This window comes from Sabethes cyaneus, chromosome 1 (assembly GCF_943734655.1).
Source record: "Sabethes cyaneus chromosome 1, idSabCyanKW18_F2, whole genome shotgun sequence".
In the NCBI taxonomy this organism is placed as follows: Eukaryota; Metazoa; Arthropoda; class Insecta; order Diptera; family Culicidae; genus Sabethes; species Sabethes cyaneus.
In genome coordinates this window covers 67,461,912-67,581,645 of record NC_071353.1, presented here as the reverse complement: position 1 = coordinate 67,581,645, position 119,734 = coordinate 67,461,912, and the positions used below count along the sequence as shown (strand labels likewise).

The 119,734-nt window shown below is 39.8% G+C and overlaps 1 protein-coding gene and 1 pseudogene across 1 annotated transcript; both read left to right on the top strand.

Annotated features, from left to right (window-relative positions):
• Positions 1 to 12,861: 12,861 nt before the first annotated feature.
• LOC128745780 (ATP-dependent zinc metalloprotease YME1L-like) lies at positions 12,862 to 19,503 on the top strand (annotated as a pseudogene).
• A 3,575-nt stretch (positions 19,504 to 23,078) lies between these two features.
• LOC128733072 (adenylosuccinate synthetase) lies at positions 23,079 to 91,206 on the top strand. Its single transcript, XM_053826668.1, has 8 exons — positions 23,079 to 23,543; positions 42,623 to 42,725; positions 55,850 to 56,129; positions 56,188 to 56,262; positions 56,324 to 56,454; positions 56,514 to 56,668; positions 56,725 to 56,909; positions 90,168 to 91,206. The coding sequence occupies exons 1-8, from the start codon at positions 23,355 to 23,357 to the stop codon at positions 90,409 to 90,411; spliced, it is 1,362 nt and encodes a 453-aa protein (XP_053682643.1). The 5' UTR covers positions 23,079 to 23,354; the 3' UTR covers positions 90,412 to 91,206.
• Positions 91,207 to 119,734: the final 28,528 nt, after the last annotated feature.

The following is a 119,734-nucleotide window of genomic DNA, read 5'->3' as shown; positions in this document are numbered from 1 at the left end:
AAAACAAAAAAGATTTTTTTTAAAATGCTCGGACATGATTGTTCAATAAGCAGCATGAGCAACATTGTTATCCGCCCGCGATATTTTTCGTCTGATTTCTGGTAAGCTTTTAAAGTGTTAATTATCTTCTTAGACCGTTTTGTAGCAATCTAAGATTACTTTTTATGGTTTTCTACGTAGTGTTGAGACGGGTAAATTTATGATAAAAAGGTATCATCTTGGAACAGTGACTTCAACTTAAGGATTTTCAAGCAGTAGCACAAGCATCTATTCGAATAAAACTATTTTTTAAAAGAAGACATCAAAGGCATATTCAAGAGCATCATCCAAGCAAAATGTTGGATGGAACGTGTTTTAATTTAAGCAACCGTATACCGTATTGATCGTGAAGTATTAGAAACATTAATTCATTTTTCAATTGCACATCGAAATAGTTAGTCACCCATGTTCTCAAATTTTTTACGCATAATAAAGAAGGCTACAAGTGCAAATGACTTTAAAATATATTCCTTACATTTCATTGTAAATGTTCAAATATTTCTCTGGAATAATATAGCTGCATTCATTAATTACAATTAATTTAGTTTTAATTTTCATGCAAGTTCCACCATATTTCACACTCTTAAATGATTCTACCTGTAAATAGGTCGGATTTAGTTAAAGCTAGGTTGAAACTACTCAAAATGCCCTTAAAGTGTACAAACTCAAACTTTGGGTAAAAATTTCAACCAATTTTGGCTACTTGCTACCGGTAATTGAATTATTCTCTATGACAAATAACGCAATTTTAAGTTCCTACTACCAATTTTTTGGTTGAAAAACTACTCAAAATCTGAGTTTGCACACTTTAAGGGCATTTTGAGTAGTTTCAACCTAACTTTAACTAAATCCGACCAATTTACAGGTAGAATCATTTAAGAGTGCAGAACTATTTCTTCTTCTTTCTACACACACTAATGCAACCCTCGATGGTCACATACCTGGTATATATCAATTTACTTTGAGCAAAGAACACCATTTTCCTGTACACGCTCGTTTATTTTTACTCTGAATTCGCTATGTGCGCGAAACGGTGCTGACACCTTCCCAAGTTTGTTCTATTTGTGAAGTCTGTGCACAGGTTTGTTAAAGAGTGAAAAGGATAGATAAAACTTTGCACCAAATCTTCACAAACTTTCCATATGGCAGTTCCATGAGAGTACAAGAGATCGATTTGTGCTTACATAGCGAATAGAGTATTGTACCCAAGGGGTTTCCAGTCAGGCGTATAACACAGAGAACATTTCTTTGTGCTGGAGTTACATAGCAGCGATGGCAGCGACATCAAGATTTAGTTTGCCACTTACTGCTCGAGGGGTGCTCTATTGAAGGATTACTCGTAGATTACATAAAAACCTTTTACACACTTTTTGTCAATTACCTGCTAGTCTGTTCCCTGTGTATCAATTGAAGATAGAATTAACAAAAGGGCGGATGTCGCAAGCGTAAACAAACCGAGTGAGGGTTGATTTTCCTATGCTGGTCCAGCAAAAAATAACTCTCACTCGTTTTGTTTACATTTGCGACATTCGCCTTTTTGTTAATTCTATCTAGAATTATACGTGGAACTAAATGCTTTAAGAAGTGCTGTAAGTACTTCACAGATACTTCAAAGCTATTAGGATGCTACATGAAGTTCTGAAGTAACTTTAGTTGCTAACAAGTTCTGCGTGCTGCTTTTTACCTTTGTCATACAATATAACAAAGGTTTAGGAATTGGTCGAAAAACACGAAGTTGATCCGAGGCCCGGAGGGCCATGTCACATATACCAATCGATCAGGTTCGACGAATGAGCAATGTCTGTGTGTGTGTGTGTGTGTGTGTGTGTGTGTGTGTGTGTGTGTGTGTGTGTGTGTGTGTGTGTGTGTGTGTGTGTGTGTGTGTGTGTGTGTGTGTGTGTGTGTGTGTGTGTGTGTGTGTGTGTGTGTGTGTGTGTGTGTGTGTGTGTGTGTGTGTGTGTGTGTGTGTGTGTGTGTGTGTGTGTGTGTGTGTGTGTGTGTGTGTGTGTGTGTGTGTCTGTGTGTGTCTGTGTGTGTCTGTGTGTGTGTGTGTGTATGTGTGTATGTATGTGCGCTTCAATTTTCAATCGCCTATTTCTCGGAGATGGCTGAACCGATTCGTGTGCTATAACTTTTATTTGAAAGGTATTATTACCTAGTATATCACTATTAAATGGTTTCGTGGTCTGACTTTTAGTTTAAAAGTTATAAGCAAAAATGTGAAAATTGCGTGACACGATTTTCTCCGGAACCACACAACCGATTTCATCGATCTTAGTACCAAATAAAAGCTCTTACTATTGCTAAACTTCACGCCAGTTTTTATTGAAAACAAACGAGTGGTTTAAAAGTTATGCTTAAAAAACCAGTTCTGACAAGGTTCAAATGATCGCCTATTTCTCAGAGATGGCCAAACCGATTTACGTGCTAATAGTTTCATTTGGCAGGTAATATAGCCGGATAGATCACTATTGAATGTTTTTTGATTGCATATTTAATTTGAAAGTTATGAGTAATTGAATACACCACACCAAAATTAACAATAATTTATAATGATTTTAACCAAGAAAAATAACCTAATTTCAATTATTTTAATATCAAACGAGAGGTTTTCACATTACGAATATATATGCAAAATTTCATAAGAATTGGTTTTACCGGTCAAAAGATATTAACTCTCGAACACTCGCGCCAACTTTTATAACACAGTTACTCGCGCGCACAATAGCCCAAAACCAAAGAAAACGTGCGCACCAGAGTTTTGACTAGGAAAACTTGGTTTTAAGTTTATCAAATCTTTGGAAGAGTTTCTTAAAATTGAAAGCTCTATCGTCTGGTAGAATTCGAATTTTGATTAATCCCCCTAAAAGTGAAATAAAAAAATTATTTTCCTTCCGTTTCAATATAACACATTGATGTGTTCTGCAAAGTTTTAGAGCATGTTATCACAAGAAATTTTGCTGAAGACAGACCCCTTCTATCTCTTCAACGAAGAGATCTTATTTATTGTATGTGAATTTGTAAAATCAGTTTTTCTATTTTAGCTCTTTTTGTAATTGTTGTATGACTTTTTCATGTATTACAAAGTTTTATAAATAATAAAAATACACAACTTTGCTGAACATAGTATACCTCTATGTTTGCTTGTTTACGAACTGTAGAACTTTGATTATAAAAAATACCATGATTTTAACCCCGAATTACTCGACTACCAACAGACGAATACATTTTAAACATTTTACATTTGTTGGTAGTTTTGCTGCACACAGACACCATTTTTCCATATGAAGAAACGAAAGAAAATTCCAGTTGGGGCCAATTGCGGGACACCTCACATGCTACCCAGGTAACCAATAAGCATTAAAATAAGCAGTAAATTAGCCATTTATTAGCATCCCTGGCGTTTTATACTGCAGGTTGTTGTTTATCAGCTTTTTGACTGCATAACTGTTGTAAATTGGCATCCACAATTCTATTTAAATTCTTCTTGTTGGTAACTAGCTAGAAATAAGCATTGTCAGCACTATTAGAGGGCTAGCAGTAAAGTAGCCGCATATTTTGCCAAAATAGCATTTAAGTAGCATTTAAGGCAACTTAAATGCTTATTGGCTTGCTTTTAAATTGCATTGGAAATGCTTATTGGTTACCTGGGTATTTGCTTCGTTTCTGTGATGTCGGTTTATGCTAATCTATTTTCCTAACAATTTAAAGTATTAATGCATTGAATAATTCTGACATTTTGACATTCAAAAACCTACATATGGTGTACAAAATACAACAACGTGAGTAACCGAAGGTTCAAAATTGATGAAATTATTCAAGAAAACTTTATTATTGTGAATCAAATAGAATGGCATTACAGGAAATTATGCATAGTTTAAAAACCTATTAACTAGACCTTTACTACGCAATGTATATGTTAAAGAATAATATTTAATCTTACAACTTACTTTTACTTGCACTTACCCTCATTAATAACAACTTACTCAGCAATTTCATGAGTAAAGAAACTATCAAAATTTATAAGTGCTTCTATTTGGTTCAAATTTTGTAAACTTATTCAATTTCCAAAAATTTCATGTAAACCAAACGTGTCGATTTCTATCTCAAATTGCAAGTAAGACCGTATAACAAAGGTTCCTTTCACTACTAGGTGGATTAAATCAGGTTTTTGTTTATATTTTTGGTGATCAAACCAGCAGAACCTAAAACCACAGACAAACAGACATAACTCTTGGAAGAAAAAACAACAAAAATTATCGTACCTCACATTTAGCCTGAACACTAGCACCATCTATGATCGACATTCCCAAATATCAAATAGCAACATGGGTATCCCTCGAAGTAGTAAGAATTTTTTTATGGGGAATTCCCCTTCTTTCGTCAAAAAGCGCCACTTTGACCAAACCGGAGACATTCCCAACTAAGCCCAAATTTGAAATGACGGTTTAATCGGTACGATGAATGGAAAACGAGTGTTATGTCTGTTTGTCTGTGCTAAAACTATTTGAGATTAATTATTTTTATTTCACTTGAATAAATTTAATGCTCGCACATTTCTAATTACAAATATAAATTAGAATGCAATGCTCTTCATTATTGTGTTGTGTTGTGTAGCATATGTTGTCGGTATCTCACTACTATAGTTGATTGCCTGGTTCCAAACTTTATGTTCTATAATTAACTCGCGTTGCATAAAGCTACTGCAAGGTCTAAAACGAACTTTTACTTAAGAACAACTCATTGGCAAAATTCACATCGCTTGTATACGACAAAGGTGACGCAGTGGATCGGGATAGGTTTACAACGCGGAACACCCGGGTTCAAACCCAACAGCAGGCAAATGCAACGAATATAGAAATTAGGTAGAAGTATAAAAATAGAACATATAGAAGTGCGGCCCCAAGTAACCAAAAGTTCCGATAAAAGGGGATTTTTGGCTTAATCAGCCAACGAAATGATCATGAATAGAACTCTATTCGACTTCATTTTTAAGTAATTAACCGTACTTTCAAGTTTGTATTTGATGATTAAACTTCGAAGGGAATACAAAGTAACTTCTAACAGAACTAGAAAGTTCGCAAAAAGTTTACTTAAGTCGCTATATAGAACACTGTTCAGCCCAAAAAGAAACTCCAATAATTTTAAAAATAAAAAAGATTGGGGAAATATTTTCCCACTTGTGCCTGTTTTGCAGATTCATGACATTTCTCATTAACTAAATCCCTAAATTTCGGTTAATAATCGACTGTTTTTTTTTATAAATATTAATTTATTGTAACTTACCACGCACTACCAACCAAAACCTCGGGGATTTGAACTCGAGTAGTTCTTTTCGGTGACTTAGACGCATACCACTGCTCCGTTGTTGGAGTATGCGATTTGCATCGTTTTTATTCGATGTGCTAATTTCTCATTTATCACAGCCCCGAAACGAACTTACACTTAAGAACAAATCATCGGCAAAATTCATGTCACTAGCGGCGTCAGAGATGGCGCAATGCATCAGGATAGGCTTGCAACGAGGAACGCTCGGGTTCAAATCCAGAAGCGGTCGGTGCTAGGTTTTTTTTATATGGTCTACCCAAGCAACCAAAAGTTCGAATTTCACGCAAGGAACAAACTTGAAAGTTCATATTTGGTTCGAATTTAGTTCCGCAGAACTTTCTTGCTGAACAACCAGACACTACATTTTTAAACCGAACTTCATTCTCATTAAAGTGCCGTTAATATCTAAAGCAACTTGAAAGTCCAACATGCAGCTTAAAAGTTCAACATACAACTTGAACGTAACTTAGAGTTCGGATAATGGTGTCTAAGGAAGGTTAACAAGCTTTATGTCTATGGATCTATAGCTTGCTAAGCAGCTTTACTGGTAATTAACCGAATTTCAAAGTTGCCTTGAGTTCGCTGCAAAGAGCGCTAAGCAGTTTCTAAAGAAACTTCGGCAAAAGTTTATAAAACAGAACTTTTAGTTCTATTTTTATACTTTTCTATTTTCTACCTCCGCCTTCTCCTAACTTTTGTAAAGTCGGTTCATGCGATTAAGATAGACCATATAAAAAAAGCCTAACACCGACCGCTTCTGGATTTGAACCCGAGCGTTCCTCGTTGCAAGCCTATCCTGATGCATTGCGCCATCTCTGACGCCGCTAGTGACATGAATTTTGCCGATGAGTTGTTCTTAAGTGTAAGTTCGTTTCGGGGCTGTGATAAATGAGAAATTAGCACATCGAATAAAAACGATGCAAATCGCATACTCCAACAACGGAGCAGTGGTATGCGTCTAAGTCACCGAAAAGAACTACTCGAGTTCAAATCCCCGAGGTTTTGGTTGGTGGTGCGTGGTAAGTTACAATAAATTAATATTTATAAAAAAACAGTCGATTATTAACCGAAATTAAATGCCTTAGTTAATGAGAAATGTCATGAATCTGCAAAACAGGAAGAAGTGGGAAAATATTTCCCCAATCTTTTTTGTTTTTAAAATTATTGGAGTTTCTTTTTGGGCTGAACAGTGTTCTATATAGCGACTTAAGTAAACTTTTTGCGAACTTTCTAGTTCTGTTGGAAGTTACTTTGTATTCCCTTCGAAGTTTAATCATCAAATACGAACTTGAAAGTACGGTTAATTACTTAAAAATGAAGTCGAATAGAGTTCTATTCAATATCGTTTCGTTGGCTGATTAAGCCAAAAATCCCCTTTTATCGGAACTTTTGGTTACTTGGGTATCTTAATCGCATGAACCGACTTTACAAAAGTTAGGAGAAGGCGGAGGTAGAAAATAGAAAAGTATAAAAATAGAACTAAAAGTGCTGTTTTATAAACTTTTGCCGAAGTTTCTTTAGAAGCTGCTTAGCGCTCTATGCAGCGAACTCAAGGCCGCTCTGAAGTTCGGTTAATTGCAGGTAAAGCTGCTTAGCAAGCTATAGATCCATAGTCATAAAGCTTGTTAACCTTCCTTAGACACCATTATCCGAACTCTAAGTTACGTTCAAGTTGTATGTTGAACTTTCAAGCTGCATGTTGGACTTTCAAGTTACTGTAGATATTAACGGTACTTTAATGAGAATGAAGTTCGGTTTAAAAATGTAGTGTCTGGTTGTTCAGCAAGAAAGTTCTGCGGAACTAAATTTGAACCAAATATGAACTTTCAAGTTTGTTCCTTACGAGAAATTCGAACTTTTGGTTGCTTGGGGCTAAATTTGTTTTTTCTTAGTTTTTGGCAGTTTATTTCGAAGTTGCTTAGCGTTCTGTGCAGCGAACCCAAGACAGCTTGAAAGTTCGGTTAATTACCTAAAAGTGACGCTGCTTAGCAAGTTATAGATTAATACACATAAAGCTGTATAACTCTTGTTAGACACTATTATTCGAACTCCTGGTTACTTGGGTAATGCTCCCGGTAACCCTTTTCGGATATGAATCATGGACGCTGAAGAAACATAAGCAAAGGTTGCTTGAGGCTTCTGAGCGTAAAATTTTGCAATTAATGCTTGGTGTGTGAAAACGCTGCAGATCGCATGTAAATAACAGTCTGTATCCCACTTTGTGCTCTTGATGTCGGTAGCGTGAAGCGCGCGAGGCCTGTCTTTGCCGATTTCGAGCACTACAGCGAGTGAAGTCTGACAATTGTACGGCGCAAAACAAATAAAAATTCTATAAGACAAACTGAGAGATAATCAAATCGCCACCACACATGTGACCAGTTTTAATTCAATCGATTAATCTGCGTACATTTCACACGAAAATTAGTTCGATTCCGAAGTTGATCAACAATATTGCAGAGTGAATAATGCTGCTGCCCAAGAACCAAGAGTTCGAATAATAGTGTCTAACAAGAGTTAAACAGCTTTATGTATATTAATCTATAACTTGCTAAGCAGCGTCACTTTTAAGTAATTAACCGAACCTTCAAGCTGTCCCCAGATAACACAAAATCGTAATAGAAAGTTCACATTAAATCGTTTTCATGTCAATTTCACATTGGAATTGTATAATGATTAGAGTATGTCAAATCGAAGTGAACAATAAGTTGTTTTGCAGTCGTGCATGTCTTTATATACAATTCATAATTGTGAATTATAAAGCAGGATAGACAATTGCAATATTTGATTATATCTTAATCATATACTCAGAAGTATTTAGTTGCGTGTTATAAAAACTGCGCAAAATAGAATTACAAATAGTTGTCAAAATTTTCGCACGTATATCGCCTCCACTTTGGTACATATATGTTCTTATATGGCGTGAAATATAACTTTTTCGTTCAGATATGATTTCGTATACCTTAGTTGCAATCGAGATATACAAACCAAATGGTTTACTGGGTCTTGGGTTCGCTGCACAGAACGCTAAGCAGCTTCGAAATAAACTGTCAAAAACTAAGAAAAAACAAATTTAGCCGCACTTCTATATGTTCTATTTTTATACTTTTATTTATACCTAATTTCTATATTCGTTGCATTTGCCTGCTGTTGGGTTTGAACCCGGGTGTTCCGCGTTGTAAACCTATCCCGATCCACTGCGTCACCTTTGTCGTATACAAGCGATGGGTATTTTGCCAATGAGTTGTTCTTAAGTAAAAGTTCGTTTTAGAACATGCAGCAGCTTTATGCAGCGCGAGTTAATTATAGAACATAAAGTTTGGAACCAGGCAATCAACTATAGTAGTGAGATACCGACAACATATGCTACACAACACAACACAATAATGAAGAGCATTGCATTCTAATTTATATTTGTAATTAGAAATGTGCGAGCATTAAATTTATTCAAGTGAAATAAAACTAATTAATCTCAAATAGTTTTAGCACAGAGAACAGATTAACAGGCTCAAAGGAAGTAATCGATTTTTTGTGTGTAAAATCTGTCGGTGGCGCCCTCCAGAAATAGTTTGCCAAACGCATCAAAAAATATCTATGTACCTTTATCACTATCACCACAGAGAACAGACTACCAGGTAATCGAGAAAAAGTGTGTAAAAGGTTTTTATGTAATCTACGAATAATCCTTCAAAAGAGCACCCCTCGAGCAGTAAGTGGCAAACTAAATCTTGATGTCGCTGCCATCGCTGCTATGTAACTCCAGCACAAAGAAATTTTGATAAAGGTACGTGGATATTTTTTTATGCGTTTGGCAAACTATTTCTGGAGGGCGCCACCAACAGATTTTACACACAAAAAATCGATTACTTCCTTCGAGTCTGTTAATCTGTTCTCTGTGCTATCCAGCTTTCCACAAGCGATAATGTCGGATATTGAGCACAAGTGGGCACAATCTTTTGACATTCATTGGAGGAGCGTCGAGTTCGCCCTGACGGAGTTACTATGGATACATTCATGATTGTTTGTTGTTCGAATGTAAAAAGGTAAACATTGTTCAATTTTGTAGATCAGCTCAAGAGGAACATAATTGAACGGACAACGTGTTTTATGGATTATGGCTTTGCATTTTTCGCAAATTTCAGGGAGAATGTCCAAATACGCAACGGAAAGTTTCTTATCAAGTCGAGACGCTGTTAGAGAGCAAACTTGACAACGGCTCGACCAACATAAAGTTAATGTTTGCGTTAATGTGTAATGTTTCGAATGTTTAATTCGCACGATTGTGAAAAAGTATTCTGAGCCAGTGCCTTCAGCAAATTATGGCCGCAAACCACTATAAAAGTTTGAATCCATTTAGTTATGCTCCACTTCAGCTGATCTGCAAAATTGAACAATGTTTACATTTTTACACTCGAACAATAAACAATCATGAATGTATCCATAGTAACTCCGTCAGGGCGAACTCGACGCTCCTCCAATGAATGTCAAAAGATTGTGCCCACTTGTGCTTAATATCCGCCATTATCGCTCATGGAAAGCTGGATTACTTTGTGCTGGAGTTACATAGCAGTTAGCATAGTTTGCCACTTACTGCTCGAGGTGTGCTCTATTGAAGGATTACTCGTAGATTACATAAAAACCTTGTACACACATTTTGTCGATTACCTGGTAGTCTGTTCTCTGTGGTTTTAGGTTCTGCTGGTTTGATCACCAAAAATATAAACAAAAAAGCAGCACGCAGAACTTGTTAGCAGCTAAAGTTACTTCAGAACTTCATGTAGCATCCTAATAGCTTTGAAGTATCTATGAAGTACTTACAGCACTTCTTAAAGCATTTAGTTCCACGTATACTTGATATACACTACTAATCAGCAAGAAAGTTCCAGGGAACTTAATCTGAACTAATTATGAACTTTCGAGTTCGCGTGTCAAGTAATATTCGAACTTTTGGTTGCTTGGGTGTTTAACTCCTGTTAGACAGTATAATCAATATATATAGAATGCCAGTGTCGCTGGTGTTTCATGGATATTTTGGTGGCAAACATGTTGCTGGTTCGTGTCTTGGATACGGGAACTACATTGTCAAATTGCCCAATAGAAAATTTTCCTGCCGACGAAATACCCCAAAACGACCAAATAGGGTGATTTACCCTACGTGATTTACGGAAAAGTAGAAGGATTTTTTATTGGGTTGCCTTTTTAGTTTGACAATCAGATTCCCGTTTCGAATCGCTCACTCATACATATGCGCATACAGTGTAAATACGTAATTTTCAAATGTGTGATGTTTACCACGAGCACCGCAGCGACACTGGCATTCTATATATATTGATTCAACTTGTTAGACACTATTATTCGAACTCTTGGTTACTAGAGCTTTCCAGTTATGTGTGTATTGGTGCTTGAAAATGAGGCAAACAACAACAGTAAACAAAGAAGATGCATTCCTTTGTCACCAATGTACAGAATGAATTTCGTGCTCCGCTGGCTTAAATACCAGCAAATAGGGTTGCCAAGTGGCCGGTTTTTGGCCGGCCCGACCGGTTTTTCACCTGCAAAGCCGGTGGCCGGTCAATCCTGCAAAAAGGCCGGATTTCTGACATATGAAGCCTGATTGGTACTTTTTGCCGGATTTGTTAAATTTTCTGATAAATTTATTAGCAATTCTGAGTAGTGGATCATTGAAGATAGCCAGTTTTGCAGTGACAATACTTTGCTTTTGACGGTAATTAACCAGAAGCAACTAGTTGTCACTCTGAAACTATAGCTATGCTATCTTCTATAATCCATTTAATGTTCGTTGTGGTTTCGATTCCGGCGACTACCCAAATAATATGTCAATAACGCACATTACATATTCCAGGCAAATCCTCTAACAATATGCTGCAACACCCCCCCCCCCCGCATTTTTTGAAGGCAGGACCGAGCGGCCGGTTTTTATAATTTTGAGACTTGGCAACCCTACCAGCAAATTTTCAAAATATGTGCTTGAATTTGGAACAGGATGGAAAATTTGACCAAAATCTGTGCTCTGCAGTGTGCCAAACGGAGAAACACAACTAGTAATCGCTATTTTTCGGTTTGTTCCTCCAGCATCAGCTGTTCCCCAAAATGAGGTAAACATCATGTATATACAAGGGGTTTCCAGTAAGGCGTATAAGTGCGTAGTAATCAGAGATTACTTTTGTAATCATTTTCGAATTAATTAGGTAATCAATGGTAATCAGTAGAATAATCAATGATAATCTTAAGTAATCATTGGTAATCATGATTAATTTATAGTAATCACAAGAGTTTGATTACTTGTTCACAGTAAAATCGGAACTGGGACCACTGTAAAGGCTTGACGTGAGTGTGCGTTCCGAGCTCTAGGCCAGACGACGGTTGACGGTTTGACAGCTGAGTATTTTGATATAACTAAAGCTAAAACGTGGAATTGTGCTGGCGAAAGTTGTAAGTGGGCTTAAAATATTAACTATAATATGTAATTTAACTAGTTTAAATTTCTTGAGATATCGATAAAGGAAGGAAGAAGTTGGAAATTTATAGTTTGAAAGTATAGACGAGAAAGAGTTACAGTAAAGTAGATTTGAGCGAAAGAGGAAGAAAAGTTTACTGAAACACTGAATGTAAGTTGAATAGAAAATTTATATAAATTGTTAAAGAGTTAATTAAAATTAAAATTACAGTTTGAAGCTGCATAATACTTGCTGCTAACGAAACCGTGTTTGCTCTGATCCGAACATTACTGGTAATCAGAGGCAATCAGTAAAGTAATCAAAAGTAACTTTTTTCAAATGTGCGTAGTAATCATTGCTGTTGGAAACCCCTTGTGTATATACACGCGTATATCGTGCACAGAGAACAGATTAACAGGCTCGAAGGAAATAATCGATTTTTTGTGTGTAAAATCTGTCGGTAGCGCCCTCCAGAAATAGTTTGCCAAACGCATCAAAAAATATCCATGTACCTTTATCAATATTTCTTTGTGCTGAAGTTAGATAGCAGCGATGGCAGCGACATCAAGATATAGTTTGCCACTTACTGCTCGAGGGGTCCTCTATTGAAGGATTACACGCAGATTACATAAAAACCTTTTACACACTTTTTGGCGATTACCTGGTAGTCTGTTCTCTGTGTATCGTGTTCGCTAGTGTGGGTGCTTAAGCTGTCAGAAAACTCTCTTCACTGAAACTAAAATGCACGTTCTATTAAAGTGTTTCGGCATATGGATTTTGAAATAGCACTGCACCATGATGCCAAGAACGTTTCTCATCAGATTCTGAAATAATTCACTTTCACTTCAAGTGATCCTGCACATAATTCACAAATCAACGAGAAGCATTTTCGTTACATATTTTTTTAACATCACTTTGAAGTGAAATTCATTTGAATTCACCCCACTGGTTTTGTACAGTGATTTACAAGTGTGAAACACTTTCGATCCATTTGTTTTGTTTTTTAATGTCAAGTGACGTTTATATTGACGATAGTGAAATGGCGTTGGCGACAGCGAACAATCGTTTCAGTTCCCGGTTCACGCCAATCCTCCGGGACAACGCGAATTTTGCTGAATTGACCGAATTGACCCGTCGGTTGTTAGAAAAACAGTATAGTGTACCGTGCAGTGCAGAAGCAGTTAAAATCTATTGATTCGTATTAAGATAATTCGTTCGAGAATATGAGCAGTCTTTGCGGAAACCGCGTGATATTTCGCTGACCATGCTCGGTCGAGTTAAATTTTGCTGTTTGAATAGGTTTGAATGTGAAGCACCGGCTTGTTTAGGAATGTAAAACTAAAACAGACACTTCTAATCGCGCTATTTTAATTTAAATACTTATTAAATAATATTACTTCGGTCGCTAACATTATCTGGTTTATAACGTAAGTTGTAGAAACCGAGTGTAACATGTTAACAGTAATTACACATCACCAAATATCGCTTTCAGAAAGCAGCATAAAAATCATCCGTCTACCAAGCATGGAAAGCATACTGCCTTCCTGGCGCAGTAACATTTCGTACCTCGAGTATCACTTTTTCAGTTCTACGTCGATAGCTTTCGATAGTCAGTGGACCAGCCATTAACTGCGTCAAACAATACGAAACCAGACGCCGCCAGTCTGTTCAAATTGAAATTGCCTCGTTGGATTGAGCGTAGACCCCACAGTGGTTCATAGCCTCTTACCTAGCAACTCCTACCCCAACCTCCTCGTGGTACCAGCCGGGATACGAGCAACCTCGGGTGGAGATCGGGTAACCAACCCCGGTGGAAACCAAGGTCGTATGCTGACAGGGGGGGAGGGCTCCTTCGAGCTACGTTGGCCCTCCGGCGATACTGTGGGGTTGGTTGCGGGCTTTGCAAGCCTGAACCACTAAAAAAAACCAAAGCAATGGACTCCGTAAGTAATAATAATAACTCTAATCGGAACAATCGGCAAAGACCCAGGCGACGAAAACGGACTAACGATTGGAAATTAGGAACATGGAACTGTCGGTCTCTAAATTTCCTCGGAAGTACCCACGTGCTTTCTAAAGAAGTGAAGAGCCGCAAGTTCGACATCGTAGCGCTGCAGGAGGTATGCTGGAAAGGAACGATGGTACGTACGTATAGAGATGGTCATACCATCTACCAGAGCTGCGGCAATACACACGAGCTGGGCACAGCTTTTATAGTGATGGGCGAGATGCAGAAGCGAGTGATCGGGTGGTGGCCGATCAACCCCCGAATGTGCAGATTAAGAATCAAGGGCCGATTCTTCAATATAAGCATAATTAACGTGCACAGCCCTCACCTCGGAAGTACCGATGATGACAAAGACGAATTCTACGCGCAGTTGGAGCGTGAATACGACCGCTGCCCAAGACATGATGTCAAAATTATCATCGGGGACTGTAATGCTCAGGTTGGTCAGGAGGAGGAATTCAAACCGGTGATTGGACGGTTCAGCGCTCACCCGCAAACGAACGAAAACGGCCTAAGACTTGTCGACTTCGCCGCCTCCAAGAACATGGCCATACGTAGTACCTTCTTCCAGCATAACCTCTACCATCGGTACACCTGGAGATCACCCAACCAAACAGAATCACAAATCGACCACGTTCTGATAGATGGTCGGCACTTTTCAGACATTATCGACGTCAGAACCTATCCGGGCGCTAACATTGATTCGGACCACTACCTAGTGATGGTAAGGATACGTCAAAAACTATCGGTTGTGAACAACATACGATACCGCCGCCCGCCACGGTATAATCTAGCGCGACTGAAGCAACCAGAGGTCGCCGAAAACTACGCGTTATCTCTCGAAACCACGCTGCCGGAAGAGGGAGAGCTGGATGAAGCCCCTCTTGAAGACTGTTGGAATGCCGTGAAAACAGCCATTAACAGCGTAGCGGAGAACGTCCTAGGCAGTGTGGCACCGAATCGACGTAACGAATGGTTTGACGAGGAATGCCAGCAGATATTGGATGAGAAGAACGCAGCGCGGGTACAAATGTTGCGTAGAGCCACCCGTCAGAATGTGGAGCGATACAAACAGAAGCGGAGGCAGCAAACCCGACTCTTCAAGGAAAAGAAGCGCCACCAAGAGGAGAAGGAGTGCGAAGAACTCGAACAGCTGTACCGCTTTCAAGACACACGGAAGTTCTATCAGAAACTCAACGGATCTCGCAAAGGCTTCGTGCCGCGGGCCGAAATGTGCAGAGATAAAGATGGAGGTATCTTGACTGATGACCGTGCGGTGATCGAAAGGTGGAAGCAGCACTACGATGAACACCTGAATGGCGTGCAGGCGGAAGACCATGATAGCGGAGGAAGTGACCACATTGGTGCAGCAAGCGACGAAGATGTGCCACCCCCATCGATAAGGGAAGTTAAAGAAGCCATCCAGCGGCTGAAGAACAACAAAGCAGCGGGAAAGGATGGCATTGGAGCGGAACTTATTAAAATGGGCCCGGACAAGTTGGCCGGCTGTCTGCATCAATTAATTGTCAAGATTTGGGATACGAACGACTACCGGAGGAGTGGAAAGACGGGGTTATCTGCCCTATCTACAAGAAAGGTGATAAGCTGGATTGTGAGAACTACCGAGCCATCACTATCCTGAATGCCGCCTACAAAGTGCTGTCCCAAGTCCTCTTTCATCGACTATCGCCAATAGCCAATAGATTTGTGGGAAGTTACCAGGCCGGCTTCATGGAGGGTCGGTCTACAACAGACCAAATCTTCACCCTGCGGCAGATCCTCCAGAAGTGCCGCGAATTCCGAGTCCCCACGCACCACCTGTTCATCGATTTCAAAGCCGCATATGATAGCGTAAACCGACAAGAGCTATGGAAAATTTTGGACGAAAACGGCTTTCCGGGTAAGCTTACTAGACTTATCATGGCTACGATGGATGGGATCCAGTGCTGTGTGAGAATCTCGGGTGGATTGTCGGACCCATTCGAATCTCGCAGGGGACTTCGACAAGGAGATGGTCTTTCCTGCCTGCTATTCAACATTGCGCTTGAAGGTGTTATAAGGCGAGCGGCGATTGAAATGCGGGGCACGATTTTCAACAAATCCAGTCAATTTATCTGCTTTGCTGACGACGTGGATGCTGTCGGCAGAACATTTGAGGCGGTGGAAGATCAGTACACCAGACTGAAACGCGAAGCAGAGAAGATTGGATTGCAGATAAATACGTCTAAAACGAAGTATATGCTGGCGGGCGGGACCGAGCGCGACAGGGCTCGCTTGGACAGCACCGTGGTAATCGACGGGGATGAGTTCGAGGTAGTCGACGAGTTCGTATACCTTGGCTCGCTGGCAACAGAGGACAGCAATACCAGCCGTGAGATTAAAAGACGTATTATCAGCGGAAGTCGGGCCTACTACGGACTCCACAAACACTTGCGGTCGAACAATCTGAGCCCCCGTACAAAGTGCACACTGTACAAAACGCTAATTAGACCGGTTGTCCTCTACGGGCACGAAACGTGGACATTGCTAGAAGAGGACCTACGAGCACTCGGAGTTTTCGAACGGCGGGTGCTAAGAACCATCTTTGGCGGAGTGCAAGAGAACGGTGTATGGAGGCGAAGAATGAACCACGAGCTCGCGCGTCTCTACGGCGAACCAAGTATTCAGAAAGTGGTTAAAGCTGGACGGATACGTTGGGCAGGACATGTTGCTAGAATGCCGGACAACTATCCTGCAAAAATGGTTTTCGCATCAAATCCGGTAGGAACAAGACGAAGAGGGGCACAGCGAGCGAGGTGGCAAGACCAGGTGGAGCGAGATCTGGCGAGCACTGGGTGCCCGCGGAACTGGAGATCAGTTGCCATGGACCGAAACAGATGGAGAAATTATACTGCGCAGGCCTTGTCATAAGACGTTAGGCCAATTAAGTAAGTAAGTGGATTGAGCGTAGTTTGCTCAAGCACTTCAGCAGCGTTTAAATTGTGGTAAGCCTCCGCGATGACATGTCATGGAGTTTTCAGCTCTCACCTAAGGCTCGTCGTGGCAGGGAGCCGGCCAGCAAACGGAAACCGTTTTCTTCAATGGACAGATGGTTCAAAAATTAATCCGTGGTTTGCTGGCTCAGCACGTGTCGTGTCAACGAGGAGACTGATCAGTGCAGTGCCGAGCAGAAAAGGAATCCTGGCTTGTTCACATGTGAAGGATACAATAGGTGAAAGCATGTGGTATAATATCCATAATGAAAGAAACTCAATTTATGTTCTTTTTTTAGCTACTCCGGTTGCACCGCAAATCTCCCGTAAATATCAGCCCGTTTAGTTTAATACTCAAGCCATCAGCCCTCAGCAGTATACGGAACCATTCAATAAGCTTTCAAGTGAGGTTAACAATCCGTCAATAGCGGAGGATCAACGCTTGAATGTTGCTTTCGCTGAGGATTATCTAACTGCCACACACCCGAATCACGTCAATCGGTCGGGAAAAGCAATGCGATATCAAAGTTCTCCAGCAGCTGCTTATCATCGTCGTGTTCATCGGAACTTTAAGCAACTTGTTTGTCTCGACCAACGAGTCTGTCTTCAGGTCTGCTATCTGCGACGCTTCGCTAAGCAGGTTCAAATTATTTTGATACTTTTTTTGTTCGTTCAATGCTGAACCGGTGATGTCAATTTTTGGCAAACGCTTTTACCCTTTTTAGTAGAATACAATTCGGTAACCAGGTCGAGGTGGATCCCGAATATATCTCGGTTACCTTCGAGGATGTCAAGGGTTGCGACGAAGCAAAACAGGAGCTGAAGGAGGTAATTGAGTTTCTTAAGAATCCCGATAAATTCAGCAACTTTGGCGGAAAGCTACCGAAGGCCGTACTGCTGGTGAGACCACCCGGTACCGGCAAAACACTGCTAGCTAGGGCAGCGGCCGGTGAAGCGGGCGTTACATTTTTCCACGCTGCTGGGCCCGAATTCGATGAGGTACTGGTCGGTCAGGGGGCCACACGAGTGCGAGATTCATTCAGTAAGTCTTTTGTTGCATGTGAATGATTCGGAAATATTAGCACAGAGAACAGACTACCAGGTAATTGACAAAAAGTGTGTAAAAGGTTTTTATGTAATCTACGAGTAATCCTTCAATAGAGCACCCCTCGAGCAGTAAGTGGCAAACTAAATCTTGATGTCGCTGCCATCGCTGCTATGTAACTCCAGCACAAAGAAATGTTGATAAAGGTACATGGATATTTTTTGATGCGTTTGGCAAACTATTTCTGGAGGGCGCTACCGACAGATTTTACACACAAAAAATCGATTACTTCCTTCGAGCCTGTTAATCTGTTTTCTGTGATATTAGTTCTTTCGTTTAATTTAAAATACAGAAGCAGCGAAGGAACGCGCACTTTGCGTTATTTTCATTGATGAAATCGATTCTGTCGGCGAACTAACTCGGTGTTGCATCCGTACGCAAACCAGACCGTCAATCAATTGCTATCCGAAATCGGAATCGGAGGGAGTTTTTGTGCTGGGTGCAACCAGTCGGCGGGATGATCTGGATTAGGATTTGCTAAGACCGGGTCGGTTTGATGTTGAAGTGGTTGTGCCTACCCCGGACTATATTGGTCGAAAGGAAATTCTCACCTACTATCTGAGTAAAATTTTGAGCAAGGAAATTAACATAGTCCAACTGGCGAGAGGAACGACGGGCCGGGGCCGATATTGAAAATATGGTTGATCAAGTTGCACTACGGTAAGTACTAGCTTGTATTTATTAATTTTTTGACGAGTGGTTAATTTTTCAGAGCTGCCATCGATGGTTGTTTTTATGAAGCATTTGTAGAATGCAAGAGATAAGGTACTTATGGATCCGGAACGTAAATCTCGTTTACCAGACGAAAAAGCTTCACGGCATATCGTGAAGGCGGACATGTTATAGTGGCCTGTAGTAGAAGGTATCAATCATCTAATGAACACGCGTTTACAAGAGGTAGAACCTTTTCGAAAAATTTAATTTCAGGAATCACATCCTCTTCACGCCACGCGCCAGGGCATACTGTGTACATCCCGGAAAAAGAACGTTATCATGTCACCCAACCACAACTACTGGCTATGAGACAACCATGATGGGTGACAGAGCAACAGAGGAATTGATTTTCGGAGCAGACAAAATTACTTCAGGTACGTATTTTTGCATTATCACTACAATACCACATTCCTAATCATTTATTCTGATTTATGACATTACTAACAGGAGCAAGCAGTGATATGAAACAGGCGACATCCATTGCATCGCACATGGTACGTGAATGTGACATGTCCGATAAGGTAGGTTTGCGTACGATCGAATCGTCGAAGGGATTCGGTGCACCATCGGATATGCTCTCGCCATCGACGATAGAAAGCGTGGATGTTGAGATAGAGAAAATTCTTAACGATAGCTATGAACGGGTAAATCTGCTTAAGTACGAAACACTCGACGTCGAGGACATCAAGGCAATTCTCCGGTTTGAAAGAGCCGGTTGAACAAAAATAAAATGTGAAAATAAGGGTTAAATCTTATTGTGATTGTGTATAAACTAACATTCTGGCATACTTAGCGTACTAATGGCTGATAAATCAGCTAAAATTGTAGAGTTAGTGCATAATTTAATCCACGCTTCCTGCTTCCGATAAGCAGCAAAGCAAACAATCTATTAAAGGATTATAACGAAATCGTTTATAAATTGTTGAGTAAAATCATATACACTAATTTGCCGACTAGGCTGAAAACAAACTTGCAACGTTGTAAAAATTGTACTTTTAGCACAGAGAACCGATTAACAGGCTCGAAGGAAGTAATTGATTTTTTGTGTGTAAAATCTGTCGGTGGCGCCCTCCAGAAATAGTTTGCCAAACGCATCCCATCGACATCTCTATATCGAGCTGCAGTAAACGTCAGCGACAACATGTCTCAAAATTTGACAGGGCTCAAAATTTGACAGCGGGCCCAAATCAGACTGCTGGCAGTTGAGTGAAACGCAGTGCTGAATTGCTATCTCATTTTTGCACACACGAGATGTTGGCGGCGAGAACATGGTTGTCTGCCAGGGGCTTGGCCAAACGCATAAAAAATATCCATGTACCTTTATCAATATTTCTTTGTGCTAGAGTTACATAGCAGCGATGGCAGCGACATCAAGATTTAGTTTGCCACTTAGTGCTCGAGGGGTGCTCTATTGAGGGTTACTGGTAGATTACATAAAAACCTTTTACACACTTTTTGTCGATTACCTGGTAATCTGTTCTATGTGCTTTTAGCCTTTAGGTAATGAAGTCTATGTAATGAGTACGAGTAAGTAATGAACATTGAAGTTTGTATCTGTAGGTGGCTTCCACGACAAAATGTTTAGTTATAAGTAGCATACTTGCTAATTCAGACCAGTAAACATCTATAATTATTTATAAAACCAAATCTGTCGCTGCAGCAGCACTGTTATAGATTTATTTCTTCTTTCGATAATAAAGCAACCATTGCGTATATAACTTTTCAAAACCATGGCACCAACTTTTCAAAAGGGCCAATCTGTAAAACGTAAACAAACTGAGTGATGGTTATTTTCTGCTGGACTAGCATAGGAAAAGAAAACCCTTACTTGGTTTGTTTACATTTTGCAGATTGGCCTTTTTGAAAAGTTGCTGTCGAATTTTTAATGTGGACTAATTACATCATATGAATCCGATTAAATATCGTATGATTCTTATTTCAAACTCAAATGCAAAACATTCAACATCTAACAAAAATTCATTCAAGATTCATGATGTCAACACTTCATTTCTATGTGAAAGCACGTAAGAACATCGTATGATTCTTATTTAAACTCAAATGCAAAACATCTAACTTTCAACAAAAGTCATTCAAGATTGATGATGTCCAACACTTCATGTCTATGCGATGAGTACGTTGATCGAAAGTGTTTTGCTATTGAAAATGAAGTAGAGCACGATGAACAAAAACGAAGTGTTTTACACATAAATTCCATGTGGTTCGGCTAGTAGGGCGGATTCATGTGCAAAACACTTTATAGCAACGTGCGTTTTGGTTTCAGTGTTGGGATCACTGCTACACTGAAAAATAAAACAAACCAAATTTGAGTTCCTTTTACTCAATTCGGACTAACACTGAAACATGTCAAAATTAGGTAAAGTGCATTGTACCCAATAATAGGTAATCGAACCTGAACAATAAATTGCGCGTAAAAAGCAACCAAAAGTAAGTTATCGAACCTGAACCATAAATTGCGTAAAAAGCACCCAAAAGTAAGTAATCGTACCCGAACAATAAATTGCGTAAAAAGGACCCAAAAATAAGTAATAGCACCTGAACAATAAATTGCGTCAAAAGTACCCAAAACTAGGAAACCGCGCCTCAGCAATAAAGTACATCAAAAGTATACCCAAAGGTAAGTTTCCGGTTTGTAGTAAAATATATCCAAAAACTCAATTCAGAATACCCAAAATAAAGTACACCTTACCCAAACCAAATTTTGATTATTTTTACAAAAAGAAGACAAAAATACGGGATTTATCTGAAAACGAATTTGTTTATTTAAATTGCGATTTATTAGGGACAGACTGTCCGGTGGATAATACACGATCTAAGTGTCATTTCCCGTAATGTCCTCCTGATTGGTACGCGCTAAGTAACCATACACGTTTGTGTACAGTTCGTTTGCCAATCCATTCCAGCTGTGCCTTGGGAGATGCCGAACACGCGATACCTTGAGTGACTTTATACTGATCGATGCTAAATTCCTTTTAAAGTGTCTCAGTAATTTACAACCTATGTTCAGGTGAAATTCCTTGTAAACGTACTCCAGCGAGTTGGTAGTGTTCAACCTGTTACACCTGGTAAACAGAAAAAATTAGATTATATATCGATTAGATTATATATATGGCATATTTCATGATTTTTAACAATGGGGTAATTTGCCAATTGTTGTCCACCGTTAATTGTTCACCTCGGTTTTTCAATATTTGAAAATATCACTGTTTTATTTTGATTGAAGCAGAGGAGCGTTTGGTGCGAAAAATGTTAGACTGAATACTGGGAAAATTGAGATCTAAAAATATTGGGCTAAAAATATTGGATAGTTTGTGGTAGTGGGACTCCAACCCACAATTTCTCGGTTGGTCCCGAGTGCTTCACGCATTTAAACTATACCACACTCATATATGACATGGGTGTGGTATAGTTTAAATGCGTAAATTACTCGGGTACCAACCGAGAAATTGTTGGTTTGAGTCGCACTACCACAAACTACCCAATATTTTTAGCCGCAGTTCGAAATTTTCCCAGTGTTCAGTCTAACGTTTTTTGCGCCAAACGCGAAAAAATAACCATAACACGAAGATAAAAATTATTGTAACAGAGGCTACAAAATACAGTAGAAACAATAAAATTCATTGTCAGAAAAGATAACCAAACCACTAAAAGCACAATAGAGCTTGCTAATCTGCAGTTGTGTTGGTGGTTTGTTTTCCCCCAGTTTGAAAAACGTCATGGAAAAACCAACAGCAGCAGCAACAAATCGCGTGTACGTATACGCGGGATAGTGTGCGTACGGTAGCTGTCAGCAATCTCAATATTACGTCCTACCTTATTACCATTGATTACCAAATCAATTCGTAAATGATTACAAAAGTAATCTCTGATTACTACGCACTTATACGCCTTACTGGAAATCCCTTGCTACCAGGGGGCTGATATGACGTCACATTTTCATTGCTCACATGAAAAAGGCGGCAAACGCAAAGCGATTTCACGAAACGAATTTAACTAACCATTTTCACAGTTTCATGTATTTCGCATTAATTGCCTGCCTGGCATTGGCTATGTGATGCTAAAACCTTGGCTAAAATCAAACTAAAACTAACAAAATTTAACAATTTACACATCCGACTCGGTTGTCAGCTTGAGCCCATGTATGAAGCTGTCAGCTTGGGCCCGCTCTATGTTGGCTACGTTTTTTTTTGCACAGGCTGGTATTGGAAGTGTCATTCCCGTGCTTGCTACAAGTTCCCAAATTTATGCATGCACAAATATCTGTATTTATGGCAGCTCTGTTCGCGACTACGAAAGTAAAAGAGATTTTTGGGTCTGTTCGCACTTACACAAAAACCCATGCCGAAGAAGGTGTGTTTGCTTTTGTTCTCACGCAAGTTTTGACAAATCGGCATAGAATTTCATGTAAGTGCAAACAGGCTCAAAAATCTCTTTTAGTTTCGTAGTCGCGAATTTGGCGCTGAGTCTGAAACTCGGAAACTCGTGATCAAATTCAATGGAAAAACAGCTGGTTTATCTTGTCAGAGAATTAGTTGATTTTTCCTTGTGTGCTGGAAGTTTGATAATAGTATAAACCGGGATTCTAAATGTGAACCAAACTTTTCCTTTAAATTTTAGAACCACAAGTTAATTCTAGAAGTGGCGTTTGTGTAAATTATTACCATATTCGGTTTTATTACGTTTGCTTGTGTAGTGCTATACTAAAAAGTATCAAAATGGCTCAAACAGCAATTAATGGCGAAAACCACCCTTATGCAAGTAATCATGAACAGATGCACCAGCGTTGTTTGAATCCGTACCGCTCAAAGGTAACAGTAGTCCTCGGAGCACAATGGGGTGATGAAGGTAAAGGCAAAGTGGTTGATATGCTTGCTACTGCGGCGGATATCGTTTGCCGGTGTCAGGTGAGATAAGCAAAATGAAAATGGTATAGCTATACCTATACGTTAAATTGTATGACGTTCCGTGGTTATGCGTGCGTGCTCGAGAACATGTGTGTATTTTTACATGGTTAATGCAATTATTATCTTGAATTCATGCTAACTCTACCCAAGATTAAGAGTTTCAACCTAATAACGTAATCTAAACATAAATCTGAGATGATCGTGGCGACGGTGTTGCTGATGCCTAAACGGGAAACAAATATTTTTCGTTTTGCCATAACGCGTACATCGACAGATCGAAACGAGATTTCCTAAAGCCTACATTACATAAAACGTCGATGATACTATTCGCTATGACGGCGCCGCAGTGGAGACACCTACATTAGTTTCGAGTATGCGTGAAGCGGAATAGCGATTTGTTAAAGAGTGCAAAAGACAGAAATATGTCGGAAATAATTTTCACGCATTCAGCTGCGGGTAGTTCTGTAAGTGGAAATGAGGTCGTGCGATGCCGTCATTGCGAATTCGCTATGTAAGCACAAATCGATCTCTTGTACTCTCATGGAACTGCCATATGGAAAATTTGTGAAGATTTGGTGTAAAGTTTTGTCTATCCTTTTCACTCTTTAACCAACCTGTGCACAGACTTCACAAATAGAACAAACTTGGGAAGGTGGCAGCACCGTTTCGCGCACATAGCGAATAGGAGTATAGATCATTTTGCGATGACGTTATTGCGACATTTGCCCCTATTTAGACTACCCCGATTTACACGATTATCACAGTCGAATCTCGCACACGATTTCGCTCAAAGAATATGAAGTGAAAAAGAAGGGGAAGAAAGAAAAAGAAGTCAAACTCATTAGAAGATCAAACTAAAAGCCACTTTAGTGTCAGATTACCACTGCAAAATGCGGTACGTTGCATTAAATGATTATCACAGTAGTCTAAATAGTCATAAAAGGGGCAATATTTTGCCTTCAAATGACATTACTTGGTGGTTTGTTTACATGTTTTTTGTCACATCCAACAGTTTCGATTTAAAATTTCGTGAAGGATTACTGCATCAGTTGCTTTAAAATGCATGTAAGGTGCTTTCTCTTAATTAAAAACTATAATTTTTTATCATTATCTGCCGGACAAAGATAGAAAACTCAATTCAAACTTTAACACCACCATGTAAACAAACCACCAAGTGCTGTCAAAAAAGTGTGGTTAGGAGCTCCCGTGTAATGATCTATAGGTTGCTAGCTAGCTATTAGCAAATATACTATATTAACCACGGTCCTGTTAGGCAGCCATGTTTTTGGAGTCAACATCTAACCATTTGCGTAAATGAAACAACATGACACTGCTATACGTTCTGTTCGTTTCACTCTGCAAAGCCGGTATGCTGGCAGACGGGTAGTATTTTCCTGAGAGAGATTCGCGAAGAGGAAAAATTCTAACGTCAAATGCAGCCAGTACGATCTGTCAAATGCAGCCAGTCGTTATCGTTGGCCCAAAATGGAAAAGTATTGATAGTTCTCATAAGTTTTCTGCCGGTGTTTTTGTGAAAAACACATTCGGAATTGAATTAGTCTTGTTTGTCTCAATTGTAAACTAACATTTTTGCAAAAACTGAAATACCCGTGTGCCAATTAACACCAAAATATGTTATTATAAAACGCACACTTCACACGTCCGATAAGATGTTCACGCACAAGTTTGATTTATTGGCCCGAAATTGAAAGCAAACGTAATAGGAAGAAGAAGAAGAGCCAAAGCATAAGAAAAAGAAGACCGTCTTCGCGACTCTCTCTCAGGTATTTTCAAATCTTAGCCAGATTTTTGCAAATAATACCGGCAGTAGATGTTGGCTACTGTCAAACACATTGAGCTGGGATAGGGTTGCCAGTCCCTTGATATTAACAATATAGTTCACTTCGCAAAATCCAACCCATCGACATCTCTATAACGAGCTGCAGTGAACGTCAGCGACATGTCCTGGGCTCAAAATTTGACAGCGGGCCCAAATCAGACTGCTGGCAGTTGAGTGAAACGTCGTGCTGACATGCTATCTCATTTTCGCACGCACGATATGTAGGCAGCGAAAACATGGTTGCCTGCCGATGGGGTGGCAAAATCTCATATATTACCGAAAAGACGCAAAAGTAACACCCTCTAGCGGATAAAAAGGTGACTAAAAGCTTTTTGTAACAAACATTTTTAAGCGTGCAACCAATGCATAGGTAAAAGGTGCGGTAGATTGAATATGCTATCTCTAACCCTATGACGTCATTCTTATAAATTGTAACATTAGATATAAAAATTAATTGTGAATACTAGAAACTATCCAGCTTTCACGAACCATAATATCGGACGTGTACGTAATAGTTGAACAACATTTTTGACATTTCAGTAGCGTGCAGGAATAAACTAAAAACAATTAATTTATTATTGTCATAATTTTTCATTCATGCTCTGTTGTATTAACCCTTGACGTTTGTTATCAGGATTGAAAAAATCGGATTCATGAAAATGTAGGGAACAAATCAGACTACTTTTGCTGATTGAAGGTTTGCGACAAAACTTTGCCCACGTATCCATTTGCCTAAAGATATAATAAAATAGGAACATAACTGGAAATCGAACATTGGAGGGAGTTTCTTTTAAACTGGAACAACCAGAAACTGCACAGTATATGCGACCCATTTCACAAATTTAGCACTTGAACAATAATAAAACTAACCGGCTACGAAAATAAGGTGCTGCCACCAGTAAAAGTTTAGTCTTCAAAACAAGCAAGGCCAGGAAATCATTAAAGAGTGTGAGGAACAGAAAGATTTTTGACAATAATTCTTCATTTACACTCATATCTCAATAGAGTTAAAAAAACGGCGAATGCCGCAGGTAAACAAAACGTGTGAGTTATTATTTGCTTTACGAGCCTACTGTGTTACCTGACTCACCGCGAATATGCGTTGTGTTCGTGGGATCGTGTTGGTTCGAAAGGTTTCGAAAAATATCGCCCTTGTATCGTAAATATCGTTAATTTTGATCACTTAAGATAACGTACTTAAACGTTATATTTCAAGTGCCAGTAGTACGCAATAATTGTATTGTAAAACTGAATTGTTATTTATGCAACTTTTTACAAATTAAATGCAATAACAAAAGCACAACTTATAAAAAATCGTTTGTTATCGATATTAACTGCATATGCGTTATAATCGAATAAAACGTATGGTTACGTTTTATTTCAATGATACGCATATTCGCATTGAGTCAGGTAAAACAGTAGCAAAATCGAGGGATCGGACACTCAGCACATAGTGCCGCGGCACTGCAGAGATATCAAGCGGCACACCTCTAAAGTCTTATAAAAATAACATTTATAGGGCTTTACACACCTCCGGTTCAATTTTACATATGAAATGGGAGCACTACCAGTTGTCAAAATCATCTCGCACGGTTGCCAGATCTGTCAGATTATAACGAATTTATCAAATCTTGCAGTTCGGCACTTTCGGTACAGCATCGGCACAGTTCGGCTCGTTTCAAGTCGCCTAACATAAAAACGGCTGTGCCGAGTGACGACGCCTTAAGCAAAATCAACTCTCAAATGGTTTTTTACGCTTGCGGCATTCGCCCTTTTGTTGATTCTATCTTCATATGCGCAATTCCATGAGTGTAAAAGGGATGATGGAGAATTGAATTGAATTGAATTGAAGATAGAACCAGCAAACCAGAGAATGTGGCAAACGTGAACAAACCGAGCGAGAAAAATGTCTTCATTTGTCTTCTTCCGGCTTTTCAGATTTGTTTACCCATTTGAATTGCATGGTGAAGACATGTCTTCAAGTGAAGACATTTCAAAATAAAAGTCTTCTTTGTAACAAAAATGTATTCAAAATGAAGACATGTCTTCACTTCTGGCATTTCTGCTGGCAGCGAAAAACTTTTTCTGCCAGATTATCTGCAGTATTTCTGGCCGCCGTCACCACCAGAGATGCCATATTTTCTAAAAAAATGTCTGCAACTGCTCGAAAACCGGAAAAATCGAGCAGTTTTCCGGCTACTCGAATTTTCTGGTTTGAAAATAATCTGCGAAAATCTGCACACTTTTTTAGGAAGTCTGTGAAAGTTTAAAGAGCTTCGAACAAAAATCTGCAACAAAACAATAAAAGTCATAAAAACTGCAAATATCTGCAAATTTATAATGATCTGCAAGACCGTTCCAAAAATCTGCAATTTGCAGACAAATCTGCAAATCTGGTATCCCTGGTCACCACGGGAATGATGCTTTCAGTACCAACCTGTACAAAAAAAACGTAGCCAACATAGAGCGGGCCCAAGCTGACAGCTCCAAAGATGGGCTCAAGCTGACAGCCGAGTCGGATGTGTAAATTGTTAAATTTTGTTAGTTTTAGTTTGATTTTAGCCAAGGTTTTAGCGTCGCATAGCCAAAACCAGGCAGGTAGGGTAACCAACCTATTTTGGACCCCATCAGCAGCTGTACATAATTTGGACACTTGCATTTGATTTTGCTGTAAGTGTCCAAATTATGTACAGCTGCTGAGGGGGTCCAAAATACGTTGGTTACCCTAATTGATGCGAAATACATGAAACTGTGAAAATGATTAGTTAAATTCGTTTTGCGAAATCGCTTTGCGTTTGCCGCCTTTTTCATGTGAGATGTGAGCAACGAAAATGTGACGTCATATCAGCCCCCTGGCCGTCACTCGTGAAAACTAGAAATACGAGAAATACTCGCAGTAAGAGATACGCGGAAACTAAAGTCAACGATTTGGCGTCAGTGTACAAAAACCTGCCAGCACTTGCTGCGGAGCAAAATGCTGTAGCAGTGTGACTTGATTGTTTTCAACATGATCCGCTTCTGTTTTGTTTACATCAATTTTGCACAATAGAGCGATATATCCACCCCTCTGGCAGACAACGATGTTTTCGCCGCCAACATCTCGTGTGTGTGAAAATGAGATAGCATGTCAGCACTGCGTTTCACTCAGCTGCCAGCAGTCTGATTTGGGCCCGCTGTCAAATTTTGAGCCCCGGACATGCTGTCGCTGACGTTTACTGCAGTTCGATATAGAGATGTCGATGGGGTGGATATATCTTTCAACTTAATCAGTGTAAAATGCATTGCAAAGCTTTATACACTCTGTGTCTGAGTTTAATATTCAAGGTGCGTGACAATAGCTTAAGTAGATTTCATAACTATTTCAATCGTTTCGGTTTCTTCGGCGCACTTATTGCTTGGAATATAACGATTTAATGTAAAATAGCACTTTTATGAGCGATATCGCACTTTGGATGGTACAATTTACCTTGCAATCAGCAATAGTATCCGGCGCAATTTTTACCACAAGAAAAAATGACAGGTGGTTGCTTGCGTTGGAGCTGTCAAAATTTCTTAAATAAATAGCAAATAGCAATAGGTAAACAGCAGGATTTTTTCTTGAGCTGTTTTCTTTTTAGCAGCGTACCCCGCTTAACAATTGAATTATACCTGCTTTATCATGTTCCATATTATTCTCTTACCTTTTGCCCGAAGCCGAAACTGCAAAACTGAGGAACCACTTTCCTCCTACCTCAAAGTGTCACATTTGACATAAAGAGAATAGAGCGAGAAATGAAACTGGTTCTGTTCGATTTCTGCCAGGCATCCGACTTTTTCGTCAGAGACTATAGCTTACAGAGGTGACAAGGCACTCAAAATCCGCAAAATTTTGAATCAAAACGGATAGTACCATCACAGACAAACAGATATAACTCTTGGAAGAAAAATCAACAAAAATTATCGTATTTTACATTTTGCTTGAACAGTAGCACCATCTATGATCGACATTCCCAAATATCAAATAGCAACAGGAGTATCCCTTAAATTAGCAAGTATTTTTATGGAGTATTCCCCTTCTTTCGTTAAAAAGTCCCAATTTTGCCAAAACGGAGACATTACCAACTAAGCCGGAATTTGAAATGACGGTTTTATTGGTACGAAGAATGGAAAACTAGAGTTATGTCTGTTTGTGGTACCATCATAAATAAAGGATGCAATGCAATGCAATCTCGGTTAATTCATGAACTCTTTGACAGCACCTCGATTAAAATTGAGTGCTAATCGACCTGAGCCAGCAGCCAGGTTATTTTATGAATTCGCTAATAGCGTAGGGGTAGGGTTGCCATTCCCTTGGCTATTCGGGATGATGGCATGGAAAAAGATTTTGTAGGCTGCTCGCACTTACAGAAAATCTCATGCCCAACTGTCAACGTGTGTCTGATGACAAAAGAAAAAAATACTTCCTTTTTTTCTCACGCAAAACCCTGAACAATATCAGGAACGCCGTCATAGCGAACAGAGCTGCCACAAATACAGATATTTGTGCATCCATAAATTTGGGACCCATCAATTATTTCAGTTGCTGTGATTTCTGGCTCTACTAATGCTCCTGAATTTTAAAGTACTCCATAAACTTTTTATGCTGTTTAAAAGATTAGAACGAGAAAATTAAATACTCCGGAGAAAACGCTAGGGTTCCAAATTTATGCATGCACACATATCTGTATTTAGAGGGCGCTATCCACAATCGGCGCTATCACCCTATTGACATCTATATATCGAGCTGCAGTAAGTGACAGCGACTGAATGTCCTTGGCTCAAAATTTGGCAGCGGGCCCAAAACACTGTCGAGGCAGTTGAGTGAAACGTAGCGACAAAGTGCTATCTCATTTCTGCTCAAGCTATCATGTTGGCACCCATAACATGGTTTCTGATTGGCTGATTTCATGCGTGCAACTGTAGAAACCATCCCATCGGCAGGCAACCATGTTTTCGCTGCCAACATCTCGTGTGTGCGAAAATGATATAGCATGTCAGCACTGCGTTTCACTCAACTGCCAGCAGTCTGATTTGAGCCCGCTGTCAAATTTTGAGCCCACGACATGTTGTCGCTGACGTTTACTGCAGCTCGTTATAGAGATGTCGATGGGGTGGTAGAAACAAAAAATTCACAAGGGAAGCGCAAAAGTGTTGCTGCTTGCTGGAAACTAAAGTAAATTCACAGAACAGCAGTGGAAGTAGAAATCCAAAGACGTACATGCTACTTTCTACAGATACTAGCGAACCTGACGGTAGCGAGTCACTTTTTTCCACGAAGACACGAACGCATACGAATGTACATGATAGCATGTGAAAGCAGCTTCTCGCTTCTATGCGAAAACCGTCCCAAAGAAAAATAAAAACAAAAAAGACACTGTTACCAGTTTTGATCGCCGAATCGTTCGGACTTCCACTTCTATTCTGTGGTAAATTGCTATATACCAGGTATGTAACCATCGAGGGTTGCATTAGTGTGTGTGTTCTACTGTTCGAGGGTTGCATTAGTATGTATTTCTAGAAGAAGAAATAGTTCTGAAATATGGTGAAACTTGTATGAAAATTAAAACTAAATTGATTGTAATTAATGAATGCAGATATATTATTCCAGAGAAATATTTGAACATTTACAATGAAATGTAAGGAATATATTTTAACGTCATTTCCAATTAAACCCTTCTTTAATTTTGCGTAAAAAGTATGAGAACATGGGTGAAAATTTTCACTTTGGAAAATAACGAACTAACTATTCATATTTTGCGCTATTTCGATATGCAATTGAAAAATGAATTAATGTTTCTAATACTTGACGATCAATACGCTTCTAAGCCTGGTATATTGCTAGGACAATCTAATGTGGTTCTTTTAAGACTAGTTGCATAAAAATCGATTGAAAATCAGATGAGATAGAGCCAAAAGTGAAAGTACCTTCATTTTTGATGTCGGGGACGAAAAGGTAAAGTTAAAACACGTTCCATCCAACATTTTGCTTGCATGATGCTCTTGAATATCTGCTTGTTGGAGACGACTCTATTCTGTCGGAGTGCCCCCACCTGTATGTGCGCTCCGTACGACGCTGGGCTCTCCAGTGACAGTTCCCTGTCACTATTATAGGATGATGCTGGTAGGCGCTTATATGTGTGTGTGTGATAATAGTTCATAGTAAAATGACTTCCGTTTTTAACCAGTAGAGCGTTACACGCGACATGTTTTAGCGAGTAAGATATTGCCCCTTTTATGACTATTTAGACTACTGTGATAATCATTTAATGCAACGTACCGCATTTTGCACTGTTAATCCACAGAGAACAGACATCCAAGCGAAAGGTCCCCTCTTGGATAAAACGTATGTCAAATTAGTTGGGAAACTATAGTGATGGTGTCGCTAAAGGCGCATAAAATTCTACACTAAACTCACAATAGCTAGCCTCTGGCGCTAGCATAACGCATATAGTCCATATATACTAGCGCCAGAAGAGCCAAAGATTGTCAGTGTGAAAATCAAAAGAATCAGTTAGTTGGGAAACTATAGTGGTGGTGTCGCTAGCATATTAGGTGATTTTAATTTGAAATTTTATCCAAGAATTCGCGAAACTTTTGTTCCTGAATGGATGTCTGTTCCCTGTGGTTAATCTGACACTAGAGTGGCTTTTAGATTGATCTATTAATGAGTTTGACTTTTTTTTCCTTCTTCCCCTTTTTTTCACTTCATTTTCTTTGAGCGAAATCGTGTGCGAGATTCGACTGTGATAATCGTGCAAATCGGGGTAGTCTAAATAGGGGCAAATGTCGCAATAATACACGTTTTATATGTTAAATACCGTGTCTTTCGCTCCTTTTGAGGGATAGTTTATTTCTATACCCGAAAACCTCGTCAAACACAAAACTGCTTTTGATGTCTTCTTTTAGAAAATAGTTTTATTCGAATAGATGCTTGTGCTACTGCTTGCAAATCTTTAAATTGAAGTCATTTTTAGAAATTACTTTTTTGATATTGATGAGAAAATTCTAGCTTGAAATGACTTCAGTCCGATTAGTCAAATCGATCATATCCGAGACGTGTTTCATATACTGTGCCAAGATGGTACCTTTTTATCATAAATTTAAAAGTCTACCAGAAATCAGACGAAAAATATCGCGGGCGGATAAAAATGTTGCTCATGTTGCTTGTTGAACAATCATGTTCGAGCATTTTAAAGAATTTCTTTTTTGTTTTACTACTCGTAGGAAAGTGATATAAGGACATTTCTCTGAAACATCTTGATACCGTTTGGACGAAAAATTTTCCACTTGCAATTTGGAATGATGCACTTCGATATATCCGTGAAAATACATATTAGAAATAATCTTCTAAGCATAAATATAAACATAAAAGCTGTGAGAGAAAAACTGGCAAATCTTGTGTATCCAACGATTTTTTTTTAATTTAACTAATTTTCCATACAAAATGCTCGAAATCTCAGAACTAGTGTAGATCTGTAGATGTGTTAATGCAAAGTGTATGTGACAGCTCGCATTGTCACACACCTATTCAATTTACTTTGGCTGGAAACCACAGCAAACACTGAAACCACAGAGAACAGACTACCAGGTAATTGACAAAAAATGTGTAAAAGGTCTTTATGCAATCTACGAGTAATCCTTCAATAGAGCACCCCTCGAGCAGTAAGTGGCAAACTAAATCTTGATGTCGCTCCCATCGCTGCTATGTAACTCCAGCACAAAGAAATATTGACAAATTTATATTATTTTTTTTTTGATGCGTTTGGCAAACTATTTCTGGAGGGCGCCACCGACAGATTTTACACACAAAAAATCGATTACTTCCTTCGAGCCTGTTAATCTGTTCTCTGTGCTGAAACCATCAAATTTTTCACGTTACTAGGTTTTTAAGCAAGGGACTGGCAACCCTATCCCTACTGTATCGCTAGCTAGGACAGGACATGACATGTGACTTCTTGTTCTTCTTCATTATTTTTTTGGCGATTCCCTTTCAAAATTTACTACGGCAACGAAAAGTGTTTCCAAGAATGCAGCTGCAGTTTATGATAGAAGCCACTTGTCCTAGTTGATCACTAATTACACAAAAACAGATTCAATTTGGCCGAATTACACTTCCACTTGAGTTTAGTTTGTTTTATGCTAATACGCCACGATAAAAAAATCTGTTAAATTCCTAGTACCGCCATCCGGGGTGAGATTGTGCCACGGGGGTGAGATTGTGCCAAAAACCAAAAATGTTTATCTGTGAAAATTTATTATATCTATAGAAACTTGTGACCCAAATTCAAAATGATGATGAACATAACATATTTATTCATAACTTAGAATGGAACACAGATAATATTAGCAAACTATTTAGCCTAAACAGGGTTTCAAAGTTCGCGATCAAAAATACTCGGAAATAACGCTTGTAAAAAATGTCCCGCATAAACCAACCCAAACAAGAAATCGCATCAACTTGCTATTTTGAAGGCATGTGAACTAATCATTTACAATGTATTGAAAGGTTATTATGTGTTGGATAAGTTTTGATTACGAAAATAATATTTTTCGAAACTTTGTACTTTTCGAGCTTCACGGGGGTGAGATTGTGCCAAACCATAATGATCGATCCAATTTGTGGATTTCACATACACAACACAAATACGTCAGTATACACCAGTACACTCACATTCTTTACTATTGAGCACAATATTTTGACTGATTAGATTGCATCATCCATTTTGGAGTAAACAGCATCATAGGTCTGCTAAATAATATAAATTAATTTTTACTTTTTCTCTAGAAATTTCAGATACTTTGAATAAACACTCTAAAATAAGACGAATATATTATACCGTGTATAAACTGCCAGTTTTAAGGAGGGGGAGGCGGGTGGGATAGGCCACATGTTCTGCGGCCGCGGGTTTTCGAACGAAGTAATGGTTACTTTTGTCAAATGATGAAATAGGTATGCCCCCTTAGGATACACCCCTTCATATATCTCGTCCTAGTTAACTCTAGAATCGCTACTGGCTATATAAAGGCTGTTCATTGACTACGAACTCATTTTTAGTTATTTCAGACCTCCCCGGGTTATTTTCGTTCATACTTTTTGCATGATGCGTTGTTTTTGGCCGACCCCTGTCCCCAATAGTCCACTTAGATCATGGACGGCCCCATATGCACTACTTTACACTGATATTTATGTGTATTGTTTATAAACATGCTAATGTTCACTGTTTAGGTTTTTTGCCTAACTTTATGTTTTTGGCACAATGTCACCCCCTAGAAGAAGTGAGATTTTGCCAAAGTTCATACACTTCTAGTAAAACTAGGTTTCATTGTAACTAAACCATCTCTACGGTAGTTGTTAATTGAACAATTTAGTATATATTGACAGGTTTAAAATCAACTTAGTTCCTAAATTGTGTGTATACTGAGCTAAAGAACAAAAACATATGCTTTTTTGGCACAATCTCGCCCCGGATGACATTACGTTAAAAATTTGATGGTTTCAGTGTCTGCTGTGGTTTCCAGCAACGCTTTTGCGCTTCCCTTGTGAATTTTTGTTTCCACAGTTGCACGCATGAAATCAGCCAATCAGGAAGCAGGCTCTTTTTTGGCAACAAATTGGCTCTTGCGATACAACATGTCACGTCTCACGTCATGTCCTAGTTAGCGACCCTTAGAGAGTCGCCATCTGAAACAAATAATCTAGCAACAATGCAGCTGCGTCTGCGACTTTTATAAAATCTGGATATGTAATTCCTTTTCATGATAATTTTACCACAGTTAATGGTCGTACCGTAAATAGTTATGCAGCTGTTGTCTGTTATTGCTAATTCTTTTGAGAACGAGCGATTTAAATTAAAGATTTCGAGTTTCACGATGCTTTATATAATAACAACATACTTGAGGAACCTTTCTCTGAAGCTTTTATTTTGAATAATACATAAAAAGCTGCAAAAAAATTCAGAAAAATCTGCTCAAAAAATGTTCTTGATTTGAGATGGCGTCTCTCTATCTTTAACAGGCTCTCAAGTCGTTACACTTTTTAAGGCTCTCTAATCGGCGTTTTGACAAGTCTCCTGTTCGATTGGACTTACTTTTGACAACATATTCTGTTTGATTAGAATTTTCGGTTTAAGATGGCGAGTGTCTAATAGCGAATTCATAAATTAACCTGGGTTCGTGCCAGAGATGCCAGAAGTGAAGACATGTCTTCATTTTGAAGACATTTTTATTACAAAAAAGTGAAATGTCTTCACTTGAAGACATGTCTTCACCATGCAGTTTAAATGGGCCATGCAGTTTAAAGCCGAAGGAATACACATGAAGACATTTTTCCTTGATTCGTGAAGACTTTTCAATCAAAAAAAAAAATTCAAAAAAAAAATCACCTGGCATTTCTGGTTCGTGCTAACTCGAACCCGAAATTTATGAACGATACGGGCAGTTTGACAGATCGACCCGTAAACCGTAATGCTAGACAGTTTTAACTACAGACGGTAGATAATCTACAGACGCGCAAAGAGAAAAATTACCAATTCGGCAACACTTTTTTTTGTTTATATTATTTAAACAGTTTTGGCAATTGACCAAACTCGTGACTTTAGTCATGACCTTGAAATGCGGTCAGGCATATATTAATATTTATTTTGAAACGATGATTCTACAATTGATGAAGGGACGGTAAGGGAAAGTAATGAAGGATTTTTTTTTTTTTTTTTTTTCGGTAATGAAGGGGAAGGGTGGAAAGGAAGGGGGGGGGGGTAATAGGTAGCTATGGTTAACAAGTTGTCGTTGTGACTCCTATCTTTTGTCCAATGCTGGAAGGTGCATGAGTCGAACCAAGCTGTAATCAGAGATTATAACCGGATTTGAACCCACAACACCTGCCAGGGCGTGTCGCTCACTGGTACCCGTGTACCTTTGAACCACAGAGGCGCTGGACAAAAGAAGTCTGCACAACCCCCCTTATTAACCATAGCGCGACATGGGTTGTTCTATTTTTAGACACACAATGTGCCTCTTCCTACACCTACTGTAGAAACCACCGACCGAGAAGTTTTAGTCTAACATCTTTTTACTTTCAGGACGACGACACTATGCAGGCCCTTACGACTTGCAAGGTACTGCGTGTGATGCTGTTCGTCCGAAAGCGTGTTAGTCCGCGTTTCTCAGCGCGGTTCTTCGGAGAAAGGCTCCGTTCCTATGAAAATTGACCAAACTCGTGACTTTAGTCATGACCTTGAAATGCGGTCAGGCATATATTAATATTTATTTTGAAACGATGATTCTACAATTGATGAAGGGACGGTAAGGGAAAGTAATGAAGAAGGATTTTTTTTTTTTTTTTGGCAACCAGTCAGAATTGGATCAATCTTCCTATAATCAGCAGTAAGTTGCGTGAATCACCTGGTATGTTCCATGGAACTTCGCGAATTACGACGTAAATTTTGCAAATTGAATATATCGATGTTAACTAATCCATATATTGTTAGTAAATCAATAGTTTAAGTTTTAACATTTCAGGTAGATAACAAAACTAAGTCTTCCCTGCCTATACGAAACACAAGTTTGTTTACTTTGCTCATTTGGTGTCTCGATTTGACGGTTCGATTGGTGTTTTATGCCACGCTCTTTGCGCGTCTGTAGATTATCTACCGTCTGTAGTTTTAACCTGCGCTTCAAACTGAATGCTGTCAGTTTAACCGAGGTGCAATTTTGGTTAATTTATGAACGCTTTGACAGCACTTCGATTAAAACTGAGTGCTAATCGACCTGAGCCATGTTAATTTATGAATTCGCTATAGACCAAATCAAGGTGACGTCATCTGGCAGATACTGTCGCCTTTGTTTACAAACAGACCGCATCGTCCAACAAAGTTTCAGCTGTTTAAATGGCAAGTTTATTGCTAAACAGCAATATAACTAAATTAGAAAAGCCATTATGCCTGTAAAATGTTAAATACACACGCTACATACGATATAAACGAAAAGGAAAATTTTCCAAAATGTAAACAAGGGCGCCAGTATTTGTCAATTGACAGTATGATGATTTGGTCTATTCTAATAGTGTTGAAAAGTCACCACTTGTGATTGAACACACAATATGATATAGGATAGTTACACTTAAGTATTTTATGTAATCGAATATTTGCCCCAATAAAAAAAAGTACTAAAGGGGTTGACAAAATGGGGAGTTCATAACAGGGGGGAAGCACTAACTCGCAAAAGGGGGGAGGTCCTAACTCCGAAACGCTTGGACGCTTTTTCATCAAACTTGGCATACAAGCGAATCAGCGCTGGGAGGTTGCCAAAAGGGGGGCCTAACAAGGGGCTAGGTAAAAGGGGATGCGTTTCTCTTGCATTTAAACCGATTGCAGTTGTGCAACTTTGAGAAAAGAGAGGGTTCCACCCAAGAGGAATATATGGTAAAAACAGGGTGTCGATTACCTGGAAAATCAGGGAAAACCTGGAAATGTCAGGGAAATTCGTTTCAACCTGGAAAAGTCAGGGAATGTCAGGGAATTTCATTTGAAGTCAGGGATTTTTGGCATGGGAAGAAAATATACCGGAAAAGTTATGGCATCGCCTTCAAGTATCCGGCACCTTTTTATTTAAGGTCATTGCGTGTGCCCAAATCAAATAGAATATGACATGTTATTTTTACTTGCATTCTGCTATTCTGCTGTGTACAAATCAACGGTTGGATCGATTTGATCGGTTTTGGGTTTAAAGCGAAGGGCTAACAATCTAATTGATTATTATTAATATTTTTATTATTAATATATTTAATATCCTCGATATTAATGGAATATTTAGATCAAAAGTTGTGTATAGAAATTTGCTTCTTTTGTACAGATGTACATAAAAAGTTCATACCAGATTGGTGGATGTTGACATGCAAACCGCATACTTTGATGGAAGAATCCTTCTTCTGTTTTCACTGCGGCCAATTCAGCAAGATTGTTAAAACACTCTTCGATGCTTGGAGAACAAATATTCATTTATATTTAGAAAAAAACAGCATTTAAAACAAGCAAATTTTGCCTCTAGATAATTCCAAACTTCCGGACCGAGATCGGACAGTAATTGGAACGAGGACTAATCAAACTGTACCAAGATCAGTCTGTAAAAATTAGCTACGATATTCAACCTGAACGAGTCAGAACCCGGAATTTAATTTTTATTCTCATGTCGAACACTAGTGAAAACCCACGCTTTAAGCATATTCGAATGAAAGACCATCTCAGCCTCAACATTCTGACAACAAATCAGTCATATCTTTGAAACTAGACTGCGAGCAGAGAGTCGATAGAGTCGCAAACCCGAAATTTTCCTGAATATCAAAAGTTGGCTGCAAGTACCTAGGTCGAATAAAAGCAAATAATGCAACGATGCTGCGTTGCTCGATTCATCGTTATGTCATTTGTCATCAAAAGTTTTTAAATTCCTGACGAACAATTATTTCCGTAAATTTTCCCAACAAATCGAAATAGCTGCTCAGACAAATCGGGCTTGGGGTCAGAAAGTTTCTTCTAATCAACTTCTTCAACAACAACTTCTATATTTATTGTTTTGCATAGTTAAATGTTTGAAACGGATTTACCTATTCATTACATGTGATCAAATACACAAAACGGCTTATCCCACCACCTTTTGGCAATTGGATAAACCAGCAGACTACTTTCATTTTTCCGAAAAGACATCTTGCAATTTTTATTTAGCTCAATTCTTTAATTTCGATGTGCGTTAATTAAGTTCGAATTAGTTTTAATTTTGCACATAGAAATTTCGCATTAAAAGATGAAAAGGAAAAACGAACTTATTAGAAAATAATAATTTAAGAGTAAACAACCAATTAAGCCAAATGAACACTTTAAAAAGGGAAATTAACGAGATATTTTGCGTCTGAATTTTTTTGAAATATAGCTGGAAAAACCTGGAAAAGTCAGGGAATTTTATTTTCACTGAATAATCGACACCCTGAAAAAAGACCTTTGTTTAATTTCCATTATAGTGATTTTCATAGAGCAAACCAATGCATAATTAGTTACGTGACAGAAGACAGAGCTGATTGGGAAAGAATCGACAAGTAGGGGGACGAAGAACGGGAGCATAAAGGTTTGTTTCGCCATAGCTCCGGGACATCTGGACTGTTCTTCAAGGTTCAAAGGTTCAAATGGGTAAAGGGGTGCGTTTCTCTTGCAATTGGAACGATAGCAGTTGTACAAGTTGCTGGCTTTCTGAAACGGGGGATAGGGTGGCCATGAAGGCTGTGAACCATTTCGTGAAATTTTTAACTTTTTGGTTAAAATTTGACAGTACGATGGTTTTTTGAAAATAACCCTGTTCGGGAGCATGGTTAGTTTTAACCAAGTTCTGAGAGCCAATGAGATATGCTACAGGTGAGGAAAGAGCTTCGATGTGTTTCACTGATTTTTCCTTGAATTTTTTTCACCAATGTATGGATGTTTAACTTATAACAAATTTATTTATTCAACCCGAAATTAAATGAGATAAATTTTATCTATGAAATAGGAGCAAATAAACACCAAAAATTCATCCAATTCCAACCTGGACTGAATAAATAAATTCGCTGTTATAAAAACATATCTTCATCCTCACCTTATATATGCTCTCATTGAGTAAAACAACTATCAATCTGTCAAATATGAAATGGTTCGCATTCTGAACGGATTTTAACCAGTCGAGGAGAAATAGCCATCGAACTGTCAAATTTTAACTAAAAAGTTAAAAATTTCGCGAAATGGTTCACAGCCTAACGAAGAGAAGGTTCAAAAACGGTTTTTTGTCGAATTATAGGGATTACCGGGAAGAAGTCAGATTTACAAGTGGCTGGGGGACAACATGAGGGAAACTGACAAAGAGAGTAGACATTAAAATGAAAAAAGGTTTTTGTTTTTTGCACTATGAGAATTTTCGTTGCAATAACAGATGTACAAGTGACTGAGAGGAAAAGGGACCCCGAGTAAGATCGGCTAATCAGCTAGTACATCGATAAAATCGGTGTAATATGCCATTTTATTTACCGACAATATCAAGAAACAACTAGGATACGAACGGGCATTTTTAGGTCACTTCTAAATTCAGGCTACATTCCTTTTCTATCACTACGCTTCCCTAAATAAAGATTTTGCCGCTATATATAATGGACATTAAAATTACTGGTTTTCCACTACCACTTAATAAGGTCGAAGAAATAGAAGCAACATATTCGTGTTACTGCTCTCGATGATGGTTTGAAAAACACACACTTTTGTTTACGTTTACTTATTCTGGAAATTAAACAACTATTAATATAGTATCACAAGAATAATTCTATTTCTTTTCATCAAGCAGGAACACAAAAATCCCATACTGACATGAAAAAATAAATCAATTTTCATTCATTAGCTGAAAATTTATCTCGATTTTGATTCTAGCCTAAAGTAAGGCCATCACAAATATTTTAGAAAGTTTTTGACTCCCGTTGTTGGGCCACTGAAGGGGGGGGGGGGAGTATTTTTTAATCGAGCAAAAAAATATGCGTTTTAGGCATTTTTACTTAAACTTTAAACGTGAAAACCAAATTTTTTTCAAGCAAAATCCTACAAAAAGGAAAACAAAAATTCTGCCGTTTCCGGAAATTCCATTGTTCGAATTTCCATTTCTGTTGCGTGTTAGAAGCATTAACTCCACTCGTGCACTCATTTTTCGAGTTTTTTAAGCTGCACAGCCTATCGGCAATTGGTTTTATAAAATTATTTTGACGTATATCGTATGTGTTTTAGCCACCCAATTTTTCAAGCCAATTTCCCAGGGGGGGACAACATTTTTAAAAATTATTTACCTTGGCCTAACTGAGGTCCATCATTTATACTACGACAAATGCATTAGGCAGAGGTGTCAAGAACGCTTCTAGCATATTGAGTAAAAATTCATACTAATTAATTATATTGCCGGTATGGTAACCAACCTATTTTGGACCCCATCAGCAGGTGTACATAATTTGGACACATACAGCAAAATCAAATGGAAGTGTCCAAATTATGTGCAGCTGCTGATGTGTTGCAAAATTGGTTGGTTACTCTATTAGTGCTACTTATATGTAAAAATTTTATTAACCATTAACCAGCAAATAAAGCTAGAATGACCCATAATTGTGTGTGACCCATGATTGCGAACTGACTGATAGCTGATTTTTGGTAGCCTAATAGATATTAAAATTTGAAACTTTCATATACATAAAATGTGTATATATTAAAATCTATTTTTCTATAGCGTTCTAACATATGACCAGGTTGGCCATGCTCTTTTCGCTTCGATTTTACTCTTTTGATTACTACACATCAGCCAAGCAGAATTTGTAAAAGTGGTGTGTGAGATATTTGTAGAGCTAGTAATTATTTACAATATTGCTGAAAAGTAAAGTTTTATTTTCAGTATTTACGCGGCTGTAGGGCTGCAATCCCGTTGGTAGCAAAAAACGCATTTTTTGCTACCAATGAGGCATATAGCGCCATAAATACAAAAAACATACACTCAAAATAATCTGCACATAACTAATAGTAAATTTCCATATGAAATTCCATATGATTATCATGTGCCGCATATAAACAAAATCCTCCCAGAAACACACATAAAAATTATACGCATATGAATAATATGTGCAATTATACACATAAAAATTATAGGCATATTAATAATATGTGCAAATTTTACGCGTGCACATAAATGATAACTGTTTGGCACACAAAGATCATTTACTGGGCACATTGCAAAAATCTATATGTGGGACTCATAGAAGCTATACGAAAAGTTTTTTCAGTGTTGCAATGCTTACTTCAGTACACTCAAGTCTCTTTTTACACGATTTATTTTTACGATTTTTGAATTAACGCGATTTTTATGACGATTTTTGTATTAACACCGTTTTTTATGACGATTTTTGAATTATCGTGGTTTTTTTACATCATTTTTCGAATCAACGCGTTTTTTCGGCGATTTTTTAATTCGAGCGGTTATTTCGATAGCTTTGAATTAACGAGGTTTTTTACGTCGATTTTTAAATTAGCACGGTTTATTTTATGACGATTTTTGAATTACGCGTTTTTTAAACGGTTTTATTTAAGGCTGCATGTAACAATTCATTACTTTTCAGATCATTTCAGAATTGAAAATACGTGTTTGGTCTCAAATTTTCACTTGTTTCATTCTCCGTTTATTGTAGGGTGGCAACAATGCAGGGCACACCGTGGTGGTTAATGGAAAGGATTTTGACTTTCACTTGCTTCCAAGCGGTATCATCAACGAGTCATGCAAATCCGTCATAGGTTTGTTAAATCTATTTTGGTACTCCTGCTACATAGGTTATTATTAATGAATAATTTAAGTTGATGTTTAGTACCGTGAGATGCCCTAATTCTACGCGGCTATTTTGGGCGCGCACTTGGCAGCAATCTATCAACACAACATGCACCTCTCCGTCAATAATGTTTAAAGCTTGAAAAAGTATACTTTCACATTTTTTTTTTGAAAACATGGTTCATGTCCCATTAGGAAACCGCCGGTTTTAGACCAAGTCCGCGGAATTAGTGCACCTCACGGTAATCCAATTATATACATTTCCGCACCCACTTTTAAAAAGGGCCAATCTGCAAAATGTAAACAAACCGAGTGATGATTATTTTCTTCTGGACTAGCGTAGGGAAAGAATTCCTCGCTCGGTTTGTTGACATTCTGCAGATTGACGCTTTTGAAAAGTTTGAAAATGTTACTATTGGTAGTTTTTGGTGGTCTTGTTATTGGTTAATGTTTTATGAAAGAGTCTAAAATTTCTCGAGCTCAATTAGTTTTTGAGTTACGCAAAAATTTCTGCTTTATTGGCTAGTGATGTCCGTTAATCGTTCGATTAATTCAACTAATCGACTAACACATGGAATATTCGAATAATTTTTAATCGAATACTTCCAGCACGAGTAGTTGAATTAATCGAATAGTACGAATCGAATGAGTACGAATAATGCCCGAATAATGCTCGTTAATAGTTCATAATCGTTCGATTAATCGAATTAATCAAAGAAATATTCGAATATTTTTAATCGAACGCCACTGACACGAATAGTTGAATTAATCGATTAGTGCAGACAACGCTCACCGATTAATCGGCAATCGAATAATTGAAAATTTCGGACATCACTATGTATGAGAGTCCTTATCCCCCTACCACAGGGGTGAGGGGTCTCAAACCATCATTAAAAAAATTCCTGCCTCCAAAACCCCTCACATGCCAAATTTGGTTCCATTTGCTGGATTACTTCTCGAGTTATGACGAAATTTGTATTTCATTTGTATGGGAGCCCCCCCCCTCCTAAAAATCAGAGGGGTTGTGTACAAGACACGACCGTATATACAGGTGACGCAGGACTACGTAAGTCTCTTTGTAGTGATAGTGGCATTCATGCTTGTAATCATTCGATTCTTCATGTATACATGCTATATGCAACATATATGCTACATGCGTTGTATGTAACATTTATCAAAGTAGTAACATTGCATACGTTCAATTCTCAAAAGATTGTGCACTTGAAAACAATTTAACAAAATCAAGAACATAAACTATTGCTTTCCTGCTACCTTACTGAAATTAAAGATTGTTTTTATTATCCATGGTTTCCCACGGTGAAGGGATTTTACCAATTCAATCCTATTTTATCAACAGCACATCTTTTCACTACACTTCACTTCATTACGTTTCACTAATGAAACGGCAAGCATGCGTATTCATACAGAGTCGTATTATAACCGAACACTACAGCTGTAGCACATTTTCCCAACACAGATATCAAGTTCGCCTAGGTTTAATCGTCTCGCAGTAAAGAATTTGCGATCTGTTGGGACATCGAACTTGTGTCATTTTTTCTGGCACACTTTCCTAACACAGACATCGAATTGGACTAGGTTTAATCGCGTTCGTAAGAAATCTGTTGGCACGAGGGGGCTTTGTTACTCTCTCTGGCGTACTTCCCAAACAAGGACATCAAAATGGTCTAGGTTGAACCGCGGTGTTAAGAAATCTTGTTGAAATGAGGAAGCTTGGTCACTTGTTTTGGCTTACTTCCCAAGCACAGATATCAAATTGGTATAGGTTTAGATCATCGTAAAGAATCTTCCAACCAATCACAAAGCGAGAATTCTGGTAAAACATAGGTTCATTATTTTCAATAGTTCAACATAAAGAATCCATTCTTTTCTTCATTTGGGTCAATTCTTAGAAGATTTTCCGATCGATTGGTGTAAGAATATTGAAAATCGATCGGAAAACTGCTGAGCTATTAGCGCTCAAAACCTTTCATTTTTCGTGACGCTCGCATTTTTCGATTTTTTGGAATGACCCTATCTCAAAACTTCCCGTAAGACGTAGTCCTACGTCAAAAGGGAGAGGGGTCCTAATTCATCATAGAAAAAAATCATGCTTCCAAAAACACCCACATGCCAAATATGGTTCCATTTGATTAATTAGTTCTCGAGTTATGAGGAAATTTGTATTTCATTTGAATAGGAGCCCCCCTCCCTCCTGAAGCGGGGAGAGGTTTCAATTCACCATAGAAAACATCGTTGTCTCCAAAAACACCCACATGTCGTATTTTGTTCCATTTACTTGATTAGTTCTAGAGTTATGAGGAAATTTATATTTCATTTGTATGGGAGCCCCCCTCCTAAAAATGTAAGGGGTCCTAATTCATCATAGAAAAAATTCATGCCTCCAAAAACACCCACATGCCAAATATGGTTCCATTTGATTAATTAATTTTCGAGTTATGAGAATATTTGTATTTCATTTGTATAGGAGCCCCCCCTCCTAAAGTGGGGAGGGGTCTCAATTCACTATAGGACCGAAAAAGCACATTTTGGAGATTTGGACATTTTGGCTTTTACGTCAACTATGAATCTATGGGCAGTACAGCTGGTTGTGAAATCTGTCATATAAAAACAGAAGATCAAGTTTCCAAATTGATTACTTGGGATTTGCTTTGCTTACGATCGAAAATGAAGCTTGTACAATAAATCTGCAAACGACGATACCTAAATCGGATTAACACTGGTGGGGTCCAAGTTTATCTCAAAGTAGCAAGTAGCAGTGATCAGCTCGCAAGTCTTTTTATGTCATTTCATTAAATCTTTACATGTCATCAGGGCCCGGCATCGTCGAAACAAATAAATGCAACTGCCTTCCTCTTACCTTCGCTTCATATATGAAGTGACTTGCTTCATTTGTTGAACAGAACGTTTCAAGCAAGCTTCAGTTAAGGTTGCTGGCTGTTTCAATTGACGACGGCAGAAAGTCAGGCACGATTTGTCGTCATTGACTAGGCTAACTATAATATGCGTTGCATTGCAGGAAATATTACTCAAATTCGCCTTCTCTTGAATATTTGATAGAAAAGTGCAAATGAAAAGTTAAAACCGATAGTCATGATGAAGTAAAACCCATTTCACTGACGCTGACTTAAGTCAGTTGGAAACCGAAGCGGTGCTGCTTCTGGTGAAACCGAAGCTTCACTGCTTCATTGTTAAGTGACGCTATGCAATTGAAGGTGACGTTGTCGGGCCCTGCATGTCATACTGCAGGACTATGCAACCGCCACTAGTTTAATCTGCTTCTGTGTTCTGTCTTGAAGCAGCAGCAGTAGCTGCTAGCTGCAACCACATCAAGCTTGGTGAATGTCGTCGTCCGTGCCCGAAAAGCAAGGCTATCACACGGAAAATGAATGGAAAAATTTTAACTTGAAAGTTTCCGTTGATTTTCACAATCTAGCGATTAGAAAACAATCTTTTAACGAAAACCATATAATTGCTGCATTTTTTAAGAATCGAATTATATGCGAATCTTTAAAATCCGTTCTAAATTGGAAGAGCTATTAGCTTTCAAAATCTTTCATTCTTTCGTGACGCTGCACATAAGAAGGGCTCCATATAAAGTAGCGGCCAAAATTGCCGAATGTAAAATTTCACATTTTAGCAAATGCTTAAACGCGGTTTTGTAGTAAATTGTCTATATTTTTATGATTCGCGAATAAAATTTTGATAGAAAAAAAAAATATGTAGAAATAATTGACGGCTTATTTCTACATGATATTTTTTTTCTGCCCATTTTAAAAGTTTGAAAAATAAGTCATTTTAAAAAAGTCGCCGCAGTTTCTTACAGTACGTCTGATAACTCGAAGTATGTTGTATCAAAACATGAATTTGAAGTTGCATATAAAGTTTGCTATAATTTGACGTTTTCCGAAAAAAAAAATTTTAAAATTGTCATATTTTTAGCAAGTCTTTCAAATTTTAAGTACTTTTTTAATAAATTTGATTATCTTTGTCACTAAATTTATTTAGTACCTGAAGAGAGTTTCCATGAGAAAATGGGAGAATTCCCTGCGAGGAGGAAAATTTTTTTTTTGGCAAACAAATATTTATATCGGAAACATTTGATCATTTTTCCCCAAATCACCCTAAATATGAGTTTTTTGTATAGATTATAGACACATACCAGCGTTACGAGACACCATGAGCAACCGTTTTTTCGAAGAAAATTTGTTCATATTTTACCAACAGTCTGACGAATAATTCAAAATAGGTGTTTTGAGCTGCTATTTAGTAGTACTTTCTCAATACGAGGGCGAAATATTTATTATAATAAGCATCATTGAATAGCGGCGGAATACTTTTCGTTACGGGACACCATCGCAGAAAATGCGTATTCTGAACATGATTCAAACATTTGCAAAACTCTGCTCTGTTTCAAGTTTTTCAAAGGCGACATGTTCCGAAAATTTTTAGTTGAAGGCAGCCTGAAACTTAAAATGTAAAGGTAGGTCAGGTTTTGTGTTTAGTTTTTAAGATATAATAAAAATCATTTCGTTACGGGACACCATGCGCTGTTCGGCAAATGGTATTCTGCAAATGGTGTCCCGTAACGAAAGAAGTAAACTGCATTATATGGTTTATTTTCTCTAGATTTCTGTTCAGGCCGTCATATTTTCTATATCTGGTCTATATTCACTATGTTTTGTAACAATAGTGTACTGATTGGGTGTGTTATAGTCGAGTAATAAGACATACGTAACGAAGTATATGTAAGGTAAAGTTTACTTCCAGGTAAAGAGAAATACCCATGTGAGAACTATACTGAAATATTATAATGAAATGCTTGCCTAATCTTAGGGTTTGGACAGATTAGTAATTAAAATGTAGGGGCTGTGCATTAATTATGTAACGAGTTTTCCCCAGTTAGTCAACAATGACTAATCGCCCCCTCCCCCTATGTAAGATTTGCATGATTTTAGCCAAAATAACGAAATTCAAAAATTTTATTTAAAAAAAATTTAAAACGGTAAAATAGGTTCTTGATGGAAAGGTATGCTCTATTTGCGCTGCACGCCAAAATGATATTAAATAGCAATTATTCGAAAATTAGGTTTTTTTTTTGTTTTACTTCAGACCTATCAGTTAACCCTTTATAAGGCCGTGGCAATTATATTGCCACTAACGCAAAATAGTTGTTTTGCGTCTATAATGACATCAATATAATTATAGAAGCAAAATAAAAAATTTTTGTTGGTGGCAATATAGTTGCCACTGCCTTATAAAGGGTTAACGTATCATAACTCATAAATTTAAAAGTTTTTATACAACATTAGCAACTCATGTTGCGAACTATAACTATAACATAAGTTGCTACAAAAGACGAACACATAAATTTGAAACTAATTTTTCCTATTCATTAAAATAACTTTGTTGATAACTTATTCTACAGTTATAAAACAGTTATATAAAATTTAAAAAAATAAAACAGTTGAAAAAGTTAATGAAAACTTTCAAAAAAAGAAACGCTAGAAAAAGTAGCTGAAAATGATACCGTTCGAAGTACGACACTTACTATGCATCTTGCAAGCTAAAAAATGTTTTTTGGGCTAGGCTTTCTTGCTAGTGTGCTCAGCGAAGCCACTGTGATTCCTAAAAAAACTGACTAAACAACTTTCAGAAACGAAATTCCAAATTTTTAGACTATTCAAGTATTTTAATGATAAAGTTTTGAAGTAAGTCGAAATCGGCGTTAGGTATAGTCTTTAAGACTTAATCCTTCTTCTTTATCGAGAGACTTTCTTTCTTTTTCATTAACTTTTTTTTGTTTTCGGGTACAGTGGGTTGTTAGCGTCAGGTCCCTATCTCACTGACGTGGCTGCCATTTTAAGGTGGGCGGAAGCCACTGTCCTTTTCACTGTTAGCCTACAGCAACCGAGATTGCGTACCCCAGCCGGCAACACGTGGACGTAGGGATAGAAGTTAGTAAACATTGGTTATGGAATGCACATGTTCACCCTTTGCCTGAAGCCACCCTTTGTCGAGAGACTCTGCAGCTAGTTATTAGATTAGAAAACAATTAGGTTAATTTGTCTATTTTGGATAGACTTTACGCGTACTTTATTTTGGTCACTTCTATTTCATTTTGCCGTAAATGTCCAAAATAACGTACGCGCAACGTCTGTCCAAAATAGATAAATCACTCTACGGGGCTTGTATAACGATCCTACTGACTTTGGCAGCACCATCCAGTCGAGCTTCGAACATACGACGACTGGTATTGTTGCTGCTGGGCACACTGCCTCAGATTGTTGATGCGCAGGGGTGGTTTAGAAGAACGCTTTTTTCGCAGCGGGCCCGTCAAATGTGACAATTGACAGCCGTCAGTAAACGGAAGTGAAAGGGGAACGAGAACTTGGCACAGTCGAAGAAACTACTCGTGGTGATCACACTTAAAACTATAATATGTTAAAACCTAAAGCTATATACAATTAGAATTATAAACGCTACATTGTTAAAATAGGCTAATTGGTTATTCTAACATAAAACATAACAGTGAGTAACACAAAGTTCTAATAGATAAAATTAATTAAAATTAGTACGGGTTGCAGGTTATTTCTAAAATTACAAATTTGTCTAAAGTGGTTAGTTGGATTAAGTCCGGTAAAGATACCGAAAGTGTAAGTTAACACGATTTGTTCTGTAATCTCTCTAATAAAAATATTCTTGCAGTTTAAAGCTGCATTACACCGTATATTGGTTTGTGCTGCTGAGAACCCGGTGTCCGGATTGACAAGTCTCTTTACTCCCCGCGCCAACATAACCTTTAAAACTTTCGTGGTACAGTAAACGCCGGAACGGCAATACGGTTGTCATGAGCGAAGTTGCGCATAACGAATTAGCGCAAACGCCGGAGGTACGAAGAGAGGGATGCTGCGTTAGTTGTACGCGCCCCGATTCATATGACAATCTTGTTCAGTGCGACCAGTGCGACAACTGGTGGCACATGCGATGCGCGGGAGTAACCGAATCAATTTCCGAGCGGTCATGGGTGTGCCGTGATTACGTACCACAAAGTAAAGCTTCGACATCCAGTAACAAATCCGCGCGCATAGCTTTACGCATGCAGCTGCTAGAGGAAGAACACGCACTTCAACGGCGTGAGTTAGAAACCGAAAGGAAGGCCCTAGAGCAGGAGAGGAAAACGTTTCAGGAGAAATATAAGTTGCTAGAGGAGCAGCTAGCTGGCATGAGAGATGCTGTGAGCAGGAGTGCCCGAGTGAGTCGGGGATCAAGTATCGGGCGCGTCCAACTTTGGATTGATGAACAAGCAGCGGCGGGAGGCGCAGCTGAAGTGGTTTCAACAATGGAAAAGGGCGATTCATGTGGTCAAACCGATGTCATACAGTCGGCAACGCTCGGCCCTGCAGTTGTCAACGTACAGGAGGCACAGCAAGGCGTGGAGCGATCAACGATGGGACAAAATTACCCTATGCAGAAGGTGCGACACGATCCTGCAAACATCAGCACGCAAGTTAATGGGATTCAGCAGCGGTACACCGGCGCGATTCCCAAAGCGGTTCGAACTATTCCAACAAAGGTCTTGGATAATCGTAAGTCGCGAACTGAAGGTAACCCTCCTCCCCATGAACATCCTACACTGCCACCAGGTAAGCCACCCACTGGTTCTAAAATAAATAATAAACGCTTCGCTCAAACGAGCGGCCATCCTTATACTGACATGCTTGCACAATTCGGCTCGATCAGTCTGACTCCAAATCCTGAGAGCCCTGCAGAAAATTTTGGAACTAAAACACGAGGCTATGCCTCAGCTTCTGTTCCCTTTGTAAATACGATATACCAGCATGCTCGCGGAGCTGGTACACATCCAAACATTGATTGTACTCAGTCAAACGCGTTTCAGACTTCCGCGGCACCCGGTGTGCCTGAAAGTGCCCCTACCCCCTCGCAGTTAGCCGCGCGACAAATAATGCCCCGCGATTTACCCCCCTTCGCCGGTGACCCCACCGATTGGCCTATGTTTATCAGTGCATTTGTTAATTCTAGTGCCGCGTGTGGATACTCTAATGTGGAAAACCTTGCGAGATTACAACGGTGTTTAAAAGGTGTAGCATATGAAGCTGTTCGGAGTCGACTTTTCCTACCAGAATCAGTGCCACAGGTGATTAACACGTTGCAGCTTCTTTACGGGCGACCGGAGCTTCTAATTAATGTGCTTTTGGACAAGGTGCGATCAACGTCAGCACCCAAGTCGGAAAAGCTCGAGACTCTCATCGAGTTTGGGATGGCCGTGCAAAGCTTGTGTGATCACTTGCAGGCCGCAGATCAGCATGCTCATCTTACGAACCCGTACCTGCTGATGGAGTTAGTGGACAAGCTACCGGCCCATGTGAAGCTGAGCTGGGCAGATTATATGCAGCAGTATTCGGTGGTGAATCTGAAGACATTTGGCGATTTTATGAATGGGATTGTCATTTCAGCCAGTAAGGTGACACTGCATACAGACGGACACGGCAAAGGAGGAAACGTGGATAGAGTTAAAGTGAAATGTAGAGGATCTACCAATGCGCACTTGAACCAACCGGAGTTCCCTAAAGACGACAAAAAATGCTTTATTTGTAAAACCCGCGGGCATCGAGTGCACGATAATGAGCTGTGCCGCAACTGTTTGAGCGCGCACGGTCGGAGGAGTTGTCGTCGATCGAATAGATGTGGAATCAATGGATGCACTTTTCGGCATCACCCGCTGCTGCATTCCAAATATATCGACCGAACGTTGAACGCAACTGTGTCGCAAAGCGTCGATTCAGTCGGAACGCACACGCACCGATTAGCGGATCAATCGTTGCTGCTTCGTATTCTGCCTGTAACGATTCGTGGTCCTCTGAAAACCGTGAATACATACGCCTTTCTCGACGACGGATCGCATCTTACGCTTGTTGAAGATCAACTCACCAAAGAACTGGGAGTGGAGGGTAGAGCGGCTCCTCTCTGCCTGACATGGACAGGTAATGTCTCTAGACTGGAAGCGGATTCAAAACAACTAAAGCTGTCTGTTACGAAGGCTGGTGGTAGAGAGCGGCTGAAACTAAATGACGTTCGCACAGTAAAAAAACTAGCTCTGCCGAGTCAGACTTTACCTATCCACGAGCTTGTACGTCGTTTTCAACATCTTAGAGGTCTGCCAATTGCTGGATACGAAGAAGCAGTTCCTCGCTTACTTATTGGGGTGAATAACCTCAATTTAACCGTTCCTCTCATAACGAAGGAGGGTCAAGCTAACGAGCCGATTGCGGTCAAAACTCGCTTGGGATGGTGCGTGTATGGTGGGAGCAGCAGTGCATCGGCGGGATCGCTTAACGTTCATGCTTGTGGGCGCAAAGGTGACTGCGATTCATACGATATGGTGGAAAACTATTTTGCACTGAAACAAGTGTTCGTCGACCCGAGTGAAGTTGCGTATGCAGCCGATGCATATTTTCGCATAGTCGGCGGAGATGGAACCCCCAGTTGTGCTTTGGTGACAGCGAAGACTAAAGTCGCGTGCATTAAATTGCTATTGATACCGCGACCGGAACTGCAGGCAGCTACCCGCAGAGTGCGCCTGATGCGCTATGTTCAGGGGTCCCATTCTGTGAAGGTAGCGCAGTGGAATCTAGGGTTGGATTCATCTACAATTCTAGCTTGGCTGAGAGCGGATCCTAGGAAATACAAACAGTTCACGATTCATGGCGGGACAGTCAAAGAGTCAACAGTGGTCGACTGCGAGCGATTCTCGAAACGGGAGCGGATGCCGAGGGCTACGGCCTACGCTCAAAGCTTTGTGAATAACGTTAAGTGGGAGCCTCACGGTGAAGCGAGAAGTTTTGGATACCTCACACAAGAAGAACTTCGGAAGGCGGAATCGATCCTAGTTGGAATGGCGCAACGACAGACTTATCGAGAGGAAATAGAAGTCTTCCTACATAACCGAGACCGGCCAATTGCAGAGCAGCAATCCATAGTTACATGTAGCGTGTTGTATGGCTTAACATCATTGGTTGATGAAGCAGGCGTTGTTCGAATTGACGGATGGATTGGTGCAGCGAAGTATGCTGGAGCTGTTCGACCCAAAAATCACCGATTGACGATTCTTCTCCTTGATACTTCTCATCGAAAATCTCAACATGCAAATACGGAGACTGTAGTGACTGAGATACGGCAAGCATATCTTATTCCTGGACTTAGGGCCATTGTGCGGAAGATCATGAATGGACGCATAGTCTGTAAACTGCGAAAAGCAGTTCCCTTTGTTCCTCGCATGCCGTCATTTCCTCCCACGCGCCTGGCTGCATTAGTAAAAATAGGACGCAGCAGTGCCAAGCAGTGGATCACCCTCTTCGCCTGCCTTACCGTTCGTGCGGTGAGCCGCTTCCGCCTTGGGAGTTCGAATATTGATCGACAAGCTGCCGTGGAGCCAACCGTTAATTGCAACGCTGTGAAGAAGTCTTTTGACATGATCAAACAGGAACTGGACTATTTCTGGAAGAGGTCTGGTGAAGTAAAGATGTTTGTAGTTGGCGATGTAGTGCCAATCGTGGACGATGGAAAGAAAAATAGTTGGGTCAGGGGGCGAGTAATCGAGGTCTTGCCTGGTGGCGATGGTGAGGTTCGCCAAGCTGTTGTGAAAACTGCGAGGGGCCTTTTGCGGAGGTCTGCTGCTAAGCTAGCTGTCTTGGATATTATGGGTGATGGTAAAACTGGGACCGGTGGCCAGTGTTACGGGGGGGAGGATGTTGCTGCTGGGCACACTGCCTCAGATTGTTGATGCGCAGGGTTGGTTTAGAAGAACGCTTTTTTCGCAGCGGGCCCGTCAAATGTGACAATTGACAGCCGTCAGTAAACGGAAGTGAAAGGGGAACGAGAACTTGGCACAGTCGAAGAAACTACTCGTGGTGATCACACTTAAAACTATAATATGTTAAAACCTAAAGCTATATACAATTAGAATTATAAACGCTACATTGTTAAAATAGGCTAATTGGTTATTCTAACATAAAACATAACAGTGAGTAACACAAAGTTCTAATAGATAAAATTAATTAAAATTAGTACGGGTTGCAGGTTATTTCTAAAATTACAAATTTGATAAAGTGGTTAGTTGGATTAAGTCCGGTAAAGATACCGAAAGTGTAAGTTAACACGATTTGTTTTGTAATCTCTCTAATAAAAATATTCTTGCAGTTTAAAGCTGCATTACACCGTATATTGGTTTGTGCTGCTGAGAACCCGGTGTCCGGATTGACAAGTCTCTTTACTCCCCGCGCCAACAGGTATAATACCTCGAAGCTAACTGAATGGTTAGGTATTACTCATCAGGCATCACACCTTTTTTGCGGTGTCCACCTTTCATATAATGTGTCCGTTTTTCTGTACAATGTCTAGAAAATATGATTACTAGGTAATGTTTTTGATGATTTGATGATATTTTGTTTACGATGCATTTTAATCTCTAGTATACCTAGTTAAGGTCAAATTTCAGATTTTTCTCTGGTTAAATGCAGGCGTTGTTTCTCTAAATATAAGGTAAGACGGGGCAAAAAGTGTCACCTAAGCTCAAACTGTGCTCGATTAAAAAATATCAGTATTTCTACCGCAATGCGCTATGTATCTAACATTTTAGGATATTTTCTAAACAATCCTGGAAATATTGAGCATTAGAAAATGTCTTCTATTTTTCCAAGAGCTTTGAAAAAGACCCTTTTTTCTAGTAGTGGAAAAACACCGGGGCAAGTGTGTCAATCAATAGGGCAAAGAGTGTCACGTTCTTAAATAAGATGGTTTAAATTTGTAGGACCCGACCCAGTAAAGTTGAAAATAGTGAAAAACAGTTGTAGCTGCATGTTCAAGTCAATCAATAACAAGTTTTGCAGATTCTCGCAACGTGTATTCAATATTTTCGACACGTTGTTTTAAGCATTTTATCGCTTGGTCTATTTAGCAGCTCATATGTTCTTTTTCCAATCGTTGTTATTTTATGCACACTTGTACCATATAGGTAATCTAGATTAAACAGTAGATGTTTAAAACGTTTTCAAAGCAATATTTTTCTAACTTTACATTTACACCCCTCGCCCTAGACTACTGTGACACGCTTTGCCCCGAAGCATGTTATTTGAACAAACATGGAAATTGACGCTTGCTTGCAAATAAATATCCTGTAGATCACTTTTCTATGCAGTCGTTAAACCTAAATAAATAACTTATATATAATATGGGGTAAATACATTGAATTTTTAAATGATAACTAGTCTTCCATTTTGAAGTATCGCGTAAGCGACGGTGCCAAAAATTTCAATGATTTTTAAATAGAAACTCAAAACTTGCTGGTTATTATTTATCCCTGGTAGAAAAAGGTACAGTCAAATTTTGTTAATTGCACTAAGCTTATCGTCGATTTTGAGAAAAACTTTTGTTAGTCGGGCTGATCTGATTAGGCCAAAAGATGACATGAACAACACTTGAACCACAGAGAACAGACATCCATTCAGGAACAAATGTTTCGCGAATTCTCTGATAAAATTTCAAATTAAAATCACCTAATATGCTAGCGACACCACCACTATAGTTTCCAAACTAAATGATTCTTTTGATTTGCACACTGACAACCTTTGGCTCTTCTGGCGCTAGTATATATGGACTATATGCGTTATGCTAGCGCCAGAGGCTAGCTGTTGTGAGTTTAGTGTAGAATTTTATGCGCCTTTAGCGACACCATCACTATAGTTTCCCAACTAATTTGACATACGTTTTATCCAAGAGGGGACCTTTCGCTTGGATGTCTGTTCTCTGTGCTTGAACTGCTAGTGATAACAACTCAGCTTAATTAATTAAGGTTTTGGTCAAAATCGGCGATAAGCTTAGTGCAATTAACGAAATTTGACTGTACTGCTAAGATGTTTGAAAGAAAAATATTTCAAACTTGGAATAATGTCATAGGACTTAGAAAGCTTCATTGACACACTTTGCCCCGTCCTACCCTACTCATACATCTTTGTGAATGACATCGAACAATCTGTTTTGCTGGTTTTATTTTTAGGAAACGGTGTTGTTATTCATCTACCTGGTCTATTTGATGAATTAGCAAAAAATGAAGCAAAAGGCTTGACGAATTGGCAAGAACGTCTCGTCATATCCAATCGGGCTCATTTGGTATTCGATTTACACCAGCAGGTCGATGGGCTGCAGGAAGCCGAGAAAGGAGGTAAATCACTTGGAACTACAAAAAAAGGTATTGGTCCATGCTATTCTAGCAAGGCAACACGGAATGGTATTCGTGTTTCTGATTTGTTGGGCGACTTCAAGGTTTTTAGCGAAAAGTAAGGATAACATTTATATAAATAATAACGTAGTGATCGATTTCGGATTTTGTTTTAGGTTTGAAGCTCTGGCTAACATGTACAAGAGACTATTTCCAAATTTCGAAGTTGATGTTACTGCTGAACTCACGAGGTGAATGTATTGTGACATTAGGTTTTGAATTTTACTAATGTTTGTGTTTTCTCTTCTACAGATATCGTGATTATGCAGAACGGCTTCGTCCCTTGGTTCAGGACACCGTTTCATTTCTTCACTCGTCGTTGAAGGAAGGAAAAAGCGTTTTGGTTGAGGGTGCTAATGCTGCAATGCTAGATATTGATTTTGGTATGTATACGCCTTCACTACTAAATTAATATTTTAACTATATATAAATCGTCTTCAAGGTACCTACCCTTACGTTACTAGTAGCAACTGTAGTATAGGTGGAGTTATTACCGGTTTAGGTTTACCACCACAAACCATCGGAGAAGTTATTGGGGTAGTTAAAGCCTACACAACTCGTGTTGGAGATGGACCTTTTCCTACCGAACTACATGATGTACGAATTATTTTTATTTTTTACAAATGTCAGATAATTGTTGACTACTTTTTCAGGAAATTGGTGCCCTACTGCAGAAACGTGGTTCGGAGATTGGTGTAACCACCCAACGTGTACGCAGATGTGGTTGGCTAGACCTTGCATTGCTTCGATATACAGCTATGGTAAATGGTTATACATCCTTATGTGTAACGAAACTGGACATTTTGGATACATTAGAGGAGATAAAAGTTGCTATAAGGTAATTGATTTAATTGAGTTATGAAGAGTCGATTGTGATTTTTCCAGGAAAGATTATCTCCTGATAAGGGCGTAGAAATCGAATTCTTTTAATAGTTATTATTTTATTTTTTTGAAGTAAGACTACGTCTTATGACAAGGTTTGAGATAGGGTGTCATTCCAAAAAATTAAGAAATGCGAGCGTCAAAAAATTTTAAAGATTTTGAACGCTAGTAGCTCTGCCAATTATGACTGGATTTCTATGGTTTAGATACCGTTCGACTCATAATAGATGTAGAAGGAAGTCCTCTATGCGCGGACACTTTAGGTTTTTAAGAAAACACTCAAAAACTACCGGGTTTATTACATCTATTTTCACTTTAATGTAAAATAAAACAATATTTTAAACAAAAATATACAAAGTAACAAAATTTGCACTGCAATGGTAATTTTGAAAGTAGATAGTATTTTGTGTACAAATTAGCTCAAATAGAAAGCTGTCCTCTATGCTCGGACATGACTGATCTATTATAACCTGCATCAATAGAAGCAAACGATCCTAGAACAATTTAAAACTCCAGCACAAATCTTGTGTAGCAGATATAGCAGGCATAGCTTAGAGTAAAAGTTTATAAAAGGATGACAATATTGTAAAATAGATTAGCATTCGAACAGTTCATGAGTAAACGTTGTTTTAATTAATTAGCTACAATTATCAGAAGTGGGATTATTTTCCGTGAGTGCTGTCAATCAACGATGCAGAAATTTTTTTGAGAATCGAAAACTTATCGGCAAATGGAAATTCCTGAAACCAATCGAAGGGGGATGTGCGTTTGGAGCAAAATTACCAGTACAAGCAGTAGTTTTTATGAAAAAATCAGAGCCGTTGGTGCGCCTCTTGGAGCTATCAAAAGCGGGACTAGCGCTGTTGGAGCAGCAACTGATAAAATTGCCGCAACTGTTGAATCCGTCGTCTAAGTAGGTAATTGAAACAATAGAGACTATTTTTTGTGATGAAACCAGAGCCGTTGGTGCGACTGCTGGTATGACTGTTGGAGCAGTCAGAAGCGCTGTTGGAGCAGCGTTTAGTGGAATCAACATAACTGTTGGAGCAGTTGGATATGGTTTCACAAATAGGATTGTGGAGCTTTTAGTATATACCAGGATGAGTCAACTTCCGAAGAAAAATTGATGGAGCTACACGAAGATTTTCACTTATATTTCTACATCCCGATGCCCGAAGACCATTCTGCGAATATTAAATTATGAAAACACAGGAACGATGTACATCGAGGACGATGTAATTTGTCAGGATGGCCGAAATGTAGGAGATATAGCAGGCATAGCTTAGAGTAAAAGTTTATAAAAGGATGACAATATTGTAAAATAGATTAGCATTCGAACAGTTCATGAGTAAACGTTGTTTTAATTAATTAGCTACACTTGTGAGTCCAGTCCTTGCAGGTTTGCTGTATAAAAGTTGAATAAAGTTCTATTCACATAAATTTTATTGAGTGTGCTGGTAATGCGGAATGCACGTGAAAATGTACGCGGCAACTCCATTTACAAGGCTTGATAGGTTGACATCAAACTGATATTTTGCTGCAATTTTTTTCTAATATTTTCTACCTTTTGCATTGCTTAACTAATTTTATTTCACATAGGAATCAAAGATACAGCAATTCTACATGAAGTCAGCAAATTTCGTTGATTACTTTTTTGTATGTCAGAAGGGCACTGGGTTCAAAGATGCCACTGCGACAATGACGATTGTCTTTTGTAGCTGGCCCCGATTGCTGTACACAGTTTACGGATTGCTCATACCCATTGATGGAGTTGAGCTGGGTTGTAAGACTGTGCCCCAATTAGGTATTATTAGGGGATTATGTATTCTTGATGTATGTATCACACGGGGCATAAGTGCCACTCTTCGGGTTTCCATGAAAACGACGAAGAATTTCAATACGGTTATTTTTTATGGTTTCTAAGGTGTCTTACAATATACCATAAGAAAATTCATCGATAAAAAATATAAACTCAGACATTAAACTGATTTTGAAATTTTACTTTTTGAAAATTGCACAAAATGATAATGATTATATTTTTTTGAAACGATGATTCTACAATTGATGAAGGGACGGTAAGGGAATGGTTAATAAGGGGGGTTGTGCAGACTTCTTTTGTCCAGCGCCTCTGTGGTTCAAAGGTACACGGGTACCAGTGAGCGACACGCCCTGGCAGGTGTTGTGGGTTCAAATGCGGTTATAATCTCTGATTACAGCTTGGTTCGACCCATGCACCTTCCAGCATTGGACAAAAGATAGGAGTCACAACGACAACTTGTTAAGCATAGCTACCTATTACCCCCCCCCCCCTTCCTTTCCACCCTTCCCCTTCATTCCCGAAAAAATCCTTCTTCATTACTTTCCCTTACCGTCCCTTCATCAATTGTAGAATCATCGTTTCAAAAAAATATTAATATATGCCTGACCGCATTTCAAGGTCATGACTAAAGTCACGAGTTTGGTCGATAATGATTATGCCGAAAACAAGCATTCTGAAATCTTATTTATCTTTATGTGTATTATTTTTGGTCCAACACATTAACTACACCTAATGCCTATAGATAGAAGTTAAAATTCAACATTTCTTTACTTGTGGTCATTTTCCCCACCATAGTGGCACTTTTGCCCCGTACCTATTAATATCGAGCGAAAAAACATCTGAAACGAAAACGTTATTTTTTCTATATTTACCCATATTATTTTGATATTGAACTCACTGAAACTGTTTAGATTATACCCTCATCTGAGTTTTAGGCCTTTTCAGGTTGAATTAAAGTGATATTTAGCTTTAGAAGGAGTTTACCTCCCACTTGGTGCTGCACTATCAAGCAACACGACTCCCGTCAAGGTTCTTTTTGCCCATAATTAATTGAAAACAGTTAAGGTGTCCTTTATACCCCGGGTCCCCATACATGGTTAATAAAACCAACTACCTTCTTGGGATAAAGTTTCCATACTGAGTATGGGGTTAATAGGTAGCTTCCGAAGAAGCTGAACCTGGAAGACGCAAGAGCTCCACAGGAGCAGAGCAAATGCGCTGAACTTTCTAGTTCTAAATTGCAAAAGTGGCAAATGTCGGTTAAGACCTTTTGGTATCACGACTGTTTTGGAGTGGTTTATATTAAGCCCATCTCGTATGCACCATGAAATAGTAGAGACTAGACTGGGATTTCCCTGCTTGAATCCAGCTCATTGTCGGCTGATCAGTTCCTTTCTTAAGGAGAGCCGTGTTAATTGAGGCGAATGACGCGTTATCGAAAGCACCTTCAATCTCAAGAAAAGCACAAAGTGCCGTCTCTTGGTATTGAAGCGACTTCTCAATCAGCGTCATTAGGCAGTGAAGTGCGGTTTCCGTAGATTTACTGCATTGGTAAGCATGTTGATTGCCTTGTAAGGGAGAATTCTTTACTTTAGAAACTCGTTACGCATGTGATTATCCGTGATTTTTTCCATCAACTTGTAAAGCGTTGATGTCAGACTAATCGGTCTGAAAGCTTTTGGCATAGTTTACCTCTTCTGCCTGCCTTAGGTATGAACACCACCCTAACCTTCCGCCAGCTTGCCGGGACATGTCCCAACGTAAAGCTGGCACGAAACAGGTTGATGAGCTCGGACATTATAATCTCGTCCGCTTTTTGTAAGAAGATGGGAAGTATACCATCCGGACACGGAGACTTCATTGGTTCAAAGAAGCTGAGTACCCAATTGATTGAAGCCTCCGTAAACAGTCAGCGCGCGAGTAGAACCGAGTCGCTTGACACATTGCGCGACGACTCGACTTGCTGTTGCGCGCCGATGTCGCTTCCAGTGGACACTGTCGAACCAAGGAAATGCGTGTTCATAAGAATCTCCAACGTTTCCCTAGTAGTAACAGTGAGACTGCCATCTTCTTTTTTCAATTGTCCTAGGCCATTGTTATGGTTCTTGGCTAACGCTTTTTGGAGTCGCGCCGCCACATTCAGAGTCTGGATGCTTTCGCAAAACTTGACTCTGGATTTTCTATGGGCTTTGCGAAGCTCTGCGTTTTATTTAGTGAGAGATGCCCTGTAGGCCTCCCAATTAGACGTGATCTCAGCCCTGTTGAATAAACGCCTAGCCTCCCGACGAAGGTTGCTGAGCGATTCATTCCACCAGAGCACGTCACGGCAGACTGTCCGCGTGATTAACGGACAGTTTGAAGTATAAGCATCAATAATCCTACTCTTCTCCTACTGTGTAAGCCTCCCAGTTGGCTCCGAGGTATGACGCTGGCCTAATAAGCCAGTCGTATGTTCGAATCTCGACTGGCAGAGGCTGTTAGAGTCAATAGAATCGTAGCAACTGGGTCTGCAATTGTCCTGCACTCTAACAGCTGGCTGCGAAGTCTGTCGTATAAAAAAACAGAAGGTCAAATTTCGATAACGGAATATAGCACCTACGCTTTGCTTTTAATCCTACTCTGTAGGTCATTGGCTGCAGCGTTCAGATCAGCTGGTGTGCGTATATTAATGTGACAGGAATTCCGAGAGTTTCCCAGATGTTCTCTGAATGAACTCCAGTTGGTTTTCTTCGGATTTCTGTATTGTTCTCTCCTGAGAGAGTTTGACTCAATACCAAAAACGATATGCATGTGGTCTGATAAACTTGGTTCGTCAGAGACATGCCAGTTTTTGACCTTCTCAGCTACGCTGCACAGCTAAGTGCTGCACAGAGTGAGGTCTAGGACCTCATTTCTAATAGCATTAACGAAAGTGGGGACATTCCCTACATTACATACATTGACATTGTTAGCATTAGCAGTTAAGTATTCAAGTATGTACTCACCACAGTTATTCACATCCGTGCTGCCCCAAATCGTGTGGTGGGCGTTGGCATCGCAGCCGATCAGGAACGGCACTTTGACGGGCCTGCAGTACCGCACGAGAGCGGCAACCTCGGATGGCGGTATGCCGTCCTTGTCGCCCGGGAAATATGCGGACGCCACGACCAGGGCCTGATTCCCCGTCGTTGTTGGCACTTCCAGTTTAACAGCGACGACATCGCGTTGAATGAATTTTGCAATGGGAGAAAATTGTATTTCCTTCTTTAGCAGAATTGCAGACCTAGGTTTGGTTTGCGTGTTACAGTAGATTAACTTACCGTACTTTCCTAGGCCGAGAATTCTCGTGCCGTGAGCCCAAGGTTCTTGGATGAAGGCAGCTGTTAGCTGCTGGTTTACGAACCTTCGACCAAGAACACTAGAAGCGCCCGTGGCATGATGGCGAAGGCTGCCCGCTATGTTACTGGTCTGCCGTCCTTGGCAGAGTCGTTAGACTCAGAACCTGACGGACGGCTGCCAGTGGCGTGAACGCCTTACTGATTTGCCTGCTTCCCTACTTTGATGGTTGCAGTAGACTAAAGACCGAATTACGGCCGGCGCTTTTCGGTCGATTTTGATTTTTGCGAGTGGTTGGTGGATGATGCAGAGCTCCTTTTCGGGAAACCTTGCGAACCTTCGCAACCGTCGCGGACGTGCGGTCGTTGGTTGGTGGTTGATGCAGATTCCCCTTACGGGGAACCGTGCGAACCTGCGCTACCGTTGCCGACGTGCCTGGAGCAGGTGGTTGCGAAACTTCTTCGGGAGGTCGTCCCGCACGAACCTTCGCTGCTCCAGAATCCCCTAATCGACAGTTGGTTGCTCCTCGGCCAACCTGTCGCATGCGAGCCTTGCCAAACATAAAATGTTGCATGAAGCCCTGCCTGACAATCAGGTTAGCAGACAGAGGGTCTATCTCCAACGCCAGTTCGACGGTATTCCCTGTCACGCTGCGACGAAGTAATGGGTGGCCACTAAAATTTTGGAATTTTTTTCTCAAGCTGCCAAAAAAGACAAAGATACATGAAAATCTAATTTACCGAAATTAAAGATACATAATCCATTGTTGAAAAAAAATTAGTGTACATTTGAAAATAATCCGTAAACGGCTGTTCGGCTTTCGTTTGATGTCGAAACAGGAGCGTTGTACGGCCTTCATGTCAACTTTACGAATGCATCTCTTGATTCTACCAATGAACTGTTGGCAATTCGTGGCTCTCCAGTTATTTTTGTACACCAAGGAACTCAAAATCCCGAAGAAATCTTCGATTGGGCGCACTGAGAAAGATTTCTCGGGTCGTGGTTCTTGGGTAAAAATGGGATCGAATGGGTATTCATGAACGATTATGTTTTTTGGCGTAATGCGATGATGCTCTATCCGGCCAAAACACGTATTGTCTATCTGCATGATGTTTTTGTAGAAACGGGATCAAAATTTTCTCTAAATATTTGTCTGGTGCATCTTAATTGATAGCCAAACCAGAGGGCTTGATGTTGAAGAAACGAGAAAGAGAACGATGTCCTTCTGCGTCCATAATTTTGGCTGGTCTTCCACTACCTTGCTTGCGAATAGTTGTTGGGCATCTTAGGCTATGGTAAACAGTCGAAGCCGCAACATACAGGGATACCTCGATATAAGACAGCCTCCCCAAGTAACCACAAGCATTAACGCATAACCCCATACTGGCTGTAGCTCGGCATCGCTAATACCAGACAGCGGTATATCAGCAATTCGCATGGTTAAAACTTTTGTATAAACATTGCTAATGCGTTTAAGCATTATCGTAAATTAGCATTATTAAAAACACTATTTGCGTATATAATGTTACAATATGTTGCTTACAAGCTTTAGGACAAATCTTTAAAACGTACCGTAAATGTTAATAAAATGCTTATACCTGACTTCGTTCTTGCTTATTTACGGCCACTACTCATGCTCTGTTTCACCTAACTGCTGCTGTCTTTTTTCTAAAATGAACTACGAACGACGATTTAAGTACGACTAATTACAACCCACTCGTCTATAACAGCTGTGCTTAAGACATCAAAGGCGCCAGCAAATGAACCATGCAGGGATACACGCACCCAGGTTCAAGTCTCATTAAAGGTAACATTTGAAATGCAAAAAAAAATCCATTCGTCGTAAATAATGGAGTAACGCATAGCTTGAGAAGCTACTAGAATCAGCGGACTTAAAAAATAAATATGAGAAATATATATTTATTTTTGTCTTTTGACACGCTGGCCGAATTGATGTTTTTATAGTTTTTTCGCAAACAAGCTAAAAATAACGATATGTCGATAATGCAGGCGAAGCGATGTTTAATTCAAGCCGTAATGGTGCTTTAGCAATTGCTATTGTAATGCAGCTTTAATTTGACAATAGTGGGGCCCTTTTCCACTTTATTACTGCATTTATTGTACATGTAAGAAAATAATACATTATATGATATACTTTGTAGTGCACTATAAAGCATTACAATTGAATTGATATAAAGCTTCGTGGTTACTTGGGTCGTTATAAAACAACCTCGATATAAGACAATTTTGTCTTATATCGAAACAAATCCCTTTGACATAGCTGGTAACGATACCAGAGCTGATTTTCCATTCTGAAATCGGTGCCATGAAGTTGTTCATTATTTCAAAATAACCCCAAAAATAGTAAAAAACTAATAGTTCAAACAATAATAAATAGTTCAAAAACCGTAAACACATAACACAGAGTAAAACTGGCGACCGCTAATGCAAATTTTGTTTGAAAAAATCATGTTTCGATATAAGACAATTTCGATATAAGACAACTTTTTGAAATTATAAATTGTCTTATATCGAGGTATCCCTGTAAGGGTAAGTGGGGCAAGACCGCCCACTTAAGCAAAACCACTTGCGTAAAAAAAGTTGTGGCTCAATTTCTAATTTATCTGCTTTAAATGAACAATTGATCAATTACCTACATGTAAAAAATAAAAACAGAAATATCTATTTTTTATTACGATTTGGAAACACGTCCAAAAAATAGAGTATTTTTTCCATGAGGGGTGAAACACGCCCACTAACGGGGTACAACCGCCATAGCGTATAACTTTAACAATATTCAACCGATTTGAACGAAACTGGTGGCATTGGAATCGTGAATTTATCTAATTTAAACACATTGAATCCGTTTGCCATCAAACAATACATGGATCCCCGAGATCCGCAATTTCGAAAGAGTGTCCGGCAACCACTCGTGTTAGAAGAACATCAGTAATATAGGTACCAACAGTCTTGAAATTGATACCGTGTAGTTTCCTTAAACAACAAGGTGGATCAGGTTAAGCATCCTGGAGCCAATCTTTAAGGACTAGAGAGGATCTAAGATAAAATATAACAATATGGGTATTAAAGTTCCTGCAATTGATCCGGTGGGTAATTTTTTGACATTTAAAATTGTCCTGATTGATAAACCAGATACATATTATTTTTGCATTGCTAAGAAAATTTGCTATATATTCATAAAAAAAATGTTTATTCCATGATATTTGTTCCAAGAGGGAGGAATTATTGAAAAAAGCTATATCCGAGAAAACAAGAAAATGTCCATAGCGCCCGCAGAGAAAATTGGCAATTTAATTTTTTTCAAACAGTCTACCAGCTACAAGCTAAGCACATTTACATTGTTTTATGTAAATCTGAGATTCTTTGATCCAAACAATGCAATTATTTTAAAAATCCCCTTATCGCACTTGCATTTTGCACGACGATCTTGCGCCGTTCGCTGTGGGCGGTTTTACCCCCAAATGACCGATTTACACATTTCACTATTTATTTCAACAAAACTGCATGAACAGTTACCTAATTTAGGTACTGTCGGATGAAGACAAGATCAGAGATGCGATATGGGCTGGATTTACTAAAAGTTTCAACGTTTTGAATAAAATGAACCCTAAGTTCTGCGGGAACAAAGTTATAAAAAACGAAACGATTATAACGAAAAATCTGTTTTTATTTATTTCTCCGATAGTTTATACGATATTGCTGTGAAAGGTGTTGTAAAATATTGCGTACGCATTCAGTAATATGACTGTCATCAACATTTATCACCAATTTGAGCAAGGCCCTGTAAAACCATGGTGGGCGGTTTTACCCCGGCGGGCGTTGTTACCCCGTTTACCCTTACTTGCTTTTTAAATGTTGTACCGTATACTTTTTGCCGAAATTTCTGTTGCAGTTCGATGAAATATACAACGCGCTCCCGGAATGCTTCTTGTTTCGACGCCATTTTTAGCAAAACTGGGCAAGCATAAACGAAACAAAAAATATTAACAAAAAGAGGAGAGAGAGAGAGCTAACACATACATACTCTCATTTCTCTCTGAGCTCATTTGTTGTTGAGCATAATAGCCGCGAAAAAATTCCAAAATTTTAGTTGCCACCCGTTACTCGCCACGTTTGTGTAGAGAAGCCGTCGTTCTGATTTTGTAGCAGACGGAGGATCCTCTCATTCAAAGTATCCACACTGCTTGAGAAATACCCGATGAACATAAGGGGCCCCGGAGGCATAACATAAGGGGCAACTTGGAGGCTTAATTCTTTATAGAACTGCAAATTATTAGAAACTGATACACAAGATACAGGCATTTGGAAAGTATAATATCGACCTCATCTAACAAAGCTATAAATTTGCGTAACAAACTGTGGAACATTTGAAAAATGTCCAGCGTTATCGAATTACATCTACATTCATAGTTCTACGTTAGCGCAGCGTGCGTGCCCTTAGGCACAGACCTTCATGCTCAAAATGGTTTCGCGAGCGACTTACATAATACTAAAAGTGGACTAGTCGAGTAAAATGACACTCGATGTGAATAACAGAATAGGACCCCATATTTACTAATTTGGGTGCCGATCTATTGCAAGTCAATATGCATTCCCTGGCGATTGGCTGACTTATTAAATAAAACTGCATCAAGTTCGAGCCTTCGCCGGTAGTTTACAGTGAATTGACATACCAAAACTATAAATTAATCTTTATATTACTATAAAGATTTGAAGCAAACAACCTTTAAAAGTAATTTGTAATTGTTTTTCAAATGCATAATTTTTTACATGAATCTATGAAGTGTAACGGTTGGAAAAAAGGCACGATAATTTCGATACAAAAGCGATAATTTTACAGCCCTGACCAGGGATGGAAAAAAATCGCTTCTAGCGACCAAGATCATAGAAGCGATCAGATTCAGATTCATTGACATCACTACTTGTAAGCGACAAACACTTTGTCGCGATCCGTGCAGATTATGACAAACTTCATGTCAGATCATGTTCATTGCATGATTGTGTTAAGAAATATAACAGATACAGACGATTGGTTGTGTGCATCGTATGAATCACAATATAAACAACAAATGTGACCTTTTTCTCGCAGCTAGGTAAGATGTAACACTGTGATCGACTGCTGAGACTGCTTAGAGAACAAAATCTAGTGATCAATGCTAAAGTTTCACTGTTTGTCGTGAGCTGTACGGATGGAGATCTGTACGTGTGGCAATAACTCACAGATTTTATCAAAATCACTGATCTTCCATCCCTGGCCCTGACATGATAATTACTCTCTGCGGCCAGTATAGGGATACCTCGATATAAGACAACCTCGTTATGAAGCAACCTCGAAATAAGATTGTCAAGATGTTCATTATTTCAAAATAATCCAAAAGAATATAAAAACTAATAGCTCAAACAATAATAAATAGCTCAAAAACGCAAACACACAACACAGAGCAAAATTGCCGATTGCTAACGCAATTTTTTTTGAAAAAATCCTGTTTCGACATAAGACAACTTTTTGAAAAAATACTTATATCGATATCGAGGTATCCCTGTATCATTGATCTATTGTGATATCTCCCAGGTGTTTGCTGTATGAACCGAATTGTACTTGTTTTTGATATAATCGCTATAGAGTGAGCGATATGCTTATTAAATTTTATGCGTGCTTGTGTGTATTGGGGTTTGCCCTTCCTTCATGCTTGCTCTACTTTACCGACTTGTTCCTCGCTGCCATGTTATAGTTTTTGTTATAGCCGTCCCTGGTGAGGATTTATTCGTTGCTCTGAACAGTACACTTTGTGATGTGATTTTACACAGATATGCACTAAACAATCCCAGACAACTAAAATCCCATCCACTCATCTGGCATACTCAAATAGCAACCTTTTCCAAAACCTAGATCATCCTATATCATTTCACAACCCGATTCAGCACCATAAGTCTTGAGCAATACCAAGCCAAGCCGGGTGGCATCACCGAAAGGCTAACCACCTGCCAACCTAAATAAATCCATTGCAACATCGCTTAACAGAACCCACAATCGTCCACACATCATAAATAACCATAAGCAATCCAAGCGGACACCTTATTTTGTTCTTTCCTTTATGAAACTCAGTACAGTCCACTTTAACCTATATATAACAGAACGAAGCCGACCTACGACAACGTGACGATGCGCGTCAAGCGTAGTCAGTTTAGTCCGCTTTGTCTCTTTCCTTCCACACACACACCGACCCAAAATCAATCCACGATAGGCACCGCCCATAGTATTATGTAAATAAGTAAACCAATTTATGTAACAAAAATCCTGTGTAGACTTTCCATCGAATAAAACTGTTTGGAAGCAGTTCAATAAAGAGGAATTCAATTGTTGACACGACAGTGAACGGAGCATAAACACAAGTGTTTCAATGTGTCTCTCGAACATCCCACAACTTAACTGTAGGAAGGATTTTTGCACTGCCAAGAGGCTTCATCGGTATAGAATTCAGCATGAAGGAAGGGCAAATGAGGGGCCTTAGAATAAACCCATGCTAAAGTAACTCGACTTCGAATGGCTTGATTCTACTAAACTTCGAACCCACGACCCGCTTGTCAATCCAGACTCGGTAACCTTGCGGCTACGGAGCCCTTGGTGTGGCCATGTTGCGAAATATGCTTTTTTGAAAAATAAGTGGTTTTGGCATGCACGATGGAATTAACGCGGGCGTCTTGTCTGTCTGTCTGTGGTCATGCTTGGCATTCACCTCATTGTGAATCAAGAGGCACAAAAAGAAGGACTTAATAAAGCCTAATAATATAGTGTAATTGACGAAGCTCGTGCCCGTTGGATTAGCAAGTTGGGATATGAAAGTACAATTGCTAGTGGCGTCAGTGTTCAGTTTTTATGGTTTCATAAAATTTTAGATTGTCAGTGACGTTGTTACGGTAAATCGGAATTTTTGAAGCGAAACTCGTGGCCCTTTGGTAGAGTTTGCTCAAACTGCAAATCATTAACTTTATTAATAATTCTGGTTGATTTTAATTGCCTATTACATTTCTAGTCCATTTATATTCTTTAGCGTAACAAATTATATTTTTAGTTTAATGAAGTGAATTTAATAATATAGAAATATAAATTTATTGTGCACAAATTTTTGCGTCTATTACTCCGTTGTTTTCACAATGGCAGCGTCGGGTAAAGTGCCGGATCCAGTGATGACAATGTCAACTGTCAATCTAGCGTTACGCCTGGAGCGGCGAGACACATTCGCAAATGATGAATTACGCGTAGGCTGGGACATGGAACAATCCCCGACCCGTATTACTGGTGGCTGGTCCTCAGCATTGCTATACTCCATCACGTCCAGTAAAGCTAGTTCCACTACCGGCCGCTTTGGCAGTCCTGTCGTCATCTGCACCATTGTTTGTACAATTCGATTATCTCGACCTGGGAAAACTTGCAAAACCCGTCCTCTGACCCATTTATTTCTTACTTGCTCATCTGCCATAACTACCAAATCACCCACTCGTATCGGTCTAGTTTTCGCAAACCACTTTGTTCGACAAGAAATTGTTGAGAGATATTCTCTAAACCAACGTTCCCAAACTTGCCTTAAGATATTCTGCATACAATTCAAAGTACATGCTAATAGCATTCTCTCATCTACGTTTGATTTGATTGGCTGACCGCCATAGTCCCTCCATGGAAACAGCTGATAACGACGATCGTTGGGGCGAATAAAAGGCCGATGAAAATTTTCTTTGATGTCGCTAGTTACAGCTACTGCTCGTTGATGGAATTGAAGCCAAACTGCAGTCAATGAAGTCAGTTGGTCCGGTCCTTTTAGGAGCTTCGAATTGAGCACAATTCCTTTTAATTTAGCCACAACGTCCCATACAACACGAACTTGATATGAATTTCTGGGGTTCAACGCTATGTCCAGTGGAAGATACCGTTTCGCCTGGGGATCGTGTCGCCGCAACAAACCCGTTTTAAATTTTCTTGTAGTTGTTTCTTGCAAAATCTGTCGGGCACGAAAGTCTTCTTTTTCTGCAACTAAGGAGACTACGGACAATCCCACACTTTCCATTGAAGAATATTGCTTGGTGAGGTCATGAAGTTCTTCGTGTTGGGATTTTGTGAAAATATGCATTACCCTCTGGTTTACTCGCGATGTGTGAGCTGGTTCTACACCGTAGAGGGCCCATCCTAGTCTACTTTTAGTCGCAACGGGCTGTCCATGTGCTCCTTCTCGTATCTTTAGTGACGTCAGAAGATTTACATTGCTGAGCCCTATAAGAATTCGGGGTACAGCGTCACTAAAACTCTTAATAGGCAATCCACGAAGGTGAGGAAAGCGCTCAACCATCTCTTCGTATAATACAGTCTGGTTGGGTAGATCCAAATTGTCCACCGTGTGGACTTCGTCGACAAGATACTGCTTTTTCATGCCTAGACCTGAAATCTGAAGGCTAACAACTTGCGTATCGGAGAGCTGTTTGGTAACGCCTCCGGTCCATTGCAAACACAGTGAATTTGGTTTGCCAGTAATTCCTAAATGATCAGCGACAGCTTGATCCATCATGGTAATAGACGAACCTTCGTCCAGGAAAGCAAACGTATCCATCGATCGATCTTTCCCATATAACGTCAAGGGTACTACACGGAAGATTGGTAGCCCTTGCAGAGTACGATGTAGTGCTACTGTTGTTCTGACGTTGGTCATATCACAGGGATGAAGCAAGCGATGATGATTTTCAGAACATCCTTGAACAGTACATGATCCCTGCTTACAAGGCCATCGCCCAAGGGAACTTAGGCAGCTACGGCATAATTTATTATGGTCCACTGCCTTCCAGCGATCTTCCAAATTCATGTTTTTGAAGGTGAAACACTCTCGTACCACATGACCTATTTTCGAGCAAACCAAACACTGTTTCGATTCAGCTGACTTTTGTAGTTCTGATGAAGCAGCTTTTTCATTTTGCTGCTGAATTTTCTCCACCGTAGTAGAGTGTGTATTAACAAATCCCTTTTCTTTACCTTTACTACGATCGTCTTTAGACAGTACCTTTTTACTGTCATAAGTGCTAAGCGCCGCATTACTAACTGCCGAGACAATGGATAACATAAAATCGCTAAATGCTGCAAGGTCTGATGCTGGTCGTTGCTGCAAATACAAAGCCCAGTTCAATTGGACGTTGGCTGGTAGCTTATCTACAAGCTCCTGTAAAAGTGTGGGATTCATCAAGTGTGCTGTCAATCCAGACGAACGAAGATATTCGCAGAAGTTTACAACTGTAAGGCCATAGTCGACGAGCGTGCTCAAATCGTGTGCCTTTGGGGCTGGTGTTGAACGAACCTTCCGTAGCAGAGTGTGAACTATTTGTTCTGGTTGGCCGTACAAGGTTTCCAATGTACTGAGAATCCTGGGCACTGACGATGGATGCAATAAGAAACTGCATACAGCCTCTTTAGCATTTCCTCGCAGACATCGTTGTAACCGAATGAGATTTTCTGAATCTGAGTACCCACATTGTTAGTTGCGCAACGTCGACCAGCGTACCTAGTCCACCCCTGGCTGAATCGATTGCGAACTGCGGCCGCACCTAGCGACTGACAGAAGGATCGTCAGCGAAATGTCACTTACAAACGTTAAAGTCATGACAAAGAGGCAGAAAAAAGATAAAAGAGAACACTAGCACGTGAAAGTTAATTAAAATCGTTTCTCTGCTTAATATTAAAATTTTCGGCCTTAATTGCATAATTTTCATTATTAAATCTATTGTTTGATTCGTTTGCTTAATGCTAAATATCTAATCTATATTGGTAAGAGTTTAAATAGTTCTTAAATTAAAATTTAATCAATATATTAAACCTATTAGAATAGAACCGAAGGTGAATATAAGGCGTAAATGTAAATTGTTGGCGATAGATAGTGCGGCTTCTACGTTTGTGAAGACTTTTATTTGAGATGAAGAAGAATTTACAAATTCAATATCAGGAAAGAGGAATGGCGAGTCGAAAAACGAGCGACGGTTCCCAGAAGCAACGATCCCCCGGTGCGAAGGGTAGTTCAACCAATGTTGGTGGTACGTATGCGGGCAACGTGAACCATCCGGAGATGGCAAATCATCCGGAGACGACGAGACAATTGGAGAGTGTCGTCCAGCTTGATCCAAAGCTTCAGCTGGTGTCGGCAGTACCGGAAACGGTAGTCCAACCTCCAAGTGAGTCTTATTCGACGGTCGCACCCCCTCCTAGCCAACAGGTAACCCTTACCGAAATGGTGAGTACCGCAAAAGGAGCTATTCCCAAAACTCCCACAGCACAAATTAGTGCGAAGCAGAATAAAAATAAACGCATATCAGTCCCTGCCATCATTACGACTAATGCCTTCGTTCGACGAAATCCCCCACGTCGCGTTCGCGAAAACCGAGTCAGGCAAAACCCCCCGCGTCGCGTTCGCAAAAATCGAGTCAGTAGTTGCGGATTATGCGATGATCCCGACAATATCAGAATGGTACAGTGTGACGAATGCGATTCGTGGTACCATTTCTCGTGTGTCGATGTGAGTCAGTCAGTGGAGGAGATAAGCTGGTCGTGCCCCAGATGTGCAAGTGAGTTTTCAATTAAGACCCCCAGTGCAGTGCAGACAGGGAAAATTGCCACTGTAATCCAGGAAAGTACCAAGCAGCTGTCGCAGCACAATCTACCCCCCAGCGATGCAGTTTCGGTCAAATCGACTGGAAAGTCGAGCAAGCGTAGCGATAAAAAGAGAATCGAGCTACAATTGCAGAAACTCAAGGAGGAGAGGAAATGCCAGTTGCAGTATTTGGATCAGAAGTATAGCCTGCTGCAGGAGTTGGAGGGTGAGACTTCATCCCAGGCCAGCGATCCGGATTCCATTCTGGAGAATGCGTCGAAAGTACAGCAGTGAATTGATAACACGGAGAAGTGTGGTGATGATTCCGGCCTCCCCGATGCAGATCCGGAAGACGAACGGGTACCGAACAAATCACAGGAGCTCCAGGTAGTCAGGTTTCCACCCCAAGCGCCGCAGGTAGGAGCCGTCAACGACGTTGAGAAGGCTCAACAAATCAACAATCAGTTGATTTTCGACCGACGAGGTCCGCCCGTAGTTAAAACGGACATATCATCCAGGAACGTTCAAAGTAACAGGTGTACCCTTCCGCGACCGCAAGTTGGCCTTTCGGATGCTGAAGGTATTTCGGCGCTTACAATCTCCGAGTTGTGGAAACAGTGGTGCGATAGGTTTCTACCCCCTGTAGACCAGAACAGAACCATCGACCGACAAATTCCACCGATAAATACACGTGAGGAACCCGCACCAACGCACCGCCCTGAGGTGCCTGCGCCACCTGTGAGCCGGAGCATTATCAGAACCTTCGCTGAGGGAGAATTCATCCCTGGACAAGGATCTACTCCAGTCCCTCAAACACAGCGTAGGAATACACCACCGGCGGTTGGGATCGAAGGTGAAAACACTGTGTACCTGTTGAATCGGAGTCAGCTGGCCGCCAGACAGGCCGTTTCAAAAGACTTACCGGACTTTGGCGGAACACCAGAAGACTGGCCACTCTTTTTCTCGATTTTCAATTCGTCCACACAGCTCTGTGGATTCTCGAACGAGGAAAACATGCTCAGGTTGCGGAAATGCCTCAAAGGCAAGGCGTTGGACGCTGTCAAGTGCCGTTTGCTCCATCCATCGAATGTGCATGGAGTGATGGCCACTCTCAAGATGTTATACGGACGGCCAGAGACGATTATACAAGCAATCGTTAAGAAGATCCGTTCACTGCCGTCTCCTAGCATCGAAAGGCTGGATACTGTGATCCAGTTTGCCCTCAACGTGGAAAATCTAGTTGCGACAGTCGAAGCCTGTGAGATAGCAGATTTTATGTACAACGCTTCCCTGAGGTACGAGTTGGTGGAAAGGTTGCCGCCGACGTTGAAGCTGGACTGGGCTAAAAGCTCCCGAAGCAATCCTAATCCAAACCTTCTGGACTTCAGTTCGTGGCTACGCTCTATCGCTGAGGATGCCAGCGCCGTTTCAATTGCTACGGGCAGTGATCACCGTCCTAGGATTTCGAAGAGAGACGGCTACTTGAATCTTCACTCCGAAGAGGACTACCAGTCGCCGAGAAAGCCGTCGGTCTCTGCAGAGTGCAGTAAGCCTACTTCTAAGGAGCCCGCCAGAGAATGCGTGGGCTGCAAAGGAAATTGTTCGACCTTAGCGCAGTGTAAGCGGTTCAAAGATCTCAGCTATGACTCGAGGTGGGCAGTTGTACGGGAGTTTAAGGTGTGTCGAAAGTGTCTACGGAGGCATAACGGTCCATGCAAGCAAAACAAGGCGTGCGGGGTTCACGGCTGTTCCTTCCTTCACCATTCACTTCTCCACGACGCAAAAAGGTATTCATCGGCTTCATCTGCTGCTCCGGCCTCAACGCCTCCACAGCACCGCGGGGATCAAGCTACAAATAGCTGTAACGTACACCAATGCCAGTCTGAAATCCTGTTCAGAATCGTGCCAGTTGTACTTCACGGGCCTTCGAAGGTAGTGCAAACTTACGCCTTTGTTGACGATGGATCAGAACTCACATTGATGGAGGACAGTCTGGCCAGAGAACTAGGAGTAGAAGGACCTACGAAGTCCCTATGTCTCCGATGGACTGGAGGTACAAACCGAATGGAAAGCCAGTCGCAAAAGGTAAACTTCTACATCTCCAGCGTCATGAATCCCATTAAGAAGTTCCAGCTCTCCGAAGTGCACACTGTGGGAAGCTTAGAACTTCGACCGCAAACGTTACGGATACCTGAGCTGCAGGAAAAGTATCGTCATCTGCAAGGCTTGCCGCTGGAATCATATCAAGAGGTCAGCCCGCGACTTCTCATCGGTCTGGACCACGCAAGCTTGGGCAACGTGATGAAGTGCCGCGAGGGCAAATCGAACGAACCAATAGCAGTCAAGACGCGCCTGGGCTGGATGATCTACGGGCGCTGCTCCAGGACAACGAATGGTGGAAGTCACATTAATCACCACAGCATTCAAATCTGTCAGTGCGAATCCAAATCTGACAAGGAGCTGCATGAGGCCATGAAAGAGTACTTTTCACTGGAAAGCCTTGGCATCAGTAAGCCGAACAAACTACTGCTATCCAACGACGACCAAAGAGCGACTGAGCTGCTGCAAACGCTAACACGACGTACGAATGGACGCTACGAGTCCGGCCTTCTCTGGCGATATGACAACGTCCGGCTTCCGGACAGCAGATCGATGGCGCTACGACGGTGGGAATGCCTTGATCGGCGAATGCAGAAGGATGCGAATCTAGCACTGGCGCTAAACGCGAAAGTGAACGATTATTTGGCCAAGGGCTATATCAGGAAACTTTCAGCAAAGGAACTAGAGATGAGACGTGACCGAGTTTGGTACCTTCCGATGTTTCCTGTAGTCAATCCCAACAAACCAGGCAAAACAAGGCTTGTTTGGGATGCGGCAGCGACTTCGTACGGAGTATCTTTGAATTCCGTGCTTCTCAAAGGACCCGATCAGTTGACCTCTCTCCTATCTGTCCTAGTAAGATTTCGGGAGTTTCGTGTGGCTGTCTCCGGGGACATCCGGGAAATGTTCCATCAAGTGAGGATGAGACCGGAGGATCAGCACTGCCAACGCTTCCTGTGGAAGGAGAATGAAGCAGACACAGCTCCCAGCACGTATGTCATGCAAGTAATGTCGTTCGGCGCGAGCTGCTCTCCAAGCACCGCTCAGTATGTAAAAAACACCCACGCGATGCAATTTGAGCAGGAGTATCCAAAAGCCGTCCATGCCATTGTTCATCAGCATTACGTGGACGACATGCTGATCAGTGCTGAGACAGTGGAGAATGCAATCCAGCTGGCGACGGATGTGAAGCGAATCCACGAATCTGGCGGGTTTGAAATACGAAATTGGGTGTCCAACTCATCGACGGTAGGTGCTGCGCTAGACGGAGAAGAAACCAAAGAGAAAAACCTGAGCATGGGAGATGCAGATACCACTGAAAAGGTGCTCGGAATGTGGTGGAATACTGCAGCGGACTGCTTTACATACAAGCTGTCTCCCCGCCATGAAGCTGACCTGCTGTCTGGGCGTAAACGGCCTACAAAACGCGAGGTGCTGAGGACCTTGATGATGGTATTCGACCCGCTGGGGTTGATCAGTCACTTCCTGATGTTTCTCCGAAGCCTACTGCAGGAGATCTGGAGAGCATCCGTCGACTGGGACGAGCAGATTCACGATTCCCACTTTGAAAAGTGGCTCACCTGGCTGCGGGTCCTCCCACGTGTCTCAGATATCAAGATTCCCCGCTGTTACCGGATTACCACATCTGCAGAAGGCACCGTGCAAATGCATACCCTCGTGGACGCGAGCGAGAATGGTTTCGCGGCCGTCGTCTATTTACGTTTCCAGGAAGGAAGTACAGTGGATGTTGCGCTAGCTGGGGCGAAAACCAGAGTTGCACCGTTGAAATTTCTTTCTATACCGCGATCTGAACTACAGGCTGCCGTTCTAGGAGTCAGACTGGCGGACTCTATTCTAGGATCCCTGTCGATCAAGGTTCAAAAGCGCTATTTCTGGACAGATTCCAGGGACGTCTTATGCTGGCTGCATTCGGATCATCGGCGCTACAGCCAGTATGTGGGCGCACGGATTAGCGAGATCCTTGAAACGACGGATCTACGGGAATGGCGGTGGGTTCCTACTAAGTTGAACGTGGCGGACGATGGGACCAAATGGAAGAGTACTCCCGACCTAAGCAACTCTAGCCGATGGTTCTGTGGACCTGACTTTCTTCGGGAAACAGAAAATGAATGGCCGGCAACGCCGCAGTCCATCGCAGTCACCGATACAGAGCTTCGACCGCATCTTCATCTTCACTTCAAGGTTTTCGAGCCGATCATCGACACAAGCCGCTTCAGCAAGTGGTCTATCCTCCTGAAGACTACGGCGTACGTATTCCGAGCTATCAGCAACATGCAGCGAACAATGCGAAAGACTTCCAAAGCCTGCGGACCACTCACGCACGACGAGCTGGTCAAGGCCGAATGCTACCTGTACCAGATAGCACAAAGGAGCGTGTACGGAGAGGAGCTTGCAATCCTATCTAGCCTTCGAGAATCACATGGAAAGCAAATCCCCAAGAACAGCCCTCTGTTCCGCGTCTGTCCGTTTATGGACGAAAAGGGACTCCTTAGGGTTCGTGGGAGAACCAGCGCTTGCCAGTTCATCGACAGTAGCATCGCTAATCCCATTATCCTTCCTCGGGAGCACAGCATCACCAGGCTCATCATGCTGGACGTCCATCAGCGGTTCCTGCACCAGAACCACGAGACTGTTCTAAATGAGCTGAAACAACGCTACTACGTTCCTAGAATGAAATCCGTCTACAAGTCCGTCCGGAATAGTTGCCAAACCTGCAAAAACGAACGAGCTCGTCCACAAGCGCCGCTGATGAGTAATTTGCCGCCGTCACGCCTTGCAGCCTACAGCAAACCTTTCAACCACATGGGGGTGGATTACTTCGGCCCAATGACAGTTTCCGTTGGCCGTCGAGTGGAAAAACGCTGGGGGGTCTTAGCCACTTGCTTGACTGTACGTGCTATCCATCTGGAAGTTGCGCACTCGCTCACAACTGACTCGTGTATAATGGCGTTACGTAATGTGATGGGCAGGAGGGGGGTGCCGGCCGCTATATACAGCGACCGTGGTACGAACTTCGTGGGCGCCAACAGGGAACTACAAACCGCACTCGAAGAATTGAACCACGATGAAATCGTGGCAGAATTCACCTCACCGCAGACGACTTGGAGCTTCATCCCCCCCATGTCTCCTCACATGGGCGGATCTTGGGAGAGGTTGATTCGTACCGTTAAACAGAACCTGGAGAAACTGCTACCAAACCGACTGCCTTCCGATGAAACGCTGCGAAGTACACTCATAGAAGTGGAATACATAGTGAACTCGAGGCCTTTGACCGATATCCCTCTCGATGATGATCAATCTCCCGTGCTGACACCAAACCACTTCCTCATCGGATCATCGAGTGGTGTGCTTCCATGGACCTGCTTCGACGACAGCCCTGCCCGGCAGAAACAGAACTGGTGCCTTTCACAGAGCATCGCGAACCGGTTTTGGAAGCAATGGTTGCACGATTATCTTCCCTCGCTGACCCGTAGAACGAAATGGTACAAAGAAGTGAAACCAATCAAGATCAACGACGTCGTGGTTATCGTCGATAACAGGTTTCCTCGAAACTGCTGGCCCAAAGGCCGAGTCATCGCTACCAAAATAGCAACCGACGGACAAGTGAGGTGTGCCACAGTACAAACCGTTCATGGTGTATACGAGCGACCGGCTGTAAAGCTCGCGGTGCTCGACGTTGGCGTAGGATGTAATGCAACTCAGAAGGATCTTCGATGCATTAAAGGGGGGAGTGTTAGTTGCGCAACGTCGACCAGCGTACCTAGTCCACCCCTGGCTGAATCGATTGCGAACTGCGGCCGCACCTAGCGACTGACAGAAGGATCGTCAGCGAAATGTCACTTACAAACGTTAAAGTCATGACAAAGAGGCAGAAAAAAGATAAAAGAGAACACTAGCACGTGAAAGTTCATTAAAATCGTTTCTCTGCTTAATATTAAAATTTTCGGCCTTAATTGCATAATTTTCATTATTAAATCTATTGTTTGATTCGTTTGCTTAATGCTAAATATCTAATCTATATTGGTAAGAGTTTAAATAGTTCTTAAATTAAAATTTAATCAATATATTAAACCTATTAGAATAGAACCGAAGGTGAATATAAGGCGTTGGCGAACTAAGCTAAATTGTTAATCGGAACACACAGAAGGGTAAAACTTAAAATACCTACTTAGTTTAACGTAAAATTGGTTCTAAAAATGATTCTAAAAATTAAAAACTAGGTTCCTACACACATTCAGTGCAGTAAAGACGCCGAAGTTGATTCTGTTGCGCGATAGCGAAGAGCTACTATTGTAAGTGACAATAATTATGTGAGGAATCTCTCTAACCTAATGTTTATATATCTACCTCGTAGGAATTTGTAATTCTTCTTCATCTCAAATAAAAGTCTTCACAAACGTAGAAGCCGCACTATCTATCGCCAACACACATATTTGTGTTGAGTGGTTGAAGCTGCTGGCAAAAAGTGGCCACTCACAAGGATCTCCGCTAAATATTGGCAGCTCTTTTAAGGGGGCATAGTACTTTTTACACCATATTTTTTGCCTTATTTCAAATATTTTTTTCTCGATAACGCGAAAAGCGAATCGATTCGGGTTTATTGCTTGCTAAACATTGCACTTTATACTAATACTAGCTGACCCGACAAACTTCGTATTGCCACAAATTAACCTGTGTTGTATATAAATCATGAATCTCGGATGATCTTTGCACAATCTCGAGTTTTGCAAGCCCCCCAGTGGGCGGCGCTTCCGACGGCGGGTCACCGGCAACACTCGCGACCGTCTCAGCCTGAATGATCTAGTGTTACTATAGATAGTTTTTGTGGTCTTGTATTGACTAATGTTTAATGGAAGAGTCTCGAATTTCTCGAGTTCGATTAGTTTTTGAGTTTCGCAAAAATTTCTGTTTTATTTGTATGAGAGTCCATATCCCCCTACCACAGGGGTGAAAGGTCTCTAACTATCGTAAAATAAATTCAAGACTCCAAAATCTCCCACATGCCAAATTTGGTTCCATTTGATTGATTAGTTCTCGAGATAAGAGGAAATTTGCATTTCATTTGTATGGAAGGCCACCCTCTTAATGGGGAGTCGCTTTCTAAAGAAGAGAGGGGTCTCAATTCACCATAGAAAAAAATCTTGCGTCCAAAACCACTTACATGATAAATTTGGTTCAATTTGCTTGATTAGTTCTAGAGTGAGGAAATTTGTATTTCGTTTGTATGAGAGCCCCCCCTCTTAAAAAGGTAAGGGGTCCTAATTCATCATAGAAAAAATGGTTGCCTCCAAAAACACCCACATGCCAAATTTGGTTCTATTTGCTTGATTAGTTCTCGAGTTATGAGGAAATTTGAATTTCATTTGTATAGGAGCCCCCTCTCCTAAAGTGGGTAGGGGACCCAATTCATCATAGCAAAAATTTTTGTCTCCAAAAACACCCACGTGCCAAATTTGGTTCCATTTGCTTGATTAGTTCTCGAGTTATGAGGAAATTTGTATTTCGTTTGTATAGGAGCCCCCCTCTTAAAGTTGGGAGGGGTCTTAATTCACCATAGAAAATATTCCTGCCCTCGAAAACTTTCACATGCCAAATTTGGTTCCATTTGCTTGATTAATTCTCGAGTTATGAGGAAATTTGCATTTCATTTGTATAGGAGCCCCCCTTCCTAAAGTGGGGAGGGGTCCTAATTCACCATAGAAAATATTTTTGCCTCCAGAAACCTCCACATGCCAAATTTGGTTCTATTTGCTTGATTAGTTCTCGAGTTATGAGGAAATTTGAATTTCATTTGCATAGGAGCCCCCCCTCCTAAAGTGGGTAGGGGACCCAATTCATCATAGAAAAAAATTTTGTCTCCAAAAACACCCACGTGCCAAATTTGGTTTCATTTGCTTGATTAGTTCATGAGTTATAAGGAAATTTGTATTTCGTTTGTATTGGAGCCCCCCTCTTAAAGTTGGGAGGGGTCTTAATTCACCATAGAAAATATTCCTGCCCTCGAAAACTTTCACATGCCAAATTTGGTTCCATTTGCTTGATTAATTCTCGAGTTATGAGGAAATTTGCATTTCATTTGTATAGGAGCCCCCCTTCCTAAAGTGGGGAGGGGTCCCAATTCATCATAGAAAAAAAAATTGTCTCCAAAAACACCCACGTGCCAAATTTGGTTCCATTTGCTTAATTACTTCTCGAGTTATGAGGAAAATTGTGTTTCTTTGGTACAGGAGCCCCCCCTCTTAAAGTGGGGAGGGGTCCTAATTTACTATAGAAAATATTCTTGCCCTCGAAAACCTTCACATGCCAAATTTGGTTCCATTTGCTTGATTAGTTCTCTCGTTATGAGGAAATTTGTATGGAAGCCCCCCCTTTTAAAGAGGAGAGGAGTTATAATTCCCCTTATAAAGAGGGGAGGAGTCTCAATTTACCATAGAATAAATTCTTGTCACCGAAAACACCCACATGCCAAATTTTGTTCTATTTGCTTGATTAGTTGTCGAGTTATGCAGAAATTTGTGTTTCATTTGTATGGGAGCCCCCCCTCTTAGTGGAGGGAGGGATTTCTAACCATCACTAAAACCTTTCCTGGCCCCAAAAAACCTCTACATGCATATTTTCATGCCGATTGGTTCAGTAGTTTTCGATTCTATAAGGAACATACGGACAGACAGACAGACAGACAGAAATCCTTCTTTATAGGTATAGATTTGCAGTTTTGTTTGCATATGTGAACCTCTTCCCCTCTCCCCTACGGCTCCTTGAACATGCTCATTCGAAAAAAACATGATTTGCGGTACCATGGATTGGTGCTGGGGGGCTTATCCGAATTGAAAAATTCCAAAACGACATGAAAGAATATTAAATTATCTCGTGTTTGACCCATCCTTTTTTTTAAATTCGAACGCATAACAAAATGGCGGACATTCAAACATAAAAGTAAGGTTTTTAGCCGAAAAAATTGGCTTTAAACATTTCTAAAAAATACAAAAATTGTAATATCGAAAAAAGGATGGGTCAAACACTAGATAATTTTGTTGGCTTTCAAATAAAAAAAGAATCATGAGAATTGCTTCAGCCGTTCTTGAGATATTTATGGTACCGACTTTCAAAACCTGGTTTCGAGAAAAACGACGTTGAAGTTTTTATTCGCTGTGTAATCGCTGCAGACATGCGCGGTACAAATAGCTGTAACTTTGTCAATTTTTGGAATTAATCGAAGTGACTTGAAACACATATGGTCAAAATGTTAATCTTTCGAAATAATCAATAAAAAAAATTTCGATTTTTTTAAATCGAAAAAGTACTATGCCCCCTTAAACTGGTCTGGGACAGAACGATATTGCGATTCAAAATCGTTAGGTTGCGCAGTACTTAGCGGAACTGGTTGCATTTCATTCAGCTGTAATCCATTCAAACTAGGAATAGTGCGTGTATCTTTATAAACACCACCACAGCGAGGAGTAAAGAGTGCACTAGAACGAGTGATGGGTGGATTGAGACCACCAGCTGTAGCAGCCGAGTTGTATTGATCACGATTTTTTTCAGAATCACGAATACGATTTGGTGTGGGAGAAGTATCAACATTATAGTCAGAACGACCTCCGATAGGAGTATTCAAAACATCCTTTTTATTGTTTGTAATAGGCAGTGAGCAAATGGGATTTAATATATTTTGTCGAGAACGGGTTAGCATCTGATTTGTACTCACCGCGGCCGGAAAGTACGTTGGTTGACATTGAATCGGGTCGTATTTCAAAAATTCCGATTTACCGTAACAGACGTGTTGGATCTCCCTACGATAAAACTGAGCCTTGACGTGGTGTAGGGCTTTTTAACTAATCAGTAAATGAACAGCGGTCACGTTTACTTCTGAATGTGGGTATATAACAAAATACTTTTATGATTTCAAGTGGGACTCGGGGTAAAAATTTACCAAATGTGATTGTTGCGTTGTTCAGAAAGTGCTTTTATTCCTTTTAAGAATAAAGCCAGTAAGGGTATCTCTGATAATTAATAGATTAATCTTTCTGGGGCACATCTCTAGCTATCACAGCTGTCACAAACATCTCGGAAAGTTGCCGGGTTGGTTGAATCGGTCGGGGACTTAGGGTTAGTTTATTTGTTTACTAGCTGACCCGACAAACTTCGTATTGCCACAAATTAAACTGTGTTGTACATAAATCGTGAATCTCGGATGACCTTTGTTACAATCTTGAGTTTTGCAAGTTTCTGGGAAGTTCATGGGTGTTTTAATATACAAATTTTCCTCACAGTAAAGTAGAAAACAACTCCTCCCATTGCTTAGCCAGATAAAATAAAGCAGATAGCATTTAAATATTCGCCATCATTACAAACCATTTCGCCGAATACCATTTTGCGGAACACCAATTCTCGGTTGACCATAACGCGGAATATAGAATTTCGCAGAATACCGTTTCGCGAAAAACCTTACGCGGGATGTACCATTTCACGGAAAATCTTTTCGTAGAAAGTACCATTTCGCAGGGGTGACCCAACTGAAGGAAAGTAATAGAGGTCAGTAGATCTAGGAAAATAATTAAACCTAGATAGAGATGATCTCATCGGGGGGCTGCCCCCCGCAGTGCCCGGCGCTTCCGACGGCAGGTCGCCGGCAACACTCGCGGCCTGTGGCCGTCACGCGCTGAATTATCTAATGTTACTATTGATAGTTTTTGGTGGTCTTGTTATTGATTAATGTTTAATGAAAGAGTCTAAAATTTCTCGAGTTCGATTAGTTTTTGAGTTACGCAAAAATTTCTGTTTTATTTGTATGAGAGTCCTACCACAGGGGTAAGGGATCCTAATTCATCATAGAAAAAATTCATGCCTCCAGATACACCCACATGCCAAATATGGTTTCATTTGATCAATTAGTTTTCGAGTTATGAGGAAATTTGTATTTCATTTGTATAGGAGCCCCCTCCACTTCTAAAGTGGGGAGGGGTCTCAATTCACCATAGAAAAAATTCTTGTCTCCAAAAACACCCACATGTCAAATTTTGTTCCATTTGTTTGATTAGTTCTCGAGTTATGCAGAAATTTGTATTTCATTTGTATGGGAGCCCCCCCTCTTAGTGGGGAGAGGGGTTTCTAACCATCATAATAACCTTTCCTGGTCCCAAAAACCTCTATACACAAATTTTCACGCCGATCGGTTCAGTAGTTTTTGATTCTATAAGGAACATTCGGGCAGACAGACAGAAATCCATTTTTATAGGTATAGATTTGTATGGGAGCCCCCCCTCTTAGTGCGATAAAAAAACGATTTTTCAGCACGTTACGGCTGACGTCAAATTCGAAGCTGGAGTAAAAACGGTTAGAGTGGCGTTGGAGACCGGTTATCGTGCTGAGGCTGCAGTAGTTAGTCCGTCGATTCGGCACTTGTAAAAAGTAGCTATTGCGCAATGTACGACTCCGAACGTGAATATCAAGGTTTTGCAATATATACGGGCAATCCACCCGTGAGGTCAATGAATCGGAGACAATTGTTGCTCTATTTACATCGCGACGAACATGAAGGGGGTCTAGGTCAATGAGCCTACAGCGTTGTTCGTAGCTTGGCAGCTGGAAAGGGTTATTCCACGGAAGTCTCCGAAGAGCAAAACGAATGAATCTCCGCTGCACTGACTTGATTCGGCTAACTCCATTTTGATAGTATGGACTCCAAACTGGAGCACAGTATTCAAGATTGGAGCGGACTAATGCACAATAAAGAGCTTTCAAGCAGTAAACATCGTTGAAGTTCTAGCCGATGCGCTTAATGAAGCCAAGGTTTCTGCAGGCTTTGTCCACGATGAACGCGATGGGCTGTTTGAATGTAAGTTTAGAGGCGAGCAGTATCCCCAGATCCTTGACGCAGTTTTCACGACGTAATGGCGTATTTGACAGCTTGTAGTCAAAAGCGAACGGGCTCAGCTTTCTAGAAAATGTGATGATTTCATACTTGTTGGGGTTAAGCAGCATGCGGTTGTCGACACACCATTTGTTAAAGGTCGATAGTTCCTCCTGAAGGACAGCGGCGTCGGATAGATTTTCGACTTTTGAGTATAACTTTAGGTCGTCAGCAAACAAGAGTCGCGGACCTTTAAGCAGGTAGTTGACGTCATTGAAGTAGATAAGGAATATTAAAGAACCAAGAAGGCTGCCTTGTGGTATTCCAGAATGACCAGTGAACGATCCAGAGAGACTGCCCTTAATGTTCACCTTTAAGTGGCAATCGGATAAGTATGAACGGAACCAACGCAGCAACGGACCATCTATGCCAAGCTTATCCAGTTTAGCAATAGCGATTTGGTGGTTTAATTTGTCGAAAGCTGCGGAAAGTCAGTGTAAATGACATCTGCTTGCGACCGAGCATCGAAACTATTTATCACGTAGGTTGTCAAGAGATTGGTAGGCAATTGGTGGGTAAGGGGATGTAAGCAGGATACCTGGTTTGGATGCCGGAGGAGCATTCTACAATTATTACGAGTAATAATAGAGGTGCTTAGGCAGCAGATGGGAAAATGAAGTCAATTCTTATACATTAAATCCACAATAATAATATTTCTAGTGGCCGGTTTTTGAGGTTTGGTGACGGAGATCCGTTATAGATACTCCGCACGGGCTCTTTGGACTCGATAGTTGGAAGGCAGCTGCGACTTTATATTTTAAAGCTTCTGTCGGCTACCGCGTACGTCCAGGTCGTGCTGCGCTCCTTTTACTTTGTAGACCTGTCTTGGGACAGTGCTCAAATGCTGCGAGATGTAAGATGAAAAATTGCAAGTCCTGCCCTGATAAGCCCTGATAGTCACTAACGGTCCAAAATTTGTTTTCCTATTGGATCGTTTGTGGTTGTTTGTGTTGGAAAATTGATAGTGGACGATAGTGATAGTGACCGGTGTTTGGTGGGGCTGACGAATCTTCTACTTCTTCACTGTCCAGGGCAAAGCACATTTATAAATTCGATCTATTATTTTTCTTCTCATCATCATCATCATAATCATCATCATCATCATGATCATCATCATCATCATCATCATCATCATCATTTTATTTAAAATCCGGCCTTTGGCAGAGAGATCTCAGAGTCAGTTCATGGAGTCCGCGCAGGGCCGAAACGCCTCCGCCTGCGGGTATAGGCGAGTCGGCTATGCTTGGGGCTCCACCTGTGTTTTAGTGGGCGATATTGCCCATATTAGAACTGATTGTCAGTGATGTGTTGGATTTGGGACGGGCCCGACTTCTAAACAAGCAGCTGGTTCTCCGGAGTTGGAATATAGCACTTCTAATTTTGCAATTGTTAGACAATCAGGTGCATGATCGACACTCCGTCTAAAGATTACCGTAAATTGGTGCACAAAATTAGTCGATTACGGACAAGGAAGACGATCACTAATGGGACCAAAAAGCGTAGATTCGTCGCTCATCGAGAAGGAGGATAGTAAATAGAAAATGAGATCGTCCTGTAAATTAATTGTCAATATTTGTTTTATTCATGATCAGGGATGATTCCTCCTCAGAATAAAAAAAGAAGAGAAAAAGTTCAACACTGCTCAGCCGCGATTTATTCTTCTCCGTTTTGTTTTAACCTATCTCTTTTTTATTGACCGCAGTTGTTGAGTAACCTGCACATTGTTCTACTCATTGAGGAGTGACCGGAGTAACAATGTTAATACGGTTAATAATACACTTTAAATATGCTGATGCGATGCGCTGAGTGACAACTCGAGAAAAAAACAACGCCTCTTCCATTTCAAATATTTTGTAGGTTTCGGCTTCCACAAAGCCGAAATATTTTGAAATATTTTGTAGGTTTGGGTTTGGACACAAAAAAACTCTTAAGATTTCTCGTAACGGCAACTGTGCAAAAAAATGTTGTTTCTTGCATATAATGATAGCGGATGATAGACGCGGACGCGGACCTTTTTGTTTCATTCTTACACGTACTGCAGTAGCTGCTGAGAGCAGAGATGCCAAATATTTTTTCTCAGAACTCAGGATGCTAAGGAAAAAAAATCAGGATAATTCAGGATTGCTTTTTCAATTTTTTGTGAAAACTATGTATAAATTTTCATGTTCAAAATTCTCTCACATTGCTCCTTATACTTTGATTATCTGCCACAGTCGCAATCACACGGAATTTCTTTCGTCTTTAACCTTTCGTTACTCGCGCCAATTCCGATTCATATAGCGAATTCATAAATTAACCTGGGTTCGTGCTAACTCGAACCCGAAATTTATGAACGATACGGGCAGTTTGACAGATCGACCCGTAACCCGTAATGCTAGACAGTTTTAACCCGCGCTTCAAACTGAATGCTGTCAGTTTAACCGAAATGCAATCTCGGTTAATTTATGAACGCTTTGACAGCACTTCGATTAAAACTGAGTGCTAATCGACCTGAGCCAGGTTAATTTATGAATTCGTTAATAGGCAAGCTAAAACAACAGAATTCACTTGCATACTAACGCCACTTGGCAAAAAAACTTATGAAACTTTGTCCACCGATTGCAAGATCTTGGTCTACTGATCAACCTGAAAACAGTAAATTTCTTTATTGCCAGAATCCCGAGATGTACCAAGATAAAGTTAACGTTCGTTGTACAAAATACAACAGCGCGAGTAACCGTGAGCTAAGATGTCATTAACGTTTTGCCTTTCTACTATATAAATATATAGTATAAAGGTATAGAAATCACTTGGAAAACCGGAAATGGAAAAAAGGTCCTGCGGGCCGAATGTCATATACCATTCGACTCAGTTTCGAAAACTGAGCATATTTTCTGTGTGTATGTGTGTGTGTGTGTGTGTGTGTGTGTGTGTGTGTGTGTGTGTGTGTGTGTGTGTGTGTGTGTGTGTGTATGTGTGTGTAACGCTTTTAATCTCACTCACTTTTCTCGGAGATGGCTGGGCCGATTTTAATGTTTTTAGTGTCAAATGAAAGGTCTAGGTGTCCCATAGGTCGCTATTGAATTTCATACTGATCGGACTTTTAGTTCAAAAGTTATGTATAAAAATACGAAAAATGTGAGACTTTATTATCTCATAGATCCCTTAACCGATTTGAACAAAATTGACTGCATATGAAAGAGAAGTCTTGCAAACCCTTAACTTCCAAATTTCATGACGATTGGACTTGTAGTTTGAAAGTTACATAAAGAAATTTGAAAAAATAGTATTTAAAACATATTTTTGTAACATATAAGCATCAATTCAATGAAAAACATCACACATTCTGTTATTTTTTTGAAAATTACTGCTGAGATCTATCAAACGAACCCGAGTTATTGAAAATCGGACGGTTCATTCAAAATTTATTCAAACTTTAACATTTAAGCACCGTATATTAAACCGTTAAAACGTGTAAAATCAAAACATATCAATCAAATGTTGATTGTATTCAATGTGTGTGATGTATGTGTGTATGTATGTATGTATGTATGTATGTATGTATGTATGTATGTATGTATGTATGTATGTATGTATGTATGTATGTATGTATGTATGTATGTATGTATGCATGTGTGTTTGTGATGACAATTTGCAATTTTGAAATTTGCATTGAAATTCAAGAAAAGTGAGAAACATGTCAATTGTCTGAAGTTTTTGAAGCCTCTTAGTGGAAGTGGAATACGAACTCTGAAATTAAAGAAAAGAAAAAATTTTTACCGACTAAATTCCACTATTTAATATTTATTCGCGACAGATACGTATACGCTTTGAAATAAGACACTGATGAAGCCTGCACGTCGTAGGCGAACTACGTGTCTGTTGCAAATAAATATTAAATAGTGGGATTCAATCGAAAAGTTTTTGCTTTTCTTTGTTTTCACATTTCAATTGTCATTTTCTTCACTTGCTGTTACTCACAATTGTACAAGAAAAGCAAAAAGCGAAGAAAATCAGTTAATTTAAGCATGAATGTGTAGTGGTGTAGAGGATTAAATACTGGTGAGTTCATTTTTCCAAATAAATTTATACAAATTTCATACAAATTTTGTGCATTAATAGATGCTCTTTTCAATCCATAGATACTAGAGCTTAGAAATGTTATATGAAAAATAGGAAGTAAACGTTGCACGGTAGTAACTTTGTACGATTTGTTTTCGTTAGTGACATTTTAAAGAACAGATGTCTTATGTCATGTATCATGTTTTAATAAATAAATCAAAAATGACAAGCACTGGAAATCATACCGATCATATTTCCCATTCTCAAGCATGTTTATGGCGCAGCTTTTGCACTATTTTTCAACCTCATCTTGTTTTCCTAACCCTCTAACATTGTAAAAACGATGCGATCAAGCTAATCAAGTCTATCTTTTTATGAAAGTACATTCAAAAGAAGCTTAAGTTTTGATTTTCATGCAAAAATTATTATCTGAAAGAGCGCCAGCTAAGAAAAAGTTCAATTTCTCTTTTTCATATCTAATGCTCTATTCAGTTATTTTTTCTAATTCAGATATATTGCAAAATTGAAGCCAAGCAAACTAATAGTAAAATTTTGAGATTAATTATTTTGTTGTCGATATCCTTTTTCTTCAAAAGCGAAGTATGATAATAATATTTCTGAACTCTTGTTTTTCAAAGATGCTAACTTTTGAACGCATGGTATTAATATCAAAATATAAAAAAATCTACTATGAACCATATTTCATATTGTCAATTCAAAACAAGTTTCGTATGTTGCTCTGAAGCCCGAAAGTTAAGGCCGACCGATTATAAAACTAAATAAGGTGTTCATCAAGTAACATAAATGACGCACACAAGTATTGTGAATTTCACTGGCAAATAAGGATTTTGAGGAATACGGAACGGATATTTAAAAAAATTGTCAAGTTAATTATAGATGTTCCTGAGAAATTAAATAATGATTATTGTGGCAGTAGAAAGGCTAGGTCACGCCGCTAGGAGGATTAATTCGGGTTTTTGGTTTTATCTTCGCAAGGTTCAGTTTCGGTAGTTAAACGACAGTCAGTTGAAAACCGCAAAGTAAAGAGCTGTAGAAAAATAGCGATAGAACTCCTCTAGAGCTAAACACTGGAAACTAGAGAAACAAAAGTTAAGTTTCTACAGGTTTTTAGTTCAGATGTGGAAATGAGGTTTTTTTTCCCAAAATCTGGATAAAAAAACGACTTGTCAGTATATTAGGAAACACACCAAACAGAAATATCCTGAAATATCAGGAACATTGACATCTCTGCTCTCAACTAAATACCAACTAATTTACAAGTATAATACAATAAATAATTATAATAAAAAATTATAATATATTACGATATAATATTCACGACATCCACTTTTCACTCTTTTGCAGTTACAACTTGAATGGTGAAAAAATCAATTATTTCCCAGGCTCCATTACCGATCTGGGCCGAGTGGATGTAAATTATGTTACGGTACCAGGTTGGTCAAAATCAACGGTAACTGTCCGTGAGTTCAATGAACTTCCGAAGGAGGCTCAAGATTACATCCGATTAATTGAGAGCGATTTAGGCGTACCGGTCAGATGGATAGGTGTTGGCAAAGGTCGCGAGTCGATTATTAACGTGAAAGATTAATACAGGATTCACAAAAACTCAACAGCCAGCTATATGTTAATGTTAATTTTCTCCTCCAGGTTATGCTTATTGTATGTCAACTGAAAACATTGTTTTGATATATCCTAACTGATGAATGGTAACATTTCACCTTCTGTTTATAACCTTATATAATTTCTCCAAAACCATCAAATTGTAATCTTTAGATATATTGCTTAATTTCCGAGTAGAACTCGAACCAGTACATTGGTAATTCTCGAAACGTACTTTTCATTGAAACCAAATTAACAATCACAAACGTAGCATGTGACTGGCTGAAATGCCATACCAATGACATTTTTTAATGGATTTGATGGCAGACTTAAGAGAAGCAACTATATAGAGTGTACTGTAGATAAGAAAGTGGTCGCGTTCATACCGGCAAATACTTAACTACTTATGAAATAACAAAGTTATCTAAACAGCAGCAGCACAAACCAGGTATGTATTACCTTATGAATAGTTCTAAAAAAGTCACTACAACTATTCAATTCAAAACATTGAAAAATAAATATATACAGCTTAGGTAGGCAGTGCAGTATCTTTCTTCAGAAACATCGTATACACACTAGAAAAATATAGTTAACTGTATGTAAAATTAGATTTTATCAATTACCGAAAGATACGCAGCAGGATTTTAACCATTAACGATGAGTGATATAAACAAAGGAGGAGCAAAATTAAATATACAATAACAAATAATGCGTGATTTTGTTCTGTTAAGTTTCCTTTGCCCACTTTGAAACCAGTGTTGTTTTGTCAAATACAATTGTAATATAAGGTAAACCATTGTTTTGCAATAGTTCTCATTTTTTAAATAGAGTATTCCCTGGTCAGTTATTCGGAAGGAGGAGCTATTACCCCAAATCTGCTGCCAAAGCGTTAGGGCTATTGTGCCCGCAGCAGAATTTTAAGACATGTCCCAATCAATCAATCTAATGTATACCCTACCCAGTCAGTTTGATCCTGGGACTACATTGCGATTCTCGTTTCGAGTGATTTTGGTTCGTTTCGCCCATTCGTTTAACATGGTCGAAACGAACCGAAATCACTCGAAATGAGAATCGCAATGTCACCCCTGGTGTTTCTTCGGGCTAATCTCAAATGCACATCTTGTCTGTTTTAAGGGGTTTTTTTTCCTTGTTGGGGACCTTGGACCACTGCGACCAGTTCTTTGATCTATTGTGGTGAAAGGGGTTATAATATAATCGATTTTCTGTTTATTTCATGATCGTAGTGTACATATATTCAACTATGCACACAGAAAATTTCATGCCAATCCGGCAAATATTAACGAAGTTATATGCATATTTATAACGACGTGTTAGAGCGATTGAAGAAGGAACGCTAAACTTTGAGCGCGTGTTTCTCGAAACCGTGTTTTCAAAGTCGGTGAGCAAGATTTCTCGAAAACGGCTGAACCAAATCACTTCAAATTTTGACACAAGTTTTCTAAAGATATATTCTACAGATTAATCGAAGGTTTTACCTCACCAATTAATATTTCTTGTTTTATGGACAATTCAAGAGCAAAATGTTTTTGTGTTTAACAAGCCGCCATTTTGTCAAGAATGATTATATTGCTAAATCCTTCGATCAATCTATAGAAAATATATTTTATTGCCGATTCCTTTTTGGTTTTACGATTTTCGATGATTCAATCCAAAGATATCGTGCTCACCGCAAGACGCCCTATTTTGGAGGAGTTCCAGGAGATTAACTATAGCAGCTATTTAAATAGCTTTTTTTAAATATATTAAAATACAGCCAAAAGCTACTGCAAGATGTATACAAATTTTTACTTTTATCAGACAAAGGGTTTTCCCTAGAAAAATTCACTTGTTTGAGCCTCCTAACTGTATATAATCCTAATCCCTTAATATTCACTGAAGTTTTTGGAGTGTCTTAGTAGAATACGAAACCTAAAATTAAAAAAGAAGAAAACTTATCCAATTTAATTCTACTATGTATATTGTCAATTGCAAGGAAAATTGTACCATCCAAAGTGCGATATCGCTCATAAAAGTGCTATTTTGCATTAAATCGTTACGGTATCTTCGGCGCACTTTTTCGTTATCTTCCAAGCAATAAGTGCGCCGAAGAGACCGAAATGATTTAAGCTAAAATAGCACTTTTATGAGCGATTGCGCACTTATTGATTGGACAATTTTCCTTGCAATTGACAATATTTTATTCACGACAGATACGTATTTCGCCTACGAATTGCAGGCTTCCTCAGTGTCTGTTTTCGAACTAAATTAGCCAAAGCAATTTTACAGTTTTATATGACCTTTTGGGTACACGATCTATAGCGGCGATGACACTGGACGAGTTTGTAAGCGGCTAGTCAGCGATCTCACGAGTGGGCGAGTCATGATGACACACAAATCGGCAAGTAAGCTATAGTATGCGAGGGGTTTTGATAAATCTAAAACGTATTAGGCAGCGATGCCGGTCATACAAACAAATCGTTGCTAGATAAACGATCAAGTTTAACGTACACAATGTACAATTTACATAAGAGTTATCTTATGTTATTGAATTCTAACTTCTTCATAGATGTTTAATTGATAAACATGAAGTACTAGCTGACCCGACAAACTTCGTATTGCCACAAATTAACCTGTGTTGTACATAAATCATGAATCTCGGATGATCTTTGTCACTATCTCGAGTTTTGCAAGCCCCCCAGTGGGCGGCGCTTCCGACGGCGGGTCACCGGCAACACTCGCGACCGGCTCGTCCTGAATGATCTAGTGTTACTATAGATAGTTTTTGTGGTCTTGTTATTGATTAATGTTTTATGGAAGAGTCTCGAATTTCTGGAGTTGGATTAGTTTTTGAGTTTCGCAAAAATTTCTGTTTTATTTGTATGAGAGTCCATATCCCCCTACCACAGGGGTGAGAGGTCTCTAACTATCATAAAATAAATTCAAGACTCAAAAATCTCCTACATGCTAAATTTGGTTCCATTTGCTTGATTAGTACTCAAATTATAAGGAAATTTGTATTTCATTTGTATGGGAGCCCACCCTCTTAAAAGGGAAAGGGGTCGTAATACACCACAGAAAAAAAATTCTGCCATCTAAAACTCTCACATGCCAAATTTGGTTCCATTTGCTTGACTAGTTTTAAAGTTATGAGCAAATTTGTATTTCGTTTGAATGGGAGCCCCCCCCCCTCCTAAAAAGGTAAGAAGTCCTAATTCATAATGGGAAAAATGGTTGCCTCCAAAAACACCCACATGCCAAATATGGTTCCATTTGCTTGATTAGTTCTCGAATTATGAGGAAATTTGTATTTCATTTGTGTAGAAGCCCCCCTCTTGAAGTGTGGAAGGATCCTAATTCACCGTAGAAAATATTTTTGCCTCCAAAAACCTCCACATGCCGAATTTGGTTCTATTTGCTTGATTAGTTCTCGAGTTATGGGGAAATTTGTATTTCATTTGTATTGGAGCCCCCCCCCCCCTCCTAATGTGGGAAGAGGTCCTAATTCATCACAGAAAAAATTCTTGCCTCCAAAAACACCTACACGCCAAATTTGGTTCCATTTGCTGGATTAGTTCTCGAGTTATGAGGAAATTTGTATTTCGTTTGTATAGGACCCCCCCTCCTAAAGTGGGGAGGGGTCCCAATTCATCATTGAAAAAAAAATTGTCTCCAAAAACACACATGCCAAATTTGGTTCAATTCGCTTGATTAGTTCTCGAGTTATGAGGAAATTTGTGTTTCATTTGTACAGGAGCCCCTTCTCTTAAAGTGGGGAGGGGTCCTAATTCACCATAGAAAATTTTCTTGCTTTCGAAAACCATCACATGCCAAATTTGGTTGCATTTGCTTGATTAGTTCTCGAGTTATGAGGAAATTTGTATTTCATTTGTATAGGAGCCCCCCCTCCTAAAGTGGGGAGAGGTTCTTATTCATCATAGAAAAAATTCTTGCCTCCAAAAACACCTACATGCCAAATTTGGTTCCATTTGCTGGATTAGCTCTCGAGTTATAAGGAAATTTGTATTTCGTTTGTATAGGAGCCCCCCCCCCACTTAAAGTGGGGAGGGGTCCCAATTCATCATAGAAAAAAATTTTGTCTCCAAAAACACACACATGCCAAATTTGGTTCCATTTGCTTGATTAGTTCTCGAGTTATGAGGAAATTTGTATGGAAACCCCCCCTCTTAAAGGGGAGAGGAGTTATAATTCCCCTTATAAAGAGGGGAGGGGTCTCAAATTACCCTAGAATAAATTCTTGTCACCGAAAACACCCACATGCCAAATTTGGTTCTATTTGCTTGATTAGTTCTCGAGTTATGCAGAAATTTGTGTTTCATTTGTATGGGAGCCCCCCCTCTTAGTGGGGGGAGGGGTCTCTAACCATCACTAAAACCTTTCCTGGCCCCAAAAACCTCTACATGCAAATTTTCACTCCGATTGGTTCAGTAGTTTTTGATTCTATAAGGAACACAGGACAGACAGACAGACAGACAGAAATCCTTCTTTATAGGTATAGACTAGCTGACCCGACAAACTTCGTATTGCCACAAATTAACCTGTGTTGTACATAAATCATGAATCTCGGATGATCTTTGTCACAATCTCGAGTTTTGCAAGCCCCCCAGTGGGCGGCGCTTCCGACGGCGGGTCACCGGCAACACTCGCGACCGTCTCGTCCTGAATGATCTAGTGTTACTATAGATAGTTTTTGTGGTCTTGTATTGACTAATGCTTTATGGAAGAGTCTCGAATTTCTCGAGTTCGATTAGTTTTTGAGTTTCGCAAAAATTTCTGTTTTATTTGTATGAGAGTCCATATCCCCCTACCACAGGGATGAGAGGTCTCTAACTATCGTAAAATAAATTCAAGACTCCAAAATCTCCCACATGCCAAATTTGGTTCCATTTGCGTGATTAGTTCTCGAGATAAGAGGAAATTTGCATTTCATTTGTATGGAAGCCCACCCTCTTAAAGGGGAGATGGGCCATAACTCGCTTTCTAAAGAAGAGAGGGGTCTCAATTCACCATAGAAAAAAATCTTGCGTCCAACACCACTTACATGCCAAATTTGGTTCCATTTGCTTGATTAGTTCTCGAGTTATGAGGAAATTTGTATTTCATTTGTATAGGAGCCCGCTCCTCTAAAAGTGGGGAAATCCATATAAAATATACCATAGAAAATATTCTTGCCTACAAAAACACCCACATGATAAATTTGGTTCCATTTGCTTGATTAGTTCTAGAGTTATGAGGAAATTTGTATTTCGTTTGAATGAGAGCCCCCCCTCTTAAAAAGGTAAGGGGTCCTAATTCATCATAGAAAAAATGGTTGCCTCCAAAAACACCCACATGCCAAATATGGTTCCATTTGCTTGATTAGTTCTCGAATTATGAGGAAATTTGTATTTCATTTGTGTAGAAGCACCTCCTCTTAAAGTTGAGAGGGGTCCTAATTCACCATAGAAAATATTTTTGCCTCCAGAAACCTCCACATGCCAAATTTGGTTCTATTTGCGTGATTAGTTCTCGAGTTATGAGGAAATTTGAATTTCATTTGTATAGGACCCCCCCGTCCTAAAGTGGGTAGGGGTCCCAATTCATCATAGAAAACATTTTTGTCTCCAAAAACACCCACGTGCCAAATTTGGTTCCATTTGCTTGATTTCTTCTCGAGTTATGAGAAAATTTGTATTTCGTTTGAATGAGAGCCCCCCCTCTTAAAAAGGTAAGGGGTCCCAATTCATCATAGAAAAAATGGTTGCCTCCAAAAACACCCACATGCCAAATATGGTTCCATTTGCTTGATTAGTTCTCGAATTATGAGGAAATTTGTATTTCATTTGTGTAGAAGCACCCCCTCTTAAAGTTGAGAGGGGTCCTAATTCATCATAGAAAATATTTTTGCCTCCAGAAACCTCCACAGGCCAAATTTGGTTCTATTTGCGTGATTAGTTCTCGAGTTATGAGGAAATTTGAATTTCATTTGTATAGGACCCCCCCTCCTAAAGTGGGTAGGGGTCCCAATTCATCATAGAAAAAATTTTTGTCTCCAAAAACACCCACGTGCCAAATTTGGTTCCATTTGCTTGATTAGTTCTCGAGTTATGAGGAAATTTGTATTTCGTTTGTATAGGAGCCCCCCCTCTTAAAGTTGGGAGAGGTCCTAATTCACCATAGAAAATATTTTTGCCTTCGAAAACTTTCACATGCCAAATTTGGTTTCATTTGCTTGATTAGCTCTCGAGTTATGAGGAAATTTGTATTTCATTTGCATAGGAGCCCCCCCACCTAAAGTGAGGAGGGGTCCCAGTTCATCATAGAAAAAATTTTTGTCTCCAAAAACACCCACGTGTCAAATTTGGTTCCATTTGCTTGATTAGTTCTCGAGTTATGAGGAAATTTGTATTTCGTTTGTATAGGAGCCCCCCCCCCTCTTAAAGTGGGGAGGGGTCCTTATTCACCATAGAAAATATTCTTGCCCTCGAAAACTTTCACATGCCAAATTTTGTTCCATTTGCTAGATTAGTTCTTCAGTTATGAGGAAATTTGTATTTCATGTGTATAGGATCCCCCCCTCTTAAAACGGGGAGGGGTCCTAATTCATCATAGAAAAAAATTTTGTCTCCAAAAACACCCATATGCCAAATTTGGTTCCATTTGCTTAATTACTTCTCGAGTTATGAGGAAAATTGTGTTACTTTGGTACAGGAGCCCCCCCTATTAAAGTGGGGAGGGGTCCTAATTTACTATAGAAAATATTCTTGACCTCGAAAACCTTCACATACCAAATTTGGTTCCATTTGCTTGATTAGTTCTCGAGTTATGAAGAAATTTGTATGGAAGCCCCCCCTTTTAAAGAGGAGAGGAGTTATAATTCCCCTTATAAAGAGGGGAGGGGTCTCAATTTGCCATAGAATAAATTCTTGTCACCGAAAACACCCACATGCCAAATTTTGTTCTATTTGCTTGATTAGTTGTCGAGTTATGCAGAAATTTGTGTTTCATTTGTATGGGAGCCCCCCCCCTCTTAGTGGGGGGAGAGGTTTCTAACCATCACTAAAACCTTTCCTGGCCCCAAAAAACCTCTACATGCATATTTTCATGCCGATTGGTTCAGTAGTTTTCGATTCTATAAGGAACATACGGACAGACAGACAGACAGACAGACAGAAATCCTTCTTTATAGGTATAGATTACGAGGAATTACTTCAATTAATTCACATTGCATTTACAATTTCAAAATTGGTAAAAATATTTGGCACTTCTGGTGCTATAAAATTAATAATTTAAAAACCCCCTCGCTGCGTCGCTAGTTACTCGCAACTATGATGCCACACAGCTAGTGTGCTAGCCAACAAGCGCACACGCCATCGAGTAGCGAGTAAAGTTGAGCAGCATTCAACTTTACTCGCTACTAGCAAACAATCTGCAAGTCAGCTAGTGAGTATGATGACACAGGGCGAGTTCACGATCTACTCTCCAACTCGCTTACTAGCAACCTAAAAACTCGCCCAGTGTCATCGACGCTTATATGTGGGTATACAAAAATAGTGTAGGTAGACGGATACAACGTTTGCTTGAGACTGCCTGTGTAGGTATATACAATTGGTGTAGGTAAACTAATTCTATCGTAAACTAAATTCTATTGGTAAACTAATTCTATTGAAAGAGTCTGAAATCTAAAAAATTAATTAAATTAAGGAAAACCTGAAAAAGCCTAATGGGATTATGAGAATAATGTGAAACCGGGATCTGAGAAGGGAGAGAGAGCGAAGCGAAGTCTAAGTGTGTCCCTGTATGTCTGTGTTTTGGCACATGTTTTGGCCAAGAATAACCGTTTCCAGGGTCTTTGTTTAGTAAAGTAGAGGAGCACCTCTTGTAAATCTCTAAACTCTCCGTTACATCCATCTGCCACGCCGAGCAGTTGTTAATTACTTTTGCGTTGTCAATGGTGACCCGATTGAAGAACAAAGAAAATCCGGGATTTATGAAATCAGTTGCCCACATTGCGTGATGGTTTACATCGGCCAGACTAGAAGGAATCTGGAAACACGAATTAAAGAACACTTGGCAGAGGTAACAAAAGCATCAAGAGATGCCGAGAAATCCGTTCGTATCCGTCTAAGGTCCTATAAAAACTGTAATATTGCTTTGGCTAATTTAGTTCGAAAACAGACACTGAGGAAGCCTGCAAGTCGTAGGCAAAAACGTATCTGTCGTGAATAAAATATACATAGTAGAATTAAATTGGATAAGTTTTCTTCTTTTCTAATTTTAGGCCTTTTATATTCACCAAGTATAATACAAATACTATATATCAAATATATGTATGTATATACAAAATAAATATTAAATCGGCCAGGCCCACTGAGCAACATTTGCCGCAGAGATAATTCTTAAAATGTATCAAAATCAAGCATAATCAGCAGAATTATATAGAAATCTGTTTATAAAAAGTAGTTAATTTCATGCACTAGTGTTTCATGCATCAATCTTAATCTTAATTTTTATATGTACAATATTTAGAGAATTTACAATTTTCAAGGATCATTCAAAAGGTATTTTCAATAAACGCTTCAAAGAAATAATAACAGATTTACGAGTTTGGATATGTTGAACAGTTGAAATATATGATGAAAGAAAATTTTTCAAAAATTCAAAGTCTTCAATCTACCCAGAAAATTCGTAACGAAAATTTCCGATTTTCCCCGATATCGTTTATCAACAATTACTATTACATTATCAACAATAACTCACGCTCACGAATCAAGTATAATAGAACAACAAATGTGGGAGGGAAATGCTACAAAAAAATTTCAGTAATCCAGGAATATCTAAAAACAGTTTTTCAGGAAAATTTTTACGGTGATGTTAAAGTAAAAAAAATAGAAAAGGATCTGTTCTAAATCTCTTAGTGATCACGTATGCTGCGCTAACGTAGAACTACGAATGTAGATGCAATTTGATAACGCAGGACATTTTTCAAATGTTCCACTGTTTGTTATGCAAATTCATAACTTTGTTATGAGGTCGATATTATACTTTCCAAATACAATAGGTTTTCGAATTTGGCATGCCTCAATTTTGGCAACAAAAGTACTTGTCAACATTTTTATTTTAACATATTTAGTTTCTAACTCATCAACATTCAATATTTGCATATCAAAAAAGGGTCTGTTTTTTGGCACGGTTTCGATTTTGGCAACATAGGCGACTCGGATTTGTCGATACGCATTTATTGGCTTAAAAAACTTATTCAAAGTATAATATATTTGTCATTAAACGCAAAACTTTTGGCTAAACAGTAAATAATAATCAATTGATCTGGGTTATCATTCAAAAAACTAAATCAATTTATTCGAAAATAGTTAAAAACGCCATTTATTACGTCCTGTCATCAGCTCCCTCTTTTGTCCCACCGTCACTTATGGGAGAACCGTGCAAACATTTCGGAGCCTCACCCTGTTATGAACCCCCCCCCCCCTCCTCTTTTGTCAACCCCATCAATTCTGATCCCTTTATGTCAAGAAACATGTATGCCAAGCAGGGACGTAAAATGTACTGGTTGGTGACCAAAATCTGAAGATATTTGACATTATTTCTTGTGACCAGTCATGCGGCACATTTCTAGTACACACGCACCGAGAAGAAATACCAGAATAACGACAACATCGCTTGCTCGTCGTGTCGCACACATTTCGGAGCGACAGAGCCACGCTTCAACATTCTAGCACCATGCATGACCAAAGGTGTAGTGGTTTTTGGTATTTTCGTGTGCTGCTTCATTCGTATGCCTACAGCTTTTCTCCAAATAAGGCTTATACAAATTTGAAAAAAAGTTTATGTCACCCCCCCCATTTGAAAATCTTCGAAATGTGAAGGGGCAAAAAAATAAAGTGTCATATTTGTATGTTGCATTTTTTAGTGACAAGCGGATTTTTTCACAGTTCAATGAGTTTACATCTCTAAATTATCCAATAAGTGCAAAGTTATAGTTATCTCGTTAGTCTCGATCAACTTTCTTTCACCAACCAAGCTTTCTGATTCTGCTGCAAGCAGAGGTGGCATAAACCGTAGCGCAGACCAAAAGACACACATTCTTAAACAACACAACACTCGCCATGCGGTGTGTGTTCGCCCACAAATTCCCTTCAGTGTCTCTTTTGCTAAACACGCTCTTTTGTGTTTTATGCGCACCAAGAAAAGGCAGCCGCAAACGCAGAGTGATAAATTTGCTGCGTGCTTTACCACACCAAGAGCCGCACTCTGCGCGGCTGGATTGTACACCCTGCGCTGGGTCAGTTGAAGTGGTGTGATTGAAAAAAACATTTTTACTGTTGCGGTGCCTGATCCGTACTAACTTAACATAGACCATATTAGTTGTTCAGTGCAGCGTGTATTTTCACTTTTAAAAGGGCAAAAAATTTGTAAATACAAAACAATTTTTTTGCGCAATTCCGCACGGAGTGTGGCAAAGGGCAGCACCAAGTGCTGTTTGTCACTCACTGGGCGATTTTCACCGAGTGCTGTCGTTCGCTCCCACTCCGCTTTCGCTCGTACGCTGTGTGCATATTAGCTGTAGAGGTGTGTTGCCGAATCGCTCTGTGCGACAAGGCATAATATTGGAACATTGGGCGCATAGTGTGAGCGAATGACAGCCCTGGCTGCAAGTCACAGGCAACTATTGTGCTTAATCTTTAAGTTCCGGACGTCGAAAATTGGGGTGCTTGCAGTCAGACTTTTGGCTTGATTCCATTTTAATTTACCTTGTTTTAAAAGAATTAGATGGAGGCAACAATCAATTAAACAATATTTTAGTGAAATTTGGTACCGCTTATGACGGAGATATTCCGATTTTTGAATTGCAGTGGGATTATTTTTTCCCTCAAAGTACTAGATAAGATAAAAATAGAAACACAATTTTTCGGGTTTTCGGGGATCAAAATTGGTCGTTTTACTCCGTAATGTCCAAGTAACTACCCTAATTTTGGAGGTAGGGGACGTAAAACTCAACGATACAGTTTTTACCATTCATTGGATGCATGCAGCATGCAGGATGTCACTGAACTGTTCAAAACTTGAAATTTTCTAAACGGTGTGCATCTTTAATATACAAAGGAGAGGTCTGATATTCATGACTAAAAGGTTGACCAAGAAACGTGAATAGCTTCAGAGATTTGTTTTCTTAAAACATGTCGATAGCACAGCATAAGTGTTCCAAGTAATAAAGTGGCAGGGACCTAAACTGCCATTTTCACACTATGGCTAGATTACGATACTATGTCGTGGTTACCGAGTTCTGAACTAGTAAGTGACACGGATTTCGATTATTAAAAAAGCAAGGTAACTAACCGAGTGACACGGAGGTTCAAAACAAAATTCAAATGAGGGTCAAGTTATACGTTTGTGGCTCTCTAATGTGATCCTGTGGCACTCCACTATTATCAAACTGCTTCATCTCTACCAGGATGCTTACTTTATGTGCTTGGGTCGAAAAATTTTGAAGTTTGAAAGGGTTGAACTAAAATTTAAGTACTGTACAAAATATTTGTAATAAAATTTAAATAATATGGAAAAATAAACGCTGGTTTCTTCTCTTTTGTTTGGTTATTGAAGGTTTAATGTTATTATTTTTTTCTTGCCCCCCCCTTCAACAATATTTTGAGACCAGGACATAAACTTTTTTTCAAATTTGTATAAGCCTAATGCGGATTCAAAGAAGAACGTTCCCAAACTTGAAAACGAACTCTACTGCATATATTCCTACAAGATCTTTAAAGTAGTGGTCAACCACAAAACCGTGCAAAAATTCATTACATAAATTTCAGGTGAAAAACGCATCAATAATTACACCTTATTCTCTATCGCTTGTCCATACTATTCCAGCTAGAACTGTAAGCAAAAAGCGGCGAAAGCCTGTCACTTCTATACTGTGACACTTTTTTCGACTGGTCACAGTGAAATATGAATGTTTGCTTATTATCATGTACGTATTCCAGCTAGTTTCAACACATCGAGAGATAGGCTCTCTCGATACAGAAACAATACGAAGCGACGGTATTGGCTGAGATTATGACATGGCACTGCACATTGGCAAATGTATAGAAAAAATGTAACCGTTTCGGTCCCTGATGCCAAGATTGATAAAAAACGGTCAAGCTGTTTCGGAGTGATGCCCCCCCCCCCCATTATTAGCTCCCTCTCTTTGTCAACCCCTGGTGCTGATTCCCTGATGTCAAAGAATATGTGTGCTAACTTTGACAAAGAACGGTCAAGGCGTTTCGGAGTTTTGGTTGATACACACTGGACAGCAGGCTTGCCATTTCCTCATTCATTGTGCAAAAAGTGCAACTTTTTTCATTCAACACAATGAGCAGAACTGCTGCCACAAATGAGAAATACATCCACGCAATGAGAAACAGACCAAAAATAAAGAGAAATATAAAGAAACTTTAGATTCTCATTGTGCGAAAAATGAGAAACTTTCGAAATCGCTCGTACTGCAGCAAGCAACGGTACGGGAATTGTTGCCATATCTATCATCCACCATCGTCATATGCAACATTTTTTGCACTGTTGCCGCTGCGAAAAGTCAAGTTTTTTTTGTGCCATATCATGGGCAGCCAAAACGTGTATTAACACTTTGTTGCTCAGTTTATTCCTCAATGAGAAGAACAATGAGCAGGTTGCTGAGCAATCGCGATTAGTAAAAAAGAGAAAAGTTCAAACAAAACGGAGTAACATAAATCGCGACTGAGTAAAGTGTGAAATTTTCTCTTCTCTTTTTTTATTCTGAGGAGGAATCATCCCTGCTGGACAGTGTCAATTTTTGTGTTGTAGTGGTGTCGTTGCATGTTCAATGCAGGTTGATGACTTGCGGTTTTGACGTAGGACTACGTCTTACAGCAAGTTTTGAGATAGGGTGTCATTCCAAAAAATCGAAAAATGCGAGCGTCACGAAAAATGAAAGGTTTTGAGCGCTAATAGCTCAGCGGTTTTCCGATCGATTTTCAATATTCTTACACCAATCGATCGGAAAATCTTCTAAGAATTAACCCAATGGATTCTTGACGTTGAACTATTGAAAAACTGAAAATAATGAACCTATGTTTTACCAGAATTCTCGCTTCATGATTGGTTGGAAGACTCTTTACGATGATCTAAACCTATACCAATTTGATATCTGTGCTTGGGAAGTAAGTCAAAACAAGTGACAAAGTTTACTCATTTCAACAAGATTTCTTAACACCGCGGATTAACCTAGACCATTTTAATGTCCTTGCTTGGGAAGTACGCCAGAGAAAGTGATAAAGCCCCCTCGTGCCAACAGATTTCTTACGAACGCGATTCAACCTAGTCCAACTTGATGTCTGTGTTAGGGAAGTGTGCAAGAAAAAATGACACAAGTTCGTTGTCCCAACAGATCGCAAATTCTTTACTGCGAGACGATTAAACCTAGGCGAATTTGATATCTGTGTTGGAAAAATGTGCTAGAGCTGTAGTGTTCGATTATAATATGACTCTGTATGAATACGCATGCTTGCCGTTTCATTAGAAGTGTAGTGAAAAGATGTGCTGTTGATAAAATAGGATTAAATTGGTAAAATCCCTTCAACGTGGGAAACCATGGAAAATAAAAACAATCTTTATTTTCTTGATTTTGTTAAATTGTTCTCAAATGCACAACCTTTTGAGAATTGAACGTATGCAATGTTACTACTTTAATAAATGTTACATACAACGTATGTAGCATGTAGGGGAATGTCCCCGGTTATGAAACAGGTTTTGTTTTTTGGCCATAGCTTTTGATCGGATCATCCAATTTTAAATTTTTTAAAAGCATTGGAAAGTTAAAACGTATACCTATCTTTTTGCCGAAGGAAGTATATGGTTTTTGTTTAAAACACAAAAGTTATAGCAAAATTTTAAAACATGGTTTTTTGTGGCTAAAAGAATAGTGTCCCCGGTTGTGACCTAGGGAAATCTTTAGAAAAGACAAGAAAATATAGAAATATCAAAGGAAAATCAAAAATTATTTATTCATGGAAAATACTAAAAATACAAAATCATTAATCAATTTCTTCTATTAATCATCTAAATCTGAATCGCAATGAATGCATGTAAAAAAGCAAGTAATCATATTGGCGCATTTCAAATGCACTGGCCTGTTACATGTGTTACAAGGATTTGAGTTTTTGCTAAACCTAAATAAATCCTGCTGTCATAAAAACTCATAATGCCCCAATTGAAGTAATGTACGATCATTAAAGTATAAAATAATTGATTTTCTAGATGTTTCACAACCGGGGAACTGAACTGTTTCATAACCGGGCGGCGGCCATATTGCAAAAAAATTATATAACAATTTTTGAGCCAATTATTTCACCTAAAATTTGTCTATGTGATGAAATAGAGGTCCAAAACTTAGCTAATATGCGTTTGCCTGAGCTTTTTTCTTCCAGTTGGTACACAAAATAATCAATTGCAAAAACATGCGAAAAAACTTTTTTGGGTGTTTTTTCAAACATTTTCCTACAAAACATTGTAAATGTTGAAGTTTGACCGTTGTTTGCTCAAAAGTTATATTACTATGAGACTAGATATTGGTAGCAACTTGACAGCACTAGGACAATAAATATGTTAAAAATTACGGGTGTTTCACAACCGGGACCGTTTCACAACAGGGGACAATCCCCTATATATGTTGCATATAGCATGTATACATGAAGAATCGAATGATTACAAGCATGAATACATGCTACTATCATTACAAAGAGACTTACGTAGTCCTGCGTCACTTATATATGCGGTCGTGTCCTGTACACAGCCCCTCTGATTTTTTTCGGAGATCTAGAGCTAGACTGCCTTAGAAGTAAAAAGAGTGCCTAGAGTTGAGCTTGGAGTTGAGTTTGATTTTAACTAGAGCTAGAGTACCTAGAAGTAAAAAGGTGAATTCATCTAGAACTAGAGTGCCTAAAAGTCGAACGTGAATTCGTCTAGTGCTAGAGTGTCTAGATTCCAGTTATCGTAATTTGGTGGTAAGGTGTCTGAATATACGATAAGTGCTTTAGTTCCCAATTATGTTGGTGCTAAAGTGCCCAAGTATTGAAATCTTCTGGTGCTAGAGTGCCTAGAACGTATTTCAAGTTATTATTGCCACACTGTATTAGGCGCCTAAAGTCAAATAAAATCGTAATTTGGTGGGAGAAGAGCCTGAATAACGAAAAGAGCTAAAGTGTTTAAGAATGACGTAGTATTTGGTGCTAGAGTGCACACGTGCTGTAATCTTTTGGTGCTAGAGTGCTCGAGTATGGAAATCTTCTGGTGCTAGGGTACCTGAACATATTTTAAATTAGTTGCAGACTATATAACTGGTGCTTCAGTGTATAGAGTCAAGTTATCGTAATTTAGTGATAAAGTACTTAAGTATGTGATAAGAGCCAAAGTTCCTGAGAGCTAACGCTAGAGTGTCTAGGGATATGCTTATGCGTCATTCAATATTACAGTTATATTTAGAGCCATTTATGAAGTATTTGGTGCTGGAAGGCCAAAAACTAAGAATCAAAACTAAGCATGCTAAAATGTGCACTTAGGTGAATCGTAGCCAGAACGTTTTGAAGTGAGTGTGTCAGAAGGAAAGGGGTGTAAGTGACAAAAAGTAAATTTCGAGAAAATCAGCTCCAAAGTTAACATCATCTAGAAAATTCGTCAGGTCATATAATACAAAACTAATGACGCACTATGGTTGTGTTAACATTTCTTTATTAAATTCTATTGAAATCTTGGAAAAGCTCTTTGATTTTCGGGATTTATAAGACATTTTTGGAAATGTTATTAGCACTTACACCCCTTTCCTTCTAAGTTATGCACTTGTACCCCTTTCATTCCAAGCGATTATAAGGAATTACTACTTAGAGTGAAAATATATATATATATTTTGCATATCTTGGAATCATATTACAATCATCTTTATTGAAAGGTAGGTTAGCTGGCAGGCAGTGGTAGTTCAGGATTTTCTCGCTACGTGGCGCTAGTGCATATGTAATATTCTTGTATAGTCTGTATCTTACGCTACTAACTATTTAGAAAGTTGCAGTCTTCGGGAAGGTTGTTCAAATGGCCGTCATCTCGGAGATGGCACTGAAAATAGTTCAGAATTTTCTCATCGGTCGGCGCTAGCGTATAAGCGTATACGCCATATATCATGATATGAGTAACCAAAAATATTACTTTCTTCGGGAAAATTGTTTAAGTAATAGCAGCCTTGCAGATAGTATAGACAATAGTATAGAATTATCTCACTACGTGGCGCCAGCCTACATGTAATATACTTGTGTAGGCTGTGTCTTGCGCTGCTGACTCTCTAGAAAGTTGCCGTCTACGGATATGTTGTTCAGGTGACATTTTTAAAATGATTTAGAAAATAGTTCATTGCTAATTTATATCATCTTTTTGTAGTTGCCTAAGTCATAATCTTAGTAATCCCCCTTCAGTGGCCCCACATCGGAAGGACAAAAACTTCATAAAATATTTGTAATGGCCTAACTTCAGAACGGCTGGACCCTAGAAAAAGTTTATATGACATAACTTGTTCAACATTATGCGTAGAAATTGATTTTGTTTAAGTTCTACAAAAAATGTAAAATTTGGATATTTTTGAAAAATTTGTCAGATTAAAAAAAAGCTGAAAGAGTGTACATCTTCGTCAGATTTTAGAACATGTTTTAAGCTATCTTTAATAAAAATGACATAAATCTGAGGGGACATATTTTGAGATAATTCACGGTTTATGATTTTTATTTTGATTTTGCAAATTTTTTTTATTGTATTTTTTTCCGAAAATACAGTCTGGCCATTTTTTTAATCCACGCAAGAAAGGCAGAGATTTGTCACATTGGCAGATTCAAAGTACTGATATGGAAATGCTCATAAATCATGAGCCTACCGATGCTCTGGTTCGTTGCTTTCTTCCGATGCTCAATTCGAATTTGGGTTCGGCCAGGCGTGGATAGCTCTTATCGTGCTCAGCCGTCAATGGTAACGGCCAACTCATATTTTGATTACCGGAAGGAGGATCTAGCGTACGACAAAGCCGCGGTCTGCTCCACTTCTACACAATGCGGTGATGACAGTAAAGTATCTGAATATTCCAACTCATGGATAGTGCAAGGTATGAAGCTTGACTGGGGCAGTGCATTTCTAAAACAATAACGGAACACTCCCTCCACAATTCACTTTTGTGTTTCAAGTTAAATAATTCAGTTAAACAAACAGTTTGAAGGTGTAAAGCATTTTTGCAACAAAATATACCATACTAACTAGCTTTTCACACATAAAACAGCCTTTATATCCCGACATTGATGCTTTTTTAATGAACGTAAAATGTTGTTATCGGGAATCTATCAAAATGTCTGTCGTTTTTTTGTCTCAGCATAAGCAGTACGTCCCTCATTCATAAGGTTTCTATGTGACATAATCACCAATCATCGAGCAAAAAATGACTCGTACACAAAGATCAAGCTAAATTCTTTACGATTTAGTGAAATGTTGGTGGTTGCTAATATTTTTCCTGTAAAAATAAGCAATTTTCAAAGTGATCCATAATAGGGACCAAAACAAGGTAATTTTTCACAATTACGGATCACTTTGATTCAAATGTGGTTTTTACAAATTCAAACAGTTTATCACCCATTACCAACATTTTTTAAGCAGAAACGAACGCTGTACAGAGCTGAGTCTTTGGAAAATACTGTTTCTGAAGGACAGGACAGGTCAGGAAAGCTACGTAAGGCGGTAAAACGCTATGGTGGTTCATATGCAACGGTTAATCACAAAAATTAAGCGAATGTTAGCTGTCATGCAACAATCTAAAAAGTTATTTTTTTCCGGACAGTTGTAGGTAATTATAGTTTGACAATTGTAACTATAGTTTGATACAGGTACATAGTTACTTCAGGATTTTTGATAACATGCTGGAAAAGGGCAAACGCCGATTGAATTTAAGGTTTAAACACGCGCCATTCATTTGACGGATTTCGGAAGTAGTTTTTGTTTTCAAAATAATAGTTATTTTCATCAAACTATTCTTATTTCATTTTTTCTGCCTATCACAACACATTGAATATATTTTCGTCACCATAACATTTATTTTGAGCACAAAAGCAGCTTTTGAAATTTCAAAACTCAATGCCGCGCATTTGAATGAAAAAAAAGGAAGAGAAAATACGCTCGAGCATTATCAAAACGTAGATTACGAAAGAACAAAAGCTATTTTAAACTCACTGAAAAAAACTAGTATTACTTTGTAAAGATCTAGAGCTACATATTTCGTTTCATTGCACCTTCCACATACATTAAGATGTGTTTCCTTAATCCGAAAATCTATTTTTCGCCTTGTATTTATCATTTTCAACGATTTTTAAGACTGCTCAGAAAAAATTAATATTTTGGAAAAATTATTCGATCCAATCCCTAACCAATTAACCTTTCCGAGAGTCCACTGTACTATACCTACATCGTTAGTAACAATTTGGAAAAAGAAAACTTCATCCTATACTAGTCTTTTCGGAACCAACGCAGCTGGTGAGCCTATGATTTCCAGGACAAAAAATCAGTCGTGAAATCGTGGAAAGCATTCCTAAAGGCTGGTCGGCAGGTGTCTCCAAAGAAAAACAGCAGACATTTGAAGACAGACCAAAAGCCAAAGAAGACCTTTCATACGATTTGAAACATGTTATTTTTATGTTATTACCTGTATAAAGTATTTGTATAAAGTTCATTAAGTGAATTCGCTGTAAAAAGTGTATTTTTATTTTGATCCATAATATGATGAAAATAGTTTCATAATTGTGACCGGTCCCCAAAGTGATCCATAATTGTGTATTTGATGAGTCATAATATAAACTTGATTTCCGTGGAATACTTACACTAAATGGGTTTAATAACTGAATTAACTGAAAGATTACATATTTCTGTAACTAAAAATATTTATGAACTCCTTTTAAACAATAGTATGCACTAGAATTGATTGTTTTAAACTCATACTTCTGCTTAAATGGTCCATAATTGTGGGGAACTGTATCTAATCCAAACGTCAGCTTAGTGTGGTCAAAAACCATACACTAAGCATAAGGACAAAAGTTGGATTGATTTTGAAGTACAGTACATATTAAAACAACGAAAGTTAGGCATCAACTTTTTGCACATAAATACCAAAGAGGTTACCACTACGATAATAAATGGTTTGTGGCTGCCAAGCGTTCATAGCGACCTGGGTTTTTCATTCGATGTCGGTTCTTCGTATTATTGTGAATCAATATTGACAAAGCCTAGAATTGTTCTTCCATCTGAGGAACGTGAGATGGATTTAAACAGTCGTTAAATAGATTATATTTTAACCCTCTTGATGTGCGCGGCCGCTGATCTAACTACGGTGCAGTACGAGAGAAACCAAAGGTGCAAAACTAATCAATGTTAAAACATGGAATTTCTGAAGGATACCAAAATCAGCATTCAAGACTGCATGAAGGAAGCACTAGAATCTTAAAGACATACTGCAGTAATACCGGTTACAGTTTGGAATTTTTCAAGATAATTTTTAGGGCTGGATCTCGTTCAGTTGAAGTGGAGTTTTTTGTTATAACGAGTGGTCTATTTAGCTTATTGGGCGATACAGCTTCAGTTAGGTGAATCAAGGGATGAATGAGAGATACAAATACACCGCTATCCAAAAGTGGCTGACATGCATGATAAACGGATAACATACCCGGTCCCGCATTCCATGCCTTCCATGGAACCTTCTATGATTAAGGAGCTAGATGAATTCTTAATGAGGGATATCACTGAAGTATAGCGAGGAATTACCACGCGGGATTTACTACTAGTGATACTACAAAACAATCAGTGGCAATATTCGAGAAACCAGATCAAAAAGGGCTCGAAGTTTGCACGACTGAAAGATTTCTTGCCGCACTGAACTATTCATTTAATCGATGGTAGGGATATAGGGTATCATGTATTACTACATATAGGAACATGAGTTTATTATGTTGTACTTCTGTATATTTCGAGATTAGCGTGCATAGCAGTATACGAGAGTCGTTCAAGGAAGGGTTTTGTTTGCATCAGTGACATACGGATGTATTTCGTAAGTGTACTAAAGTCTCTTGTAGGAAATATAATATACCTTGTACCGTACGATAGAATACATTGCATGGGAAGCAATGTACCTTGTGTATCTTGTATACTTTGGACAGGCGCCAGGAGAATCGGCAGTTTACGAATAGACGCGAGAGTAAACAACACGACACAATTCAGCAAAATTGTAGATTATATTCAGCTTTACAAATGCTTCATACATGTTATTTACAGATTTTGCTTCTGTGTGGCACTGCAGTTGAATGTGCGTAAGTGAGCGTACCTGAGTACAGTAACCCTTGTGTGGAAGAGAAAAAAATAGTCTCTAGATAAAATATTTCAGTCCAGTAATATTTTTCTTGTATTTATTAGGTAAAAAATTACAAAATATTAAAAAAAACATCTCAAGGTTTTTATCACGAATTTGTAATAATAATTTTTCCATCTAATTTCTGAATTTTCCATATTAATTTGCAAAAAATCTGTACGTGATGGCGAAAAATGGAAATCAGGGGTGACATTGCGATTCTCGTTTCGAGTGATTTTGATTCGTTTGCCCAAGATGTTTCCAGTAAAGCGTATAAATGCGTAGTAATCAGAGATTACTTGTGTAATCATCATCATCATTAGGTAATCAATGGTAATCCTAATCAGTAGAGTAATCAATGATAATCTTAAGTAATCATTGGTAATCATGATTAATTTATAGTAATCACAAGAGATTGACTACTGGTAATCAGAGGTAATCAGTAAAGTAATCAAAAGTAACTTTTTTCAAAGGTGCGTAGTAATCATTGCTGTTGGAAACCCCTTGGTTTCGCCCATTTGTTTAACGTGGTCGAAACGAACCAAAATCACTCGAAACGAGAATCGCAGTGTCACCCCAGTCTTGGATTCAGCACCTCAAAAAAACATATAAGGCCATTACAAATATTTTATAAAGTTTTTGTCCTTCCGGTTTTGGACGAAAAAAAAAACAGAGTTTTTTTTAATCGAGCTGTTCAATATTTTCACGTAATTATTTGTAAATCTAATATTAGAACCACCATACATCAGCAATCAATTGCATTGATAACGGCGAGAGTCATGGAACTCCTTTTTGTCGTCACTGATATCAGTAGTGTAGTAAAAGATCGTTTTGCGAGAGAGAATCCAATTCGATTAAGATCGAGATCTCATTATATCATATAGTTAGTTCCAATAAATCGTTCAACGAATCCAATCGTATTTCTGTGTCATCGAAATAAAGTGTCGTTACTAAAGTTTCGCGGTTTTTACTGATCCCGAAATTACCAGCGACCGCAGGTCGAAGAAGTTATTTTATACACAAGCAAAAAAATGCGGTTTAACCAAGGGATCGGACACTCAGCACATAGTGCCCCGGCACTGCAGAGATATCAAACGGCACACCTCTAAAGCCTTATAAAAATAACATTTATAGGGCTTTACACACCTCCGGTTCAATTTTACATATGAAATGGGAGCACTGTCAGTTGTCAAAATCATCTCGCACGGTTGCCAGATCTATCAGATTTTAACGAATTTAACAAATCTTGCAGTTCGGCACTTTCGGTACAGCATCGGCACAGTTCGGTTCGTTTCAAGTCGCCTAACATAAAAACGGCTGTGCCGAGTGACCAGCCCCTTGGGTTTAACCCTTTTTACTTAAAGTTTAAAGTGAAAACCAAAACAATTCTTGCTTTTAATATATACTACCTGAGTGCCCAATCTTACTCGGGGAGCCTTTGTCTCACGGCCGCTTGTACATCGGTTATTGTAACCGAAATGTTTATAATGCAAAAATACAACGGTTGTTCCTCTTTCGGACGTTCCTCCTCATTTGTCAGTTCCCCCTCTTTTGTCTACCCGGTCACCTGCACATCTGTTTTTTACGGAAATCCCTATAAAACCCTATAAAGAAAGAAAAACAAAGCCATTTTTCCTATTTGCATATTCCGCTTTTAAAAATGTCCACCCCACCCATAGGAAATGAATAGTTTTGTTATTGTACTTTTCTAAACACAGCCTTTTATTTATTTATTAGTTTAGTATTACATGCTATCCTAATAAAAAAAAGTAAAAGGTGCAGCAGTGTTTCTTCCATGGATACAACAAACCTGTCATTCCTTTCATCTCACTTCAAGACAAAACTTGTTTGTAAACAATGTTTCAGTGTCACCACCAGGAGCGAGTATGCACAAATTATCGAAGTTTGCGAAGTTGTTTGGCTGTGCGCTGTGCCCACTCTGGAGCATGCCACATAAAGTTTACCATGAGAAAAACATGGTATTCTCAGATGAACTCCAGCCTGTTTGAATGATTTCCTCTGTAACTCATAGTCTGTTGGCCGACAATTAGCACACTTAGATCGAAAACTTTTTATACAGGTCACTTAGATTCAGTGCATAATTACACTTGACAAATCTACAGCTGCAAGCATTGCAGTTTAGTGTTTCGTATTCTTATTTTTTCTATGGTACGGATAAATTGTTGCAGTCGTATTGGCGTTACTCCCCCCTTCTCGTCAGCAAACTCCGGCCATCAGCTCCTCCTTTTGTCCTACCGTCAGTTATGCGAGAACCAACATTTCGGTCCCCCTGTTAACCCCTTCTTATGTCAAGGAACATGTGTGCCAAGTTTGATGAAGAACGGTCAAGGCGTTTCGGAATTATGGCCTCCCCCCTATTAGGGACCCTTCCCCACCTATTAGGGAACCCCCCCTTTTTGTTGACACCCAGTGCTGATTCTCTTATGTCAAGGAACATGTGTGCCAAGTTTGATGAAGAACGGTCAAGGCGTTTCGGAGTTATGACCTCCCCCACCTATTAGGGAACCTACCCCTTCATTTTGTTGACCCCCCAGTGCTGAGTTTCCTATGTCAAGGAACATGTGTGCCAAGTTTGATGAAAAACAGTCAAGGCATCCCGGAGTGAAGGGCTTCCCTTCTGTTATGAACCCCCCCTCTTTTGTCAACCCCCCAATACTGATTCTCTTATATCAAGGAACATGTGTGCCAAATTTGGTGGAGATCGGTCAAGGTGTTCTGGAGTTATGGTGGAACATACAAACATACTCACGCTCACTTTTATATATATAGATACCTATTCTGCGGGCCGGTATACCAACCAGACATTTTATAAAAGTTGCTTTTAGCATTGTTAATTGTTTTTTGATGATTGAGTAAAATTTGAACCTTTCAAAACTGCTATAACTGGTATTCTTGCATTTTCGGAAGTTATATAAATGGTATATCGAAAATAAATTAAATTTACAAGAATTAAATGATTTCTCGCTATATTAAAAAAAAAAAATGCTGCTACAATGCGCTAAAACATTTCATAGTATCACTTGTTTTCGACCAAGTTACAAATATGCTGTATCCATTTCAATAATAGTTTGGATATAATTTTGCAGTTATTTTGTATTTCAAGTGGATGAAATAGGGCAATTTTTTGCGTTGTAACGTCACGATAAAGATGTACATTTTCGGTTTCGTAGTTAAGTACAAATTCGAACAATCTAATAATCCGTATTTTCTTTGTACTCAAAAATACCTTCAAAACGGTGACTAAAGAATAAAGATTAGTTAAGTAGAACCTAAGGTACAACTGAACGAAGCTCGTGTTGTAACGTCACGGCGCATAGCGGGACGGATTCAAAAAAAGTGAGACATAAGTGTAGCTTTTCATTTAAAAAGCACTTTCAAGTGGTAAAAAAATATTCGAACATTTCGGTATTCCTCAGCAAATACAAAAAATATTTAGTCTATTTTAAGTCAGAAATGACTCCCATCAACAGAAAATTTTAAGAAACTTTGTTAAATACTGAAGATTTTTATTTCTTACATGAAAAAAGTTACCGAGCCAAACTCTTAGGGACACCCTTAAAAACAGGTTTTTCGATCTAGCTCTTTAATAACGCTTCGTACGCCTTTCAGATGTTCTAAGAATTGGTAATCTGAACTCCGCCAGTGACGGACCTTCGCTGATGAACCGCCACGGGTGGCTCCCTAAAAAGATTGAACAAGTGATGGGGAAATTGGATCGGGACCCGAGCTGTCTGTCACAAGCCAGGATAAAGGAGGAGTGTTGAGATTTGTCGCTCGGCGTGCAGCTCCGGATGGCTCCATGGTAAGTTTATGGTGGATCCATCCGGAACTGCACATCGAGTCTCTTCCGCGGCAAATCTTGTAAAAAATCTTTTGCTCTCAATGTAGCAAGTAGTCAAGCAGCATGCTACATTCTGGGCAAAGTGCGGAGGAGGACCCCAATCCTCGGTGTAACGCGACCCGTGCCTAGGGATGAATGCTTGGGGGGGTCTAATAAAGTTTCCCAAGGTCGAACAGAGCCTGCATGGTACCAGAGCACCCTGTGCAGTATATTGCTCCCTCTGTTCCAAGCTGGTAAAGAACCGTTGATTTTCTCCCCAGCAGAGTACAACCATCGCACAGTGGCGCTCCTCCATACAAAGCTTGGCCAAAAGTCAAAAGTTACTTCAAATCGGCTGAATATAACATCTTTAACAAATTTTGGATCGCTGATTTCAAATTTGGGATCAGAAATCGAAAAAACTAATTGCTCATTAGGGTGGTTCACAAAATTAAAAAAAAATAGTTTCGTTTTTTTACTTGTTTCATTATGGTTTTTGTTCTTGAGATGGCAAATTTTGTATTTGCCGTTGAAAGCATAAAAAACTTATCATAATGCATTAGGGTGGTTCACAAACCACGAAAAAAATTATTACAAAAAAAAACTTGAGTAAATTGCGATATCCACTAAGCTTGTTCAAACTATAGAATTAGCTCTTTAAAGCGCCATCGTGAGGTATCTTCACTATATAAAAATAAATTCAAATCGGTTCAGTAATTCAACAGTTACGAATTTTTAAAGAAAGAAAATTGGTCAAAATTGATGATTTTTGGCATCACCCCAACTCAGAAAAAGACACCCTAAGCGCCAAGTAGAAAGTCAGGGGTCTAAAATTTTCCGAAATGAAACAACTACACAAAATTTGACTCCCCCGAGCATTTCTAATTAGGACTTTCGTGGAATTCTCCTATGGAAGAGAAAATCATTCCTTCGTGTAAGAAATCACTTCTAATATACCCGCCTAAAAGTCGATATTACTTCCTTAGCGCAGCAAAGCGCAGAAAGCCACCTAGATTTCCAAAAAGCAGAGAAAATTTCCTATAAGATACATTTAACGTGATCGTTTTCTGACGTTTCCCGCCATACTTTCTTGATCGCTGAATATTGGTGTTGAGTTTCCCATACATTTTGTATGGAAGAACAAAACATCATTCTTCAACATGTTCAACTTCAGACATTTGTCAAAAATTCATTTTAACTTCAAATTGGCTAGAATTTTCAGGTTAACCTCCCAACGTATTCCAGAAAATGATAAAAATATAATAATGGAAAAAGCTTGAAATTGGATTTTTGACTTTTGGCCAGCTTTGCGCCATAGTGCATCGCCATGGATAACCTTGAAACAATAATTGATGGGGCAACCAACGACCCCCAAGAGTTGGTGATAAACACCGGAGCAGGTGTAGAGGTGGCGCCCGACGGTAGACCGAAAGTGCGCAGTCCGATCGGCACGGACAATACTGGCGAAGTAATGGATACAGGGATGGAAGAGGACTTTAACCTCAACAGCATGTCGCTGGAAGGAGGACTCTCGGCTTCATCTCTGATCCTGAATTCACCAACAGGGAATGCGGAGAGCGACGCGGATAACCTTCCCGATCCGGTGACGCTACCTGAAGTCAAGGGGCAACCTGGGACTTCCGGAGTTGTAGCCAAGCGCAGGGCTTAAAAAGGGATCGCAAGTTGAATGTGACTGCCGTGAATGCGAACTTTCCGCATTCAAACTCCGATTTTTGAACGATCATTTGACCGTTTTTTTAATCCAGTCAATCTGCCTCTTGCGCTGCTGCCGTCGTACAATTCATGCGGCATCTCAGCAAAAGCAAACAGTCGATCTCCCGTTTTGCTTTGCGCTTTGAGAATATGAACTGCAAACTGACTGGAAGCATACGGTGACGTATTTTTTCGTTTCTCTTTTTGTCTCCAAATCGGCTGCTCACAGTAAAAGTTTGTCACCCAGACGTCGGTCCGACGCAAGCAAAGTATTCGTTTGTATTGGACGGAGTCCGACCGACTTCTTCCATGCACATGTAGTGGTTGTTTTTTTTTGTAGTATTGAATCATACGATTGTGCGGTTGCTTTTCGTAGCGTGGTGATTGCCAGTCATTTGACTGTTTTGCAGTCATTCGCTGCTCCAAACGGTAAAGGTAACTTGATCGAAACGAAAATGTCAAAAAGTTTTAGAAGCCGTTCGTTCTGCAGCGTGCAGTCGGCGTTTGACTGAGCAAAATGCCAGTTGTGTTATGCATAGCATTCGTATTCCACCTCTAAACGGACGGTGTGAACTTGAATGCGCGTTGGTGTGACTGCGGTAGAAAAAAAGGATCGGTAGAAGCCCTGGCCAAGCGTCTCTCCAATGCGCAACGGCGACGGCAGAAGTGGTATCGGAGCAAGGGCTACTCAAAGGACGAAGCGGAGGAACTTGCCCTTCGGCCGGCCGGCCAGCCTAGCCAGCGGGACCTTGTCGTTACCAAAAGGCAACGATCCGCTGATACGGCGTCGCCGAACATCAGCAGCAAAGGTCCCACTAAAAAGAGACCACGCAGTCGAGCCTGCACGAGTCCTTCGGCACCAAAACCATCCTCGGGGTGCACCTACAGGGAAATGGTGGATGCTTTCAGTGTAGCCATAACTACGACTGATTATCCCGTTTCCCTGCTCACTACGGATCAGCTCCAGACTGTCCGCGCTGTTCTTCTGGATCAAATAGCTGACCAGGAGACTCCAGCCATTAGACCCAAGTTCAGGAGCTGCCAGTTCAAGAACGGCTACTTGATACTGGCTTGCTCTGACCAGAACACGGTCAAATGGCTGGAGCAAACGGCATCTACTCTCGTCCCGTGGGAAGGAGCACAACTACGGGCCTACGACACGAAGGGCCTGCCGAAGGCTCACACCTTCATAGAGTACTTCCAGGACAGTGTCGGTACCACGGACGAGAAAATCCTGAGATTCCTCCAGAATCAGAACGACGGCTTTTCAACGCAAGCGTGGCAGATACGCCGTCGCATTGTGCGTGGAAATACCGTGAAATTGTTAATGGAGGTTGACCAAAAGTCGGTAAGTCAGATCACTGAGCAGCGCTTTACGCTAAATTTTATGTTTGGCAAAGCACGCATGCGACAGGTTGGCAGAGGTCTGATCAACACAGGCGCAACAGTCTCTGGGTCCCTTCTGGGAGCGCCCCGCCATCACCAAGACAATGCAATCCTGCAACGTTAAGGGTGGAAAGTGCGGAACTTCCCACTGGAAGTGCCCCGCCGCCACCTAAACAATGCAATCCTGCGAAGACTAGGCGAGCGCCGCGAAAACCTCGCAAGAGGCGTACGCAGCAATCACCAGTCGATAGCAGACCTCAGAGGCTCAATCCGCCGTTAAGTGCGGGTCGGACATCTGTGGCCTGTCGCCTGCGGCAACCGAAGCCTGCCGGTCTGAGCGACCCAGCCGCTCAACTCAGCGAAAACGCTGCTGGTACCCGTTCGCCAAGGCTCGATCCAGTACTGGATCAAGCTGAAAACGGCAATCCTGCCTCCAAATGAGCAGCTTTCGCTGCATTCAGGTGAACCTCCACCATGCCAAGGGCGCGTCTAGTGTCCTATGCCGGAGGTTCATCAAAGAGCAGCTGAGTGCTGCTCTGATCCAGGAGCCATGGATCAACGATACCACGATCCTCGGACTATCCGGCGCTAATGGTAAGTTGATCTATTGTAATACACAGTCCAAGCCTAGGACTGCCATTCTGTTAAATAAGAGAATAACATTTTCTCCAATTACAGAATTCATCCAACGCGACGTCGTTGCCATTACGGTGGTAGTCCCGACGACTAGAGGGAAGCAGGAGATAGTCGTTGCGTCCGCCTACTTTCCAGGGGACAAGGACGAAACACCACCGCCCGAGGTTGCTGAATTTGTGCGGTACTGCAGAGCAGTCAACAAGCCGTACGTGATAGGCTTCGACGCAAATGCGCACCACACGATATGGGGCAGCTCGGACACAAACAACAGGGGTGAGTACCTACTTGAATATCTTACTTCTAACGATGTCAATGTAATCAATGTAGGGAATGACCCCACCTTTATAAACGCTATCAGACAAGAGGTCCTAGACCTTACTCTATGTAGCGCCTCTATAGCTGAGAAAGTCAAAAATTGGCATGTCTCTGATGAACCAAGTTTATCAGACCACAGACATATCATTTTCGACATCGAGGCTAATCCTCTAAAGAGTGAACAATTCAGGAATCCGAGGAAAACCAATTGCAGTTCCTTTAGGGATCATCTGATTGCCTCACGTAATTCCTGTCACAATAATATACGAACTCCAGTTGAGCTGGATATCGCCGCTAGTGACCTGCAATGTAGGATCACAGACGCGTATAACACAAACTGTCCCGTAAACACGCGAACAGTTTGCGTGATGTGCCCTGGTGGAATGGTGGACGCTTAGCAATCTCCGTCGGAAGGCAAGGCGTCTGTTCAACAGGGCCAAAATCACGTCTAACTGGGAAGACTACAGAGCTTCCCTCACCAAATACAACGCTGAGCTACGCAAAGCCAAAAGGAAATCACGAGTCAAATTTTGCGAAAGCATTCAAACTCTGCCAGAGGCTACGCGTCTGCAGAAAGCGATGTCCAAGGACCATTGCAATGGTCTAGGGCAATTGAAAAAAGAGGATGGGAGTCTCACTGTTACCACCAGGGAAACTCTGGAAGTTCTGATGAACACGCACTTCCCTGGTTCGACAGTGACCATTGGGCAAAACATAGGCGGGCAACAGTGGAATGGGTCATTACACAATGTGCCAAATGATTCGGTTCTACTTGCACGCCGATTGTTTACGGAGGCCTCGATCAATTGGGCACTCAACTCTTTTGAACCAATGAAATCTCCAGGTCCGGATGGTATTCTACCCATTTTCTTACAAAAAACGGACGGTGTTATAATGTCCGAGCTCATCAACCTCTTTCGAGCCAGTTTCACTTTGGGGTATATCCCAGAGAATTGGTGGAAAGTAAGGGTGGTGTTC

What these genes read in the sequence shown, in the direction of transcription:
- LOC128733072 (XM_053826668.1), top strand. Translation starts at nt 23,355, where the DNA reads ATGGCTCAAACAGCAATTAATGGCGAAAACCACCCTTATGCAAGTAAT. An exon ending in TTCCTACCGAACTACATGAT is followed by an intron (nt 56,669 to 56,724) that starts GTACGAATTATT and finishes CTACTTTTTCAG; the next exon opens with GAAATTGGTGCCCTACTGCA. An exon ending in GAGATAAAAGTTGCTATAAG is followed by an intron (nt 56,910 to 90,167) that starts GTAATTGATTTA and finishes ACTCTTTTGCAG; the next exon opens with TTACAACTTGAATGGTGAAA.